Raw genomic sequence first — 144,179 nt, 5'->3', positions numbered from 1 at the left:
TCAAAGGAGAACCCACAGGAGTATTTTCTCTCGAAAAAAATATGTCAGAATACCACGTTTTAAGGAAATCCTGCATCGTTCGTAATTATCTTGTTTTTCCTAAACAACATGTTTTAACTCGAAAAGCTTTGGTGTTGAGTGTATGTCAAAGTGTGTAGCCTCAAAAGAGAATGCACAAGAAAGTTTTCTCTCGCAAGAATATATAAGAATATATAAGAATAAATTAGAAATACTTAAACTTTACGAGAAGAAATAATGCATCGTACAAAATTATCTAGTATTTCCTAAACAACACGTTGTAACTCGAAAAGATTTGGTGTTGTGTGTATGTCGAAACGTGTAGCATCAAAAGTGAACCCACAGGAGAAATTTCTCTCAAAAAATATGTCAGAATACCATGTTTTCAGGAAATCCTGCATCGTGTGAAATTATCTTGTTTTTCCTAAACAATACGTTGTAACTCGAAAAGATTTTGTGTTACGTGTATGTCTAAGCTTGTAGCCTCAAAAGAGAATGCAAAGGAGAGTTTTCTCTTGAAAAACTATGTCAGAATACCACGTTTTAAGGAAATCCCTCATCGTGCGAATATATCTAGTTTTTCATAAAGAACACGTTGTAACTCGAGAAGCTTTGAGGTTGCCTGTATGCCTAAGCGTGTAGCCTCAAAAGAGAATGCACAGGAGAGCTTTCTCTCGAAAGAATATGTAAGAATACCACATTATAAGGAAATACAGTGTTGCAGAGTAAAGACAAATACGTACTTATTAGAAAAACTTAAACTTTACAAGAAGAAATAAAGCATCATCAAAATTATCTTGTTTTTCCTAAACAACACGTTGTAAATCGAAAAGATTTGATGTTGCGTGTATGTCTAAGTGTGTAGCCTCAAAAGAGAACGCACAGGAGAGTTTTCACTGGAAAAAATTATGTCAGAATACCATGTTTTAAGGAAATTCTGCATCGTGAGAAATTATTTTATTTTTCTTAAACAACACTTGGTAACTCGAAAAGGTTTGGTTTGAGTGTATGTCTAAGCATGTAGCCTCAAAAGAGAACTCACAGGAGAGTTTTCTCTTGAAAGAATATGTAAGAATACCACGTTATAAGGAAATACACTGTTGCAGAGTAAAGACAAATACGTACTTATTAGAAATACTTAAACTTTACGAGAAGAAATAACGCATCGTAAAAAATTATCTTATATTTCCTAAACAACACGTTGTAACTCGAAAAGATTTGGTGTTGTGTGTATGTGTAAATGTGTAGCCTCAAAAGAGAACGCACAGGAGAGTTTTCTCTCGAAAAAATATGTCAGAATACCACGTTTTAAGAAAATCCCGTATCATGCGAAATAATCTTGTTTTTCCTAAACAACTTGTTGTAACTCGAAAAGCTTTGGTGTTGCGTTTTTATCTAAGGTGCAGCCTCAAAAGACAACGCACAGGAGAGTTTTCTCTCGAAAGAATATGTAAGAATACCACGTTATAATAAAATACAGTGTTTCAGAGTAACGACAAATACGTACATATTAGAAATACTTAAACTTTACGAGAAGAAATAACACATCGTGCAAAATTATCTTGTTTTTCCTAAACAACACGTTGGAACTCGAAAAACTTTGGTGTTGCGTGTATGTCTAAGCATGTAGCCACAAAAGAGAACGCACAGGAGAGTTTTCTCTCGAAAAAATATGTAAGAATACCACGTTATATGGAAATACAGTGTTTCAGTGTAAAGACAAATACATACGTGTTAGAAATACTTAAAATTTATGAGAAGAAATAATGCATCGTGCAAAATTATCTTGTATTTCCTAAACAACACATTGTAACTCGAAAAGATTTGGTGTTGCTTGTATGAGTAAGCGTGCAGCTTCAAAGAGAACGCACAGGAGAGTTATCGCTCAAAAAAATATGTCAGAATACCACGTTTTAGGGAAATACAGCCTCCTGCGAAATTATCTTGTTTTTCCTAAAAAACACGTTGTAACTCGAAAAGCTTTCGTGTTGCGTGTATGTCTAAGCATGTAGCTTCAAAAGAGAACGCACAGGAGAGTTTTCTCTCGAAAGAATATGTAAGAATTCCACATTATCACGTAATACAGTGTTGCAGAGTGAAGACAAATATGTACATATTAGAAATACTTAAACTTTACAAGAAGAAATAGCGCATCATGCAAAATTATCTTATTTTTCATAAACAACACGTTGTAACTCGAAAAGATTTGGTGTTGAGTGTATGACTAATCGTGTAGCCTCAAAAGAGACTGCACAGGAGAGTTTTCTCCCGAAAAAATATGTCATAATACCACGTTTTAAGGAAATCCAGCATTGTGCGATATTATCTTTTTTTTTTCCTAAACAACATGTTTTAACTCGAAACGCTTTGGTGTTACGTGTATGCCTAAGTGTGTAGCCTCAGAAGAGAATGCACAGGAGAGTTTTCTCTCGAAAGAATATGTCAGAATACCACGTTACAAGGAAATACAGTGTTGCAGAGTAAAGACAAATATGTACGTATTAGAAATACTTAAACTTTATGAGGAGAAATAACGCTCCGTACAAAATTATCTTGTATTTCCTAAACAACAAGTTGATATTCATAAAGATTTGGTGTTGCGTGTATGTCTTAGCATGTATCCGGAAAAGAGAACACACAGGAGAGTTTTCTCTCGAAAAAAATATATCAGAATACCACGTTTTAAGGCAATCCCGCATCCTGCGAAATTATCTTGTTTTTCCTAAACAACACGTTGTAACTCGAAAAGCTTTGGTGTTGCCTGTATGTGTAAGGGTTCAGCCTCAAAATAGAATGCACAGGAGAGTTTTCTCTCGAAAGAATATGTAAGAATACCACGTTATAAGGAAATACAGTGTTGCAGAGTAAAGACAAATACGTACATATTAGAAATACTTAAAATTTACGAGAAGAAATAACACATCGTGCAAAATTATCTTGTATTTCCTAAACAACACGTGGTAACTCGAAAAGATTTTGTGTTTCGTGTATGTCTAAGCATGTAGCCTCAAAAGCGAATGCACAGGAGAATTTTCTCTCGAAAAAAATATGTCAGAATACCACGTTTTAAGGAAATCTAGCATCGTGCGAAATTATCTTGTTTTTCCTATACAACACGTTGTAACTCGAAAAGCTTTGGTGATGCGTGTATATCTAAGCGTGTAGCCTCAAAAGAGAATGCACAGGAGAGTTTTCACTCGAAAGAATATGTAAGAATACCACATTACAAGGAAATACTGTATTGCAGAGTAAAGACGAATACGTACATATTAGAAATACTTAAACTTTATGAGAAGAAATAATGAATCATAAAAAATTATCCTGTATTTCCTAAACAACACGTTGTAACTCGAAAAGATTTGTTGTTGTGTGTATGTCTGAACATGAATCCTCAAAGAGAACCCACAATAGAGTATTCTCTCGAAAAAATATGTCAGAATACCACGTTTTAAGGAAATCCCCCATCGTGTGAAATTATCTTGTTTTTCCTAAACAAAATGTTTAACTTGAAAAGCTTTGGTGTTGCAAGTATGTCTAAGTGTGTAGCCTCAAAAGAGAACGCACAGGAGCGTTTTCTCTCGAAAGAATATTTAAGAATACCACGTTACAAGGAAATACAGTGTTGCAGAGTAAAGACAAATACGTACGTATTAGAAATACTTAAACTTTATGAGAAGAAATAACGCTCCATACAAAATTATCTTGTATTTCCTAAACAACAAGTTGATATTCGTAAAGATTTGGTGTTGCGTGTATGTCTAAGCATGTAGCCGGAAAAGAGAACACACAGGAGAGTTTTCTCTCGAAAAAAATATGTCAGAATACCACGTTTTAAGGCATTCCTGCATCCTGTGAAATTATCTTGTTTTTCCTAAACAACACGTTGTAACTCGAAAAGCGTTGATGTTGCGTGTATGTGTAAGGGTTCAGCCTCAAAATAGAATGCACAGGAGAGTTTTCTCTCGAAAGAATATGTAAGAATACCACGTTATAAGGAAATACAGTGTTGCAGAGTAAAGACAAATACGTACATATTAGAAATACTTAAAATTTACGAGAAGAAATAACGCATCGTGCAAAATTATCTTGTATTTCCTAAACAACACGTTGTAACTCGAAAAGATTTTGTGTTTCGTGTATGTCTAAGCATGTAGCCTCAAAAGCGAATGCACAGGAGAATTTTCTCTCGAAAAAATATGTCAGAATACCACGTTTTAAGGAAATCCAGCATCGTGCGAAATTATCTTGTTTTTCCTATACAACACGTTGTAACTCGAAAAGCTTTGGTGATGCGTGTATGTCTAAGTGTGTAGCCTCAAAAGAGAATGCACAGGAGAGTTTTCACTCGAAAGAATATGTAAGAATACCACATTACAAGGAAATACTGTGTTGCAGAGTAAAGACGAATACGTACATATTAGAAATACTTAAACTTTATGAGAAGAAATAACGAATCATAAAAAATTATCCTGTATTTCCTAAACAACACGTTGTAACTCGAAAAGATTTGTTGTTGTGTGTATGTCTAAACATGAATCCTCAAAGAGAACCCACAATAGAGTATTCTCTCCTAAAAATATGTCAGAATAACACGTTTTAAGGAAATCCCAGATTATGTGAAATTATCTTGTTTTTCCTAAACACAATGCTTTAACTTGAAAAGCTTTGGTGTTGCATGTATGTCTAAGTGTGTAGCCTCAAAAGAGAACGCACAGGAGCGTTTTTTTCTTGAAAGAATATTTAAGAATGCCACGTTATAAGGAAATACAGTGTTGCAGAGTAAGGACAAATACTTATGCATTAGAAATACTTAAATTTTACGAGAAGAAATAACGTATCGTACAAAATTATCTAGTTTTTCCTAAACAACACGTTGTAACTCGAAAAGATTTGGTGTTGCATGTATGTCTAAGCTTGTAGCCACAAAAGGGAACGCACAGGATAGTTTTCTCTCGAAAAAAATACGTCATAATACCACGTTTTAAGGAAATCCCGCCTCGTGCGAAATTATCTTGTTTTTCCTAAACAACACGTTGTAACTCGAAAAGCTTTGGTGTTGTGTGTATGCCTAAGTGTGTAGCCTCAGAAGAGAATGCACAGGAGAGTTTTCTCTCGAAAGAATATGTCAGAATACCACGTTACAAGGAAATACAGTGTTCCAGAGTAAAGACAAATATGTACATATTAGAAATACTTAAACTTTATGAGAAGAAATAATGCTCCATACAAAATTATCTTGTATTTCCTATACAAGAAGTTGATATTCGTAAAGATTTGGTGTTGCGTGTATGACTAAGCATGCAGCCTCAAAAGAGAATGCACAGGAGAGTTTTCTCTCGAAAGAATATGTAAGAATTTCACGTTATAACGTAATACAGTGTTGCAGAGTAAAGACAAATATGTACTTATTAGATATACTTAAACTTTATGAGAAGAAATAATGCATCATGCAAAATTATCTTGTTTTTCCTAAACAACACGTTGTAACTCGAAAGGATTTGGTGTTGAGTGTATGACTAAGCGTGTAGCCTCAAAAGAGAACGCACAGGAGAATTTTCTCTTGAAAAAATATGTCAGAATACCACGTTTTAAGGAAATCCAGCATCGTGCGAAATTATCTTGTTTTTCCTAAACCACACGCTGTAACTCGAAAAGCTTTGGTGATGCGTGTATGTCTAAGCGTGTAGCCTCAAAAGAGAATGCACAGGAGATTTTTCATTAGAAAGAATATGTAAGAATACCACATTACAAGGAAATACTGTGTTGCAGAGTAAAGACAAATACGTACATATTAGAAATACTTAAACTTTATGAGAAGAAATAACGAATCATAAAAAATTATCCTGTATTTCCTAAACAACACGTTGTAACTCGAAAAGATTTGTTGTTGTGTGTATGTCTGAACATGAATCCTCAAAGAGAACCCACAATAGAGTATTCTCTCGAAAAAATATGTCAGAATACCACGTTTTAAGGAAATCCCCCATCGTGTGAAATTATCTTGTTTTTCCTAAGCAAAATGTTTAACGTGAAAAGCTTTGGTGTTGCAAGTATGTCTAAGTGTGTAGCCTCAAAAGAGAACGCACAGGAGCGTTTTCTCTCAAAAGAATATTTAAGAATACCACGTTACAAGGAAATACAGTGTTGCAGAGTAAAGACAAATGCGTACGTATTAGAAACACTTAAACTTTATGAGAAGAAATAACGCTCCGTACAAAATTATCTTGTATTTCCTAAACAACAAGTTGATATTCATAAAGATTTGGTGTTGCGTGTATGTCTAAGCATGTAGCCAGAAAAGAGAACACACAGGAGAGTTTTCTCTCGAAAAAAATATGTCAGAATACCACGTTTTAAGGCAATCCCGCATCCTGCGAAATTATCTTGTTTTTCCTAAACAACATGTTGTAACTCGAAAAGCTTTGGTGTTGCGTGTATGTGTAAGGGTTCAGCTTCAAAATAGAACGCACAGGAGAGTTTTCTCTCGAAAGAATATGTAAGAATACCACGTTATAAGGAAATACAGTGTTGCAGAGTAAAGACAAATACGTACATATTAGAAATACTTAAAATTTACGAGAAGAAATAACGCATCGTGCAAAATTATCTTGTATTTCCTAAACAACACGTTGTAACTTGAAAAGATTTTGTGTTTCGTGTATGTCTAAGCACGTATCCTCAAAAGCGAATGCACAGGAGAATTTTCTCTCTAAAAAATATGTCAGAATACCACGTTTTAAGGAAATCCAGCATCGTGCGAAATTATCTTGTTTTTCCTATACAACACGTTGTAACTCGAAAAGCTTTGGTGATGCGTGTATGTCTAAGCGTGTAGCCTCAAAAGAGAATGCACAGGAGAGTTTTCACTCGAAAGAATATGTAAGAATACCACATTACAAGGAAATACTGTGTTGCAGAGTAAAGACGAATATGTACATATTAGAAATACTTAAACTTTATGTATAGAAATAATGTTCCGTACAAAATTATCTTGTATTTCCTAAACAACAAGTTGATATTCATAAAGATTTGGTGTTGCGTGTATGACTAAGCTTGCAGCCTCAAAAGAGAACGCACAGGAGAGTTTTCTCTCGAAAAACTATATAAGAATTCCACATTATAACGTAATACAGTGTTGCAAATAAAGAAAAATATGTACGTATTAGAAATACTTAAACTTTACGAGAAGAAATAACGCATCATGAAAAATTATCTTGTTTTTCCTAAACAACATGTTGTAACTCGAAAAGATTTGGTGTTGAGTGTATGACTAAGCATGTACCTCAAAAGAGAATGCACAGGAGAGTTTTCTCTCGAAAAAATATGTCAGAATACCACGTTTAAGGAAATCCAGCATCGTGCGATATTATCTTTTTTTTCCCTAAAAAAACTACACGTTTTAACTCGAAAAGCTTTGGTGTTGTATGTATGCTTAAGTGTGTAGCCTCAGAAGAGAATGCATAGGAGAGTTTTCTCTCGAAAGAATATGTCAGAATACCACGTAACAAGGAAATAGAGTGTTGCAGAGTAAAGACAAATACGTACATATTAGAAATACTTAAAATTTACAAGAAGAAATAACGCATCGTGCAAAATTATCTTGTATTTCCTAAACAACACGTTGTAATTCGAAAAGATTTTGTGTTGCGTGTATGTCTAAGCATGTAGCCTCAAAAGCAAATGCACAGGAGAATTTTCTCTCGAAAAAATATGTCAGAATACCACGTTTTAAGGAAATCTAGCATCGTGCGAAATTACCTTGTTTTTCCTACACAACACATTGTAACTCGAAAAGCTTTGGCGTTGCGTGTATGTCTAAGCGTGTAGTCTCAAAACAGAATGCACAGGAAAGTTTTCACTCGAAAGAATATGTAAGAATACCACATTACAAGGAAATACAGTGTTGCGAGTAAAGACAAATACCTACATATTAGAAATACTTAAACTTTATGAGAAGAAATAACGAATCATAAAAAATTATCCTGTATTTCCTAAACAGCACGTTGTAACTCGAAAGGATTTGTGGTTTCGTGTATGTCTAAGCATGTAGCCTTAAAAGAGAACGCAAAGGAGAGTTTTCTCTCGAAAAAATATGTCAGAATACCACGTTTTAAGGAAATCCCGCATCACGTGAAATTATCTTGTTTTTCCTAAACAACACGTTGTAACTCGAAAAGCTTTGGTGTTGTGTTTTTGTCTAAGGTGCAGCCTCAAAACAGAACACACAGGTGAGTTTTCTCTCAAAGAATATGTGAGAATACCACGTTATAAGGAAATATAGTGTTGCAGAGTAAAGACAAATACGTACATATTAGAAATACTTAAACTTTACGAGAAGAAATAATGCATCATGCAAAATTATCTGGTTTTTCCTAAACAACACGTTGTAACTCGAAAAGATTTTGTGTTGAGTGTATGACTAAGTGAAGAAATAACGCGTCATGCAAAATTATCTTGTTTTTCCTAAACAACACGTTGTACCTAGAAAAGATTTGGTGTTGCATGTATGACTAAGCGTGTAGCCTCAAAAGAGAACGCACAGGAGAGTTTTCTATCGAAAAAAAATATGTCAGAATACCACGTTTTAAGAAAATCCCGTATTGTGCGAATTTATCTTGTTTTTCCTAAACAACTTGTAACTCGAAGAGATTTGGTGCTGCGTTTTTGTCTAAGCGTGCAGCCTCAAAAGAGAAAGCACAGGGGAGTTTTCTCTCGAAAGAATATGTAAGTATACCACATTATAAGGAAATAGAGTGTTGCAGAGTAAAGACAAATACGTACATATTGGAAATACTTAAACTTTACAGGAAGAAAGAATGCATCGTGCAAAATTATCTAGTTTTTCCTAAACATCATGTTGTAACTCAAAAGGATTTGGCGTTGCGTGTATGTCTAAACTTTTAGCCTCAAAAGAGAACGCACAGGAGGGTTTGATCTCGAAAAAAATATGTCAGAATACCACATAATAAGGAAATCCCGCATTGTGCAAAATTATCTTGTTTTTCCTAAACAACACGTTGTAACTCGAAAAGCTTTGGTGCTGCGTGTATGTCTAAGCGTGTAGCCTCACAAGAGAATGCACAGGAGAGTTTTCTCTTGAAAGAATATATAAGAATACGAAGTTATAAGGAAATACAGTGTTGCAGAGTAAACACAAATAAGTATGTATAGGAAATACTTAAACTTTACTAGAAGAAATAATGCATCGTGCAAAATTATCTTGTTTTTCCTAAACAACACGTTGTAACTCAAAAAGATTTTGTGTTGTGTGTATGTCTAAGCCTGTAGCCTCAAAAGAGAACGAACAGGAGAGTTTTCTCTCGAAAAAATATGTTAGAGTACCACATTATAAGGAAATCCCGCATCGTGAGAAATTATCTTGTTTTTCTTAAACAACACGTTGTATCTCGAAAAACTTTGGTGTTGCGTGTATGTCTAAGTGTGTAGCCTCAAAAGAGAACACACAGGAGAGTTTTCTCTCGAAAGAATATGTAAAAATACCACGTTATAATCAAATACAGTGTTGCAGAGTTAAGACAAATACGTACATATTGGAAATACTTAAACTTTACGAGAAGAAATAACGCATCGTGCAAAATTATATTGTTTTTCCTAAACAACACGTTGTAACTCGAAATGATTTGGTTTTGCGTGTATGTCTAAGCGTGTAGCCTCAAAAGAGACAGCACAGTAGAGTTTTCTCTCGAAAAAATATGTCAGAATACCACGTTTTAAGGAAATCCTGCATCGTGCGAAATTATCTTGTTTTTCCTAAACAACATGTTTTAACTCGAAAAGCTTTGGTGTTGCGTGTATGTCTAAGTGTATAGCCTCAAAAGAGAATGCACAGGAGAGTTTTCTCTCGCAAGAATATGTGAGAATACCACGTTACAAGGAAATACAATTTTGCAGAGTAAAGACAAATATGTACCTATTAGAAATACTTAAACTTTACGAGAAGAAATAACGCATCTTACAAAATTATCTTGTATTTCCTAAACAACACGTTGTAAATCAAAAATATTTGTTGTGGCATGAATGTCTAAGCGTTTAGCCTCAAATGAGAACGCACAGGAGAGTTTTCTGTCGAAAAATATGTCAGAATACCACGTTTTAAGGAAATCCTGCATCGTGCGAAATTATCTTTTTTTTTCCTAAACAACAGGTTGTAACTCGAAAAGCTTTGGTGATGTGTGTATGTCTAAGCGTGTAGCCTCAAAAGAGAACGCACAGGAGCATTTTCTCCCGAAAGAATATGTAAGAATACCACATTATAAGAAAATACAGTGTTGCAGAATAAAGACAAATACGTATGTATTAGAAATAATTAAACTTTACGAGAAGAAATAACGCATCATAAAAATTATCTTGTATTTCCTAAAAAACACGTTGTAACTCGAAAAGATTTGGTGTTGTGTGTATGTCTAAATGTGTAGCCTCAAAAGAGAACCCACAGGAGAATTTTCTCTCGAAAAGATGTCAGAAAACCACGTTTTAAGGAAATCCTGCATCGTGCGAAATTATCTTGTTTTTCCTAAACAACACATTGTAACTCGAATAGCTTTGGTGTTGCATGTATGTCTAAGTGTGTAGCCTCAAAAGAGAACGCACAGGAGAGTTTTCTCTCGAAAAAATATGTCAGAATACCACGTTTTAAGGAAATCCCGCATCGTGCGAAATTATCTTGGTTTTCCTAAACAACACATTGTAAAGCGTAAAGCTTTAGTGTTGTGTGTATGTCTAAGCGTGTAGCCTCAAAAGAGAATGCACAGGAGAGTTTTCTCTCGAAAGAATATGTAAGAATACCAAGTTATAAGGAAATACAGTGCTGCAGAGTAAAGTTGTGTGTATGTCTAAGCTTGTAGCCTCAAAAGAGAACGCACAGGAGAGTTTTGTCTCGAAAAAAATATGTCAGAATACCACGTTTTAAGGAAATCCCGCATAGTGGGAAATTATCTTGTTTTTCTTAAACAACACGTTGTAACTCGAAAAACTTTGGTGTTGCGTGTATGTCTAAGCGTGTAGCCTCAAAAGAGAATGCACAGGAGAGCTTTCTCTCGAACGAATATGTAAGAATACCACGTTAAAAGAAAATACAGTGTTGCAGGGTTAAGACAAATACGTACGTATTACAAATACTTAAAGTTTACGAGAAGAAATAATGCATCATTAAAAAATATCTTGTATTTCCTAAACAACACATTGTAACTCGAAAGGATTTGGTGTTGTGTGTATGTCTAAGTTTGTAGCGTCAAAAGGGAACGCACAGGAGAATTTTTTCCTGAAAACTATGTCAGAATACCACGTTTTAAAGAAATCCTGCATCGTGTGAAATTATCTTGTTTTTCCTAAACAACACGTTGTAACTCGAAAACCTTTGGTGTTGCGTGTATGTCTAAGCATGAAGCCTCAAAAGAGAATGCATAGGAGAGTTTACTCTCAAAAAAATATGTCAGAATACCACGTTTTATGAAAATCCCGTATAGTGCAATATTATCTTGTTTTTCCTAAACAACACATTGTAACTAAAAAAGCTTTGGTGTTGAGTTTTTGTCTAAGCATACAACCTCAAAAGAGAACGCACAGGAGAGTTTTTTCTCGAAAGAATAGTAAGAATACCACGTTATAAAGAAATAAAATATGTACGTATTGGAAATTCTTAAACTTTATGAGAAGAAATAAAGCATCGTAAAAAATTATCATGTACTAAAAAACATGTTGTAACTCAAAATGATTTTGCGTTACGTGTATGTCTAAGCTTGTAACCTCAAAGGAGAATTCACAGGAGAGTTTACTCTCGAAAAATATGTCAGAATACCATGGTTTAAGAAAATCCTGTATAGTGCAATATTATCTTGTTTTTCCTAAACAACACATTTTAACTTCAAAAGCTTTGGTGTTGTGTTTTTGTCTAAGCATGCAGCCTCAAAAGAGAACGCACAGGAGAGTTTTCTCTCAAAAGAATAAGTAAGAATACCACGTTATAAAGAAATAAAGTGTTGCAGAGTAAAGACAAATACGTACATATTGGAAATTCTTAAACTTTACAAGAAGAAATAATGCATCGTACAAAATTATCTTGTACTTCCTAAACAACATGTTGTAACTCGAAAAGATTTGGTGCTGCGTGTATGTATAAGCGTGTAGCCTCAAAGGAGAACGAACAGGAGACTTTTCACTCGAAAAAAATATGTCAGAATACCACGTTTTAAGGAAATCCCGCATCGTGTAAAATTATCTTGTTTTTCTTAAACAACACGTTGTAACTCGAAAAGTTTTGGTGTTCTGTCTATGTCTAAGCCTGTAGCCTCAAAGGAAAACGCACAGGAGTGTTTTCTCTCGAAAGAATATGTAAGAATACCACGTTATAAGGAAATACAGTGTTGCAGAGTAAAGACAAATAAGTATGTATTAGAAATACTTAAACTTTACGAGAAGAAATAATGCATCGTAAAAATTATCTTGTATTTCCTAAACAATACGTTGTAACTAGAAAAGATTTGGTGTTGTGTGTATGTGTAAATGTGTAGCCTCAAAAGAGAACCCACAGGAGAATTTTCTCTTGAAAAAATATGTCAGAATACCACGTTTTAAAGAAATACTGCATCATGCGAAATTATCTTGTTTTTCCTAAACAACACGTTGTAACTCGAAAAGCTTTGGTGTTGCGTGTATGTCTAAGAGTGTAGCCTCAAAAGAGAACGCACAGGAGAGTTTTCTATCGAAAAAATATGTCAGAATACCATGTTTTAAGAAAATCCCATATCGTGCGAAATTATCTTGTTTTTCCTAAACATCTTGTTGTAACTCGAAAAGCTTTGGTGTTGCGTTTTTGTCTAAGCGTGCAGCCTCAAAAGGGAAAGCACAGGAGAGTTTTCTCTCGAAAGAATATGTAAGAATACCACATTATAAGGAAATACAGTGTTGCAGATTAAAGACAAATATGTACGTATTGGAAATACTTAAACTTTACAAGAAGAAAGAACGATTCATGCAAAATTATCTTGTATTTCCTAAACAACATGTTGTAACTCGAAAAGATTTGGTGTTGCGTGTATATCTAAGTGTGTAGCCTCAAAAGAGAACGCACAGGAGAGTTTTCTCTCAAAAAAATATGTCAGAATACCACGTTATAAGGAAATCCCGCATCGTGAGAAATTATCTTGTTTTTCTTAAACAACACGTTGTAACTCGAAAAACTTTGGTGTTGCGTGTATGTCTAAGTGTTTAGCCTCAAAAGAGAACACACAGGAGGGTTTTCTCTCGAAAGAATATGTAAAAATACCACGTTATAAGGAAATACAGTGTTGCAGAGTAAAGACAAATACGTACTTATTAGAAAAACTTAAACTTTACGAGAAGAAATAACGCATCGTGCAAAATTATCTTGTTTTTCCTAAACAACACGTTGTAACTCGAAATGATTTGGTGTTGCGTGTATGTTTCAGCGTGTAGCCTGAAACGAGACATGACAGTAGAGTTTTCTCTTGAAAAAATATGTCAGAATACCACGTTTTAAGGAAATCCTGCATCGTGCGAAATTATCTTGTTTTTCCTAAACAACATGTTTTAACTCGAAAAGCTTTGGTGTTGCGTGGATGTCTAAGTTTGTAGCCTCAAAAGAGAATGCACAGGAGATTTTTCTCTCGCAAGAATATGTAAGAATACCACGTTACAAGGAAATACAGTTTTGCAGAGTAAAGACAAATATGTACCTATTAGAAATACTTAAACTTTACTAGAAGTAAAAATGCATCGTACAAAATTATCTTGTATTTCTTAACAACACATTGTAACTCGAAAAGATTTGTTGTGGCGTGAATGTCTAAGGGTTTAGCCTCAAAAGAGAACACACAGGAGAGTTTTCTGTCGAAAAAATATGTCAGAATACCACGTTTTAAGGAAATCCTGCATCGTGCGAAATTATATTGTTTTTCTTAAACAACACGTTGTAACTCGCAAACCTTTGGTTTTCCGTGTATGTCTAAGCATGTAGCCTCAAAAGAGAATGCACAGAAGCGTTTTCTCTCAAAAGAATATGTAAGAATGCCACATTATACGAAAATACAGTGTTGCAGAGTAAAGACTTATACGTACATATTAGAAATACTTAAACTTTACGAGAAGAAATAACGCATCATGCAAAATTATCTTGTTTTTTCTAAACAACACGTTGTAACACGACAAGCTTTGGTGTTGCGTGTATGCCTAACCGTGTAGCCTCAAAAGAGAATGCACAGGAGATTTTTCTCTCGAAAGAACATGTAAGAATACCACGTTATAAGGAAATACAGTGTTGCAGAGCAAAGACAAATACTTACGTATTAGAAATACTTAAACTTTACGAGAAGAAATGACACATTATAAAAAATTATCTTTTATTTCCTAAAAGAAACGTTGTAACTCGAAAAGATTTGGTGTTGTGTGTATGTCTAAATGTGTAGCCTCAAAAGAGAACCCACAGGAGAATTTTCTCTCAAAAAATATGTCAGAAAACCACGTTTTAAGGAAAACCTGCATCGTGCGAAATTATCTTGTTTTTCCTAAACAACACGTTGTAACTCGAATAGCTTTGGTGTTGCATGTATGTCTAAGTGTGTAGCCTCAAAAGAGAACGCACAGGAGAGTTTTCTCTCGAAAAAAATATGTCAGAATACCACGTTTTAAGGAAATCCTGCATCGTGCGAAATTATCTTGTTTTTCTTAATCAACACGTTTTAATGCATAAAGCTTTGGTGTTGCATGTATGTCTAAGCGTGTAGCCTCAAAAGAGAATGCACAGGAGAGTTTTTCTCGAAAGAATATGTAAGAATACCATGCTATAAGGAAATACAATGTTGCAGAGTAAGGACAAATAAGTACGTATTAGAAATACTGAAAATTTACGAGAAGAAATAAAGAATCATGCAATATTATCTTGTTTTTCCTAAACAACACGTTGTAACTCGAAAAGATTTGGTGTTGCGTGTATGTCTAAGCTTGTAGCCTCAAAAGAACGCACAGGAGAGTTTTCTCTCGAAAATATATGTCAGAATACCACGTTTTAAGGAAATCCCGCATCCTGCGAAATTATGTTGTTTTTCTTAAACAACACGTTGTAACTCCAAAAACTTTGGTGTTGCGTGTATGTCTAAGCGTGTAGCCTCAAAAGATAACGCACAGGAGAGTTTTCTCTCGAAAGAATATGTAAGAATACCACGTTATAAGAAAATACAGTGTTGCAGGGTAAAGACAAATACGTACGTATTACAAATACTTAAAGTTTACGAGAAGAAATAATGCATCGTAAAAAAAATATCTTGTATTTCCCAATCAACACATTGTAACTCGATAAGATTTGGTGTTGTGTGTATGTCTAAGCTTGTAGCCTCAAAAAGGAACGCACAGGAGAATTTTTTTCCCGACAACTATGTCAGAATACCACGTTTTAAAGAAATCCTGCATCGTGTGAAATTATCTTGTTTTTCCTAAACAACACGTTGTAACTCGAAAAGCGTTGGTGTTGCGTGTATGTCTAAGCGTGTAGCCTCAAAAGAGAATGCATAGGAGAGTTTACTCTCGAAAAAATATGTCAGAATACGACGTTTTAAGAAAATCCGGTATAGTGCAATATTATCTTGTTTTTCCTAAACAACACATTGTAACTCAAAAATTTTGGTGTTGCGTTTTTGTCTAAGCATGCAGCCTCAAAAGAGAACGCACAGGAGAGTTTTCTCTCGAAAGAATATGTAAGAATACCACGTTATAAAGAAATAAAGTGTTGCAGAATAAAGACAAATATGTATGTATTGAAAATTCTTAAACTTTATGAGAAGAAATAACGCATAGTACAAAATTATCTTGTACTTCCTAAACAACACGTTGTAACTCGCAAAGCATTGATGTTGCGTGTATATCTAAGCATTTAGCCTCAAAGGAGAACTCACAGGAGAGTTTTCACTCGAAAAAATATGTCAGAATACAACGTTTTAAGGAAATCCTGCATCGTGCAAAATTATCTAGTTTTTCTTAAACAACGCGTTGTAACTCGAAAAGTTTTGGTGTTCCGTCTATGTCTAAGCGTGTAGCCTCAAAGGAGAACGCACAGGAGAGTTTTCTCTCGAAAGAATATGTAAGAATACCATGTTATAAGGAAATACAGTGTTGCAGAGTAAAGACAAATACGTACTTTTTAGAAATACTTGAACATTACGAGAAGAAATGATGCATCGTAAAAATTATCTTGTATTTCCTAAAAAACACGTTGTATCTAGAAAAGATTTGGTGTTGTGTGTATGTGTAAATGTGTAGCCTCAAAAGAGAACCCACAGGAGAATTTTCTCTCGAAAAAATATGACAGAATAACACGTTTTAAAGAAATCCTGCATCATGCGAAATTATCTTGTTTTTCCTAAACAACACGTTGTAAGTCGAAAAGCTTTGGTGTTGCGTGTATTTCTAAGTATGTAGCCTCAAAAGAGAACGCACGGGAGAGTTTTCTATCGAAAAAATATGTCAGAAACCAGGTTTTAAGAAAATCCCGTATCGTGCGAAATTATCTTGTTTTTCCTAAACAACTTGTTGTAACTCGAAAAGCTTTGGTGTTTCTTGTATGTCTAAGCGTGCAGCCTCAACAGAGAATGCACAGGAGAGTTTTCTCTCGAAAGAATATGTAAGAATACCACATTATAAGGAAATACAGTGTTGCAGAGTAAAGACAAATACGTACTTATTAGAAAAACTTAAACTTTACAAGAAGAAATAACGCATCGTGCAATATTATCTTCTTTTTCATAAACAACACGTTGTAACTTGAAAAGATTTGGTGTTGCGTGTATGTCTAAGCTTGTAGCCTCAAAAGAGAACGGAGAGGAGAGTTTTCTCTCGAAAAAATATGTCAGAATACGACGTTTTAAGGAAATCCTGCATCGTGCGAAATTATCTTGTTTTTCGTAAACGACATGTTGTAACTCGAAAAGCATTGGTGTTGCGTGTATGTCTAAGCGTGTAGCCTCAAAAGAGTACACACAGGAGAGTTTTCTTTCACAAGAATATGTAAGAATACCACATTATATGGAAATACAGTGTTGCAGAGTAAAGACGAATTCTTACATATTAGAAATACTTAAACTTTATGAAAAGAAATAATTCATCGCAAAAAATTATCTTGTATTTCCTAAACAACACGTTGTAACTCGAAAAGATTTGGTGTTGCGTGTATGTCTAAGCGTGTATCCTCAAAAGAGAACGCACAGGAGACTTTTCACTAAAAAAAATATGTCAGAATACCACGTTTTAAGGAAATCCCGCATCGTGCGAAATTATCTTATTTTTCTTAAACAACACGTTGTAACTCGAAAAGCTTTGGTGTTGCGTGTATGTCTAAGCGTGTAGCCTCAAAAGAGAACGCACAGGAGAGTTTTCTCTCTAAAGAATATGTAAGAATACCACATTATAAGGAAATACAGTGTTGCAGAGTAAAGACAAATACGTATTGGAAATACTTAAACTTTACAAGAAGAAAGAACGCATCATGCAATATTATCTAGTTTTTCCTAAACATCATGTTGTAACTCAAAAAGATTTGGTGTTGCGTGTATGTCTAAGCTTTTAGACTCAAAAGAGAATGCACAGGATGGTTTGATCTCAAAAAAAAATATGTCTGATTACCACGTTTTAAGGAAATCCCGCATTGTGCAAAATTATCTTGTTTTTCCTAAACAACACAATGTAACTCGAAAAGCTTTTATGTTGCGTGTATGTCTAAGCGTGTAGCCTCAAAACAGAACGCACAGGAGAGTTTTCTCTCAAAAGAATATGTAAGAATGCCACGTTATATGGAAATACAGTTTTTCAGAGTAAAACCAAATACGTATAAATTAGAAATACTTAAACTTTACGAGAAGAAATAAAGCATCGTAAAAAATTATCTAGTATTTCCTAATTAACACGTTGTAACCCGAAAAGATTTGGTGTTGTGTCTATGTCTAAACATGTAGCCTCAAAAGAGAACCCACAGGAGTATTTTCCCTCGAAAAAATATGTCAGAATTCCACGTTTTAAGGAAATCCTGCATCGTGCATAATTATCTTGTTTTTCCTAAACAACATGTTTTAACTCGAAATGCTTTGGTGTTGCGTGTATGTCTAAGTGTGTAGCCTCAAAAGAGAATGCACAAGAAAGTTTTCTCTCGCAAGAATATATAAGAATACCACGTTACAAGGAAATACAGTTTTACAGAGTAAAGACAAATACGTATAAATTAGAAATACTTAATCTTTACGAGAAGAAATAATGCATCGTACAAAATAATCTAGTATTTCCTAAACAACACATTGTAACTCGAAAAGATTTGGTGCTGTGTGTATGTCTAAACGTGTAGCATCAAAAGAGAACCCACAGGAGAAATTTCTCTTGAAAAAATATGTCAGAATACCACGTTTTAAGGAAATCCTGCATCCTATGAAATTATCTTGTTTTCCCTATACAACACGTTGTAACTCGAAAAGATTTTGTGTTACGTGTATGTCTAAGGTTGTAGCCTCAAAAGAGAATGCAAAGGAGAGTTTTCTCTCAAAAAACTATGTCAGAATACCACGTTTTAAGGAAATCCAGCATCATGCGAAATTATCTTGTTTTTCTTAAAGAACAGGTTGTAACTAGAAAAGCTTTGGTGTTGCGTGTATGCCTAAGCGTGCAGCCTCAAAAGAGAACGCACAGGAGAGTTTTCTCTCGAAAGAATATGTAAGAATACCACATTATAAGGAAATACAGTGTTGCAGAGTAAAGACAAATACGTACCTATTAGAAAAACTTAAACTTTACAAGAAGAAATAACGCATCATCAAAATTATCTTGTTTTTCCTAAACAACACGTAATAACTCGAAAAAATTTGGTGTTGCGCATATGTCTAAGTGTGTAGCCCCAAATGATAACGCACGGGAGAGTTTTCTCTCCAAAAAAAATATGTCAGAATTGCACGTTTTAAGTAAATCCTGCATTGTGCGAAATTATCTTGTTTTTCCTAAACAACATGTTTTAACTCGAAAAGTTTTGGTGTTGCGTGTATGTCTACGTGTGTAGCCTCTAAGGAGAATGCACAGGAGAGTTTTCTCTTGCAAGAATATGTAAGAATACCACGTTACATGGAAATACAGATTTGCAGAGTAAAGACAAATACGTATATATTAGAAATACTTAAACATTACGAGAAGAAATAACGCACCATACAAAATTATCTTGTATTTCCTAAACAACACGTTGTAGATGAAAAGATTTGAAGTGGCGTGTATTTCTAAGCATGTAGCCTCAGAAGAGAACGCACAGGAGGGTTTTCACTCAAAAAAATATGTCAGAATACCACGTTTTAAGGAAATTCTTCTTCGTGCGAAATTATCTTGTTTTTCTTAAACAACACGTAACTCGAAAAGCTTTGGTGTTGCGTGTATGTCTAAGCGTGTAGCCTCAAAAGAGAATGCAAGGAGAGTTTTGTCTTGAAAAAAATATGTAAGAATACCACGTTATAAGGAAATACAGTGTTGGAGAGTAAAGACAAATACATATGTATTAGAAATACTTAAACTTTACAAGAAGAAATAACGCATCGTAAAAAATTATCTTGTATTTCCTAAACAACACGTTGTAACTCGAAAAGATTTGTTGTTGCATGTATGTCTAAGCGTGTATTCTCAAAGGAGAACGCACAGGAGAGTTTCACTCGAAAAAATATGCCAGAATACCACCTTTTAAGGAAATCCTGCATCGTGCGAAATTATCTTGTTTTTCTTAAACAACATGTGGTAACTCGAAAAGTTTTGGTGTTCTGTCTATGTCTAAGCGTTTAGCCTCAAAGGAGAATGCACAGGAGAGTTTTCTCTCGAAAGAATATATAAGAATACCACGTTATAAGGAAATACAATGTTGCAGAGTAAAGACAAATACGTACGTATTAGAAATACTTAAACTTTACGAGAAGAAATAATGCATCATAAAAATTATCTTGTATTTCCTAAACAACACGTTGTAACTAGAAAAGATTTGGTGTTGTGTGTATGTGTAAATGTGTAGCCTCGAAAGAGAACCCAAAGGAGAATTTTCTCTCGAAAAAATATGTCAGAATACCATGTTTTAAAGAAATCCTGCATCATGCGAAATTATCTTGTTTTTCCTAAACAACACGTTGTAACTCGAAAAGCTTTGGTGTTACATGTATGTCTAAGCATGTAGCCTCAAAAGAGAATGCACAGGAGAGTTTTCTATCGAAAAAATATGTCAGAACACCACGTTTTAAGAAAATCCCGTATCGTGCGAAATTATCTTGTTTTTCCTAAACAACTTGTTGTAACTCGAATACCTTTGGTGTTGCGTTTTTGTCTAAGCGTGCAACCTCAAAAGAGAATGCACTGGAGAGTTTTCTCTCGAAAGAATATGTAAGAATACCACATTATAAGGAAATAGAGTGTTGCAGAGTAAAGACAAATACGTACGTATTGGAAATACTTAAACTTTACAAGAAGAAAGAACGCATTGTGCAATATTATCTAGTTTTTCCTAAACATCATGTTGTAACTCGAAAAGATTTGGTGTTGCGTTTATGTCTAAACGTGTAGCCTCAAAAGAGAACCCACAGGAGTATTTTCTCTCGAAAAACTATGTCAGAATACCATGTTTTAAGGAAATCCTGCATCGTGCGTAATTATCTTGTTTTTCCTAAACAACAGGTTTTAACTCGAAAAGCTTTGGTGTTGCGTGTATGTCTAAGTGTGTAGCCTCAAAAGAGAATGCACAAGAAAGTTTTCTCTTGCAAGAATATATAAGAATACCACGTTACAAGGAAATACAGTTTTACAGATTAAAGACAAATACATATAAATTAGACATACTTAAACTTTACGAGAAGAAAGAATGCATCGTACAAAACTATCTAGTATTTCCTAAACAACACGTTGTAACTCGAAATGATTTGGTGTTGTGTGTATGTCTAAATGTGTAGCATCAAAAGAGAACCCACAGGAGAAATTTCTCTCGAAAAAAATATGTCAGAATACCACGTTTTAAGGAAATCCTGCATCGTGTGAAATTATCCTGATTTTCCTAAACAACACGTTGTAACTCGAAAAGATTTGTGTTACGTGTATGTCTAAAGTTGTAGCCTCAAAAGAGAATGCAAAGGAGAGTTTTCTCTCGAAAAACTATGTCAGAATACCACGTTTTAAGGAAATCCCGCATCGTGCAAAATTATCTTGTTTTTCTTAAAGAACAGGTTGTAACTCGAAAAGCTTTGGTGTTGCGTGTATGCCTAAATGTGTAGCCTCAAAGGAGAATGCACAGGAGAGTTTTCTCTCGAAAGAATATGTAAGAATACCACATTATAAGGAAATATAGTGTTGCAGAGTAAAGACAAATACGTACTTATTAGAAAAACTTAAACTTTACAAGAAGAAATAACGCATCTTCAAAATTATCTTGTTTTTCCTAAAAAACACGTTGTAACTCGAAAAGATTTGGTATTGCGCGTATGTCTAAGTGTGTAGCTTCAAATGACAACGCACAGGAGAGTTTTCTCTCCAAAAAAATGTCAGAATACCACGTTTTAAGTAAATCCTGCATTGTGTGAAATTTTCTTGTTTTTCCTAACAACATGTTTTAACTCGAAAAGCTTTGGTGTTGCGTGTATGTATACGTGTGTAGCCTCTAAGGAGAATGCACAGGAGAGTTTTCGCTTGAAAGAATATGTAAGAATACCATGTTACAAGGAAATACATATTTGCAGAGTAAAGACAAATACGTACATATTAGAAATACTTAAACATTACGAGAAGAAATAACGCATCGTACAAAATTATCTTGTATTTCCTAAACAACACGTTGTAACTTGAAAAGATTTGAAGTGGCGTGTACGTCTACGCATGTAGCCTCAAAAGAGAATGCACAGGAGTGTTTTCACTCGAAAAAATATATCAGAATACCACGTTTTAAGAAAATCCCTTATCGTGCGAAATTATCTTGTTTTTCCTAAACAACACGTTGTAACTCGAAAAGCTTTGATGTTACGTGTATGTCTAAGCGTGTAGCCTCAAAAGAGAATGCACAGGAGAGTTTTCTCTCGAAAGAATATGTAAGAATGTCACGTTATAAGGAAATACAGTGTTGCAGAGTAAAGACAAACACGTACGTATTAGAAATACTTAAAGTTTACAAGAAGAAATAACGCATCATATAAAATTATCTTGTATTTCCTAAACAACACGTTGTAACTCGAAAAGATTTGGAGTTACGTGTATGTATAAACGTGTAGCCTCAAAAGAGAACCCACAGGGGTATTTTCTCTCGAAAAAATATGTCAGAATACCGCGTTTTAAGGAAATCCTGCATCGTGCGTAATTATCTTGTTTTTCCTAAACAACATGTTTTAACTCGAAAAGCTTTGGTGTTGCATGTATGTCTAAGTGTGCAGCCTCAAAAGAGAATGCACAAGAAAGTTTTCTCTCGCAAGAATATATAAGAATACCACGTTAAAAGGAAATACAGTTTTACAGGGTAAAGACAAATACGTATAAATTAGAAATACTTAAACTTTACGAGAAGAAATAATGCATCGTACAAAATTATCTAGTATTTCCTCAACAACACGTTGTAACTCGAAATGATTTGGTGTTGTGTGTATGTCTAAACGTGTAGCATCAAAAGAGAACCCACAGGAGAAATTTCTCTCGAAAAAAATATGTCAGAATACCACGTTTTAAGGAAATCCTGCATCGTGTGAAATTATCTTGATTTTCCTAAACAACACGTTGTAACTCGAAAAGATTTTGTGTTACGTGTATATCTAAGGTTCTAGCCTCAAAAGAGAATGCAAAGGAGAGTTTTCTCTCGAAAAACTATGTCAGAATACCACGTTTTAAGGAAATCCCGCATCGTGCGAAATTATCTTGTTTTTCTTAAAGAACAGGTTGTACCTCGAAAAGCTTTGGTGTTGCGTGTATGCCTAAATGTGTAGCCTCAAAAAAGAACGCACAGGAGAGTTTTCTCTCGAAAGAATATGTAAGAATACTACATTATAAAGCAAATACAGTGTTGCAGAGTAAAGACAAATACGTACTTATTAGAAAAACTTAAACTTTACAAGAAGTAATAACGCGTCGTCAAAATTATCTTGTTTTTCCTAAACAACACGTTATAACTCGAAAAGATTTGGTGTTGCGCGTATGTCTAAGTGTGTAGCCCCAAATGAGAACGCACAGGAGACTTTTCTCTCCAAAAAAATATGTCAGAATACCACGTTTTAAGTAAATCCTACATTGTGTGAAATTTTCTTGTTTTTCCTAACAACACGTTGTAACTTGAAAAGCTTTGGTGTTGCGTGTATGTCTAAGCGTGTAGCCTCAAAAGAGAACGCACAGGAGGGTTTTCTCTCAAAAGAATATGTAAGAATACCACATTATAAAAAAATAAAATGTTTCACAGTAAAGACAAATACGTACATATTGGAAATACTTAAACATTACGAGAAGAAATAACGCATCTTACAAAATTATCTTGTATTTCCTAAAGAACACGTTGTAACTTGAAAAGATTTGATGTGACATGTATGTCAAAGCTTGTAGCCTCAAAAGAGAACGCACAGGAGAGTTTTATCTTGGAAAAATATGTCAGAATACCACATTTCAAGGAAATCCCGCATCGTGCGAAATTATCCTTTTTTTCCTATACAACACATTGTAACTCGAAAAGATTTGGTGTTGCGTGTATGTCTAAGCATGTAGCCTCAAAAGAGAATGCACAGGAGAGATTTCCCTCAAAAAATATGTAAGAATACCACGTTATAAGGAAATAAAGTGTTGCAGAATAAAGACAAATACGTACGTATTAAAAATACTTAAACTTTACGAGAATAAATAATGCATCGTACGAAATTATATTGTATTTCGTAAACAACACGTTGTAACTCGAAAATATTTGATGTTGCGTGTATGTCTAATTGTGTAGCCTCAAAAGGGAACGCACAGGAGAGTTTTCACTCGAAAAAAATATGTCAGAATACCACGTTTTAAGGATATCCCGCATCGTGCGAAATTATCTTGTTTTTCTAAAACAACACGTTGTAACTCGAAAAGCTTTGGTGTTGCGTGTGTGTCTAAGCGTCTAGCCTCAAAAGAAAACTCATAGGAGAGTTTTCTCTCAAAAGAATATGTAAGAATACCACGTTATAAGGAAATACACTGTTGCAGAGTAAAAACAAATACATACTTATTAGAAATACTTAAACGTTACGTGAAGAAATAACGCATCATAAAAATTATCATATATTTCCTAAACAACACGTTTTAACTCGAAAAGATTTGGTGTTGTGTGTATGTGTAATTGTGTAGCCTCAAAAGAGAACGCACAGGAGAGTTTTCTCTCGAAAAATTATTTCAGAATACCACGTTTTAAGAAAATTCCCTATCGTGCGAAATTATCTTTTTTTTTCCAAAACAACTTGTTGTAACTCGAAATGCTTTGATGTTGCGTTTTTATCTAAGGTGCAGCCTCAAAATAGAATGAACAGGAGAGTTTTCTCTCGAAAGAATATGTAAGAATACCACGTTATAAGGAAATATAGTGTTGCAGAGTAAAGACAAATACGTACGTATTAGAAATACTTAAACTTTACAAGAAGAAATAACGCATCATGCATAATTATCTTGTTTTTCCTAAACAACACGTTCTAACTCGAAAAGATTTGGTGTTGGGTGTATGTCTAAGCTTGTAGCCTTTTAAGAGAATGCTCAGGAGAGTTTTCTCTCGAAAAAATATGTCAGAATACCACGTCTTAAGGAAATCCCGCATCTTGCGAAATTATCTAGTTTTTCCTAAACAACATGTAAATAGAAAAGCTTTGGTGTTGCATGTATGTCTAAGCGTGTAGCCACAAAAGAGAATGCACAGGAGAATTTTCTCTCGCAAGAATATGCAAGAATACCACGTTACAAGGAAATACAGTTTTGCAGAGTAAAGACAAATAGGTACATATTAGAAACACTTAAACTTTACGAGAAAAACGCATCATGCAAAATTATCTTGTTTTTCCTAAACAACACGTTGTAACTCAAAATGATTTGCTGTTGCATGTATGTCGAAGCTTGTAGCCTCAAAAGAGAACGCACAGGAGAGTTTTCTCTCGAAAAAATATGTCAGAATACCACGTTTGAAGGAAATATTGCATCGTGAGAAATTATCATGTTTTTTCTAAACAACACGTTGTAACTCGAAAAGCTTTGGTGTTGCGTTTATGTCTAAGCATGTAGCCTCAAAAGAGAATGCACAGGAGATTTTATCTCGAAAGAATATGTAAAAATACCACATTATAAGGAAATACAGTGTTGCAGAGTAAAGACAAATACATACTTATTGGAAATACTTAAACTTTACGAGAAGAAATAACGCATCGTAAAAAATTATCTTGTATTTCCTAAACAACACGTTGTAACTCGAAAAGACTTGGTGTTGTGTGTATGTCTAAACATGTAGCCTCAAAAGAGAACCCACAGTAGTATTTTCTCTTGAAAAAATATACCAGAATACCACGTTTTAAAGAAATCCTGCATCATGCGTAATTATCTTGTTGTTCCAAACAAAATGTTTTAACTCGAAAAGCTTTGGTGTTTTGCATATGTCTAAGTGTGTAGCCTCAAAAGAGAATGCACAGGATAGTTTTCTCTCGCAAGAATATATCAGAATACCACGTTACAAGGAAATACAGTTTTACAGAGTAAAGACAAATATGTACATATTAGAAATACTTAAACTTTACGAGAAGAAATAAAGCATCGTACAAAATTATCTAGTATTTCCTAAAGAACACAGTGTAACTCGAAAATATTTGGTGTTGTGTATATGTCTAAACATGTAGCCTCAAAAGAGAAACCACAGGAGAATTTCTCTCGAAAAAATATGTGAGAATACCACGTTTTAAGGAAATCCTGCATCATGCGAAATTATCTTGTTTTTCTTAAACAACACGTTGTAACTCGAAAAGCTTTGGTGTTGCGTGTATGTCTAAGCGTGTAGCCTCAAAATAGAATGCACAGGAGAGTTTTCTCTCGAAAAAATATTTCAGAATACCACGTGTTAAGAAAATCCCGCATCATGCGAAATTATCTTGCTTTTCCTAAACAACTTGTTGTAACTCGAAAAGCTTTGGTGTTGCATTTTTATGTAAGGTGCAGCCTCAAAAGAGAACGCACAGGAGAGTTTTCTCTCGAAAGAATATGTAAGAATACCACGTTATAAGGAAATATAGTGTTGCAGAGTAAAGACAAAGACGTACATATTAGAAATACTTAAACTTTACAAGAAGAAATAACGCATCGTGCAAAATTATCTTGTTTTTCCTAAACAACATATTTTAACTTGAAATGATTTGGTGTTGCGTGTATGTCTAAGCTTGTAGCCTCAAAAGAGAACGCACAGGAGAGTTTTCTCTTGCAAGAATATGTAAGAATACCACGTTAGAAGGAAATACAGTTTTGCAGAGTAAAGACAAATACGTACATATTAGAACCACTTAAACTTTATGAGAAGAAATAACGCATGGTAAAAAATTATCTTGTAATTCCTAAACAACAGGTTGTAACTTGAAAAAAATTGAAGTGGCGTGTATGTCTAAGCGTGTAGCCTCAAAAGAGAACGCACCGAAGAGTTTTCACTCGAAAAAATATGTCAGAATACCATGTTTTAAGGATATCCCGCTTGGTGCGAAATTATCTTGTTTTTCTTAAACAACACGTTGTAACTCTAAAAGCTTTGGTGTTGCGTGTATGTCTAAGCATGTAGCGTCAAAAGAGAACGCAGCAGAGAGTTTTCTCTCGACAGAATACGTAAGAATACCACGTTTTAAGGAAGTACACTGTTGCAGAGTAAAAACAAATATGTACGTATTAAAAATACTTAAACTTTACAAGAAGAAATAAAGCATCATGCAAAATTATCTTGTTTTTCCTAAACAACACGATGTAACTTGAAAAGATTTGGCGTTGTGTGTTTGTGTAAACGGGTAGCCTCGAAAGAGAACCCACAAGAGAATTTTCTCTCGAAAAAAAATATGTCAGAATACCACGTTTGAAGGAAATCCTTCATCGTGTGAAATTATCTTGTTTTGCCTAAACAACATGTTGGACTCGATAAGCTTTGGTGGTCCGTGTATGTCTAAGCGTGTAGCCTCAAAAGAGAACGCACAGGAGAGTATTCCCTCGAAAAAATATGTCAGAATACCATGTTTTAAGAAAATCCCATATCATGTGAAATTATCTTGTTTTTCCTAAACAACTTGTGGTAACACGAAAAGCTTTGGTGTTGTGTTTTTTTCTAAGCGTGCAGCCTCAAAAGAGAATGCACAAGAAAGTTTTCTCTCGAAAGAATATGTTAGAATACCACGTTATAAAGAAATAAAGTGTTGCAGAGTAAAGACAAAAATGTACGTTTTGGAAATACTTAAACTTTACGAGAAGAAATAACGCATCATGCAAAATTATCTTGTTTTTCCTAAACAACACGTTGTAACTCAAAAAACTTTGGTGTTGCGTGTATGTCTAAGCGTGTAGCCTCAAAAGAGAATGCAAAGGAGAGTTTTCACTCGAAAGAATATGTAAGAATAAAACGTTATAAGGAAATACAGAGTTTCATATTAAAGACAAATACGTACATACTGGAAATACTTAAACTTTATGAGAAGAAATAACGCATCGCGCAAAATTATCTATTTTTTCCTAAATAACACGTTGTAACTCGAAAAGATTTGATGTTGCATGTATGTCTAAGATTCTAGCCTCAAAAGAGAACGCACAGGAGAGTTTTCTCTCAAAAAACTTGTCAGAATACCCCGTTAAAAGGAAATAGCACATTCTGCGAAATTATCTAGTTTTTTCCTAAACAACACGTTGTAACTTGAAAAGCTTTCTTGTTGCGTGTATGTCTAAGCGTGTAGCCTCAAAAGAGAATGCACAGGAGAGTGTTCTCTCCAAAGAATATGTAAGAATACCACGTTATAAGGAAATACAGTGTTGCAGAGTAAAGACAAATACGTACGTATTAGAAATACTTAAATTTACGAGAAGAAATAACGCATCATGCAAAATTATCTTGTTTTTCCTAAACAACACGTTGTAACTCGAAAAGAATTGGTGCTGCGTGTATGCCTAAATGTGTAGCCTCAAAAGAGAACCCACAGGAGAATTTACTCTCGAAAAAATATGTCATAATACCAAGTTTTAAGGAAATCCCGCATCGTGCGAAATTATCTTGTTTTTCCTAAACAACACGTTTTAACTCGAAAAGCTTTGGTGTTACGCGTATGTCTAAGCGTGTAGCCGCAAAAGAGAACGCACAGGAGAGTTTACTCTCGAAAAAATATGTAGGAATACCACGTTATAAGGAAATACAGTGTTGCAGAATAAAGACAAATATGTATGTATTAGAAATACTTAAAATTTATGAGAAGAAATAATGCATCGTGCAAAATTATCTTGTATTTCGTAAATAACACGTTGTAACTCGAAAAGATTTTGTGTTGCATGTATGGTAAAGCATGTAGTACCAAAAGAGAATGCACTGAAGAATTTTCTCTTGATAAAATATTTCAGAATACCACATTTTAAGGAAATCCTTCATCGTGCCAAATTATCTTTTTTTCCTAAACAACACATTGTAACACGAAAAGCTTTGGTGTTGCGTGTATGTCTAAGCGTGCAGCCTCAAAAGAGAATGCACAGTAGAGTTTTGTCTCGAAAGAATATGTAAGAATACGAAGTTATAAGGAAATAAAATGTTGCAGAGTAAAGACAAATACGTATGTATTGGAAATACTTAAACTTTACGAGAAGAAATATCACATCATGCAAAATTATCTTGTTTTTCCTAAAAAACACATTGTAACTCAAAAAGATATAGTGTTGCGTGTATGTATATGCTTCTAGCCTCAAAAGAGAAGGCACAGGATTGTTTTATCTCAAAAAAAAATGTCACAATACCATGTTTTAAGGAAATCCTGTATCATGCGAAATTATCTTGATTTTCCTAAACAACATGTTTTAAACGAAAAGCTTTCGTGTTGCGTGTAGGTCTAAGTGTGTAGCCTCAAAAGAGAACGCACAGGAGAGTTTTCTCTCGAAAAAATATTTCAGAATACCATGTTTTAAGGAAATCCTGCATCATGCGAAATAATCTTGTGTTTCCTAATCAACATGTTGTAACTCGAAAAGCTGGGGTGTTGCGTGTATGTCTAACCATGAGCCTCAAAAGAGAATGCACAGGAGAGTTCTTTCTCAATGAAATATAAGGAAATACAGTGTTGCAGAGTAAAGACAAATACATACGTTTTGGAAATACTTAAACTTTACGAGAATAAATAAAGCATCGTGGAAAATTATCTTGTTTTTCCTAAACAACAGGTTTTAACTCGAAAAGATTTGGTGTTGCGTGAATGTCTAAGCATGTAGCTTCAAAAGAGAATGCACAGGAGAATTTTCTCTCGTAAAAATATGTCAGAATACCACGTTTTAAGGAAATCCAGCATCATGCGAAATTATCTTGTTTTTCCTAAACAACACGTTGTAACTCGAAAAGCTTGGGTGTTGTGTGTATGTCTAAGCATGTAGCCTCAAAAGAGAATGCACAGGAGAGTTTTCATTCGAAAGAATATGTAAGAATACTCATTACAAGGAAATACAGTGTTGCAGATTAAAGACAAATATGTACATATTAGAAATAATTAAACTTTACGAGAAGAAATAAAGCATCTTACAAAATTATCATGTATTTCCTAAACAACCCACTGTAACTCAAAAAGATTTGTTGTTGCGTGTATGTCTCTAAACGTGTATCCTCAAAAGAGAACCCACAGGAGAATTTTCTCTCGAAAAAATATGTCAGAATACCACATTTTAAGGAAATCCCGCATCGCGCTAAATTATGTTGTTTTTCCTAAACAACACGTTGTAACTCGAAAAGTTTTGGTGTAACGTGTATGTCTAAGTGTGTAGTCTCAAAAGGGAATGGACAGGAGACTATTCTCTCGAAAAAAATATGTCAGAATACCACGTTTAAAGGAAATCCCGAATCGTGCATAATTATCTTGTTTTTCCTAAACAACGTGTTTTAAATCAAAAAGCTTTGGTGTTACGTGTATGTCTAAGTGTGTAGCCTCAAAAGAGAACGCACAGGAGAGTTTTCTCTCGAAAGATTATGTAAGAATACCACGTTATAAGGAAATACAGTGTTGCAGAGTAAAGACAACGATGTACGTATTAGAAATACTTAAACTTTACGAGAAGAAACAATGCATCCTACAAAATTATCTTGTATTTCCTAAAAAAACACGTTGTAACTCGAAAGGATTTGCTGTTGCGTGTATGTCTAAGCGTGTAGCCTCAAAGGAGAACGCACAGGAGAGTTTTCTGTCGAAAAAATATGTCAGAATACCACGTTTTAAGGAAATCACACATTTTGGGAAATTATCTTGTTTTTCCTTAACAACATATTTTAACTCGAAAATCTTTGGTGTTGCGTGTATGTCTAAGCGTGTAGCCTCAAAAGAGAACGAACAGGAGAGTTTTCTCACGAAAAAATATGTCAGAATACAACGTTTTAAGGAAATCCTGCATCGTGCGAAATTATCTTTTTTTTCCTAAACTACTTGTTGTAACTAAAAAAGCTTTGGTGTTGCGTTTTTCTCTAAGCGTGCAGCCTCAAAAGAGAATGCACAGGAGAGTTTTCTCTCGAAAGAACATATAAGAATACCACGTTATAACGAAATACAGTGTTGCAGAGTAAAGACAAATATGTACGTATTAGAAATACTTAAATTTTACGAGAAGAAATAACGCATCATGCAAAATTATCTTGTTTTTCCTAAACAACACGTTGTAACTCGAAAAGATTTGGTGTTGAGTGTATGACTAAGCGGGTAGCCTCAAAAGAGAACGCACAGGAGAGTTTTCTCTCGAAAACATATGTCAGAATACCACGTTTTGAGGAAATCCCGCATCCTGCGAAATTATCTTGTTTTTTCTAAACAACACATTGTAACTCGAAAAGCTTTGGTGTTGCGTGTATGTGTAAGGGTTCAACCTCAAAAGAGAATACACAGGAGAGTTTTCTCTCGAAAGAATATGTAAGAATACCACGTTATAAGGAAATACAGTGTTGCAGAGTATAGACAAATACGTACATATTAGAAATACATAAACTTTACTAGAAGAAATAACGCATCGTGCAAAATTATCTTGTGTTTCCTAAACAACACGTTGTAACTCGAAAAGATATTGTGTTGCATGTATGACTAAGCGTACAGCCTCAAAAGGGAACGCACAGGAGAGTTTTCTCTCGAAAAAATATGTCACAATACCACGTTTTAAGGAAATCTCGCATCGTGAGAAATTATCTTATTTTTCCTAATCAACATGTCTTAACTGGAAAAGCTTTGGTGTTGTGTGTATGTCTAAGTGTGTAGCCTCAAAAGAGAACGCACAGGAGAGTTTTCTCTCGAAAAAATATGTCAGAATACCACGTTTTAAGGAAATCAAGCATCGTGCGAAATTATCTTGTTTTTCCTAAACAACACGTTGTAACTCGAAAAGCTTTGGTGTTGGGTGTATGCCTAAGAGTGTAGCCTCAGAAGAGAATGCACAGGAGAGTTTTCTCTCCAAAGAATATGTAAGAATTCCATGTTATAACATAATACAGTGTTGCAGAGTAAAGACAAATATGTAAGTATTAGAAATACTTAAACTTTACGAGAAGAAATAACGCATCATGCAAAATTATCTTGTTTTTCCTAAACAACACGTTGTAACTCGAAAAGATTTGGTGTTGAATGTATGACTAAGCGTGTAGCCTCAAAAGAGAACGCACAGGAGAGTTTTCTCTCGAAAACATATGTCAGAATACCATGTTTTAAGGAAATCCAGCATCGTGCGAAATTATCTTGTTTTTCCTACACAACACATTGTAACTCGAAAAGCTTTGGTGTTGCGTGTAAGACTAAGCGTGCAGCCTCAAAAGAGAACGCACAGGAGAGTTTTCTCTCGAAAAAATATGTCAGAATACCACGTTTTAAGGAAATCCCGCATCCTGCGAAATTATCTTGTTTTTCCTAAACAACATGTTGTAACTCGAAAACCTTTGGTGTTGCATGTATGTGTAAGGGTTCGACTTCAAAAGAGAACGCACAGGAGAGTTTTCTCTCGAAAGAATATGTAAGAATACTACGTATACAGTGTTGCAGAGTAAAGACAAGTACATACATCTTAGAAATACTTAAAATTTACGAGAAGAAATAATGCATCATGCAAAATTATCTTGTATTTCCTAAACAACACGTTGTAACTCGAATAGATTTTGTGTTGCATGTATGTCTAAGCATGTAGCCTCAAAAGCGAATCCACAGGAGAATTTTCTCTCGAAAAAATATGTCAGAATACCACGTTTTAAGGAAATCCAGCATCGTGCGAAATTATCTTGTTTTTCCTACACAACACGTTGTAACTCGAAAAGCTTTGGTGTTGCGTGTATGTCTAAGCGTGTAGCCTCAAAAGAGAATGAACAGGAGAGTTTTCACTCGAAAGAATATGTGAGAATACCACATTACAAGGAAATACAGTGTTGCGAGTAAAGACAAATACTTACATATTAGAAATACTTAAACTGTATGAGAAGAAATAACGCATCGTACAAAATTATTTTGTATATCCTAAACAACACGTTGTAACTCGAAAAGATTTGTTGTTGCGTGTATGTTTAAACGTGTATCCTCAAAGAGTATCCACAGGACAGTATTCTCTCGAAAAATTATGTCACAATACCACGTTTTAAGGAAATCCCGCATCGTGTGAAATTATCTTGTTTTTACTAAACAACATGTTTTAACTCGAAAAGCTTTGGTGTTGCGTGTATGTCTAAGTGTCTAGCCTCAAAAGAGAGCGCACAGGAGTTTTCTCTCGAAAGAATATGTAAGAATACCACGTTATGAGGAAATACAGTGTTGCAGAGTAAGGACAAATGCGTACATACTAGAAATACTTAAACTTTACGAGAAGAAATAAGGCATCGTGCAAAATTATCTTGTTTTTCCTAAACAACACATTGTAACTCGAAAAGCTTTGGTGTTGCGTGTATGTCTAAGCGTGTAACTGCCAAAGAGAATGCACATGAGAGTTTTCTTTTGAAAAAATATTTCAGAATACCTCGTTATAAGGAAATCCCGCATCGTGCGAAATTATCGTGTTTGTCCTAAACAACATGTTGTAACTCGAAAAGTTTGGTGTTGCGTGTATGTGTAAGGGTTCAGCTTCAAAAGAGAATGCACAGGAGAGTTTTCTCTCGAAAGAATGTGTAAGAATACCACGTTATAAGGAAATACAGTGTTGCAGAGTAAAGAGAAATACATACGTATTAGAAATACTTAAACTTTACGAGAAGAAAGAACGCGTCATGTAAAATTTTCTTGTTTTTCCTAAACAACACGTTGTAACTCGAAAAGATATGGTGTTGCATGTATGACTAAGCATGCAGCCTCAAATGAGAATGCACAGGAGAGTTATCTCTCAAAAAAATAGGTCAGAATACCACGTTTTAAGGAAATACCGCATCATGCGAAATTATCTTGTTTTTCCTAAACAACACATTGTAACTCGAAAAGCTTTGGTATTGTGTGTATATCTAAGCATGTAGCCTCAAAAGAGAATGCAAAGGAGAGTTTTCTCTTGAAAGAATATGTTAGAATTCCACGTTATAACGGAATACAGTGTTGCAGAGTAAAGACAAATATGTACGCATTAGAAATACTTAAACTTTATGAAAAGAAATAACACGTCATGCAAAATTATCTTGTTTTTCCTAAACAACAAGTTGTAACTCGAAACGATATGGTGTTGCATGTATGACTTAGCGTGCAGCCTCAAAAGAGAATGCACAGGAGAGTTATCTTTCGAAAAAATATGTCAGAATACCAAGTTTAAGGAAATACGGCATCATGCGAAATTATCATGTTTTTCCTAAACAACATGTTGCAAGTCTAAAATTTTTGGTGTTGCGTGTATGTCTAAGAATGTAGCCGCAAAAGAAAATGCACAGGAGAGTTTTCTCTTGAAAGAATATGTTAGAATTCCACGTTATAACGGAATACAGTGTTGCAGAGTAAAGACAAATATGTACGTATTAGAAATACTTAAACTTTAGAAAAGAAATAACGTCTCATGCAAAATTATCTTGTTTTTCCTAAACAACAGGTTGTAACTCGAAAAGATATGGTGTTGAGTGTATGACTAAGTGTGTAGCCTCAAAAGATAACGCCCAGGAGAGTTTTCTCACGAATGAATATGTCAGAACACCACGTTTCAAGGAAATGCCGCATCATGCGTAATTATCTTGTTTTTACCTAAACAACCAGTTTTAACTAGAAAAGCTTTGGTGTTCCGTGTATGTCTAAGTGTGTAGCCTCAGAAGAGAATGCACAGGAGAGTTTTATCTCAAAAGAATATGTAAGAATACCTCGTTACAAGGAAATACAGTGTTGCAGAGTAAAGACAAATACGTACGTATTAGAAATACTTAAACTTTACGAGAAGAAATAAGGCATCATACAAAATTATCTTGTATTTCCTAAACAACATGTTGTAACTCGAAAAGATTTGGTGTTTTGTGTATATCTAAGTGTGTAGCCTCAAAAAAGAACGCACAGGAGAGTTTTCTCTCAAAAAATATGTCACAATACCACGTTTTAAGGAAATCCCGCATCGTGAGAAATTATCTTGTTTTTCCTAAACAACATGTTTTAACTGGAAAAGCTTTGGTGTTGCCTGTATGTCTAAGTGTGTAGCCTCAAAAGAGAATGCACAGGAGAGTTTTCTCTCAAAAGAATATGTAAGAATACCACGTTATAAAAAAATACAGTGTTGCAAATAAGGACAAATATGTACATATTAGAAATACTTAAACTTTACGAGAAGAAATAACGCATCATGCGAAATTATCTTGATTTTCCTAAACAAAATGTTGTAACTCGCAAAGCTTTGGTGTTGCGTGTATGTCTAAGCGTGTAGCCTCAAAAGTGAACGCACAGGAGAGTTTTCTCTTGAAAAAATGTCAGAATACCACGTTTTAAGGAAATCCAGCATTGTGTGAAATTATTTTGCTTTTCCTAAACAACCTGTTTTAACACGAAAAGCTTTGTGTTGCGTGTATGTCTAAGTGTGTAGCCTCAAAAGAGAACGCACAGGAGAGTTTTCTCTCCAAAGAATATGTAAGAATACCACGTTACAAGGAAATACAGTGTTGCAGTGTAAACAAAAATATGTATGTAGTAGAAATACTTAAAATTTACGAGAAGAAATAACACATCGTACAAAATTATCTTGTATATCCTAAACAACACGTTGTAACTCGAAAAGTTTTGGCGTTGCGTGTTTGGCTAAACGTGTAGCCTGGAAAGAGAACCCACAGGAGAATTTTCTCTCGAAAAAATATGTCAGAATACCATGTTTTAAGGAAATCCCGCATCTTGCAAAGTTATCTTGTTTTTCCTAAACACGTTGTAACTCGAAAAGCTTTGGTGTTGCATGTATGTCTAAGTGTGTAGACTCAAAAGAGTACGCACAGGAGAGTTTTCTCTGGAAAAAATATGTCAGAATACCACGTTTTAAGGAAATCCAGCATTATGCGAAATTATTTTGTTTTTCCTAAACAACACGTTTTAACTCGAAAAGCTTTGGTGTTCCGTGTATGTCTAAGTGTGTAGCCTCAGAAGAGAACACAACAGGAGAGTTTTCCCTCAAAAAAATATGTCAGAATACCACGTTTTAAGGAAATCCTGCATGGTGTGAAATTATCTTGTTTTTCCTACACAACACGTTGTAACTCGAAAACATTTGGAGTTGCATGTATGTCTAAGCGTGTAGCCTCAAAAGAGAACGCACAGGAGAGTTTTCTGTCGAAAAAATATATCAGAATACCATGTTTTAAGGAAATCCCGCATCGTGCGAAATTATCTTGTTTTTCTTAAAAAACACGTTGTAACTCGAAAAGCGTTGGTCTTGCTTGTATGTCTCAGCGTGTAGCCTCAAAAGAGAATGCACAGGAGAGTTTTCTCTTGAAAAAATATGTCAGAATACCACGTTTTAAGGAAATCCCGCATAGTGCGAAATTATCTTGTTTTTCCTAAACAACATGTTGTAATTCGAAAATATTTGGTGTTGCGTGCATATCTAAGTGTGTAGCCTCAAAAGAGAATGCACAGGAGAGGTTTCTCTCGAAAGAATATCTAACAATACCACGTTATAAGGAAATACACTGTTGCAGATTAAAGACAAATATGTATGTATTAGAAATACTAAAACTTTACAAGAAGAAATAACGCATCGTACAAAATTATCTTGTATTTCCTAAACAACACGTTGTAACTAGAAAAGATTTGGTATTGTATGTATGTCTAAATGTGTAGCCTCAAAAGAGAACCCACAGAAGAAGTTTCTCTCGAAAAAATATGTCAGAATACCACGTTTTAAGGAAATCCTGCATCTTGCGAAATTATCTTGTTTTTCCTAAACAACACGTTGTAAGTCGAAAAACTTTGGTGTTGCATGTATGTCTAAGCGTGTAGCCTCAAAAGAGAATGCACAGGAGAGTTTTCTCTCGAAAAAATATGTCAGAAAACCACGTTTTAAGGAAATCCTGCATCGTGTGAAATTATCTTATTTTTCCTAAACAACACGTTGTAACTCGAAAAGATTTGGTCTTGCTTGTATGTCTTAGCGTGTAGCCTCAAAAGAGAATGCACAGGAGAGTTTTCTCTCAAAAAAAATATGTCAGAATACCACGTTTTAAGGAAATCCCACATAGTGCGAAATTATCTTGTTTTTCCTAAACAACACGTTGTAATTCGAAAATATTTGGTGTTGCGTGTATGTCTAAGCGTGTAGCCTCAAAAGAGGATTCACCGGAGAGGTTTCTCTCGAAAGAATATGAAAGAATACCACATTATAAGGAAATACACTGTTGCAGATTAAAGACAAATACGTATGTATTAGAAATACTACAACTTTACAAGAAGAAATAATGCGTCGTACAAAATTATCTTGTATTTCCTAAACAACACGTTGTAACTAGAAAAGATTTGGTATTGTGTGTATGTCTGAATGTGTTGCCTCAAAAGAGAACCCACAGAAGAATTTTCTTTCGAAAAAATATGTCAGAATACCACGTTTTAAGGAAATCCTGCATCTTGCGAAATTATCTTGTTTTTCCTAAACAACACGTTGTAACTCGAAAAACTTTGATGTTGCGTGTATGTCTAAGCGTGTAGCCTCAAAAGAGAATGCACAGGAGAGTTTTCTCTCGAAAAAATATGTCAGAATACCACGTTTTAAAGAAATCCCGCATCCTGCGAAATTATCTTGTTTTTCCTAAACAACACGTTGTAACTCGAAAAGATTTGGTGTTGCGTGTATGTCTAAACGTGTAGCTTCAAAAGAGAACCCACAGGTGAGATTTCTCTCGAAAGAATATGTAAGAATACCACGTTACAAGGAAATACAGTGTTGCAGAGTAAAGACAAACACGTAATATTAGAAACAATTAAACTTTACGTGAAGAAATAAAGCATCATACAAAATTATCTTGTATTTCCTAAACAACACATGGTAACTCGAAAAGATTTGGTGTTGCGTGTATGTCTAAGCATGTAGCCTCAAAAGAGAACTCACAGGAGAGTTTTCTCCCGAAAAAATATGTCAGAATACCACGTTTTAAGGAAATCCCGCATCGTGAGAAATTATCTTGTTTTTCTTAAACAACACATTGTAACTCGAAAAGCTTTGGTGTTGCGTGTATGTCTAAACGTGTAGCCTCAAAAGGGAATGCACAGGAGAGTTTTCTCTTGAAAGAATATGTAAGAATAAAACGTTATAAGGAAATTCACTGTTGCATAGTAAAGACAAATACGTACATATTGGAAATACTTAAACTTTATGAGAAGTAATATCGCATAGTGAAAATTATCCTGTTTTTCCTAAACAACACGTTGTAACTCGAAAAGATTATGTGTTACGTGTATGTCTAAGCTTGTAGCCTCAAAAGACAACATACAGGAGAGTTTTCTATCTAAAAGATATGTCAGAATATCACGTTTTAAGGAAATCACGCATCGTGTGAAATTATCTTGTTTTTCTTAAAGAACACGTTGTAACTCGAAAAGCTTTGGTGTTGTGTGTATGCCTAAGCGTGTAGCCTCAAAAGAGAACGCAGAGGAGAGTTCTCTCAAAAGAATATGTAAGAATACCACATTATAAGGAAATACAGTGTTGCAGAGTAAAGACAAATACGTACATTTTAGAAATACTTAAACTTTACGAGAAGAAATAACGCATCTTACAAAATTATCTTGCATTTCCTGAACAACACATTGTAACTCGAAAAGATTTGGTGTTGCGTGTATGTCTAAACGTGTAGCCTCAAAAGAGCACCAACAGGAGAATTTTCTCTGAAAAAATATGTCAGAATACCAAGTTTTAAGGAAATCCTACAACGTGCGAAATTATCTTGTTTTTCCTAAACAACACTTTGTAACTCGAAAACCTTTGGTGTTGCTTGTATGTCTCAGCGTGTACCCTCAAAAGAGAACGCACACGAGAGTTTTCTCTCGATAAAATACGTCACAATACCACGTTTTATAGAAATCCTGCGAAATTATCTAGTTTGTCCTAAACAACACGTTGTAACTCGAAATGATTTGGTGTTGCGTGTATGTCTAAGTGTGTAGCCTCAAAAGAGAAGGCACAAGACAGTTTTCTCTCGAAAGAATATGTAAGAATACCAAGTTACAAGGAAATAGAGTGTTGCAGAGTAAAGGCAAATACGTACGTATTAGAAATACTTAAACTTTATGAGAAGAAATAATGCTCCATACAAAATTATCTTGTATTTCCTAAACAAAAAGTTGAAATTGGAAAGGATTTGATGATGCGTGTATGTCTAAGCTTGTAGCCGTAAAAGAGAACACACAGGAGAGTTTTTCCTCGAAAATATATGTCAGAATACCACGTTTAAGGAAATCCCTCATCGTGCGAAATTATCTTGTTTTTCCTAAACAACACGTTGTAACTCGAAAAGCTTTGGTGTTGCTTGAATGTCTAAGCGTGCAGCCTCAAAAGAGAACGCACAGGAGAGATTTCTCTCAAAAGAATATGTAAGAATACCACGTTATAAGGAAATAGAGTGTTGCAGAGTAAAGACAAATATGTACGTTTTAAAAATACTTAAACTTTATGAGAAGAAATACCGCATCGTACAAAATTTTCTTGTATTTACTAAACAACACGTTGTATCTCGAAAACATTTGGTGTTGCGTGTACGTCTAAACATGTAGCCTCAAAAGAGAACCCACAGGAGAATGTTCTCTCGAAAAAATATATAAGAATACCACGTTTTATGGAAATCCCGCATCGTGCGAAATTATCTTGTTTTTCCTAAACAACACGTTGTAACTCGAAAAGCTATGGTGTTGCTTGTATGTCTAAAAATGTAGCCTCAAAAGAGAATGCACAGGAGAGTTTTCTCTCGAAAGAATATATATGAATATCACGTTATAAGGAAATACAGTGTTGCAGAGTAAAGAAAAATATGTACGTATTAGAAATACTTAAACTTTACGAGAAGAAATAACGCATCTTGCACAATTATCTTGTATTTCCTAAACAACACGTTGTAACTCGAAAAGATTTGTTCTTGCGTGTATGGCTAAACGTGTAGCCTCAAAAGAGAACCCACAGGAGAATTTTCTCTCGAAAAAATATGTCAGAATAAAATGTTTTAAGGAAATCCCGCATCTTGGGAAATTATCTTGTTTTTCTTTAACAACACGTTGTAACTCGAAAAGCTTTGGTGTTGCATGTATGTCTAAGCGTCTAGACTCAAAAGAGAACGCACAGGAGAGTTTTCTCTCGAAAGAATATGTAGGAATACCACGTTATAAGGAAATACAGTGTTGCAGAATAAAGACAAATATGTCCGTATTAGAAATACTTAAACTTTACTTGAAGAAATTATGCATCGTACAAAATTATCTTGTATTTCCTAAACAACACATTGTAACTCGAAAAGATTTGGTGTTGCGTGTATGCCTAAGTGTGTAGCCTCAAAAGAGAAGGCACAGGACAGTTTTCTCTCGAAAGAATATGTAAGAATACCATGTTACAAGGAAATACAGTTTTGCAGAGTAAAGACAAATACTTACATATTAGAAATACTTAAACTTTACGAGAAGAAATAACGCATCGTAAAAATTATCTTCTATTTCCTAAACAACACGTTGTATCTCGAAAAGATTTGGTTTTGTGTGTATGTCTAAACGTGTAGCCTCAAAGGAGCACCCACAGGAGAATTTTCTCCGAAAAAATATGTCAGAATACCAAGTTTTAAGGAAATCCTGCAACATGCGAAATTATCTTGTTTTTCCTAAACAACACGTTGTAACTCGAAAAACTTTGGTGTTACTTGTATGTCTCAGCGTGTAGCCTCAAAAGAGAACTCACAGGAGAGTTTTCTCTCGATAAAATATGTCACATTACCACGTTTTAAGGAAATCCTGCATCGTGCGAAATTATCTTGTTTTTCCTAAAAAAAACATGGTTTAACTCGAAAAGCTTTGGTGTTGCATGTATGTCTAATTGTGTAGCCTCAAAAGATAATGCACAGGAGAGTTTTCTCTAACAAGATATGTAAGAATACCACTTTACAAGGAAATACAGTTTTGCAGAGTAAAGACAAATACGTACATATCAGAAATACTTAAACTTTATGAGAAGAAATAACGCATCGTTCAAAATTATCTTGTATTTCCTAAACAACACGTTGTAACTCGAAAAGATTTGGTGTGGCGTATATGTCTAAGCGTGTAGCCTCCAAAGGGAACGCACAGTAGAGTTGCCTCTCGAAAAAATATGTCAGAATACCACGTTTTAAGGAAATCCCGCATCGTGCGAAATTATCTTGTGTTTCCTAAACAACACGTTGTAACCCGAAAAGCTTTGGTGTTGCGTGTATGTCTAAGCGTGTAGCCTCAAAAGAGAACACACAGGAGAGTTTTCTCTCGAAAGAATATGTAAGAATACCACGTTATAAGGAAATACAGTGTTGCAGAGTAAAGAAAAATACGTACGTATTGGAAATACTTAAACTTTACGAGAAGAAATAACGCATCGTGCAATATTATCTTGTTTTTCCTAAACAACACGTTGTAACTCGAAAGGATTTAGTGTTGCTTGTATGTCTAAGCTTGTAGCCTCAAAAGAGAATGCACAGGAGAATTTTCTCTCGAAAATATATGTCAGAATACCACTTTTTAAAGAAATCCCGCATCATGCGAAATTATCTTGCTTTTCCTAAACAACATATTTTACCTCGAAATGCTTTGGTATTGCATATATGTCTAAGCGTGTAGCCTGAAAAGAGAACACACAGGAGAATTTTCTCTTGAAAGAATATGTAAGAATACCACGTTATAAGGAAATACAGTGTTGCAGATTAAAGAAAAATACGTACGTATTAGAAAAACTTTACTCGATTAAATAACACATCGTAAAATATTATCTTGTATTTCCTAAACAACATGTTGTAACTCGAAAAGATTTGGTGTTGCATGTATGTCTAAGTGTGTAGCCTCAAAAGAGAAGGCAAAGGACAGTTTCCCCTCGAAAGAATATGTAAGAGTACCACGTTACAAGCAAATAGAGTGTTTTAGTGTAAAGACAAATACGTACGTATTAGAAATACTTAAACTTTACGAGAAGAAATAACGCATCGTACAAAATTATCTTGTATTTCCTAAACAACTCGTTGTAACTTGAAATGATTTGTTGTTGCGTGCATGTCTAAGTGTTTAGCCTCAAAAGAGAAGTCACAGGACAGTTTTCTCTCGGAAGAATATGTAAGAATATCACGTTACAAGGAAATAAAATGTTGCAGAGTAAAGACAAATATGTACCTATTAGAAATACTTAAACTTTATGAGAAGAAATAACACTCTGTACAAAATTATCTTGTATGTCCTAAAGAACAAGTTGAAATTGGAAAAGATTTGGTGTTGCGTGTATGTCTAAGCTTGTAGCCGTAAAAGAGAACGCACAGGAGAGTTTTCCCTCAAAAAAATATGTCAGAATACCACGGTTTAAGGAAATCCCTCATCGTGCGAAATTATCTTGTTTTTCCTAAACAACACGTTGTAACTTGAAAAGCTTTGGTGTTGCGTGTATGTCAAAGGGTGCAGCCTCAAAAGAGAATGCACAGGTGAGTTTTCTCTCGAAATAATATGTAAGAATACCACGTTATAAGGAAATACAGTGTTGCAGAGTAAAGACAAATATGTATGTATTAAAAATACTTAAACTTTAAGAGAAGAAATAACGCATTGTAAAAAATTTTCTTGTATTTCCTAAACAACACATTGTAACTCGAAAACATTTGGTGTTGCGTGTATGACTAAACATGTAGCCTCAAAAGAGATCTCACAGGAGAATGTTCTCTCAAAAAATATAACAGAATACCACGTTTTAAGGAAATCCCGCATCGTGCAAAATTATCTTGTTTTTCCTAAACAACACGTTGTAACTCGAAAAGCTTTGGTGTTGCTTGTATGTCTAAGCGTGTAGCCTCAAAAGAGAATGCACAGGAGAGTTTTCTCTCGAAAGACTATATAAGAATACCATGTTATTAGGAAATACAGTGTTGCAGAGTAAAGACAAATATGTAGGTATTAGAAATACTTAAACGTTACGAGAAGAAATAATGCATCGTACTATATTATCTTGTATATCCTAAACAACACGTTGTAACTCGAAAAGATTTGGTGTTGCGTGTATGGCTAAACATGTAGCCTCAAAAGAGAACCCACAGGAGAATTTTCTCTCAAAAAATATGTCAGAATACCATGTTTTAAGGAAATCCCGCATCGTGCGAAATTTTCTTGTTTTTCCTAAACAACACGTTGTAACTCGAAAAGTTTTGGTGTTGCATGTATGTCTAAGCATGTAGACTCAAAAGAGAACGCACAGGAGACTTTTCTCTCGAAAGAATATGTAGGAATACCACGTTATAAGGAAATACAGTGTTGCAGAATAAACACAAATACGTACGTATTAGAAATACTTAAACTTTACTCGAAGAAATAACGCATCGTACAAAATTATCTTGTATTTCCTAAACAACACATTGTAACTCGAAATGATTTGGTGTTGCGTGTATGTCTAAACATGTTGCCTCAAAAGAGTACCCACAGGAGAATTTTCTCTGTAAAAATATGTCAGAATACCAAGTTTTAAGGAAATCCTGCAAAGTGCGAAATTATCTTGTTTTTCTTAAACAACACGTTGTAACTCGAAAAGCTTTGGTGTTGCGTGTATGTCTAAGTGTGTAGCCTCAAAAGAGAACGAACAGGAGAGTTTTCCCTCGATAAAATATGTCACAATACCACGTTTTAAAGAATCCTGCATCGTGCGAAATTATCTTGTTTTTCCTAAACAACAAGATTTTAACTCGAAATGCTTTGGTGTTGCGTGTATGACTAAGCCTGTACCCTCAAAAGAGAACGCCCAGGAGAGTTTTCTCTTGAATGAATATGTCAGAATACCACGTTTTAAGGAAATCCCACATTGTGCGAAATTATCTTGTTTTTACCTAAAGAACCAGTTTTTACTGGAAAAGGTTTGGTGTTGCGTGTATGTCTAAGTGTGTAGCCTCAGAAGAGAACGCACAGGAGAGTTGTCTCTCAAAAGAATATGTAAGAATACCTCGTTACAAGGCAATACAGTGTTGAAGAGTAAAGACAAATACATACGTATTAGAAATACTTAAACTTTACGAGAAGAAATAACGCATCATAAAAAATTATCTAGTATTTCCTAAACAACATGTTGTAACTCGAAAAGATTTGGTGTTGCGTGTATGTCTAAGCATGTAGATTCAAAAGAGTATGCACAGGAGAGTTTTCTCTCAAAAAAATATGTCAGAATACCACATTTTGAGGAAATCCGGCATCGTGGGAAATTATCTTGTTTTTTCCTAAACAACACGTTTTAACTCGAAAAGCTTTGGTGTTGCGTGTATGTCTAAGTGTGTAGCCTCAGAAGAGAACGTACAGGAGAGTTTTCTCTTGAAAGAATATGTCAGAATACCCTGTTAAAAGGAAATGCAGTGTTGCAGAGTAAAGACATATATGTACGTATTAGAAATACTTACACTTTACCAGAAGAAATAACGCTTCACACAAAATTATCTTGTATTTTCTAAACAACACGTTGTAACTCGAAAGGATTTGGTGTTGCGTGTATGTCTAAATGTGTAGCCTCAAAAGAGAACCCACAGGAGAATTTTCTCTCGAAAAAATATGTCAGAATACCACGTTTTAAGGAAATACTGCATCATGCGAAATTATCTTGTTTTTCCTAAACAACACGTTGTAACTCGAAAAGCTTTGATGTTGCGTGTATGTCTACGTGTGTAGCCTCAAAAGAGAATGCACAAGAGAGTTTTCTCTCGAAAGAACATGTAAGAATTCCACGTTATAACGGAATACAATGTTGCAGATTAAAGACATATACGTACGTATTAGAAATACTTAAACTTGACGAGAAGAAATAACGCATCATGCAAAATTATCTTGTTTTTCCTAAACAACACGTTGTAACTCGAAAAGATTTGCTGTTGCGTGTATGACTAAGCATGTATCCTCAAAAGAGAATGCACAGGAGAGTTTTCTCTCGAAAAAATATGTCAGAATACCACGTTTTAAGGAAATCCAGCATTATGCGAAATTATCTTGTTTTTCCTAAACAACACGTTTTAACTCAAAAAGCTTTGGTGTTGCGTGTATGTCTAAGTGTGTAGCCTCAGAAGAGAATACACAGGAGAGTTTTCCCTCGAAAAAATATGTCAGAATACCACGTTTTAAGGAAATCCCGCATCGTGTGAAATTATCTTGTTTTTCCTACACAACATGTTATAACTCGAAATCATTTGGTGTTGTGTGTATGTCTAAACATGTAGCCTCAAAAGAGAACCCACAGCAGAATGTTCTCTCGAAAAAATATATCAGAATACCACGTTTTAAGGAAATCCCGCATCGTGCGAAATTATCTTGTTTTTCCTAAACAACATGTTGTAACTCGAAAAGTTTGGTGTTGCTTGTATGTCTAAGCATGTAGCCTCAAAAGAGAACACACAGGAGAGTTTTCTCTCGAAAGAATATATAAGAATACCACGTTATAAGGAATTACAGTCTTGCAGAGTAAAGACAAATATGTACGTATTAGAAATAGTTAAACTTAACGAGAAGAAATAACGCATCGTGCAAAATTATTTTGTATATCCTAAACAACACGTTGTAACTCGAAAAGATTTGGTGTTGCGTGTATGGCTAAACATGTAGCCTCAAAAGAGAACCCACAGGAGAATTTACTCTCGAAAAAATATGTCAGAATATCATGTTTTAAGGAAATCCCGCATCATGCATAATTATCTTGTTTTTCCTAAACAACACGTTTTAACTCGAAAAGCTTTGGTGTTGCGTGTATGTCTAAGTGTGTAGCCTCAGAAGAGAATGCACAGGAGAGTTTTCTCTCAAAAGAATATGTAAGAATACCTCGTTACAAGGGAATACAGTGTTGAAGTGTAAAGACAAATACGTACGAATTAGAAATACTTAAACTTTACGAGAAGAAATAACGCATCATACAAAATTATCTAGTATTTCCTAAACAACATGTTGTAACTCGAAAAGATTTGGTGTTGCGTGTATGTCCAAGCATGTAGACTCAAAAGAGAATGCACAGGAGAGTTTTCTCTCGAAAAAAAAATATGTCACAATACCACGTTTTAAGGAAAACCTGCATCTTGCGAAATTATCTTGTTTTTCCTTAACAACACATTGTAACTCGAAAAGCTTTGGTGTTGCGTGTATGTCTAAGCTTGCAGCCTCAAAAGAGAATGCACAGGAGAGTTTTCTCTTGAAAGAATATGTAAGAATACCACATTATAAGGAAATACAGTGTTGCAGAGTAAAGACAAATATATACGTATTAGAAATACTTAAACTTTACGTGAAGAAATAACCCATCGTACAAAATTATCTTGTTTTTCCTAAACAACACGTTGTAACTAGAAAAGATTTTGTGTTGCATGTATGTCTAAGTGTGTAGCCTCAAAAGAGAATGCACAGGAGAGTTTTCTCATGAAAGAATATGTAAGAATACTATGTTATAAGGAAATACAGTGTTGCAGACAAAGACAAATACGTGCGTATTAGAAATACTTAAACTTTACGAGAAGAAATATCGCACCATAAAAAATTATCTAGTATTTCCTAAACATGTTGTAACTCGAAAAGATTTGGTGTTGTGTGTATGTCTAAGCATGTAGACTCAAAAGAGTATGCACAGGAGAGATTTCTCTCGAAAAAATATGTCAGAATACCACATTTTAAGAAAATCCAGCATCGTGCGAAATTATCTTGTTTTTTCCTAAACAAGACCTTTTAACTCGAAAAGCTTTGATGTTGCTTGTATGTCTAAGTGTGTAGCCTCCAAAGAGAATACAGAGGAGAGTTTTCTCTCGAAAGAATATGGCAGAATACCCCATTACAAGGAAATACAGTGTTGCAGAGTAAAGACAAATATGTACGTATTAGAAATACTTACACTTTAGGAGAAGAAATAACGCATCACACAAAATTATCTTGTATTTCCTAAACAACACGTTGTAACTCGAAAAGATTTGGTGTTGTGTGTATGTCTAAATATGTATCCTCAAAAGAGAACCCACAGGAGAATTTTCTCTCGAAAACATATGTCAGAATACCACGTTTTAACGAAATACTGCATCATGCGAAATTATCTTGTTTTTCCTAAACAACACGTTGTAACTCGAAAAGCTTTGGTGTTGCATGTATGTCTAAGCGTGTAGCCTCAAAAGAGAACGCACAACAGAGTTTTCTCTCGAAAGAATATGTAAGAATTCCACGTTATAACGGAATAAAATGTTGCAGAGTAAAGACATATATGTACGTATTAGAAATACTTAAACTTACAAGAAGAAATAATGCATCGTAAAAATTATCTTGTTTTTCCTAAACAACACGTTGTAACTTGAAAAGATTTGGTGTTGCGTGTATGTCTAAACGTGTAGCCTCAAAAGAGCACCCACAGGAGAGAAAAATATGTCAGAATACCAAGTTTTAAGGAAATCCTGCAACGTGCGAAATTATCTTGTTTTTCCTAAACAACACGTTGTAACCTGAAAACCTTTGGTGTTGCTTGTATGTCTCAGCGTGTAGCCTCAAAAGCGAATGCACAGGTGAGTTTTCTCTCGGTAAAATATTTCACAATACCACGTTTTAAAGAAATCCTGCATCGTGCGAAATTATCTTGTTTTTCCTAAACAACATGTTTTAACTCGAAAAGCTTTGGTGTTGCGTGTTTGTCTAATTGTGTAGCCTCAAAAGATAATACACAGGAGAGTTTTCTCTCACAAGTTATGTAAGAATACCACTTTACAAGGAAATACAGTTTTGCAGAGTAAAAACAAGTACGGACATATTAGAAATACTTAAACTTTACGAGAAGAAATTACGCATCATACAAAATTATCTTGTATTTCCTAAGCAACACGTTGTAACTCGAAAAGATTTGGTGTGGCGTATATGTCTAAGCATGTAGCCTCATAAGAGAATGCACAGGAGAGTTTTCTCTCGAAAAAATATGTCAGAATACCACGTTTTAAGGAAATCCAGCATAGTGCGAAATTTTCATGTGTTTCCTAAACAACACGTTATAACTCGAAAAGCTTTGGTGTTGCGTGTATGTCTAAGCGTGTAGCCTCAAAAGAGAACACACAGGAGAGTTTTCTTTCGAAAGAATATGTAAGAATACCACGTTATAAGGAAATACAGTGTTGCAGAGTAAAGAAAAATACGTACATATTGGAAATACTTAAACTTTACAAGAAGAAATAACGCATCTTGCAAAATTATCTTGTTTTTCCTAAACAACACGTTGTAACTCGAAATGATTTGGTGTTGTGTGTATGTCTAAGCTTGTAGCCTCAAAAGAGAACGCACAGGAGAGTTTTCTCTCGAAAAAATATGTCAGAATACCACTTTTTATGGAAATTCCGCATCATGCGAAATTATCTTGTTTTTCCTAAACAACACGTTGTAACTTGAAATTCTTTGGTATTGCCTACATGTCTACGCGTCTAGCCTCAAAAAATAACGCACAGGAGAGTTTTCTCTTGAAAGAATATGTAAGAATACCACGTTATAAGGAAATACAGTGTTGCAGAGTAAAGACAAATACGTACGTATTAGAAATACTAAAACTTTATGAGAAGAAATAACGCATCTTACAAAATTTTCTTGTATTTCCTAAACAACACGTTGTAACTCGAAAACATTTGGTGTTGCGTGTATGTCTAAACATGTAGCCTCAAAAAAGAACCCACAGGAGAATGTTCTCTCGAAAAAATATATCAGAATACCACGTTTTAAGGAAATCCCGCATCTTGCAAAATTATCTTGTTTTCCTAAACAACACGTTGTAACTTGAAATTCTTTGGTATTGCGTGTATGTCTACGCGTCTAGCCTCAAAAGAGAATGCACAGGAGAGTTTTCTCTTGAAAGAATATGTAAGAATACCACGTTATAAGGAAATACAGTGTTGCAGATTAAAGACAAATACGTACGTATTAGAAATACTTAAACTTTACTTGAAGAAATACAGCATCGTACAAAATTATCTTGTATTTCCTAAACCACACGTTGTAACTCGAAATAATTTGGTGTTGCGTGTATGTCTAAGTGTGTATCCTCAAAAGAGAAGGCACAGGACAGATTTCTCTCTAAAAAATATGTAAGAATACCACGTTATAAGGATATACAGTGTTGCAGAGTAAAGACAAATATGTACATATTAGAAATACTTAAACTTTATGAGAAGAAATAACTTATCTTGCCAAATTATCTTGTATATTCTAAACAACACGTTGTAACTTGGAAAGATTTTGTGTTGCGTGTATGGCTAAACATGTAGCCTCAAAAGAGAAACCCCAGGAGAATTTTCTCTCGAAAAAATATGTCAGAATACCATGTTTTAGGGAAATCCCGCATCGTGCGAAATTATCTTGTTTTTCCTAAACAACATGTTGTAACTCGAAAAGCTTTGGTGTTGCATGTATGTCTAAGCGTGAAGACTCAAAAGAGAATGCACAGGAGAGTTTTCTCTCTAAATAATATGTAAGAATACCACGTTATAAGGAAATACAGTATTGCAGAGTAAAGACTAATACATACGTATTAGAAATACTTAAAATTTACTCGAAGAAATAAAGCATCGTACAAAATAATCTTGTATTTCCTAAATAACACGTTTTAACTTGAAAAGATTTGGTGTTGCGTGTATGTCTAAGTGTGTAGCCTCAAAAGAGAAGGCACAGGACAGTTTTCTCTCGATAGAATATGTAAGAATACCACGTTAAAGGAAATAGAGTGTTGCAGAGTAAAGACAAATATGTACGTATTAGAAATACTTAAACTTTACTAGAAAAATAACGCATCGTGCAAAATTATCTTGTTTTTCCTAAACAACACGTTGTAACTCGAAAAGCTTTGGTGTTGTGTTTATGTCTAAGTGTGTAGCCTCAAAAGAGAAGGCACGGGACAGTTTTCTCTCGAAAGAATATGTAAGAATACCACGTTAAAAGAAATAGAGTGTTGCAGAGTAAAGACAAATACGTACGTATTAGAAATACTTAAACTTTACGAGAAAAAATAACGCATCATGCAAAATTATCTTGTTTTTCCTAAACAACACGTTGTAACTCGAAAAGATTTGGTGTTGCGTGTATGACTAAGCGTGTATCCTCAAAAGAGAACGCCCAGGAGTGTTTTCTCTCGAAAGAATATGTCAGAATACCACTTTTTAAGGAAATCCCGCATCGTGCGAAATTACCTTGTTTTTACCTAAACAACCAGTTTTAACTCGAAAAGCTTTGGTGTTGCGTGTATGTCTAAGTGTGTAGCCTCAGAAGAGAACGCACAGGAGAGTTTTCTCTCAAAAGAATATGTAAAAATACCTCGTTACAAGGAAATAGAGTGTTGCAGAGTAAAGACAAATACGTACATATTAGAAATACTTAAACTTTACGAGAAGAAATAATGCATCGTAAAAAATTATCTTGCATTTCCTAAACAACACGCTGTAACTCGAAAAGATTTGGTGTTGCGTGTATGTCTAAGTGTGTAGCCTCAAAAGAGAAGGCACAGGACAGTTCTCTCTCGAAATAATATGTAAGAATACCACGTTACAAGGAAATAGAGTGTTGCAGAGTAAAGACAAATACGTACTTATTAGAAATACTTAAACTTTATGAGAAGAAATAACGCTCCTTACAAAATTATCTTGTATTTCCTATACAACAAGTTGAAATTGAAAAAGATTTGCTGTTGCGTGTATGTCTAAGCTTGTAGGCATAAAAGAGAATACACAGGAGAGTTTTCCCTCGAAAAAAATATGTCAGAATACGACGGTTTAAGGAAATCCTGCATCATGCGAAATTATCTTGTTTTTCCTAAACAACACGTTTTAACTCAAAAAGCTTTGGTGTTGCGTGTATGTCTAAGGGTGCAGCCTCAAAAGAGAACGCACAGGAGAGCTTTCTCTCAAAAGAATATGTAAGAATACCACGTTATAAGGAAATAAAATGTTGCAGAGTAAAGGCAAATACATATGTATTAGAAATACTAAAACTTTATGAGAAGAAATAACGCATCGTACAAAATTTTCTTGTATTTCCTAAACAACAGGTTGTAACTCGAAAACATTTGGTGTTGCGTGTATGTCTAAACATGTAGCCTCAAAAGAGAACCCACAGGAGAATGTTCTCTCGAAAAAATATATCAGAATACCACGTTTTAAGGAAATCCCGCATCGTGCAAAATTATCATGTTTTTCCTAAACAACACGTTGTAACTCGAAAAACTTTGGGGATGCGTTTTTGTCTAAGCATGCATCCTCAAAAAAGAATGTACAGGAGAGTTTTCTCTCGAAAAAATATGTAAGAATACCACGTTATAAAGAAATAAATTCTTGCAGAGTAAAGACAAATATGTACGTATTGGAAATACTTAAACTTACGAGAAGAAATAATGCATCATACAAAATTATATTTTATTTCCTAAACATCAGGTTGTAACTTGAAAAGATTTGATGTGGCGTGTATGTCTAAGTGTGTAGCCTCAAAGGGAACGCACAAGAGAGTTTTCTCTCGAAAAAATATGTCAGAATACCACGTTATAAGGAAATCCCGCATCGTGCGAAATTATCTTGTTTTTCCTAAACAACACGTTGTAACTTGGAAAGTTTTGGTGTTGCATATATGTCTAAGCATGTAGCCTCAAAAGAGAACGCACAGGAGAGTTTTCTCTCGAATGAATATGTAAGAATACCACGTTATAAAAAAATTAAGTGTTTCAGAGTAAAGACAAATACGTACATATTGGAAGTACTTAAACTTTACGAGAAGAAATAATGCATCTTACCAAATTATCTTGTATTTCCTAAAGAACAGGTTGTAAATTGAAAAGATTTGATGTGGCGTGTATGTCAAAGCTTGTAGCCTCCAAAGAGAACGCACAGGAGAATTTTCTCTCGAAAAAATATGTCAGAATACCACATTTCAAGGAAATCCCGCATCGTGCGAAATTATCTTGTTTTTCCTATACAACACGTTGTAACTCGAAAAGATTTGGTGTTGCGTGTATGTCTAAGCGTGTATCCTCAAAAGAGAATGCACAGGAGAGTTTTCTCTTGAAAGAATATGTAAGAATACCACGTTATAAGGAAATACAGTGTTGCAGAATAAAGACAAATATGTACATATTAGAAATACTTAAACTTTACGAGAAGAAATAATGCATCGTACAAAATTATCTTGTATTTCCTAAACAACACGTTGTAACTCGAAAGGATTTGATGTTTCGTGTATGTCTAAGTGTGTAGCCTCAAAAGAGAATGCACAGGAGAGTTTACACTCGAAAACAATATGTCAGAATACCACGTTTTAAGGAAATCCCTCATCGTGCAAAATTATCTTGTTTTTCTTAAACAACACGTTGTAACTCGAAAAGCTTTGTTGTTGCGTGTATGTCTAAGCATGTAGCCTCAAAAGAGTACTCACAGGAGAGTTTTCTCTCGAAAGAATATGTAAGAATACCATGTTATAAGGAAATACAGTGTTGCAGAGTAAAAACAAATATGTACTTATTAGAAATACTTAAACTTTACGAGAAGAAATAACGCATCATAAAAAATTATCTTATATTTCCTAAACAACACGTTGTAACTCGAAAGGATTTGTTGTTGTTTGTATGTGTAAATGTGTAGCCTCAAAAGAGAACGCACAGGAGAGTTTTCTCTTGAAAAAATATGTCAGAATACCACGTTTTAAGAAACTTCCGCATCATGCGAAATTATCTTGTTTTTCCTAAACAACTTGTAACTCGAAAAGCTTTGGTGTTGTGTTTTATCTAAGGTGCAGCCTCAAAAGAGAACGCACAGGAGAGTTTTCTCTCGAAAGAATATGTAAGAATACCACGTTATAAGGAAATATAGTGTTGCAGAGTAAAGACAAATACGTATGTATTAGAAATACTTAAACTTTACAAGAAGAAATAACGCATCGTGCAAAATTATCTTGTTTTTCCTAAACAACACATTGTAACTCGAAAAGATTTGGTGTTGCGTGTATGTCTAAGCTTGTAGCCTCAAAAGAGAACGCACAGGAGAGTTTTCTCTCGCAAGAATATGTAAGAATACCACGTTACAAGGAAATACAGTTTTGCAGAGTAAAGACAAATATGTACATATTAGAAACACTTAAACTTTATGAGAAGAAATAACACATGGTACAAAATTATCTTGTATTTCCTAAACAACAGGTTGTAACTTAAAAAGAATTGAAGTGGCGTGTATGTCTAAGCATGTAGCCTCAAAAGACAACGCACAGGAGAGTTTTCACTCGAAAAATATGTCAGAATACCACGTTTTAAGGATATGCCGATTCGTGCGAAATTATCTTGTTTTTCTTAAACAACACGTTGTAACTCGAAAAGCTTTGGTGTTGCGTGTATGTCTAAGCATGTAGCATCAAAAGAGAATGCAGCGGAGAGTTTTCTCTTAAAAGAATACGTAAGAATACCACGTTATAAATACAGTGTTGCAGAGTAAAGACAAATACGTACGTGTTAGAAATACTTAGATTTTAGAAGAAGTACTAACGCATCGTAAAAAATTATCTTGTATTTCCTTAACAACACGTTGTGATTCGAAAAGATTTTGGTGCTGTGGGTATGTGTAAATGGGTAGCCTCAAAAGAGAACCCACAGGAGAATTTTCACTCGAAAAAATATGTCAGAATACCACGTTTGAAGGAAATACTTCATCATGCGAAATTATCTTGTTTTTCCTAACCAACACGTTGGACTCGAAAAGTTTTATGGTGCATGTAAGGCTAAGCATGTAGCCTCAAAAGAGAATGCACAGGAGAGTTTTCTCTAAAAAAAATATGTCAGAATACCACGTTTAAGAAAATCCCATATCATGCGAAATTATCTTGTTTTTCCTAAACAACTTGTTGTAACTCGAAAAGCTTTGGTGTTGGGATTTTTCCTAAGCGTTCAGCCTCAAATGTGAATGCACAGGAAAGTTTTCTCTCAAAAGAATATGTAAGAATACCACGTTATAAAGAAATAAAGTGTTGCAGAGTAAAGACAAATATGTACATATTGGAAATACTTAAACTTTACGAGATAAAATAACGCATCATGAAAAATTATCTTGTTTTTCCTGAACAACCCGTTGTAACTCGAAAAGCTTTGGTGTTGCATGTATGTCTATGCGTGTAGCTTCAAAAGAGAACGCACAGGAGATTTTTCTCTCGAAAGAATATGTAAGAATACCAGTTTATCAGGAAATACAGTGTTGCAGAGTAAAGACAAATACGTACGTATTAGAAATACTAAAATTTACGAGAAGAAATAATGCATCATGCAAAATTATCTTGTTTTTCCTAAACAACACGTTGTAACTCGATAAGATTTGGTGTTGCGTGTATGTCTAAATGTGTAGCCTCAAAAGAGAACCCACAGGAGAATTTTCTCTCGAAAAAATATGTCAGAATACCACGTTTTAAGGAAATACTGCATCATGCGAAATTATCTTGTTTTTCCTAAACAACACGTTGTAACTCGAAAAGCTTTGTTGCTGCGTGTATGTCTAAGCGTGTAGCCTCAAAAGAGAATGCAAAGGAGAGTTTTCTCTTGAAAGAATACGTAAGAATTCCACGTTATAACGGAATACAGTGTTGCAGAGTAAAAGCAACTAAGTACGTATTAGAAATACTTAAACTTTACAAGAAGAAATAACGCATCATGCAAAATTATCTTGTTTTTCCTAAACAACACGATGTAACTCGAAAAGATTTGGTGTTGTGTGTTTGTGTAAATGGGTAGCCTCAAAAGAAAACCCACAGGAGAATTTTCTCTCGAAAAAATATGTCAGAATACAACGTTTGAAGGAAATCCTTCATCGTGCGAAATTATCTTGTTTTGCCTAAACAACACGTTGGACTCGATAAGCTTTGGTGGTGCGTGTATGTCTAAGCATGTAGCCTCAAAAGAGAACGCACAGGAGAGTTTTCTCTCAAAAAAATATGTCAGAATACCATGTTTTACGAAAATCCCGTATCGTGCGAAATTACCTTGTTTTTCCTAAACAACTTGTTGTAACACGAAAAGCTTTGATGTTGCGTTTTTTTCTAAGCGTGCAGCCTCAAAAGAGAACACACAGGAAAGTTTTCTCTCGAAAGAATATGTTAGAATACCACGTTATAAAGAAATAAAGTGTTGCAGAGTAAAGACAGAAATGTACGTATTGGAAATATTTAAACTTTACAAGAAGAAATAACGCATCATGCAAAATTGTCTTGTTTTTCCTAAACAACACATTGTAACTCAAAAAGCTTTGGTGTTGCGTGTATGTCTAACCGTTTAGCCTCAAAAGAGAATGCAAAGGAGAGTTTTCACTCGAAAGAATGTGTAAGAATAAAACGTTATAAGGAAATACAGAGTTGCATATTAAAGACAAATATGTACATATTGGAAATACTTAAACTTTATGAGAAGAAATAACGCATCGCGCAAAATTATCTATTTTTTTCCTAAATAACACGCTGTAACTCGAAGAAAATTGGTGTTGTGTGTATGTCTAAGTTTCTAGCCTCAAAAGGGAATGCACAGGAGAGTTTTCTCTCAAAAAAATATGTCAGAATACCCCGTTATAAGGAAATAGCACATCGTGCGAAATTATCTAGTTTTTCCTAAACAACACATTGTAACTTGAAAAGCTTTCTTGTTGCGTGTATGTCTAAGCGTGTAGCCTCAAAAGAGAACGCACAGGAGAGTTTTCTCTCGAAAGAATATGTAAGAATACCACGTTATAAGGAAATACAGTGTTGCAGAGTAAAGATAAATACGTACGTATTACAAATACTTAAAATTTATGAGAAGAAATAACGCATCATGCAAAATTATCTTGTTTTTCCTAAACAACACCTTGTAACTCGAAAAGAATTGTTGTTGCGTGGATCTCTAAATGAGTAGCCTCAAAAGAGAACCCACAGGAGAATTTACTCTCGAAAAAATATGTGATAACCACGTTTTAAGGAAATCCCGCATCCCGGGAAATTATCTAGTTTTTCCTAAACAACACGTTTTAACTCGAAAAGCTTTGGTGTTGCGTGTATGTCTAAGCATGTAGCCGCAAAAGACAACGCACAGGAGAGTTTTCTCTCAAAAAATATGTAAGAATACCACGTTATAAGGAAATACAGTGTTGCAGAATAAAGACAAATATGTACGTATAAGAAATACTTAAAATTTACGAGAAGAAATAACGCATCGTGAAAAATTATCTTGTATTTCCTAAACAACACGTTGTAACTCGAAAAGATTTTGTGTTGCGTGTATGGTAAAGCATGTAGTCCCAATAGAGAATGCACAGAAGAATTTTGTCTCGAAAAAATATTTCAGAATACCACGTTTTAAGGAAATCCAGCATCGTGCGAAATTATCTTGTTTTTTCTAAACAACACATTGTAACTCGAAATGCTTTGGTGTTGCGTGTATGTCTAAGCGCACAGCCTCAAAAGAGAACACACAGGAGAGTTTTGTCTCAAAAGAATATGTAAGAATACGACTGTATAAGGAAATATAGTGTTGCAGAATAAAGACAAATACCTAAGTATTGGAAATACTTAAACTTTACGAGAAGAAATATAACATCGTGCAAAATTATCTTGTTTTTCCTAAACAACACATTGTAACTCGAAAAGATTTAGTGTTGCGTGTATGTATATGCTTGTAGCCTCAAAAGAGAAGGCACAGGAGTGTTTTCTCTCGAAAAAATATGTCACAATACCATGTTTTAAGGAAATCCTGCATCATGCGAAATTATTTTGTTTTTCCTAAACAACATGTTTTTAACGAAAAGCTTTGGTGTTGCGTGTAGGTCTAAGTGTGTAGCCTCAAAAGAGAAAGCACAGGAGAGTTTTCTCTCGCAAGAATATGTAAGAATACCACGTTACAAGGAAATACAGTTTTGCAGAGTAAAGACAAATACGTACATACTAGAAATGCTTAAACTTTATGAGAAGAAAACGCATCGTACAAAATTATCTTGTATTTCATAAACAACACGTTGTAACTCGAAAAGATTTGGTGTGGCGTATATGTCTATGCGTGTAGCCTCAAAAGAGAATGCACAGGAGAGTTTTACCTCGAAAAAATATGTCAGAATATCACATTTTAAGGAAATCCCGCATCGCGCAATTATCTTGTGTTTCCTAAACAACACGTTGTAACTCGAAAAGCTGGGGTGTTGCGTGTATGTCTAAGCGTGAGCCTCAAAAGAGAATGCACAGGAGATTTTTTTTCTCGATGGAATATGTAAGAATACCACGGTATAAGGAAATACACTGTTGCAGAGTAAAGACAAATACGTACATATTGGAAATACTTAAACTTTACGAGAAGAAATAAAGCATCGTGCAAAATTTTCTTTTTTTTCCTAAACAACAGGTTGTAACTCGAAAAGATTTGGTGTTGCGTGTATGTCTAAGCATGTAGCCTCAAAAGAGAATGCACAGGAGAATTTTCTCTCTTAAAATATGTCAGAATACCATGTTTTAAGGAAATCCAGCATCGTGGGAGATTATCTTGTTTTTCCTAAACAACACGTAGTAACTTGAAAAGCTTTGGTGTTGCGTGTATGTGTAAGCGTGTAGCCCCAAAATAGAACACACAGGAGAGTTTTCATTCGAAAGAATACGTAAGAATACCTCATTACAAGGAAATACAGTGTTTCAGAAAAAAGACAAATACGTACATATTAGAAATACTTAAACTTTACGAGAAGAAATAAAGCATCTTACAAAATTATCTTGTATTTCCTAAACAACACATTGTAACTCAAAAAGATTTGTTGTTGTGCGTAAGACTAATCGTGTATCCTCAAAAGAGAACTCACAGGAGAATTTTCTCTCAAAAAATATGTCAGAATACCATGTTTTAAGGAAATCCTGCATCGCGCGAAATTATGTTGTTTTTCCTAAACAACACGTTGTAAATCGAAAAGCTTTGGTGTTACGTGTATGTCTATGTGTGTAGCCTCAAAAGAGAACGCACATGAGACTTTTCTCTCGAAAAAATATGTCAGAATACCACGTTTAAGAAAATCCCATATCATGCGAAATTACCTTGTTTTTCCTAAACAACTTGTTGTAACTCGAAAAGCTTTGGTGTTGCGTTTTTTCCTAAGCGTGCAGCCTCAAAAGAGAATGCACAAGAAAGTTTTCTCTCGAAAGAATATGTAAGAATACCATGTTATATGGAAATACAGTGTTGCAGAGTAAGGACAAATACATATGTATTAGAAATACTTAAACTTTACGTGAAGAAATAACGCATCGTGAGAAATTATCTTGTTTTTCCTAAACAAAACGTTGTAACTCGAAAAGCTTTGGTGTTGTGTGTATGTGTAAGCATGTAGCCTCAAAAGAGAATGCACAGGAGAGTTTTCTCTCGAAAGAATATGTAAGAATACCACGTTATAAGGAAATACAATGTTGCAGAGTAAGGACAAATATTTTCATATTAGAAATACTTAGACTTTACGAGAAGAAATAACGCATCGTGCAAAATTACCTTGTATTTCTTAAACAACACATTGTAACTCGAAAAGAATTGGTGTTGCGTTTATGTCTAAACGTGTAGCCTCAAAAGAAAACCCACAGGAGAATTTTCTCTCGAAAAAATATGTCAGAATACCACGTTTTAAGGAAATCCCGCATCCTGCGAAATTATCTTGTTTTTCCTAAGCAACATGTTGTAACTCGAAAAACTTTGGTGATGCGTGTATATGTAAGGGTTCAGCCTCAAAATAGAACGCACAGGAGAGTTTTCTCTCGAAAGAATATGTAAGAATACCACGTTATAAAGAAATACAGTGTTGCATAGTAAAGACAAATACGTACATATTAGAAATACTTAAAATTTACTAGAAGAAATAACGCATCGTGCAAAATTATCTTGTATTTCCTAAACAACACGTTGTAACTCGAAAAGATTTTGTGTTGCGTGTATGTCTAATCATGTAGCCTCAAAAGCGAATGCACAGGAGAATTTTCTCTCGAAAAAATATTTCAGAATACCACGTTTTAAGGAAATCCAGCATCGTGCGAAATTATCTTGTTTTTCCTACACAACGCGTTGTAAAGCTTTGGTGTTGCGTGTATGTCTAAGCGTGTAGCCTCAAAAGAGAGTGCACAGGAGAGTTTTCACTCGAAAAAATATATAAGAAGACCACATTACAAGGAAATACAGTGTTGCAGAGTAAAGACAAATACGTACATATTAGAAATACGTAAACTTTATGAGAAGAAATAACGCATCGTACAAAATTACCTTGTATTTCCTAAACAACACTTTGTAACTCGAAAAGATTTGTTGTTGCGTGTATGTCTAAACGTGTATCCTCAAAGAGAACCAACAGGAGAGTATTCTCTCGAAAAAATATGTCAGAATACCACCTTTTAAGGAAATCCCCCATCGTGTGAAATTATCATGTTTTTCCTAACAACATGTTTTAACTCGAAAAGCTTTGGTGTTGCATGTATGTCTAAGTGGGTAGCCTCAAAGGAGAATGCACAGGGGAGTTTTGTCTCGAAAGAATATGTAAGAATACCACGTTATAAGGAAATACAGTGTTGCAGAGTAAGGACCAATATGTATGTATTACAAATACTTAAACTTTACGAGGCGAAATAATGCATCGTACAAAATTATCTTGTATTTCCGAAACAACACGTTGTAACTCGAAAAGACTTGGTGTTGCATGTATGTCTAAGCTTGTAGCCACAAAAGAGATCGGACAGTAAAGTTTTCTCTCGAAAAAAATATGTCATAATACCACGTTTTAAGGAAATCCAGCATCGTGTGAAATTATCTTGTTTTTCCTACACAACACCTTGTAACTTGAAAAGTTTTGGTGTTGCGTGTATGTCTAAGCGTGTAGCCTCAAAAGAGAATGCACAGGAGAGTTTTCACTCAAAAGAATATGTAAGAATACCACATTACAAGAAAATACAGTGTTGCAGAGTAAAGACAAATACATACATATTAGAAATACTTAAACTTTATGAGAAGAAATAACGCATCGTACAAAATTATCTTGTATTTCCTAAACAACACGTTGTAACTCGAAAAGATTAGTTGTTGCGTGTATGTCTAAACATTTCTCCTCAAAGAGAACCCACAGGAGAGTATTCTCTCAAAAAAATATGTCAGAATACCACGTTTTAAGGAAATCCCTCATCATGTGAAATTATCTTCATTTCCTAAACAACTTGTTGTAACTCGAAAAGCTTTTGTGTTGCGTTTTTCTCTAACTGTGCAGCCTCAAAAGAGAACACAGAGGAGAGTTTTCTCTCGAAAGAATATGTAAGAATACCAAGTTATAAAGAAATACACTGTTGCAGAGTAAAGACAATTAGGTACGTATTAGAAATACTTAAAAATTAGGAGAAGAAATAACGCATCGTGCAAAATTATCTTGTATTTCCTAAACAACACGTTGTAACTCGAAAAGAATTGTTGTTGCGTGTATGTCTAAACGTGTAGCCTCAAAAGTGAACCCACAGGAGAATTTTCTCTCGAAATAATACATCATAATACCACGTTTTAAGGAAATCCTGCATCGTGCGAAATTATCTTGTTTTTCCTAAACAACACGTTGGAACTCGAAAAACTTTGGTGTTGCGTGTATGTCTAAGCGTGCAGCCTCAAAAGAGAACGAACAGGAGAGTTTTCTCTCAAAAAATATGTCACAATACCACGTTTTAAGGAAATCCCGCATCGTATGAAATTATCTTGTTTTTCATAAAAAACATGTTTTAACTCGAAAAGCTTTAGTGTTGCGTGTATGTCTTAGTGTGTAGCCTCAAAGAGAACGCAGAGGAGAGTTTTCTCTTGAAAGAATATGTAATGGAAATACAGTGTTGCAGAGTAAGGACAAATACGTATGTATTAGAAATAGTTAAACTTTCCGTGAAGAAATAACGCATCGTGAGAAATTATCTTGTTTTTCCTAAACAAAACGTTGTAACTCGAAAAGCTTTGGTGTTGCGTGTATGTCTAAGCGTGTAGCCTCAAAAGAGAATGCACAGGAGAGTTTTCTCTCGAAAGAATATGTAAGAATACCACGTTATAAGGAAATACAATGTTGCAGAGTAAGGACAAATATTTTCATATTAGAAATACTTAGACTTTACGAGAAGAAATAACACATCGTCCAAAATTATCTTGTATTTCTTAAACAACACATTGTAACTCGAAAAGAATTGGTGTTGCGTTTATGTCTAAACGTGTAGCCTCAAAAGAAAACCCACAGGAGAATTTTCTCTCGAAAAAATATGTCAGAATACCACGTTTTAAGGAAATCCCGCATCCTGCGAAATTATCTTGTTTTTCCTAAGCAACATAATGTAACTCGAAAAACTTTGGTGATGCGTGTATATTTAAGAGTTCAGCCTCAAAATAGAACGCACAGGAGAGTTTTCTCTCGAAAGAATATGTAAGAATACCACGTTATAAAGAAATACAGTGTTGCATAGTAAAGACAAATACGTACATATTAGAAATACTTAAAATTTACTAGAAGAAATAACGCATCGTGAAGAATTATCTTGTATTTCCTAAACAACACGTTGTAACTCGAAAAGATTTTGTGTTGCGTGTATGTCTAATCATGTAGCCTCAAAAGCGAATGCACAGGAGAATTTTCTCTCGAAAAAATGTCAGAATACCACGTTTTAAGGAAATCCAGCATCGTGCGAAATTATCTTGTTTTTCCTACACAACACGTTGTAAAGCTTTGGTGTTGCGTGTATGTCTAAGCGTGTAGCCTCAAAAGAGAGTGCACAGGAGAGTTTTCACTCGAAAGAATATGTAAGAAGACCACATTACAAGGAAATACAGTGTTGCAGAGTAAAGACAAATACGTACATATTAGAAATACTTAAACTTTATGAGAAGAAATAACGCATCGTACAAAATTACCTTGTATTTCCTAAACAACACTTTGTAACTCGAAAAGATTTGTTGTTGCGTGTATGTCTAAACGTGTATCCTCAAAGAGAACCAACAGGAGAGTATTCTCTCGAAAAAATATGTCAGAATACCACCTTTTAAGGAAATCCCCCATCATGTGAAATTATCTTGTTTTTCCGAACAACATGTTTTAACTCAAAAAGCTTTGGTGTTGCGTGTATGTCTAAGTGTGTAGCCTCAAAGGAGAATGCACAGGGGAGTTTTGTATCGAAAGAATATGTAAGAATACCACGTTATAAGGAAATACAGTGTTGCAGAGTAAGGACCAATAAGTATGTATTAGAAATACTTAAACTTTACGAGGAGAAATAATGCATCCTACAAAATTACCTTGTATTTCCTAAACAACACGTTGTAACTCGAAAAGATTTGGTGTTGCATGTATGTCTAAGCTTGTAGCCACAAAAGAGATCGCACAGTAATGTTTTCTCTCGAAAAAATTATGTCATAATTCCACGTTTTAAAGAAATCCAGCATCGTGCAAAATTATCTTGTTTTTCCTACACAACACCTTGTAACTTGAAAAGTTTTGGTGTTGCGTGTACGTCTAAGCGTGTAGCCTCAAAAGAGAATGCACAGGAGAGTTTTCACTCAAAAGAATATGTAAGAATACCACATTACAAGAAAATACAGTGTTGCAGAGTAAAGACAAATACATACATATTAGAAATACTTAAACTTTATGAGAAGAAATAACGCATCGTACAAAATTATCTTGTATTTCCTAAACAACACGTTGTAACTCGAAAAGATTTGTTGTTGCGTGTATGTCTAAACATTTCTCCTCAAAGAGAACCCACAGGAGAGTATTCTCTCAAAAAATATGTCAGAATACCACGTTTTAAGGAAATCCCGCATCATGTGAAATTATCTTCATTTCCTAAACAACTTGTTGTAACTCGAAAAGCTTTGGTGTTGAGTTTTTCTCTAACCGTGTAGCCTCAAAAGAGAACGCAGAGGAGAGTTTTCTCTCGAAAGAATATGTAAGAATACCACGTTATAAAGAAATACACTGTTGCAGAGTAAAGACAAATACGTACATATTAGAAATACTTAAACTTTACGAGAAGAAATAACGCATCGTGCAAAATTATCTTGTATTTCCTAAACAACACGTTGTAACTCGAAAAGAATTGTTGTTGCGTGTATGTCTAAACGTGTAGCCTCAAAAGTGAACCCACAGGAGAATTTTCTCTCGAAATAATACGTCATAATACCACGTTTTAAGGAAATCCTGCATCGTGCGAAATTATCTTGTTTTTCCTAAACAACACGTTGGAACTCGAAAAACTTTGGTGTTGCGTGTATGTCTAAGCGTGCAGCCTCAAAAGAGAACGAACAGGAGAGTTTTCTCTCGAAAAAATATGTCACAATACCACGTTTTAAGGAAATCCCGCATCGTATGAAATTATCTTGTTTTTCATAAAAAACATGCTTTAACTCGAAAAGCTTTGGTGTTGCCTGTATGTCTTAGTGTGTAGCCTCAAAGGAGAACGCACAGGAGAGTTTTCTCTTGAAAGAATATGTAAGAATACCACGTTATATGGAAACACAGTGTTGCAGAGTAAGGACAAATATGTACGTATTAGAAATACTTAAACATTAAGTGAAGAAGTAACGCATCATGAGAAATTATCTTGTTTTTCCTAAACAAAACGTTGTAACTCGAAAAGCTTTGGTGTTGCGTGTATGTCTATGCGTGTAGCCTCAAAAGAGAACGCACAGGAGAGTTTTCTCTCGAAAGAATATGTAAGAATACCACGTTATAAGGAAATACAATGTTGCAGAGTAAGGATAAATACGTACATATTAGAAATACTTAGACTTTACGAGAAGAAATAACGCATCGTGCAAAATTATCTTGTATTTCTTAAACAACACATTGTAACTCGTAAGGAATTGGTGTTGAGTTTATGTCTAAATGTGTAGCCTCAAAAGAGAACCCACAGGAGAATTTTCTCTCGAAAAAATATGTCAGAATACCACATTTTAAGGAAATCCCGCATCCTGCGAAATTATCTTGTTTTTCCTAAACAACACATTGTAACTTGAAAAACTTTGGTGATGCGTGTATATGTAAGGGTTCAGCCTCAAAAGGGAACGCACAGGATAGTTTTTTCTCAAAAAATATGTCATAATACCACATTTTAAGGAAATCCCGCATCGTGCGACATTCTCTTGATTTCCTAAACAACACGTTGTAACTCGAAAAGCTTTGGTGTTGTGTGTATGCCTAAGTGTGTAGCGTCAGAAGAGAATGCACAGGAGAGTTTGCTCTCGAAAGAATATGTCAGAATACCACGTTACAAGGAAATACAGTGTTTCAGAGGAAAGACAAATATGTATGCATTAGAAATACTTAAAGTTTATGAGAAGAAATAACGCTCCATATAAAATTATCTTGTATTTCCTAAACAACAAGTTGATTTTTGAAAGGATTTGGTGTTGCATGTATGACTAAGCCTACAATCTCAAAAGCGAACGCACAGGAGAGTTTTCTCTCGAAAGAATATGTAAGAATTCCACATTATAACATAATACAGTGTTGCAGAGTAAAGACAAATATGTACATATTAGAATTACTTAAACTTTACGAGAAGAAATAATGCATCATGCAAAATTATCTTGTTTTTCCTAAACAACACGTTGTAACTCGAAAAGATTTGGTGTTGATTGTATGACAAAGCGTGTAGCCTCCAAAGAGAGCGCACAGGAGAGTTTTCTCTCAAAAAAATATGCCAGAATACCCCGTTTTAAGGAAATCCAGCATCGTGTGAAATTACCTTGCTTTTCCTAAACAACACGTTGTAACTCAAAAAGCTTTGGTGTTGTGTGTATGCCTAAGTGTGTAGCCTCAGAAGAGAATGCACAGGAGAGTTTTCTCTCGAAATAATATGTCGGAATACCACGTTACAAGGAAATACAGTGTTGCAGAGTAAAGACAAATACGTACGTATTAGAAATACTTAAATGTTATGAGAAGAAATAACGCTCCATACAATATTATCTTGTATTTCCTAAACAACAAGTTGATATTCATAAAAATTTGGTGTTGCGTGTATGACTAAGCGTACAGCCTCAAAAGAGAATGCACAGGAGAATTTCACTCAAAAGAATATGTAAAAATACCACATTACAAGGAAATAGAGTGTTGCAGAGTAAAGACAAATACATACATATTAGAAATACTTAAACTTTATGAGAAGAAATAACGCATCGTACAAAATTATCTTGTATTTCCTAAACAACACGTTGTAACTTGAAAAGATTTGTTCTTGCGTGTTTGTCTAAATGTGTATCCTCAAAGAGAACCCACAGGAGAGTATTCTCTCAAAAAAAATGTCAGAATACCACGTTTTAAGGAAATCCCGCATCATGTGAAATTATCTTCATTTTCTAAAGAACTTGTTGTAACTCGAAAAGCTTTGGTGTTGCATTTTTCTCTAACCGTGCAGCCTCAAAAAAGAATGCACAGGAGAGTTTTCTCTCGAAAGAATATGTAAGAATACCACGTTATAAGGAAATACAGTGCTGCAGAGTAAAGACAAATACGTACATATTAGAAATACTTAAAATTACGAGAAGAAATAACGCATCATGCAAAATTATCTTGTATTTCCTAAACAACACGTTGTAACTTGAAAAGAATTGTTGTTGCGTGTATGTCTAAACATGTAGACTCAAAAGTGAACCCACAGGAGAATTTTCTCTCGAAATAATACGTCATGATACCACGTTTTAAGGAAATCCCGCATCGTATGAAATTATCTTGTTTTTCATAAAAAACATGTTTTAACTCGAAAAGCTTTGGTGTTGCGTGTATGTCTTAGTGTGTAGCCTCAAAAGAGAATGCACAGGAGAGTTTTCTCATGAAAGAATATGTAAGAATACCACGTTATATGGAAACACAGTGTTGCAGAGTAAGGACAAATATGTACGTATTAGAAATACTTAAACTTTACATGAAGAAATAACGCATCGTGAGAAATTATCTTGTTTTTCCTAAACAAAACGTTGTAACTCAAAAAGCTTTGGTGTTGCGTATATGTCTAAGCGTGTAGCCTCAAAAGAGAACGCACAGGAGAGTTTTCTCTCGAAAGAATATGTAAGAATACCACGTTATAAGGAAATAAAACATTGCAGAGTTAGGACAAATACGTACATATTAGAAATACTTAGACTTTACGAGAAGAAATAACGCATCGTGCAAAATTATCTTGTATTTCTTAAACAACACGTTGTAGCTCGAAAAGAATTGGTGTTACGTTTATGTCTAACCGTGTAGCCTCAAAAGAGAACCCACAGGAGAATTTTCTCTCGAAAAAATATGTCAGAATACCACGTTTTAAGGAAATCCCGCATACTGCGAAATTATCTTGTTTTTCCTAAACAACACATTGTAACTCGAAAAACTTTGGTGATGCGTGTGTATGTAAGGGTTCAGCCTCAAAAGAGAACGCACAGGACAGTTTTTTCTCAAAAAAATATGTCATAATAGCACGTTTTAAGGAAATCCCGCATCATGCGAAATAGTCTTGTTTTTCCTAAACAACACATTGTAACTCTAAAAGCTTTGGTGTTGTGTGTATGCCTAAGTGTGCAGCCTCAGAAGAGAATGCACAGGAGAGTTTTCTCTCGAAATAATATGTCAGTATACCACGTTACAAGGAAATACAGTGTTGCAGAGGAAAGACAAATATGTACGCATTAGAAATACTTAAAGTTTATGAGAAGAAATAACGCTCCGTACAAAATTATCTTGTATTTCCTAAACAACAAGTTGATATTCGTAAAGATTTGGTGTTGCGTGTATGACTAAGCGTGCAGCCTCAAAAGAGAACGCACAGGAGAGTTTTCTCTCGAAAGAATTTGTAAGAATTCCTCGTTATAACGAAATACAGTGTTGCAGAGTAACGACAAATATGTACGTATTAGAAATACTTAAACTTTATGAGAAGAAATAACGCATGATGCAAAATTATCTTGTTTTTCCTAAACAACACGTTGTAACTCGAAAACATTTGGTGTTGAGTATATGACTAAGCATGTAGCCTCAAAGGAGAACGTACAGGATAGTTTTCCCTCGAAAAAATATGTCAGAATACCACGTTTTAAGGAAATCCAGCATCGTGCGAAATTATCTTGTTTTTCCTAAACAACACGTTGTAACTCGAAAAACTTTGGTGTTGTGGGTATGCTTAAGTGTGTAGCCTCAGAAGAGAATGCACAGGACCGTTTTCTCTCGAAAGAATATGTCAGAATATCACGTTACAAGGAAATAGAGTGTTGCAGAGTAAAGACAAATATGTACGTATTAGAAATACTTAAACTTTATGAGAAGAAATAACGCTCCATACAAAATTATCTTGAATTTTCTAAACAACAAATTGATATTCGTAAAGATTTGGTGTTGCGTGTATGACTAAGCATGCAGCCTCAAAAGGGAATGCACAGGAGAGTTTTCTCTCGAAAGAATATGTAAGAATTCCACGTTATAACGTAATACAGTGTTGCAGAGTAAAGACAAATATGTACTTATTAGAAATACTTAAACTTTACGAGAAGAAATCACGCATCATGCAAAATTATTTTGTTTTTCCTAAACAACACGTTGTAACTCGAAAAGATTTGGTGTTGTGTGTATGCCTAATTGTGTAGCCTCAGAAGAGAATGCTCAGGAGAGTTTTTTCTCGAAAGAATATGTCAGAATACCACGTTACAAGGAAATACAGTGTTGCAGAGTAAAGACAAATAAGTACGTATTAGAAATACTTAAACTTTATGAGAAGAAATAACGCTCCATACAAAATTATCTTGTATTTCTTAAACAACAAGTTGATATTCGTAAAGATTTGGTGTTGCGTGTATGACTAAGCGTGCAGCCTCAAAAGAGAACGCACAGGAGAGTTTTCTCTCGAAAGAATATGTATGAATTCCACGTTATATCGTAATACAGTGTTGCAGAGTAAAGACAAATATGTACGTATTAGAAATACTTAAACTTTATGAGAAGAAATAACACATCATGCAAAATTATCTTCTTTTTCCAACACAACACGTTGTAACTCGAAAAGCTTTGGTGTTGCGTGTATGACTAAGCATGAAGCCTCAAAAGAGAACGCACAGGAGAGTTTTCTCTCGAAAAAAAATGTCAGAATACCACGTTTTAAGGAAATCCCGCATCCTGCGAAATTATCTTGTTTTTCCTAAACAACACGTTGTAACTCGAAAAGCTTTGGTGTTGCGTGTATGTTTAAGGGTTCAGCCTCAAAAGAGAACGCACAGGAGAGGTTTCTCTCGAAAGAATATGTAAGAATACCACGTTATAAGGAAATACAGTGTTGCAGAGGTAAGACAAATACGTACATATTAGAAATACTTAAAATTTACGAGAAGAAATAACGCATCGTGCAAAATTATCTTGTATTTTCTAAACAACACATTGTTATTCGAAAATATTTTGTGTTGCGTGTATGTCTAAGCATGTAGCCTCAAAAGTGAATGCACAGGAGAGTTTTCTCTCGAAAAAATATGTCAGAATACCACTTTTTAAGGAAATCCAGCATCGTGCGAAATTATCTTGTTTTTCCTACACAACTCGTTGTAACTCGAAAAGCTTTGGTATTGCGTGTATGTGAAAGCGTGTAGCCTCAAAAGAGAATGCACAGGAGAGTTTTCACTCGAAAGACTATGTAAGAATACCACATTACAAGGAAATACAGTGTTGCGAGTAAAGGCAAATACGTACATATTAGAAATACTTAAACTTTATGAGAAGATATAACGCTCCATACAAAATTATCTTGTATTTCCTAAACAACATGTTGATATTCGTAAATATTTGGTGTTGCGTGTATGACTAAGTGTGCAGCCTCAAAAGAGAACGCACAGGAGAGTTTTCTATGGAAAGAATATGTAAGAATTCCACATTATAATGTAATACAGTGTTGCAGAGTAAAGACAAATATGTACGTATTAGAAATACTTAAACTTTACGAGAAAAAATAATGCACCATGCAAAATTATCTTGTTTTTCCTAAACAACACGTTGTAACTCAAAAAGATTTCATTTTGAGTGTATGACAAAGCATGTAGCCTCAAAAGAGAACGCACAGGAGAGTTTTCTCTCGAAAAAATATGTCAGAATACCACGTTTTAAGGAAATGCAACATCGTGCGAAATTATCTTGTTTTTCCTACACAACACATTGTAACTCGAAAACCTTTGGTGTTGCATGTCTGACTAAGCGTGCAGCCTCAAAAGAGAACGCACAGGAGAGTTTTCTCTCGAAAAAATATGTCAGAATACTACGTTTTAAGGAAATCCCGCATCCTGCGAAATTATCTTGTTTTTCCTAAACAACATGTTGTAACTCGAAAAGCTTTGGTGTTGCGGGTATGTGTAAGGGTTCAGCCTCAAAAGAGAACGCACAGGAGAGTTTTCTCTCGAAAGAATATGTAAGAATACCACGTTATAAGGAAATACAGTGTTGCAGAGGTAAGACAAATACGTACATATTAGAAATACTTAAAATTTACGAGAAGAAATAACGCATCGTGCAAAATTATCTTGTATTTTCTAAACAACACATTGTAATTCGAAAATATTTTGTGTTGCGTGTATGTCTAAGCATGTAGCCTCAAAAGCGAATGCACAGGAGAGTTTTCTCTCGAAAAAATATGTCAGAATACCACTTTTTAAGGAAATCCAGCACCGTGCGAAATTATCTTGTTTTTCCTACACAACTCGTTGTAACTTGAAAAGCTTTGGTATTGCGTGTATGTGAAAGCGTGTAGCCTCAAAAGAGAATGCACAGGAGAGGTTTCACTCGAAAGAATATGTAAGAATACCACATTACAAGGAAATACAGTGTTGCGAGTAAAGGCAAATACGTACATATTAGAAATACTTAAACTTTATGAGAAGATATAACGCTCCATACAAAATTATCTTGTATTTCCTAAACAACATGTTGATATTCGTAAATATTTGGTGTTGCGTGTATGACTAAGTGTGCAGCCTCAAAAGAGAACGCACAGGAGAGTTTTCTATGGAAAGAATATGTAAGAATTCCACATTATAATGTAATACAGTGTTGCAGAGTAAAGACAAATATGTACGTATTAGAAATACTTAAACTTTACGAGAAAAAATAATGCACCATGCAAAATTATCTTGTTTTTCCTAAATAACACGTTGTAACTCGAAAAGATTTCGTTTTGAGTGTATGACAAAGCATGTAGCCTCAAAAGAGAACGCACAGGAGAGTTTTCTCTCGAAAAAATATGTCAGAATACCACGTTTTAAGGAAATGCAACATCGTGCGAAATTATCTTGTTTTTCCTACACAACACATTGTAACTCGAAAACCTTTGGTGTTGCATGTCTGACTAAGCGTGCAGCCTCAAAAGAGAACGCACAGGAGAGTTTTCTCTCGAAAAAATATGTCAGAATACTACGTTTTAAGGAAATCCCGCATCCTGCGAAATTATCTTGTTTTTCCTAAACAACACGTTGTAACTCGAAAAGCTTTGGTGTTGCGTGTATGTGTAAGGGTTCAGCCTCAAAAGAGAATGAACAGGAGAGTTTTCTCTCGAAAGATTATGTAAGAATACCACATTATAAGGAAATACAGTGTTGCAGAGTAAAGACAAATACGTACATATTAGAAATACTTAAAATTTACGAGAAGAAATAACGCATCGTGCAAAATTATCTTTATTTCCTAAACAACATGTTGTAACTCGAATAGATTTTGTGTTGCGTGTACGTCTAAGCATGTAGCCTCAAAAGCGAATGCACAGGAGAATTTTCTCTCGAAAAAATATGTTAGAATACCACATTTTAAGGAAATCCAGCATCGTGCGAAATTATCTTGTTTTTCCTACACAACACGTTGTAACTCGAAAAGCTTTGGTGTTGCGTGTATGTCTAAGCGTGTAGCCTCAAAAGAGAATGCACACGAGAGTTTTCACTCGAAAGACTATGTAAGAATACCACATTACAAGGAAATACAGTGTTCTGAGTAAAGACAAATACGTACATAATAGAAATACTTAAACTTTATGAGAAGAAATAACGCATCGTACAATATTATCTTGTATATCCTAAACAACACGTTGTAACTCGAAAAGATTTGTTGTTGTGTGTATGTCTAAACGTGTATCCTCAAAGAGAACCCACAGGAGAGTATTCTCTCGAAAAACTATGTTACAATACCACATTTTAAGGAAATCCCGCACCGTGTGAAATTATCTTGTTTTTCCTAAACAACATGTTTTAACTCGAACAGCTTTGGTGTTGTGTGTATGTCTAAGTGTGTAGCCTCAAAAGAGAACGCACAGGAGAGTTTTCTCTCGAAAGAATATGTAAGATACCACGTTATAAGGAAATACAGTGTTGCAGAGTAAGGACATATACGTACTTATTAGAAATACTTAAACTTTAGGAGAAGAAATAAGGCATCGTACAAAATTATCTTGTAATTCCTAAACAACACGTTGTAACTCGAAAATATTTGGTGTTGCATGTATGTCTAAGCTTGTAGCCTCAAAAGAGAAAGCACAGGGGAGTTTTCTCTCGAAAAATTATATCATATTACCACGTTTTATGGAAATCCCGCATTGTGCGAAATTATCTTGTTTTTCCTAAACAACACGTTGTAACTCGAAAAGCTTTGGTGTTGCGTGTATGTCTAAGCGTGTAACTGCAAAGGAGAATGCACAGGAGAGTTTTCTCTCGAAAAATTATTTCAGAATACCTTGTTATAAGGAAATCCCGCATCGTGCGAAATTATCGTGTTTTTCCTAAATAACACGTTGTAACTCGAAAAGTTTGGTGTTGCGTGTATGTGTAAGGGTTCAGCTTCAAAAGAGAATGCACAGGGGAGTTTTCTCTCAAAAGAATATGTAAGAATACCACGTTATAAGGAAATACAGTGTTGCAGGGTAAAGACAAATACATACATATTAGAAATACTTAAACTTTACGAGAAGAAATAACGCGTCATGCAAAATTATCTTGTTTTTCCTAAACAACACGTTGTAACTCGAAAAGATATGGTGTTCCATGTATGACTAAACGTGCAGCCTCAAAAGTGAACACACAGGAGAGTTATCTCTCGAAAAAATATGTCAGAATACCACGTTTTAAGGAAATAACACATCATGCGAAATTATCTTGTTTTTCCTAAACAACATGTTGTAACTCGAAAAGCTTTGGTGTTGCGTGTATGTCTAAGCATGTATCCTCAAAAGAAAATGCACAGGAGAGTTTTCTCTTGAAAGAATATGTTAGAATTCCACGTTATAACGGAATACAGTGTTGCAGAGTAAAGACAAATATGTACGTATTAGAAATAATTAAACTTTACGAAAAGAAATAATGCTTCATGCAAAATTATCTTGTTTTTCCTAAACAACACGTTGTAACCCGAAACGATATGGTGCTGAGTGTATGACTAAGCATGTAGCCTCAAAAGAGAGCGAACAGGAGAGTTTTCCCTCGAAAAAATATGTCAGGATACCAAGTTTTAATGAAATCCAGCATTGTGCGATTATATCTTGTTTTTCCTAAACAACACGTTTTAACTCGAAAAGCTTTGGTGTTGTGTTTATGCCTAAGTTTGTAGCCTCAGAAGAGAATGCACAGGAGAGTTTTCTCTCAAAAGAATATGTCAGAATACCACGTTACAAGGAAATACATTGTTGCAGAGTAAAGAAATATACGTACGTATTAGAAATACTTAAACTTTACGAGAAGAAATAAGCTCCGTACAAAATTATCTTGTATTTTCTAAACAACAAGTTGAAATTCGTAAAGATTTGGTGTTGCTTGTATGTCTAAGCATGTAGCTGCAAAAGAGAACGCACAGGAGATTTTTCTCTCGAATGAATATCTAAGAATTCCACGTTATAACGGAATACAGTGTTGCAGAGTAAAGACAAATACATATGTATTAGAAATACTTAAACTTTATGAGAAGAAATAATGCATCGAACAAAATTATCTTTTTTTTACTAAACAACACATGGTAACTCGAAAAGATTTGGTGTTGCCTGTATGACTAAGAGTGTAGCCTCAAAAGATAATGCCCAGGAGAGTTTTCTCACGAATGAATATGTCAGAACACCACGTTTTAATGAAATCCCGCATCATGTGTAATTATCTTGTTTTTACCTAAACAACCAGTTTTAACTTGAAAAGCTTTGGTGTTGCATGTATGTCTAAGTGTGTAGCCTCAGAAGAGAATGCACAGGAGAGTTTTCTCTCGAGAGAATATGTAAGAATACCCCGTTACAAGGAAATACAGTGTTGCATAGTAAAGACAAATAAGTACGTATTGGAAATACTTAAACTTTATGAGAAGAAATAAAGCATCGTGCAAAATTATCTTGTTTTTCCTAAACCACACGTTGTAACTCGAAAAGATTTGGTGTTGCGTGTATGTCTAAGCTGGTAGCCTCCAAAGAGAACGCACAGGAGTGTTTTATCTAGAAAAAATATGTCAGAATACCACGTTATAAGGAAATCCAGCATCTTGCAAAATTATCTTGTTTTTCCTACACAACACGTTGTAACTCGAAAAGCTTTGGTGTTGCGTGTATGTCTAATCGCGTAGCCTCAAAAGAGAATGCACAGGAGATTTTCCTCTCCAAAGAATATGTAAGAATACCACATTACAAGGAAATACAGTGTTGCAGTTAAAGACAAATACGTACTTATTAGAAATATTTAAACTTTACCAGAAGAAATAACACATCATACAATATTATCTTGTATTTCCTAAACAACACGTTGTAACTCGAAAAAATTTGGTGTTGTGTGTATGTCTAAGCCTGTAGCCTCAAAAGAGAACGCACAGGAGATTTTTCTCTCGAAAAAATATGTCAGAATACCATGTTTTTAGGAAATATCGCATCGTGCGGAATTATCTTGTTTTTCCTAAACGCTGTAACTCGAAAAGATTTGGTGTTGCGTGTTTGTCTAAGCTTCTAGCCTCAAAAGAGAATGCACAGGAGAGTTTTCTCTTGAAAAAACATGTCAGAATATCCCGTTTTAAGGAAAGTGCTCATCATGCGAAATTATCTTGTTTTTCCTAAACAACACAGTGTAACTTGAAAAGCTTTGGTGTTGCGTGTATGTGTAAGTGTGTAGCCTCAGACGAGAATGCACAAGAAAGTTTTCTCTCGAAAGAATATGTAAGAATATCCCGTTACAAGGAAATACAGTGTTGCATATTAAAGACATATACGTACATATTGGAAATCCTTAAACTTTATGAGAAGAAATAATGCATCGTGCAAAATTATCTTGTTTTTTCTAAATAATAGGTTGTAACTCGAAAAGATTTTGTGTTGCGTGTATGTCTAAACTTCTAGCCTCAAAAGAGAACGCACAGGAGAGTTTTCTCTCAAAAAAAACATGTCGGAATACCCCGTTTTAAGGAAATCGCTCATCGTGCGAAATTATCTTGTTTTTCCTAAACAACACGTTGTAACTTGAAAAGCTTTGGTGTTGCGTGTATGTCTAAGCGTGTAGCCTCAAAAGAGAATGCACAGGAGCATTTTCTCTCGAAAGAATATGTAAGAGTACCACGTTATAAGCAAATACAGTGTTGCAGAGTAAAGACAAATACATACCTATTAGAAATACTTAAACTTTACAAGATGAAATGTCGCATCGTACAAAATTATCTTGTATATCCTAAACAACACATTGTAACCTGAAAAGAATTGGTGTTGCTTGTAAGACTAAATGTGTAGCCTCAAAAGAGAACCCACAGGAGAATTTTCGCTCGAAAAAATATGTCAGAATACCACGTTTTAATGAAATCCCGCATCGTGCAAAATTATCTTGTTTTTCCTAAACAACACATTGTAACTCGAAAAGCTTTGGTGTTGCGTGTATGTCTAAGCGTGTAGCTTCAAAAGAGAACGAAGAGGAGAGTTTTCTCTTGAAAGAATATGTAAGAATACCACGTTATAAGGAAATACAGTGTTGCAGAGTAAAGACAAATAAGTACGTATTAGAAATACTTAAAATTTACGAGAAGAAATAATGCATCGTACAAAATTATCTTGTTTTTCCTAAACAACACATTGTAACTCGAAAAGATTTGTTGTTGCAAGTATGTCTAAGCGTGTAGCCTCAAAAGAGAACGCACATGAGAGCTTTCTCTCAAAAAAATATGTCAGAATACCATGTTTTAAGAAAATCCTGCATTGTGCGAAATTATCTTGTTTTTACTAAACAACACGTTGTAACTAGAAAATCTTTGGTGTTGCGTGTATGTATAAGGGTGGAGCCTCAAAAGAGAACGCACAGGAAAGATTTCTCTCGAAAGAATATGTAAGAATATCATGTTTTAAGGAAATCCTGCATCTTGCGATATTATCTTGTTTTTCCTTAACAACACATTGTAACTCAAAAAGCTTTGGTGTTGCATGTATGTCTAAGCGTGCAGCCTCAAAAGAGAATGCACAGTACAATTTTCTCTTGAAAGAATATGTAAGAATAACACGTTATAAGGAAATACAGTGTTGCAGAGTAAAGACAAATACGTATGTATTAGAAATACTTAAACTTTACGAGAAGAAATAACGCATCGTACAAAATTATCTTGTATTTCCTAAACAACACGTTGTAACTCGAAAACGTTTGGTGTTGCTTGTATGTCTTCGCGTGTAGCCTCAAAAGAGAACGCACAGGAGAGTTTTCTCTCGAAAAAATATGTCACAATACCATGTTTTAAGGAAATCCTGCATCATGAGAAATTATCTTGTTTTTCCTAAACAACATATTTTAATTCGAAAAACTTTGGTGTTGCGTGTATGTCTAAGTGTGTAGCCTCAATAGAGATCGCAGAGGAGAGTTTTCACCCGAAAGAATATGTAAGAATACCACGTTATGAGGAAATACAGAGTTGCATATTAAAGAGAAATACGTACATATTGAAAATACTTAAACTTTATGAGAAGAAATAACGCATCGTGCAATATTATCTTGTTTATCCTAAATAACACATTGTAACTCGAAAAGATTTGATGTTGCGTGTATGTCTAATCTTCTAGCCTCAAAGAGAACGCACATGAGAGTTTTCTCTCGAAGGAATATATCAGAATACCACGTTTTAAGAAAATCCCGGATCATGCGAAATTATCTTGTTTTTCCTAAACAACTTGTTGTAACTCAAAAAGCTTTTCTGTTGCGTTTTTGTCTAAGGTGCAGCCTCAAAAGAGAACGCACCGGAGAGTTTTCTCTCGAAAGAATATGTAAGAATACCACGTTATAAAGAAATACAGTGTTGCAGAGTAAAGACAAATAAGTACGTATTAGAAATACTTAAACTTTATGAGAAGAAATAACGCATCGTGCAAAATTATCTTGTTTTTCCTAAATAACACGTTGTAACTCGAAAAGATTTGGTGTTGCGTGTATGTTTAAGCTTCTAGCCTCAAAAGAGAACGCACAGGAGAGTTTTCTCTCAAAAAAACATGTCAGAATACCCCGTTATAAGGAAATTGCACATCGTGCGAAATTATCTTGTTTTTCCTAAACAACACTTGAAAAGCTTTGGTGTTGCGTGTATGTCTAAGCGTGTAGCCTCAAAAGAGAACGCACAGGAGAGTTTTCTCTCGAAAGAATATGTAAGAATACCACGTTATAAGAAAATACAGTGTTGCAGAGTAAAGACAAATACGTACGTATTAGAAATACTTAAACTTTACGAGAAGAAATAACACATTGTGCAAAATTATCTTGTTTTTCCTAAACAACACAATGTAACTTGAAAAGATTTGGCATTGCGTGTATGTATAAGCTTGTAGTCTCAAAAGAGAAGGCACAGGAGTGTATTCTCTCCAAAAAATATGTCAGAATACCACGTTTTAAGGAAATCCTGCATCGTGCGATATTATCTTGTTTTTCCTATACAACACATTGTAACTCGAAATCTTTGGTGTTGCGTGTATGTCTAAGAGTGTATCTTCAAAAGAGAATGCACAGGAGAGTTTTCCCTCGAAAGAACATGTAAGAAAACCACGTTATAAGGAAATACAGTGTTGTAGAGTAAAGATAAATTCGTACGTATTAGAAATACTTAAACTTTACGAGAAGAAATAATGCATCGTACAAAATTATCTTGTATTTCCTATACAACACGTTGTAACTCAAAAAGATATGGTGTTGTGTGTATGTCTACACGTGTAGCCCCAAAGAGCACCCACAGCAGAATTTTCTCTCGAAAAAATATGTCAGAATACCAACTTTTAAGGAAATGCTGCAACGAGCGAAATTATCTTGTTTTTCCTAAACAACACGTTGTAACTCGAAAACGTTTGGTGTTACTTGTATGTCTAATCGTGCAGCCTCAAAAGAGAACGCACAGGAGAGTTTTCTCTCGAAAAAACATGTCAGAATACCCCATTTTAAGGAAATATCTCATCGTATGAAATTATCTTGTTTTTCCTAAACAACACGTTGTAACTCAAAAAGCTTTGGTGTTGAGTGTATGTCTAAGTGTGTACCCTCAGAAGAGAATGCACAGGAGAGTTTTCTCTCGAAAGAATATGTAAGAATACCCCGTTACAAGGAAATACAGTGTTGCATATTAAAGACATATACGTACATATTGGAAATACTTAAACTTTATGAGAAGAAATAACGCATCGAGCATAATTATATGGTTTTTCCTAAATAACACGTTGTAACTCGAAAAGATTTGGTGTTGCGTATATGTCTAAGCTTCTAGCCTCAAAAGAGTACATATAGGATAGTTTTCTCTCAAAAAAAATGTCAGAATACCCCGTTATAAGGAAATCTCAGATGGTGTGAAATTATCTTCTTTTTCCTAAACAACACCTTGTAACTTGAAAAGTTTTGGTGTTGCGTGTATGTCTAAGCGTGTAGCCGCAAAAGAGAATGCACAGGAGAGTTTTCTCTCGAAAGAACATGAAAGAATACCACGTTATAAGCAAATACAGTGTTGCAGAGTAAAGGCAAATACGTACATATTAGAAATACTTAAACTTTGTGAGACGAAATAACGCATCGTACTATATTATCTTGTATATCCTAAACAACACGTTGTAACCTGAAAAGATTTGGTGTTGCTTGTAAGTCTAAATGTGTAGCCTCAAAAGAGAACCCACAGGAGAATTTTCTCTCGAAAAAATATGTCAGAATACAACGTTTAAAGAAATACTGCATAATGCGAAATTATCTTGTTTTTCCTAAACAACACGTTGTAACTCGAAAAGCTTTGGTGTTGCGTGTAGGTCTAAACGTGTAGCCTCAAAAGAGAATACAGGAGAGTTTTCTCTCGAAAGAATATATAAGAATTCCATGTTATAACGGAATACAGTGTTGCAGAGTAAAATCAAATACGTAAGTATTAGAAATACTTAAACTTTACGAGAAGAAATAACGCTCCGTACAAAATTATCTTGTATTTCCTAAACAACAAGTTGAAATTCGAAAAAATTTGGTGTTGTGTGTATGTCTAAGCTTGTAGCCGCAAAAGAAAATGCAAAGGATAGTTTTCCTTTGAAAAATATGCCAGAATACCACATTTTAAAGAAATCCCGCATCGTGCGAAATTATCTTGTTTTTCCTAAACAACACGTTATAACTCGAAAAGATTTGGTGCTGTGTCTATGTATAAGGGTGCAGTCTCAAAAGAGAACACACAGGAGAGATTTCTCTCTAAAGAATATGTAAGAATACCACGTTTTAAGGAAATCCCGCATCTTGCGAAATTATCTTGTTTTTCCTTAACAACATGTTGTAACTCGAAAAGTTTTGGTGTTGCGTGTATGTCTCAGTGTGCAGCCTCAAAAGAGAATGCATAGGAGAATTTTCTCTCGAAAGAATATGTAAGAATACCACGTCATAAGGAAATACAGTGTTGCAGAGTAAAGACAAATACTTACGTATTGGAAATACTTAAATTTTAAGAGAAGAAATAAGTCATCGTGCAAAATTATCTTGTTTTTCCTAAACAACACTTTGTAACTCGAAAGGATTTGGTGTTACATGTATGTCTAAGCTGGTGGCCTCAAAAGATAACGCACAGGACTGTTTTCTCTCGAAAAAATATGTCAATATACCACGTTTTAAGGAAATCCCGCATGGTGCAAAATTATCTTGTTTTTCCTAAACAACACCTTGTAACTTGAAAAGCTTTGGTGTTGCGTGTATGTCTAAGCATGTAGCCTCAAAAGAGAATGAAGAGGAGAGTTTTCTCTCGAAAGAATGTGTAAGAATACCACGTTATGAAGAAATACAGTGTTGCAGAGTAAAGACAAATAAGTATTAGAAATACTTAAAATTTACGAGAAGAAATAATGCATCGTACAAAATTGTCTTGTTTTTCCTAAACAACACGTTGTAACTCGAAAAGCTTTGGTGTTGCGTGTATGTATAAGGGTGCAACCTCAAAAGCAAACACACAGGAGAGTTTTCTCTCGAAAGAATATGTAAGAATACCACGTTTTAAGGAAATACCGCATAATGCGCAATTATCTTGTTTTTCCTTAACAACACGTTGTAACTCGAAAAGCGTTGGTATTGCATGTATGTCTAAGCGTGTAGCCTCAAAGAGAACGCACAGGAGAGTTTTCTCTCAAAAGAATATGAAAGAATTCCACGTTATAATGGAATACAGTGTTGCAGAGTAAAAACAAATACGTACTTATTAGAAATACTTAAACTTTACGAGAAGAAATAACGCTCCGTACAAAATTATCTTGAATTTCCTAAACAACAAGTTGAAATTCGAAAAAATTTGGTGTTGCGTGTATGTCTAAGCTTGTAGCCGCAAAAGAGAACGCAAAGGATAGTTTTCTATCGAAAAAATATGTCAGAATACCACGTTTTAAGGAAATCCCGCATCGTGCGAAATTATCTTGTTTTTCCTAAACAACACATTGTAACTCGAAAAGAATTGGTGTTGCGTGTATGTATAAGGGTGCAGCCTCAAAGGAGAATGCATAGGAGAGGTTTCTCTCGAAAGAATATGTAAGAATACCACGTTTTAAGGAAATCCCGCATCTTTCGAAATTATCTTGTTTTTCCTTAACAACACGTTGTAACTCGAAAAGCTTTGGTGTTGCGTGTATGTCTAAGCATGCAGCCTCAAAAGAGAATGCATAGGAGAATTTTCTCTCGAAAGAATATGTAAGAATACCACGTTATAAGGAAATACAGTGTTGCAGAGTAAAGACAAATAAGTACGTATTGGAAATACTTAAACTTTAAGAGAAGAAATAAGTCATCATGCAAAATTATCTAGTTTTTCCTAAAGAACACGTTGTAACTTGAAAAGCTTTGGTGTTGCGTGTATGTCTAAGCATGTAGCCTCAAAAGAGAATGCACAGGCGAGTTTACTCTCGAAAGACTATGTAAGAATACCACGTGATATGCAAATACAGTGTTGCAGAGTAAAGACAAATATGTACGTATTAGAAATACTTAAAATGTACGAGAAGAAATAACGCATCATAAAAATTATCTTGTATATCCTAAACAACACGTTGTAACTCGAAAAGATTTGATGTTGATTGTAAGTCTAAATGTGTAGCCTCAAAAGAGAAATGTAGCCGCCCGCAGCCACATGTAAACCGGGTTACCTGTTGAGAGAATCTTGGGGTTATAGGGAAGAGGGGCGAAAAGAAAGCGCGGCTAAGTCAATGTTCACTGATCAAAGCCGTAAACTTTAATGGCGCCAGACCTTTTAACAGTTTGGGCAAACCCTTCCCCCCAGACTCCAGGCTGAGTTCCGGTGGAAGTTGTCTAGCTTCTCTTGGAGGTCTTCGTCTTGACTGCTCCGGCAGCTGGGTGGGTCACCTGTTTAATTCAGGAATTCTTATACCTGGAGGAACAATGAACTTAACCTTTACTTCGAGCGCTCCACCCTAGGTGGAGCAGGATCCTGGCTAACTGGGAGAAGTTAACCTTGACCAAAGTCAAACTCTGACCAAGTGCAAGACTGCCCCAATATGGCTCTGTACATGTCCTCCCTTTTTTTATTAATTTGAACACGAGGAGGTAGAAAACAAGTGGATAAATATCCTTCATAAGAAGGCGGGCCTTAACCAGGAGGGGAAGCATTGACCGTAATTCCTCTTAAATATTGTATAACGTCTTTTTCAGAGGAGGGGTAATAGGCTCCCTTATTATTTTAAGGACAGCCTCTCGACGTTAACCCCTATGCAATTAGGTGTACTTCCTGGGGACTCAGAAGCAGAAATTCACCTCCCCATGCAGTGCTTTGCCTCACACGTCTCGCTGGTACCCATTTTTGTTCATAAACAAACACACATAGATCTGAGTTCTATGTGGCTCCCTCTTTGGAGATCCACTTGTGTAAATTTTGAAGCCAGGGGGGTCTGCAAGTGTCTTTAACAGACATGTAATCTCTCCATCCAGGTGAGAATGGGTGGAGACAGCCAGTCTGCTTAACAGACAAGGTCAAGAGTTAAAGGTGGAATAGGATTAACTTGTCCCAGAAGTATCCAATTCAGTTGTAAATTAACAACTTTAAGGACCCAAAGCTTGGCCTCTGAGGTGGGAGAGGTAGCCTTGTGTATCAAGAAATAAGCTGTTACTTCTCAGGAAAAGTGGAGACTTTATGTTAAATTAACACAGCTGGCTGAAGATTGTTAGCCATCTTCAAAATTGGAATCTTCAATATTGGAATTATTTCTAGACCAGTCTATGGTTAAGTCAGCTGAACACAATAAGGAGAAGAGTCATTTTAACTCTTCTTTAGATTAATTTTTCCTAAGCTATCATAAGAGTCTCCATATTCTGTCCCACAAAGTCTAAAAGCTTGAAGCTAGGCAATTTATCTAACCTGGGACATTTAACAATTGAGGTAAGTCAAGAACATATACCCAATATAGCTCTTATGTTACCATGGTCTGGGCATTCAGCAAGCACAGTCAGCATATCTTCTGCAGCATTCTGTGGAAAAAACAGAGGACATGCCTTCTCCCCCAATATTAAATCAGGATCATGGCATATGTTAGTAAGTGAATTCCTTCATTTCACCTAGACATCAATATGTCTAATTACAAGATGTCATATACATTTAGCAAGGAGTTTCTTGGCATCCAAATTTTAAAATTTTCTTAAAAACATGCAAGCATAATTTAAATTATATGCACAGGGACACAATTTCCCCTCTCTTCTTTCTTCCAAGAAGATATTGTTTTATTAATTTAAGTTGGAGCACAAAGTATAAACCATAACATAGGCAATAACTATGTAATTATATAAAATAAACATAGCATTTTTAGTTGTTTTTTCTGTTAGAGCAGTTGTAACTAGACAGCCTAAAAATGAATCATTAGTCACATGCACATATTTTTTAATCTTCTAAATTAGAAATATGAGTATCATTTATTTGTAATAACTAAGTCCTCTAGGATTAACACCATTACGTGGTAGAGGTAGAAATTGAGGACGTCAAGAACAAATCTTTACAATTTGATGTGCACAAAATATAAAATTATTTCAAATACCTAAAGGACAGTCATTTAGAGAACATATCCTTTGTTCTTAGAAATTTGAATCACATTTGTATAAACTGTAGAAATTAAGAATTAGCAGTATTAAAAATGGACCAATTTTAAGCAATTATAAACCATGAGCTATATATATCTACTATTATTAAAAGCTTGACCTTTAACATCTTAAAAATAGCTGCTATAGCACCCAATTCAGGTATCTGTGTTGAAGCAGGGAGAAACTTAAAGGAATAAACATGTGATCTGATAGTACAAATTATCTTTTGGATAACAATTATTAATTTTGTCTAAAAATGCTTGCCATGTAATAGATCAACCATTAATAATAAATTTGATTGTTGCTTGAAGCAAGGAACAAACGTTTCCTACCTTGAAAACAGAGGTTTAAGACCTCCTGTGGCAAGCTTAAAATGAGGTAAATATAAGATAAAGCCAATTAATATATCCTAACAACCTTTGAAAGCCATTTTTACCTAAAAATTCTAAAAGTCCATAGGAGCAAGGGCCTGTAACAAACATTCTATGAGCATTATACACTGAAAATTTTAAGATCTTAACTTCTAGTATTGAAACAGAGACAAAACACATTTTTTTTATCTGCCCTAGGATCCACCTTTAGTCCTTGGCAAGGACTAGATCTGAGCCTTTTAACTAAGACCAGACCCAAACCTGCTAGGACGTTTTCAGGATTAAACAAAAGAAACCTGTAATTCCATGGTCAAAGGAACCTACTTGATATCAAATACATTTCCACAGAGATATCCTTTTTAATCTTGGAGGGTTAAATTTTGCTCTTACCATTGTAGCCTATAAACTTGTGGAAAAGTGGCAATGGGCCTCTAAAACCCATAGCTGTATCACTCTCAAAATTATCTTAATTACAAAATGTTAAGAATTATGAGCCTGTAAACTGAAAACTGTAGCCAATGACACACTGATTTTTATTGTAACTCAATGTTTTCTTGCAATATTAGAGCACAATTGTAATTTTGGAAGCAAATCTCAATTTTAAACAATCTATGTTCTTTAAAATCAATGGCAAACACATATTTACAGCACAAGGTTTGTCTGTCAGTTCTTATGTTCAAGTGTATAACAGTGTAACTTATTAAAGAGACAATATTTTAAATCTTAATCTTCATTAAGTCCAATCTCCAGGCCAAGATTCACATGAAACACCATGCCAATTTAGGAGCGTCCCAAAGGCCTGTATTTCCTGGATTGCGTCATGCCACGTGTTGTCCAAAATGGCGACTACCCTAAACTACCAGCTTTAACCATCATGCCACGTGTTGTTTAAAAATGGCGACTACCCTAAACTACCAGCTTTAACTTAACTTTTGTTAATAACATTATACCTTTTAAATCATGTCTAGTGACTTAAGCCAATACTCTATAGTCAAGACATGCAAAATATACCTTTAAATCCAATTATAAACAAGAACAAAGCATGAGTGGCGTTAGGCCACGTGTAGTTAGTTAAGATAGCTCTAACACTGAATCACCAGTTTTAAACTAACCTTTTCTTAATAATACTATACCTTTTACATAATAACCAATTAATTTATAACTCTTTAGTCAAGAAATGTAAAGCCTTATACCATTAAAACCAATTAGAAACAAGTATAAAGCGACTACATGAATTTCACAAGCCAAACCAAAGTCTTCCCAAATCTCGAGGTTTCTGGGCTTTTAAGAGAGGCTTTTTCCCCAGCCATGCTTGTCTCTTGGGTGAGTGAGCTACGCTGCTGCAGCGTGGCTTTGAATCAATCCCCACACAAACTGTGGCTGGCTCAAGAGGTTGCCAGCAGATGAAATCTTTACCAATTTTTCTTTTTAACATGAAACAGTCATTCACACAAAGACACAGAGAGGACATAAACATACACATAGACAGTTGGTGCACCGGGACAAACACGGAAAGATACACAGAAAGTTAAGCGTGCTTGTTAAGCAATTGCATCCATTTTCCTCTTTAAACAGCTCTTAGAAGCTGTGGACATATGCCTATTTTTAAAAACCCCTTTCTTTTCGCCGAAATCAGCTCTTACGAGCTTTGGGCAAATGCCTATCAAATTCCTTCCCCATATTTCCCTATCTTATCAACCCAAGCAGTCCCTGTGCCGGGTCCGCACAGTTTGCTTGAAAAACTGTATCCCTTCCTGCACTCACAACAATAGACAAGAATTCACTAGCGCTAGTTTTGACCTCTATGTTGCTTACCGTGCGGATACTACTTTTTACAACCTTTTTTGCGAAGCTTCGCTGGATAGGGCTACCTCAGGAAATTCTCTCGTACCAGGTCGCCCCACGTTCAGGCGCCAATTATGTAGCCGCCCGCAGCCACATGTAAACCGGGTTACCTGTTGAGAGAATCTTGGGGTTATAGGGAAGAGGGGCGAAAAGAAAGCGCGGCTAATTCAATGTTCACTGATCAAAGCCATAAACTTTAATGGCGCCAGACCTTTTAACAGTTTGGGCAAACCCTTCCCCCCAGACTCCAGGCTGAGTTCCGGTGGAAGTTGTCTAGCTTCTCTTGGAGGTCTTCGTCTTGACTGCTCCGGCAGCTGGGTGGGTCACCTGTTTAATTCAGGAATTCTTATACCTGGAGGAACAATGAACTTAACCTTTACTTCGAGCGCTCCACCCTAGGTGGAGCAGGATCCTGGCTAACTGGGAGAAGTTAACCTTGACCAAAGTCAAACTCTGACCAAGTGCAAGACTGCCCCAATATGGCTCTGTACAGAGAAACAACAAGAGAATTTTCCCTCAAAAAAATATGTCAGAATACCACGTTTTAAGGAAATCCCGAATCTCTCAAAAGAATAGATATGAATATCACGTTATAAAGAAATACAGTGTTGCAGAGTAAAGAAAAATATGTATGTATTAGAAATACTTAAACTTTATGAGAAGAAATAACGCATCGTGCAAAATTATCCTGTATATCCTCAGCAATACGTTGTAACTCGAAAAGGTTTGGTGTTGCGTGTATGGCTAAACATGTAACCTCAAAAGAGAACCCACAGGAGAATTTTCTCTCGAAAAAATATGTCAGAATCCCACCTTTTAAGGAAATACTGCATCATGCGAAATTATCTTGTTTTTCCTAAACAACACGTTGTAACTCGAAAAGCTTTGGTGTTGCGTGTATGTCTAAGTGTGTAGCCTAAAAAGAGAATGCACAACAGAGTTTTCTCTCGAAAGAATATGTAAGAATTCCACGTTATAACGGAATACAATGTTGCAGAGTAAAGACATATACGTACATACGTATTAGAAATACTTAAACTTTACGAGAAGAAATAACGCATCATGCAAATTTATCTTGTTTTTCCTAAACAACACATTGTAACTCGAAAAGATTTGCTGTTGTGTGTATGACAAAACGTGTATCCTCAAAAGAGAACACACAGGAGAGTTTTCTCTCGAAAAAATATGTCAGAATACCACGTTTTAAGGAAATCCAGCATTATGCGAAATTATCTTGTTTTTCCTAAACAACACGTTTTAACTTGAAAAGCTTTGGTGTTACGTATATGTCTAAGTGTGTAGCCTCAGAAGAGAACACACAGGAGAGTTTTCCCTCGAAAAAAATATATCAGAATACCACATTTTTATGGAAATCGCGCATCGTGTGAAATTATCTTGTTTTTCCTACACAACACGTTGTAACTCGAAAACATTTGGTGTTGCATGTATGTCTAAACATGTAGCCTTAAAAGAGAACCCACAGCAGAATGTTCTCTCGAAAAAATATATCAGAATACCACGTTTTAAGGAAATCCTGCATCGTGCGAAATTATCTTGTTTTTCCTAAACAACATGTTGTAACTCGAAAAGCTTTGGTGTTGCTTGTATGTCTAAGCATGTAGCCTCAAAAGAGAACGCACAGGAGAGTTTTCTCTCGAAAGAATATATAAGAATACCACGTTATAAGGAATTACAGTGTTGCAGAGTAAAGACAAATATGTACGTATTAGAAATACTTAAACTTTATGAGAAGAACTAACGCATCATGCAAAATTATCTTGTATAACCTAAACAACACGTTGTAACTCGAAAAGATTTGGTGTTGCATGTATGGCTAAACGTGTAGCCTCAAAACAGAACCCACAGGAGAATTTACTCTAGGAAAAATATGTCAGAATACCACGTTTTAAGGAAATCCCGCATCTTGCGAAATTATCTTGTTTTTCCTTAACAACACATTATACCTCGAAAAGCTTTGATGTTGCATGTATTTCTAAGCGTGCAGCCTCAAAAGAGAATGCACAGGAGAGTTTTCTCACGAAAGAATATATACGAATACCACGTTATAAGGAAATACAGTGTTGCAGAGTAAAGATAAATACGTACGTATTAGAAACACTTAAACTTTACTGGAAGAAATATCGAATCATAAAAAATTATCTAGTATTTCCTAAACAACATGTTGTAACTCGAAAAGATTTGGTGTTGCGTGTATGTCTAAGCATGTAGACTCAAAAGACTATGCACAGGAGAGTTTTCTCTCGAAAAAATATGTCAGAATACCACATTTTAAGAAAATCCAGCATCGTGCGAAATTATCATGTTTTTTTCCTAAACAACACGTTTTATCTCGAAAACTTTTGGTGTTGCGTGTATGTCTAAGCGTGTAGCCTGAAAGGAGAGCACACAGGAGAGTTTTCTCTCAAAAGAATATGTAAGAATACCACGTTATAAGGAAATACAGTGTTGCAGAATAAAGAAAAATACGTACATATTGGAAATACTTAAACTTTACAAGAAGAAATAACACATCGTGCAAAATTATCTTGTTTTTCCTAAACAACACGTTGTAACTCGAAAATCTTTGGTGTTGCATGTATGTCTAAGCGTGTAGCCTCAAAAGAGAACGCACAGGAGAGTTTTCTCTCGAAAGAATATGTGAGAATACCACGTTATAAGGAAATACAGTATTGCAGATTAAGGACAAATACGTATGTATTTGAAATACTTAAACTTTAATCGAAGAAATAAAGCATAGTACAAAATTATCTTGTATTTCCTAAATAACACGTTGTAACTCGAAAGGATTTGGTGTTGCGTGTATGTCTAAGTATGTAGCCTCAAAAGAGAAGGCACAGGACAGTTTTCTCTCGAAAGAATATGTAAGAATACCACGTTAAAGGAAATAGAGTGTTGGAGAGTAAAGACAAATATGTACTTATTAGAAATACTTAAACTTTATGAGAAAAAATAATGCATCGTGCAAAATTATCTTGTTTTTCCTAAACAACACATTGTAACTCGAAAAGATTTCGTGTTGCGTGTATGACTAAGCATGTATCCTCAAAAGAGAACCCCCAGGAGTGTTTTCTCTTGATTGAATATGTCAGAATACCACGTTTTAAGGAAATCCCGCATCATGTGAAATTATCTTGTTTTTAACTAAACAACCAGTTTTAACTCGAAAAGCTTTGGTCTTGCGTGTATGTCTAAGTGTGTAGCCTCAGAAGAGAACGCACAGGAGAGTTTTCTCTCAAAAGAAGATGTAAGAATACCTTATTACAAGGAAATACAGTGTTGCAGAGTAAAGACATATACGTACATATTAGAAATACTTAAACTTTAAGAGAAGAAATAACGCATCGTAAAAAATTATCTATCATTTCCTAAACAACACGTTGTAACTCGAAAAGATTTGGTGTTGCGTGTATGTCTAAGTGTGTAGCCTCAAAAGAGAAGGCACAGGACAGCTTTCTCTCGAAAGAATATGTAAGAATACCACGTTACAAGTAAATAGAGTGTTGCAGAGTTAAGACGAATACGTACGTATTAGAAATACTTAAACTTTATGAGAAGTAATAACGCTCCGTAAAAAATTATCTTGTATTTCCTAAACAACAAGTTGAAATTGGAAAAGATTTGCTGTTGCGTGTATGTCTAAGCTTGTAGCCGTAAAAGAGAACGCACAGGAGAGTTTTTCCTCGAAAAAAAAATGTCAGAATACCATGTTTTAAGGAAATCCTGCATCGTGCGAAATTATCTTGTTTTTCCTAAACAACACGTTGTAACTCGAAAAGCTTTCATGTTGCGTGTATGTCTAAGGGTGCAGCCTCAAAAGAGAACACACAGAAGAGTTTTATCTCAAAAGAATACATAAGAGTACCACGTTATAAAGAAATAAAGTGTTGCAGAGTAAAGACAAATTCGTAAGTATTGGAAATTCCTAAACTTTACGAGAAGAAATAACGCATCATACAAAATTATCTTGTACTTCCTAAACAACACGTTGTAACTCGAAAATATTTGGTGTTGCATGTATGTCTAAGCGTGTAGCCTCAAAAGAGAACGCACAGGAGAGGTTTCCCTCGAAAAAGATATGTCAGAATACCCCGTTTTAAGGAAATCCTGCATCGTGCGAAATTATCTTGTTTTTCTTAAACAACATGTTGTAACTCGAAAAGATTTGGTGTTCCGCGTATGTCTAAGCTAGTAGCCTCAAAGGAGAATGCACAGGAGAGTTTTCTCTCGAAAGAATATGTAAGAATACCACGTTATAAGGAAATACAGTGTTGCAGAGTAAAGACAAATATGTACGTATTAGAAATACTTAAACTTTACGAGAAGAAATAATGCATCGTAAAAATTTTCTTGTATTTCCTAAACAACACATTGTAACTAGAAAAGATGTGGTGTTGTGTGTATGTGTAAATGTGTAGCCTGAAAAGAGAACCCACAGGAGAATTTTCTCTCGAAAAAATATGTCAGAATTCCACATTTAAAGAAATCCTGCATCATGCGAAATTATCTTGTTTTTCCTAAAAAACACATTGTAACTAGAAAGGCTTTGGTGTTGCGTGTATGTCTAAGCGTGTAGCCTCAAAAGAGAACGCACAGGGGAGTTTTCTATTGAAAAAATATGTCAGAATACCACGTTTTAAGAAAATCCCGTATCGTGCGAAATTATCTTGTTTTTCCTAAACAACTTGTTGTAACTAGAAAAGCTTTGGTGTTGCGTTTTTGTCTAAGCGTGCAGCCTCAAAAGAGAACGCACAGGAGCGTTTTCTCTCGAAAAAATATGTCAGAATACCACGTTTTAAGGAAATCCCGCATCTTGCTAAATTCTCTTGTTTTTCCTAAACATCACTTTGTAACTCTCATAACTTTGGTGTTGCGTGTATGTCTATGCATGTAGCCTCAGAAGAGAACGCAATGGAGAGTATTCTCTCCAAAGAAAATGTAAGAATACCATGTTATAAGGAAATACAGTGTTGCAGAGTAAAGACAAATATGTACTTATTAGAAATACTTAAACTTTATGAGAAGAAATAACGCATCATAAAAAATTATCTGGTATTACCTAAACAACATGTTGTAACACAAAAAGATTTGGTGTTGCGTGTATGTCCAAACATGTAGCCTCAAAGAGTACCCACAGGAGAAGTTTCTCTCCAAAAAATGTCTGAATACCACGTTTTAAGGAAATCCTGCATCGTGCGAAATTATCTTGTTATTCCTAAACAACACGTTGTAACTCGAAAAGCTTTGGTGTTGCTTGTATGTCTAAGCGTGTAGACTCATAAGAGAACGCACAGGAGAGTTTTCTCTCGAAAGAATATGTAGGAATATGGCATTATAAGAAATACAATGTTGCAGAGTAAAGACAAATAAGTACGTGTAGGAAATACTTAAACTTTACTAGAAGAAATAATGCATCGTGCAAAATTATCTTGTTTTTCCTAAACAACACGTAGTAACTCAAAAAGATTTTGTGTTGTGTGTATGTCTAAGCTTGTAGCCTCAAAAGAGAATCCAAGGAGAGTTTTCTTTCAAAAAAAATATGTCAGAATACCACGTTTTAAGGAAATCCCGCATCGTGAGAAATTGTCTTGATTTTCTTAAACAACACGTTTTAACTCGAAAAACTTTGGTGTTGCGTGTATGTCTAAGTGTGTAGCCTCAAAAGAGAACACACGGGAGAGTTTTTTCTCAAAAGAATATGTAAAAATACCATGTTATAAGGAAATACAGTGTTGCAGAGTAAAGACAAATACGTACTTATTGGAAATACTTAAACTTTATGAGAAGAAATAACGCATCGTGAAAAATTATCTTATTTTTCCTAAACAACAAGTTGTAACACAAAAAGATTTGGTGTTGCATGTATGTCTAAGCTTGTAGCCTCAAAAGAGACAGCAAAGTAGAGTTTTCTCTCGAAAAACTATGTCAGAATACCACGTTTTAAGGAAATCCTGCATCGTGTGAAATTAACTTGTTTTTCCTAAACAACATGTTTTAACTCGAAAAGCTTTGGTGTTGCGTGTATGTCTAAGTGTGTAGCCTCAAAAGAGAATGCACAAGAGAGTTTTCTCTCGCAAGAATATGTAAGAATACCACGTTACAAGGAAATACAGTTTTGCAGAGTAAAGACAAATACGTACCTATTAGAAATACTTAAACTTACGAGAAGAAATAACGCATCGTACAAAATTATCTTGTATTTCCTAAACAACACGCTATAACTCGAAAAGATTTGTTGTGGCCTGAATGTCTAAGCATTTAGCCTCAAAAGAGAATGCACAGGAGAGTTTTCTGTCGAAAAAATATGTCAGAGTACCACGTTTTAAGGAAAGCCTGCATCATGCAAAATTATCTTGTTTTTCTTAAACAACACGTTTTAACTCGAAAAGCTTTGGATTTCCGTGTATGTCTAAGCGTGTAGCATCAAAAGAGAACGCACAGGAGCGTTTTCTCTCAAAAGAATATGTCAGAATACCACATTATAAGGAAATACAGTGTTGCACAGTAAAGACAAATACGTACGTATTAGAAATACTTGAACTTTACGAGAAGAAATAACGCATCATGCAAAATTATCTTGTTTTCCCAAAACAACACGTTGTAACTCGACAAGTTTTGGTGTTGCGTGTATGTCTAAGCGTGTAGCTTCAAAAGAGAACGCACAGGAGAGCTTTCTCTCAAAAGAATATGTAAGAATACCACGTTATATGGAAATACAGTGTTGCAGAGCAAAGACAAATACGTACGTATTAGAAATACTTAAACTTTACGAGAAGAAATAACGCATCATAAAAAATTATCTTGTATTTCCTAAAAAACACGTTGTAACTCGAAAAGATTTGGTGTTGTGTGTATGTCTAAATGTGTAGCCTCAAAAGAGAACTCACAGGAGAATTTTCTCTCGAAAAAATATTTCAGAAAACAACGTTTTAAGGAAATCCTGCATCGTGCGAAATTATCTTGTTTTTCCTAAACAACACGTTGTAACTCGAATAGCTTTGGTGTTGCATAAATGTCTAAGCGTGTAGCCTCAAAAGAGAAAGCACAGGATAGTTTTCTCTCGAAAAAAATATGTCAGAATACCACGTTTTAAGGAAATCCTGCATCGTGCGAAATTATCTTGTTTTTCCTAAACAACACATTGTTACACGTAAAGCTTTGGTGTTGCGTGTATGTCTAAGCGTGTAGCCTCAAAAGAGAACGCACAGGACAGTTTTCTCACAAAAGAATATGTAAGAATACCACGTTATAAGGAAATACAGTGTTGCAGAGTAAAGACAAATACGTACATATTAGAAATACTTAAACTTTACGAGAAGAACTAATGCATCGTGCAATATTATCTTGTTTTTTCCAAACAACACGTTGTAACTCGAAAAGATTTGGTGTTGCATGTTTGGCTAAGCTTGGAGCCTCAAAAGAGAACGCACAGGAGAGTTTTCTCTCGAAAAAATATGTCAGAATACCACGTGTTATGGAAATACCGCATCGTGCATAATTATCTTGTTTTTCCTAAACAACATGTTGTAACTCGAAAAGCATTGGTGTTGTGTGTATGTCTAAGCGTGTAGCCTCAAAAGAGTATGCACAGGAGAGTGTTCTCTCGCAAGAATATGTAAGAATACCACGTTATAAGGAAATACAGTGTTGCAGAGTAAAGACAAATACTTACATATTAGAAATACTTAAACTTTACGAGAAGAAATAACTCATCGTAAAAAATTATCTTGTATTTCCTAAACAACACGCTGTAACTCGAAAAGATTTTGTGTTGCGTGTATGTCTAAGCGTGTATCCTCAAAAGAGAAAGCACAGGATAGTTTTCTCTCAAAAAAATATGTCAGAATACCACGTTTTAAGGAAATCCCGCATCGTGTGAAATTATCTTGTTTTTCCTAAACAACACGTTGTTACACGTAAAGCTTTGGTGTTGCGTGTATGTCTAAGCGTGTAGCCTCAAAAGAGAATGCACAGGAGAGTTTTCTCTCGAAAGAATATGTAAGAATACCACGTTATAAGGAAATACAGTGTTGCAGAGTAAAGACAAATACGTACATATTAGAAATACTTAATCTTTACGAGAAGAAATAATGCATCGTGCAATATTATTTGTTTTTCCCAAACAACACGTTGTAACTCGAAAAGATTTGGTGTTGCGTGTATGTCTAAGCTTGGAACCTCAAAAGAGAACGCACAGGAGAGTTTTCTCTAGAAAAAAATATGTCAGAATACCACGTGTTATGGAAATACCGCATCGTGCATAATTATCTTGTTTTTCCTAAACAACATGTTGTAACTCGAAAAGCATTGGTGTTGCGTGTATGTCTAAGTGTGTAGCCTCAAAAGAGTATGCACAGGAGAGTGTTCTCTCGCAAGAATATGTAAGAATACCACGTTATAAGGAAATAGAGTTTTGCAGAGTAAAGACAAATACTTATATATTAGAAATACTTAAACTTTACGAGAAGAAATAACTCATCGTAAAAAATTATCTTGTATTTCCTAAACAACACGTTGCAACTCGAAAAGCTTTGGTGTTGTGTGTATGTCTAAGCGTGAGCCTCAAAAGAGAACGCACAGGAGAGTTTTCTCTCAAAAGAATATGTAAGAATACCACGTTATAAAAAAATACAGTGTTGCAGAGTAAAGACAAATACTTACATATTACAAATACTTAAACTTTACGAGAAGAAATAATGCATCGTAAAAAAATATCTTGTATTTCCTAAACAACACATTGTAACTCGAAAAGATTTGGTGTTGTGTGTATGTTTAAGCTTGTAGCCTCAAAAGGGAATGCACAGGAGAATTTTTTCCCGAAAAATATGTCAGAATACCACGTTTTAAAGAAATCCTGCATCGTGAGAAATTATCTTGTTTTTCCTAAACAACACGTTGTAACTCGAAAAGCTTTGGTGTTGCGTGTATGTCTAAGTGTATAGCCTCAACAGAGAATGCATAGGAGAGTTTACTCTCTAAAAAATATGTCAGAATACCACGTTTAAGAAAATCCCGTATCGTGCAATATTATCTTGTTTTTCCTAAACAACACATTGTAACTCGAAAAGCTTTGGTGTTGCGTGTATGTCTAAGCCTGTAGCCTCAAAAGAGAATGCACAGGAGAGTTTTCTATTGAAAAAATATATCAGAATACCACGTTTTAAAAAAATCCCGTATCGTGCGAAATTATCTTCTTTTTCCTGAACAACTTGTTGTAACTCGAAAGCTTTGGTGTTGCGTTTTTGTCTAAGCGTGCAGCCTCAAAAGAGAACGCACAGAAGAGTTTTCTCTCGAAAGAATATGTAAGAATACCACATTATAAGGAAATACAGTGTTGCAGAGTAAAGACAAATACGTACGTATTGGAAATACTTAAACTTTACAAGAAGAAAGAACGCATCGTGCAATATTATCTAGTTTTTCCTAAACATCATGTTGCAACTCAAAAAGATTTGGTGGTGCGTGTATGTCTAAGGTTTTAGCCTCAAAAGAGAACGCACAGGAGGGTTGGATCTCAAAAAAAATATGTCAGAATACCACGTTTTATGGAAATCCTGCATTGTGCGAAATTATCTTGTTTTTCCTAAACAACACGTTGTAACTCGAAAAGCTTTGGTGTTGCGTGTATGTCTAAGCGTGTAGCCTCAAAAGAGAACTCAGAGGAGAGTTTTCTCTCGAAAGAATATGTAAGAATGCCACGTTATAAGGAAATACAGTGTTGCAGAGTAAAGACAAATACGTAAGTATTAGAAATACTTAAACTTTACAAGAAGAAATAACGCATAGTACAAAATTATCTTATATTTCCTAAACAACACGTTGTAACTCGAAAAGTTTTGGTGTTGCGTGCATGTCTAAGGGTGCAGACTCAAAAGAGAACGCACAGGAGTGTTTTCTATCAAAAGAATATATAAGAATACCACGTTAAAAGGAAATAGAGTGTTGCAGAGTAAAGATAAATACGAACGTATTAGAAATACTTAAACTTTATGAGAAGAATTAACTCATCGTACAAAATTATTTTGTATTTCCTAAACAACTCGTTGTACCTCGAAAAGATTTGGAGTTGCGTGTATGTCTAAGCGTGTAGCCTAAAAAGAGAACGCACAAGAGAGGTTTCACTTGAAAGAATATGTAAGAATACCAAGTTATAAGGAAATACAGTGTTGCAGATTATAGACAAATACATATGTATTAGAAATACTTAAAATTTACGAGAAGAAATAACGCTTCGTAAAACATTATCTTGTATTTCCTAAACAACACGTTGTAATATGAAAAGATTTGGTGTTGCTTGTAAGTCTATATGTGTAGCCTGAAAAGAGAACCCACAGGAGAATTTTCTCTCTAAAAAATATGTCAGAATACCAAGTTTTAAGGAAATCCCGCATCGTGCGAAATTATCTTTTTTTCCTAAAAACACGTTGTAACTCGAAAAGCTTTGGTGTTGTGTGTATGTCTAAGCTTGTATCCTCAAAAGAGAATGCAGAGGAGAGTTTTCTCTCGAAAGAATATGTAAAAATATCCTTTTATAAGGAAATACAGTATTGCAGATTACAGACAAATACGTACATATTGGAAATACTTAAACTTTACGAGAAGAAATAACGCATCATGCAATATTATCTTGTTTTTCCTAAACAACACGTTGTAACTCTAAAAGATTTTGTGTTACGTGTATGTCTAAGCTGGTAGTCTCAAAAGAGAATGCACAGGAGAGTTTTCTCTCAAAAAAAATATGTCAGAATACCATGTTTTAAGGAAATCCTGCATCGTGCGAAATTATCTTTTTTTTCCTAAACAACACGTTATAACTCAAAAAGATTTGGAGTTGCGTGGTTGTCTAAACGTGTAGCCTCAAAAGAGAACCCACCGAGGAATTTTCTCTTCACAAAATATGTCAGAATACCACGTTTTAAGGAAATCCCGCATCTTGTGAAATTATCTTTTTTTTCCTAAACAACACGTTGTAACTCGAAAAGCTTTGGTGATGCATGAATGTCTAAGCGTGTAGCTTCAAAAGAGAACGCTCAGGAGAATTTTCTCTCGAAAGAATATGTAAGAATACCACGATACAAGGAAATACAGTGTTGCAGAGTAACTACAAATACGTATGTATTAGAAATACTTAAACATTACGAGAAGAAATAAAGCATCTTAAAAAATTATCTTGTATTTCCTAAACAACACGTTGTAACTCGAAAAGATTTGGTGTTGCGTGTATGTCTAAGCATGTAGCCTTAAAAGAGAACGCAAAGGAGAGTTTTCTCTTGAAAAAAATGTCAGAATACCATGCTTTGAGGAAAACCTGCATTGTCCGAAATTATCTTGTTTTTCCTAAACAACACGTTGTAACTCGAAAAGCTTTGGTGTTGCGTATATGTCTAAACGTGTAGCCTCCAAAGAGAACCCACAGGAGAATTTTCTCTCAACAACATATATCAGAATACCACGTTTTAAGGAAATCCCGCATCATGCGAAATTATCTTGTTTTTCATAAAGAACACGTTGTAACTCGATAAGATTTTGTGTTGCGTGTATGTCTAAGCTTGTAGCCTCAAAACAGAACGCACAGGAGATTTTTCTCTCCAAAAAACATGTCAGAATACCACGTTTTTAGGAAATACCGCATCGTGCGAAATTATCTTGTTTTTCTTAAACAACACGTTGTAACTCGAAAATCTTTGGTGTTGCGTGAATGTCTAAGTGTGTAGCCTCAAAAGAGAACGCACAGGAGAGTTTTCTCTCGAAAGAATATGTAAGAATACCACATTATAAGGAAATACAGTGTTGCAGATTAAAGACAAATACATACATATTGGAAATACTTAAACTTTACGAGAAGAAATAACGCATCGTACAAAATTATCTTGTTTTTCCTAAACGACACGTTGTAACTCGAAAAGATTTTGTGTTACGAGTATGTCTAAGCTTGTAGCCTCAAAAGAGAGCGCACAAGAGAGTTTTCTCTCCAAAAATATGTCAGAATACCACGTTTTAAGAATCTTGCGTCGTGCGAAATTATCTTGTTTTTCCTAAACAACATGTTTTAAATCGAAAAGCTTTGGTAGTGCGTGTATGTCTAAGTGTGTAGCCTCAAAAGAGAATGCACATGAGAGGTTTCTCTCGCAAGAATATGTAAGAATACCACGTTATAAGGAAATACAATTTTGCAGAGTAAAGACAAATACGTACATATTAGAACTACTTAATCTCTATGAGAAGAAATAACGCATCATACAAAATTATCTAGTATTTCCTAAACAACACGTTGTAACTCGAAAAGATTTGGTGTGGCGTGTATGTCTAAGCGTGTAGCCTCAAAAGAGAACCCAAAGGAGAATTTTCCCTCGAAAAAATATGTCAGAATACCACGTTTTAAGGAAATCCTGCATCGTGCGAAATTATCTTGTTTTTCCTAAACAACACGTTGTAATTCGAAAAGCTTTGGTGTTGCATGTATGTCTAAGTGTGTAGCCTCAAAAGAGAATGCACAGGAGAGTTTTCTCTCGATAAAATATGTCAGAATACCACGTTTTAAGAAAATCCAGTATCTTGCGAAATTATCTTGTTTTTCCTACAGAACTTGTTGTAAATCGAAAACCTTTGGTGTTGCGTTTTGTCTAAGCATGCAGCCTCAAAAGAGAACGCACAGGAGAGTTTTCTCTCATAACAATATGTAAGAATACCATGTTACAAGGAAATACAGTGTTGTAGAGTAAAGACAAATAAGTACATATTAGAAACACTTTAACATTAAGAGTAAGAAATAAAGCATCGTACAAAATTATCTTGTATTTTCTAAACAACACGTTGTAACTCGAAAAGATTTGGTGTTGCGTGTATGTCTAAGCATGTAGCCTCAGAAGAGAATGCACAGGAGAGTTTTCTCTCGAAAAAAATATGTCAGAATACCACGATTTATGGAAATCCCGCATTGTGGGAAATTATCTTATTTTCCTTTAACAAGATGTTGTAACACGAAAAGCTTTGGTGTTGCGTATATGTCTAAGCGTGTAGCCTCAAAAGAGAACGCACAGGAGAGTTTTCTCTCAAAAGAATATATAAGAATACCATGGTATAAGGAAATACATTGTTGCAGAGTAAAGACAAATACTTACGTAAAGAAATACTTAAACGTGGTATTCTGACATCTTTTTTTGAGAGAAAATTCTCCTGTGGGTTCTCTTTTGAGGCTACCCATTTAGACATACACGCAACATAAAATATTTTCGAGTTACAACGTGTTGTTTAGGAAAAACAAGATAATTTTGGAAGATGCGTTATTTCTTCTCGTAAATTTTAAGTATTTCTAATACGTATGAATTTGTCTTTACTCTGCAACACTGTATTTGCTTATAACATGTTTATTCTTACATAATCTTGCGAGAGAAAACTCTGCTGTGCATTCTCTTTTGAGTCTACACGCTTAGACATACACACAACACCAAAGCTTTTCAAGTTAGAACGTGTTGTTTAGGAAAAACAAGATAATTTCGCACGATGCTGGATTTCCTTAAAACGTGGTGTATTGACATATTTTCTCGAGAGAAAACACTCCTGTGCGTTCTCTTTTGAGGCTACCAGCTTAGACATACACGTAACACCAAATCTTTTCGAGTTACAACGTGTTGTTTAGAAAAAACAAGATAATTTTGCATGATGCCTTATTTCTTCTCTTAAATTTAAGTATTTCCAATACGTACATATTTGTCTTTACTCTGCAACACTGCATTTCCTTATAACGTGGTATTCTTACATATTCTTTCAAGAGAAACCTCTCCTGTGCATTCTCCTATGTGTTCTCTTTTGAGGCTGCACGCTTAGACATACACGCAACACCAAAGCTTTTCGAGTTACAATGTGTTGTTAAGGAAAATCAAGATAATTCTGCAAGATGCGGGATTTCCTTAAAACGTGGTATTCTTACATATTATTTCAAGAGAAACCTCTACTGTGCATTCTCTTTTGAGGCTGCACCCTTATAAATTCACGCAACACTAAATCTTTTCGAGTTACAACGTGTTGTTTAGGAAAAACAAGATAATTTCGCATGATGCTGTATTTCCTCAAACGTGGTATTCTGACATATTCATTCGTGAGAAAACTCTCCCGGGCATTCTCTTTTGAGGCTACATGCTCAGTCATACACGCAACACCAAATCTTTTGGGAGTTACCACGTGTTGTTTAGTAAAAACAAGATAATTTTGCTCGATGCATTATTTCTTCTCGTAAAGTTAACGTATATCTAACACGTACCTATTTGTCTTTACTCTGCAACACTGTATTCCGTTATAACGTGGAATTCTTACATTTTCTTTTGAGAGAAAACTCTTCTGTCCACTCTCTTTTGCGGCTACATGTGTAGACATACACGCAACACCAAATCTTCACGAATTTCAACTTGTTGTTTAGGAAATACAAGAAAATTTTGTACGGAGCGTTATTTCTTCTCGTAAAGTTTAAGTATTTCTAATATGTATGTATTTTTCTTTACTCTGCAACACTGTATTTCCTTGTAACATGGTATTCTGACATATTTTTTTGAGAGAAATCTCTCCTGTGCATTCTCTTCTGAGGCTACACACTAAGGAATACACACAACACCAAAGCTTTTCGAGTTAAAACATGTTGTTTAGGAAAAACAAGATAATATTGCACAATGCTGGATTTCCTTAAAACTTAGTATTCTGACATAATTTTTCTAGGGAAAACTCTCCTGTGCGTTCTCTTTTGAGGCTACACGCTTAGTCATACACTCAACACCATATCTTTTTGATTTACAACGTGTTGTTTAGGAAAAACAAGATAATTTTGCATGATGCCTTATTTCTTCTCGTAAAGTTTAAGTATTTCTAATAGGTACGTATTTGTCTTTACTCTGCAACACTGTATTCCGTTATAACGTGGAATTCTTACATATTCCTTCGAGAGAAAACTCTCCTGTGTGTTCTCTTTTGAGGCTACATGGTTAGACATACACGCCACAGCAAAGCCTTTCGAGTTACAACGTATTATTAGGAAAAACAAGATAATTTTGCATGATGCCTTATTTCTTCTTGTGAAGTTTAAGTATTTCTAATACGTACGTATTTGTCCTTAATCTGCAAACCTGTATTTCCTTATAACGTGGTATTCCTACATATTCTTGCGAGAGAAAACTCTCCTGTGCATTCTCTTTTGAGGCTACACACTTAGACATATATGCAACACCAAAGCTTTTCGAGTTAAAACATGTTGTTTAGGAAAAATAAGATAATTTCACACGATGCGGGATTTCATTAAAACGTGGTATTCTGACATATTTTTTCGAGAGAAAACTCTCCTGTGCGTTCTCTTTTGAGGCTGCACGCTTAGTCATACATGCAACACCATATCTTTTCGAGTTACAACGTGTTGTTTAGGAAAAACAAGATAATTTTGCACGACGCGTTATTTCTTCTAGTAAATTTTACTTATTTCTAATACGTACGTATTTGTCTTTTCTCTGCAACACTGTATTTCCTTATAACGTGGTATTCTTACATAATCTTTCGAGAGAAATCTTTCCTGTGCGTTCTCTTTTGAGGCTACAAGATTAGACATACACGAAACACCAAAGCTTTTCGAGTTACAACGTGTTGTTTAGGAAAAACAACATAATTTCGAACGATGCGGGATTTCCTTAAAATGTGGTATTCTGACATATTTTTTCTAGAGAGAATTCTCCTGTGGGTTCTCTTTTGAGGATCCACGTTTAGACATACATGCAACCACAAATCTTTTCGAGTTACAATGAGTTGTTTAGGAAATACAAGATAATTTTGTATGATGCAATATTTCTTCTCTTAAAGTTTAAGTGTTTCTAATATGTACGTATTTCTCTTTATTCTGCAACACTGTATTTACTTGTAATGTGGTATTCTTACATATTCTTTCGAGAGAAAACTCTCCAGTGCATTCTCTCTTGAGGCTACATGCTTAGACATACACGCAACACCAAAGCTTTTGGAGTTACAACGGGCTGTTTAGGAAAAACAAGATAATTTCGCACGATGCTGGATTTTCTTAAAACGTGGTATTCTGAAATATTTTTGAGAGAGAAAATTCTCCTCTGTGTTTTCTTTTGAGAATACATGCTTTACCATACACGCAACACAAAATTTTTTCGTGTTACAACGTGTTGTTTAGGAAATACATGATAATTTTGCACGATGCGTTATTTCTTCTAGTAAATTTTAAGTATTTCTAATACGTACATATTTGTCTTTACTCTGCAACACTGTATTTGCTTATAACGTGGTATTCTTACATATTTTTTCGAGAGAAAACTCTCCTGTGCATTGCATTCTCTTTTGCGGCTACACGCTTAGACATACACGCAACTCCAAAGTTTTTCGAGTTCCAACGTGTTGTTTAGGAAAAACAAGATAATTTCGCCCGATGCAGGATTTCCTTAAAACGTGGTATTATGACATATTTTTTCAAGAGAAAATTCTCCTGTGGGTTCTCTTTTGAGGATACATGTTTAGACATACACGCAACAACAAATCTTTTCGAGTTACAACGTGTTGTTTAGGAAATACAACATAATTTTGCAAGATGCGTTATTTCTTCTCATAAAGTTTAAGCATTTCTAATATGTACGTATTTGTCTTTAATCTGCAACACTGTATTTCCTTGTAATGTGGTATTCTTACATATTCTTTCGAGTGAAAACTCTCCTGTGCATTCTCTTTTGAGGCGACATGCTTAGACATACACGCAACACCAAAGCTTTTCGAGTTCCAACGTGTTGTTTAGGAAAAACCAGATAATTTAGCATGATGCAGGATTTCCTTAAAACGTGGTATTATGACGTATTTATTCGAGAGAAAATTCTCCTGTGGGTTCTCTTTTGAGGCTACACGTTTAGACATACATGCAACACCAATTCTTTTCGAGTTACAACGTGTTTTTTAGGAAATACAAGATAATTTTGCACGATGCTTTATTTCTTCTTGTAAAGTTTAAGTATTTCAAATAAGTACGTATTTGTCCTTACTCTGCAATACTGTATTCCTTATAACGTGGTATTCTTACATATTCTTTCGAGAGAAAACTCTCCTGTGCATTCTCTTTTGAGGCTACACACTTAGACATACACGCAACACCAAAGCTTTTCGAGTTAAAACATGTTGTTTACGAAAAACAAGATAATTTCGCACGATGCGGGAGTTCCTAAAAACGTGGTATTGTGACATATTATTTGTAGAGGAATCTCTCCTGTGCGTTCTCTTTTGAGGCTGCACGCTTAGTCATACATGCAACACCATATCATTTCGAGTTACAACGTGTTGTTTAGGAAAAACAAGATAAGTTTGCACATCGCATTATTTCTTCTAGTAAAGTTTAAGTATTTCTAATACGTACGTATTTGTCTTTACTCTGCAACACTGTATTTCCTTATAACTTGGTATTCTTACATATTCTTTTGAGAGAAATCTCTCCTGTGCGTTCTCCTTTGAGGCTACAAGCTTAGACATACACGCAACACCAAAGCTATTTGAGTTATAACGTGTTGTTTAGGAAAAACTACATAATTTCGCACGATGCGGGATTTCCTTAAAACGTGGTATTCTGACACATTTTTTCTAGAGAGAATTCTCCTGTGGGTTCTCTTTTGAGGATCCACGTTTAGACATACACGGAACAACAAATCTTTTCGAGTTACAACGTGTTGGTTAGGAAATACAAGATAATTTTGTATGAGGCAATATTTCTTCTCGTAAAGTTTAAGTATTTCTAATATGCACGTATTTGTCTTTACTCTGCAACACTGTATTTACTTATAATGTGGTATTCTTACATATTCTTTCGAGTACAAACTCTCTTATGCGTTCTCTTTTGAGGCTACACGCTTAGACATACATGCAACACCAAAGCTTTTCGAGGTAAAACGTGTTGTTAGGATAAACATGATAATTTTTCACGATGCATTATTTCCTCTCGTAAAGTTTAAGTATTTCTAATATGTTCGTATTTGTCTTTACTCTGTAACACTGTATTTCCATATAACGCGGTATTCTTACATATTCTTTAGAGAGAAAACTCTCCTGTGCGTTCTCTTTTGAGGCTACACGCTTAGACATACACGCATCATGAAAACTTTTCGAGTTACAACATGTTGTTTAGGAAAAACAAGTTAATGTAGCATGATGCGGGATTTCCTTAAAATGTTGTATTCTGGCATATTTTTTTGAGAGAAAATTCTCCTGTGGGTTCTCTTTTGAGGACACATGTTTAGATATAAACGCAACACCAAATCTTTTCGAGTTACAACATGTTGTATAGGAAATATAATTTTTTACGATACGGTATTTCTTCTCGTAAAGTTTAAGTATTTCTAATACGTACATGTTTGTGTTTACCCTGCAACACTGTACTTCCTTATAACGTGGTATTTTTACATATTCTTTTGAGAGAAAACTCTCCTGTGCATTCTCTTTTGAGGCTGCATGCTTAGAAATAAACGCAACAGCAAAGCTTTTCGAATGACAATGTGTTGTTTAGGAAAAACAAGATAATTTCGCACCATGCGGTATTTCCTTAAAACGAGGTATTCTGACATATTTTTTCGAGAGAAAACCCTCCTGTGCCTTCTCTTTTGTGGCTACAAGCTTAGCCATACATGCAACACCAAATCTTTTTGAATTTCAACTTGTTGTTTTTGAAATACAAGATAATTTTCTATGGAGCCTTATTTCTTCTCGTAAATTTTAAGTATTTCTAATACATACGTATTTGTCTTTACTCTGCAACACTGTATTTCCTTGTAACATGGTATTCTGACATATTCTTTCGAGAGAAACTCTCCAGTGTGTTCTCTTCTGAGGCTACACCCGTAGACATACACGCAACACCAAAGCTTTTCGAGTTAAAACGTGTTGTTTAGGAAAAACAAGATAATTTCGCACAATGCTGGATTTCCTTAAAACATGGTATTCTGACATATTTTTTTCGAGAGAAAACTCTCCTGTGCGTTCTCTTTTGAGGCTACACTCTTAGTCATACACGCAGCATGAAAACCTTTCGAGTTACAACGTGTTGTTTAGGAAAAAAAAGATAATTTTGCATGATGCGTTATTTCTTCTCGTAAAGTTTAAGTATTTCTAATAACTACGTATTTGTTATTACTCTGCAACACTGTATTCCGTTATAACGTGGAATTCTTACATATTCTTTCGAGAGAAAACTCTCCTGTGCGTTCTCTTTTGAGGCTACACGCTTAGACATACACGCAATACCAAAGCTTTTCGAGTTACAACGTGTTGTTTAGGAAAAACATGATAATTTTGCATGATGTGGTATTTCCTTAAAACGTGGTATTCTGACATATTTTTTTTGAGAGAAAATTCTCCTGTGGGTTCTCTTTTGAGGCTACACATTTAGACATACACGTAACGCCAAAGCTTTTCGAGTTACAACGTGTAGTTTAGGAAAAACAAGATAATTTCGCACGAACCGGGATTTCCTTAAAACGTTGTATTCTGACATATTTTTTCTAGAAAAAATTCTCCTGTGGGTTCTCTTTTGAGGCTACACTTTTAGACTTACAAGTAACATCAAATCTTTTCATGTTACAACGTGTTGTTTAGGATATACAAGATAATTTTGTACGATGCGTTATTTCTTCTCGTAAAGTTTAAGTATTTCTAATACATTCGTGTTTGTCTTTATTCTGCAACACTGTATTTGCTTATAACGTCGTATTCTTACATATCCTTTCGAGAGAAAACTCTCCTGTGCGTTCTCTTTTGAGGCTACACTCATAGACATACACGCAACACCAAAGCTTTTCAAGTTACAACGTGTTGATTAGGAAAAACAAGATAATTTCTCACGATGTGCGATTTCTTTAAACCGGGGTATTCTGACATGTTTTTTCGAGAGAAAACTCTCCTGTGCGTTCTCTTTTGAGGCTAGAAGCTTAGACATACACGCAACACCATTTTTTTTTTGAGTTACAACGTGTTATTTAGGAAAAACAATATAATTTTTGCACGATGCATTATTTCTTCTCATAAAGCTTAATTATTTTCAATATATACGTATTTGTCTTTAATATGCAACACTGGATTTCCCTATAACGTGGAATTCTTACATACTCTTTCAAGAGAAAACTCTCCAGTGCGTTCTCTTTTGAGGCTACACGCTTAGACATACACGCAACACCAAAGCTTTTCGAGTTACAATGTGTTGTTTAAGAAAAATAAGATAATTTCGCACGATGCGATGCGGGATTTCCTTAAAACATGGTATTCTGACATATTTTTTCGAGTGAAAATTCTCCTGTGCATTCTCTTTTGAGGATACACGCTTAGACATACACGCAACACCAAATCTTTTCGAGTTATAATGTGTTGGTTAGGAAATACAAGATAATCTTATAGGCTGCATTATTTCTCCCCATAAAGTTTAAGTATTTCTAATATGTAAGTATTTGTCTTTACTCTGCAACACTGTATTTCCTTATAATGTGGTATTCTTACATATTCTTGCGAGAGAAAACTCACCTGTGCATTCTCTTTTGAGGCTACACGCTTAGACATACACGCAACACCAATGCTTTTCGTGATACAACATGTTGTTTTGGGAAAAAAAGATAATTACGCACGATGCGGCATTTCCATAACATGTGGTATTCTGACATATTTTTTCGAGAGAAAACTCTCCTGTGCGTTCTCTTTTGAGGCTACAAGCTTAGACATACACGCAACACCAAATCTTTTCGAGTTACAACGTGTTGTTTAGGAAAACCAAGATAATATTGCACGATGTGTTATTACTTCTCGTAAATTTTAAGTATTTCTAATACGTACATATTTGCCTTTACTCTGCAACACTGTATTTCCTTATAACGTGGTATTCTTACATATTCTTTCGATAAAAAACTCTCTTCTGCGTTCTATTTTGAGGCTACATGCTTAGACATACACGCAACACCAAAGCTTTTCGAGTTACAACGTGTTGTTTAGGAAAAACAAGATAATTTTGCACGATGCGTTATTTCTTCTTGTAAAGTTTAAGTATTTCCAATACGTACGTATTTGTCTTTACTCTGCAACACTGTATTTCCTTATAACGTGGTATTTTTACATATTCTTTCGAGACAAAACTCTCCCGTGTGTTCTCTTTTGAGGCTTCACGCTTAGACATACACGCAACAACAAAGCTTTTCATAGTTACAACGTGTTTTTTAGGATAACAAGATAATTACGCACGATGCAGGATTCCCTTCAAACGTGGTATTCTGACATATTTTTTCGAGAGAAAATTCTCCTGTGGGTTCTCTTTTGAGGCTACCCATTTACACATACACACAACACCAAATCTTTTCGAGTTAAAACGTGTTGTTTAGGAAATACAAGATAATTTTTTACGATGCGTTATTTCTTCTTGTAAAGTTTAAGTATTTCTAATATGTACGTATTTGTCTTTATTCTGCAACACTGTGTTTCCTTATAACGTGGTATTCTTATGTATTCTTTCGAGAGAAAACTCTCCTCTGCGTTCTCTTTTGAGGCTACACGCTTAGACAGGCACGCAACACCCAAGCATTTCGAGTTACAACGTTTTGTTTAAGAAACACAAGATAATTTTGCACGAAGCAGGATTTCCTTAAAACATGGTCTTCTGACATATTTTTCGAGTGAAAACCCTCCTGTGCATTCTCTTTTGAGGCTACACGCTTAGACATACACACCACTTCAAATCTTTTCAAGTTACAACGTGTTGTTTAGGAAATACAAGATAATTTTTTACGATGCGTTATTTCTTCTCGTAATATTTAAGTATTTCTAATATGTACGTATTTGTATTTACTCTGCAAATCTGTATTTCCTTGTAATGTGGTATTCTTACATATTCTTGCGAGAGAAAACTCTCCTGTGAATTCTCCTTAGAGGCTACACCCTTAGACATACACGCAACACCAAAGCTTTTCGAGTTAAAACATGTTGTTTAGGAAAAAAAAAGATAATTTCGCACAATGCGGGATTTCCTTAAAACGTGCTATTCTGACATATTTTTTCGAGAGAAAACTCTCCTGTGCGTCCTCTTTTGAGGCTACACGCTTAGACATACACGCAACACCAAAGCTATTTGAGTTACAGCGTGTTGTTTAGGAATCACAAGATAATTTGGCACGATGCGTTATTTCTTCTCCTAAAGTTTAAGTATTTCCAATATGTACATATTTGTCTTTACTCTGCAACACTGTATTTCCTTATACCTTGGTATTTTTACATATTCTTTCCAGACAAAACTCTCCTTTGAGGCTACACGCTTAGACATACACGCAACACCAAAGCTTTTCAAAGTTACTACGTGTTGTTTGGGAATAACAAGGTAATTTCACACGACGCAGGATTTCTTTCAAACGTGGTATTCTGACATATTTTTTCGAGAGAAAACTCTCCTGTGCATTCTCTTTTGAGGCTACATGCTTAAATATACACACAACACCAAAGCTTTTCAAGTTACTACGTGTTGTTTAGGAAATACAAGATAATTTCGCACGATGCTTGATTTCCTTAAAACGTGGTATTCTGACATATTTTGTCGAGAGAAATTTCTCCTGTGCATTCTCTTTTGAGGCTACCCATTAACACATATACAAAACACCAAATATTTTCGAGTTACAACGTGTTGTTTAGGAAATACAAGATAATTTTTTACGATGCGTTATTTCTTCTTGTAAAGTTTAAGTATTTCTAATAGATACGTATTTGTCTTTACTCTGTAAATCTGTATTTCCTTGTAACGTGGTATTCTTACATATTCTTGCAAGAGAAAACTTGCCTGTGCATTCTCCTTAGAGGCTACACACTTAGACATACACGCAACACTAAAGCTTTTCGAGTTAAAACATGTTGTTTAGGAAAAACAAGATAATTTCGCCCAATGCAGAATTTTCTTAAAACGTGGTATTCTGACATATATTTTCGAGAGAAAACACTCCTGTGCGTTCTCTTTTGAGGCTACAAGGTTAGACATACACGCAATACCGAATCTTTTCGAGTTACAACGTGTTGTTTAGGAAAAACAAGATAATTTTGCACGATGCATTATTTCTTCTCGTAAAGTTTAAGTATTTCCAATATGTACGTATTTGTCTTTACTCTGCAACACTGTATTTCCTTATAACGTGGTTTTCTTACATATTCTTTCGAGAGAAAACTCTCCTGTGCATTCTCTTTTGAGGCTGCACGCTTAGAAAAAAACGCGACACCAAAGCTTTTCGAGTTGCAACAAGTTGTTTAGGAAAAAAAATATAATTTCACACGATGCAGGATTTCCTTAAAACGTGGTATTCTGACATATATTTTCGAGAGAAAACTCTACTGTGCGTTTTCTTTTGAGGTTACACGCTGAGACATACAAGCAATAACAAAGCTTTTCGAGTTACAACGTGTTGTTTAGGAAAAACAAGATAATTTCGCACGATGCAGGATTTCCTTAGAACATGGTATTCTGACATATTTTTTCGAGAGAAAATTCACCTGTGGCTTCTCTTTTGAGGCTACATGTTTAGACATACACGCAATACCAAGTCATTTCGAGTTACAACGTGCTGTTTAGGAAATACAAGATAATTTTGTACAATGTGTTATTTCTTCTCATAAAGTTTAAGTATTTCTAATACGTTCGTATTTGTCTTTACTCTGCAACACTGTATTTCCTTATAACGTGGTATTCTTACATATTCTTTCGGGAGAAACCTCTCCTGTGTGTTCTCTTTTGAGGCTACATGCTTAGACATACACGCAACACCAAAGCTATTCAAGTTACAGCGTGTTGTTTAGGAATAACAAGATAATTTGGCACGATGCGCTATTTCTTCTCGTAAAGTTTAAGTATTTCCAATACGTACGTATTTGTCTTTATTCTGCAACACTGTATTTACTTATACCTTGGTATTTTTACATATTCTTTCGAGACAAAACTCTCCTGTGCATTCTCTTTTGAGGCTACACGCTTAGACATACACGCAACACCAAAGCTTTTCATAGTTAATACCTGTTGTTTAGGAATAACAAGGTAATTTCACACGATGCAGGATTTCCTTCAAGCATGGTATTCTGACATATTTTTTCGAGAGAAAAACTCTCCTGTGCATTCTCTTTTGAGGCTACATGCTTAGACATACACGCAATACCAAAGCTTTTCGAGTTACAACGTGTTGTTTAGGAAATACAAGATAATTTCCCACGATGCGGGATTTCCTTAAAACGTGGTATTCTGACATATTTTGTCGAGAGAAAATTCTCCTGTGGGTTCTCTTTTGAGGCTACCCATTTACACATACAGACAACACCAAATCTTTTCGAGTTACAACGTGTTGTTTAGGAAATACAAGATAATTTTTTACGATGTGTAATTTCTTCTTCTAAAGTTTAAGTATTTCTAATACGTACGTATTTGTCTTTACTCTGCAAATCTGTATTTCCTTGTAACGTGGTATTCTTACATATTCTTGCGAGAGAAAACTCGCCTGTGCATTCTCCTTAGAGGCTACACACTTAGACATACACGGAACACTAAAGCTTTTCGAGTTAAAACATGTTGTTTAGGAAAAACAAGATAATTTCGCACAATGCAGGATTTTCTTAAAACGTGGTATTCTGACATATATTTTTGAGAGAAAACACTCCTGTGCGTTCTCTTTTGAGGCTACAAGGTTAGACATACACGCAACACCTAATCTTTTCGAGTTACAACGTGTTGTTTAGGAAAAACAAGATAATATTGCACGATGTGTTATTCCTTCTCGTAAATTTTAAGTATTTCTAATACGTACATATTTGTCTTTACTCTGCAACACTGTATTTCCTTATAACATGGTATTCTTACATATTCTTTCGAGAGAAAACTCTCTTGTGCGTTCTCTTTTGAGGCTACATGCTTAGACATACACGCAACACCAAAGCTTTTCGAGTTACAACGTGTTGTTTAGGAAAAACAAGATAATATTGCACGATGTGTTATTCCTTCACGCAAAACCAAAGCTTTTCGAGTTACAACGTGTTGTTTATGAAAAACAAGATAATTTTGCATGATGCGTTATTTCTTCTTGTAAAGTTTAAGTATTTCCAATACGTACGTATTTGTCTTTACTCTGCAACACTGTATTTCCTTATAACGTGGTATTTTTACATATTCTTTCGAGACAAAACTCTCCTGTGTTTTCTCTTTTGAGGCTACATGCTTAGACATACAAGCAACAACAAAGCTTTTCATTGTTAAAACTTGTTTTTTAGGAATAACAAGATAATTACGCACGATGCAGGATTTCCTTCAAACGTGGTATTCTTACATATTTTTTCGAGAGGAAATTCTCCTGTGGGTTCTCTTTTCAGGCTACACAATTACACATACACACAACACCAAATCTTTTCAAGTTAATACTTGTTGTTTAGGAAATACAAGATAATTTTTTACGATGCGTTATTTCTTCTTGTAAAGTTTAAGTATTTCTAATACGTACGTATTTGTCTTTATTCTGCAACACTGTCTTTCCTTATAACGTGGTATTCTTATGTATTCTTTCGAGAGAAAAGTCTCCTCTGCATTATCTTTTGAGGCTACATGCTTAGACATGCAAGCAACACCAAAGCTTTTCGAGTTACAATGTGCTGTTTAAGAAACACAAGATAATTTTGCACGAAGCAGGATTTCCTTAAAACATGGTATTCTGACATATTTTTTTTCGAGTGAAAACCCTCCTGTGCGTTCTCTTTTGAGGCTACACGCTTAGACATACACACCACTTCAAATCTATTCAAGTTACAAACGTGTTGTTTAGGAAATACAAGATAATTTTGTATGTTGCGTTATTTATTCTCGTATTATTTAAGTATTTCTAATATGTACGTATTTGTCTTTACTCTGCAAATCTCTATTTCCTTGTAACGTGTTATTCTTACATATTCTTGCGAGAGAAAACTCTCCTGTGAATTCTCCTTAGAGGCTACACACTTAGACATACACGCAGCACCAAAGCTTTTCGAGTTAAAACATGTTGTTTAGGAAAAAAAAGGTAATTTTGCACAATGCAGGATTTACTTAAAACGTGGTATTCTGACATATTTTTTCGAGAGAAAAATCTCCTATGCGTTCTCATTTGGGGCTACACACTTGACATATGCGCAACACCAAATCTTTTCGAGTTACAACGTGTTGTTTAGGAAAAACAAGATAATTTTGCACGATGCGTTATTTCTTCTCGTAAAGTTTAAGTATTTCCAATAAGTTCGTTTTTGTCTTTATTCTGCAACATTGTATTTCCTTGTAACGTGGTATTCTTACATATTCTTTCGAGAGAAAACTCTCCTGTGCGTTCTCTTTTGAGGCTCCACGCTTAGAGAAAAATGCAACACCAAAGCTTTTCGAGTTGCAACAAGTTGTTTAGGAGAAAAAAAAAGTTAATTTCACATGATGCGTGATTTCCTTAAAACGTGGTATTCTGACATATTTTTTCGAGAGAAAACTTTCCTGTGCATTCTCTTTTGAGGTTACACGCTGAGACATACAAGCAACAACAAAGCTTTTCGAGTTACAACGTGTTGTTTAGGAAAAATAAGATAATTTCGCACGATGCAGGATTTCCTTAAAACGTGGTATTCTGACATATTTTTTCGAGAGAAAATTCTCCCGTGGCTTCTCTTTTGAGGCTACACATTTAGACATACACGCAACACCAAGACGTTCGAGTTACAAGGTGTTGTTTAGGAAATACAAGATAATTTTGTACAATGTGTTATTTCTTCTTATAAAGTTTATTTCTAATACGTACGTATTTGTCTTTACTCTGCAACACTGTATTTCCTTATAACGTGGTATTCTTACATATTCTTTCGAGAGAAAACTCTCCTGTGAGTTCTCTTTTGAGGCTATAATCTTAGACATACACGCAACACCAAAGCTTTTCGAGTTACAAAGTGTTGTTTATGAAAAACAAGATAGTTTCGCACGATGCGGGATTTCGTTAAAACGTGGTATTCTGACATATTTTTTCGAGAGAAAACTCTCCTGGGCGTCCTCTTTTGAGGCTACACGCTTAGACATACACGCAACACCAAATCCTTTCGAGTTACAACGTGTTGTTTAGGAAAAACAAGATAATTTTGACGATGCGTTATTTCTTCATGTAAAGTTTAAGTATTTCTAATAAGTATGTATTTGTCTTTACTCTGCAACACTGTATTTCCTTATAATGTGGTATTCTTACATATTCTTTCGAGAGAAAACTCTCCTGTGCGTTCTCTTTTGAGGCTACACGCTTAGGCATACACGCAACACCTAAGCTTTTCGTGATACAAGGTGTTCTTTAAGAAAAACAAGATAATTTCACACGATGCGGCATTTCCTTAAAACATGGTATTCTGACATAATTTTTAGAGAGAAAACTCTCCTGTGCATTCTCTTTTGAGGCTACAAGCTTAGCCATACACGTAACTCAAAATCATTTCGAGTTACAACGTGTTGTTTAGGAAAAACAAGATAATTTTTCAAGAAGCGTTATTTCTTCTCGTAAAATTTAAATATTTCCAATATGTACATATTTGTCTTTACTCTGCAACACTGTATTTCCTTATAACCTGGTATTCCTACATATTCTTTCGAGAGAAAACTCTCCTGAGTGTTCTCTTTTGAGGGTGCATGATTAGAGAAAAACGCAACACCAAAGCTTTTCGAGTTGCAACAATTTGTTTAGGAAAAAAAAGATAATTTCTCACGATGAAGGATTTCCTTAAAACGTGGTATTCTGACATATTTTTTCGAGAGAAAACTCTCCTGTGCGTTCTCTTTTGAGGCTACATGCTGAGACATACAAGCAACACCAAAGCTTTCGAGTTACAAACTGTTGTTTAGTAATAACAAGATAATTTTTCACGATGTGTTAGTTCTTCTCGTAAAGTTTAAGTATTTCCAATAAGTACGTATTTGTCTTTACTCTGCAACACTGTATTTCCTTATAACGTGGTATTCTTTCATTTTCTTTCGAGAGAAAACTCTCCTGTGCGTTCTCTTTTGGGGCTACATGCTTAGACATACACGCAACACCAAAGCTTTTCGAGTTACAACGTGTTGTTTAGGAAAAACAAGATAATTTTTCATGATTCGGGATTTCTTTAAAACGTGGTATTCTGACATATTTTTTCGAGAAAAAATTCTCCTGTGGGTTCTCTTTTGAGGCTACAAATTTACACATGCACACAACACTAAATCTTTTCTAGTTACAATGTGTTGTTTAGGAAATACAAGATAATTTTGCATGATGCGGGATTTATATAAAACGTGGTATTCTGACATATTTTTCGAGAAAAAATTCTCCTGTGGGTTCTCTTTTGAGCCTACAAATTTACACATGCACACAACACCAAATCTTTTCTAGTTACAACGTGATGTTTAGGAAATACAAGATAATTTTTTGCGATGCATTATTTCTTCTCGTAAAGTTTAAGTGTTTCTAATATGTACGTATTTCTCTTTACTCTGCAACACTGTATTTCCTTATAACGTGGTATTTTTAGATATTCTTTCGAGAGAAAACTCTCCTGTGTGTTCTCTTTTGAGGCTACACGCTTAGACATACACACAAAACCAAAGCTTTTCGAGTTAGAAAGTGTTGTTTAAGAAAAACAAGATAATTTCGCACGATGAGGGATTTCCTTAAAACGTGGTATTCTGACATATTTTTTCAAGCGAAAACTCTCCTGTGCCTTCTCTTTTGAGGCTACACACTTAGACATACACGCAACACCAAATCTTTTCGAGTTACAACGTGTTGTTTAGGAAGGACAAGATAATTTTTTACGATGCATTATTTCTTCTCGTAATGTTTAAGAATTTCCAATATGTATGTATTAGTCTTTACTCTTCAACACTTTATTTCTTTATAACGTGGTATTCTTTCATATTCTTTTGAGAGAAAACAATCCTGTGCGTTCTCTTTTGAGGCTGCATGCTTAGAAAAAAACGCAACACCAAAGCTTTTCGAGTTACCATGTGTTGTTTAGGAAAAACAAGATAATATTGCATGATACGGGATTTTCTTAAAACGTGGTATTCTGACAAAATTTTTCGAGAGCAAACTCTCCTGTGCGTTCTCTTTTGAGGCTACACGCTTAGACATACACGCCACCCCAAATCTTTTCGAGTCCCAACGTGTTGTTTAGGAATTACAAGATTATTTTGTACGATGAATTATTTTTTCTCGTAAAGTTTAAGTATTTCTAATATGTACATATTTGTCTTTACTCTGCAACACTGTATTTCCTTGTAACATGGTATTCTTACATGTTCTTTGGAGAGAAAACTCTCATGTGTGTTCTCTTTTGAGGCTACACACTTAGACATACATGCAACACCAAAGCTTTTCGAGTTACAACGTGTTGTTTAAGAAAAACAAGATAATTTCGCACGATGCGGGATTTTCTTAAAACCTGGTATTCTGACATATTTTTTTGAGAGAAAACTCTCCTGTGCATTCTCTTTTGAGGCTACAAGCTTAGACATACACACAACACAAAATCTTTTCGAGTTACAACGTGTTGTTTAGGAAAAACAAGATAATTTTGCACGATGCATTATTTCTTTTCGTAAAGTTTAAGTATTTCCAATATGTACGTATGTGTCTTTACAACACTGTATTTCCTTGTAACGTCGTATACTTACATATTCTTTTGAGAGAAATCTCTCCTGTGCGTTTTGTTTTGAGGCTGCACGCTTAGACAAAAATGCAACACCAAAGCTTTTCGAGTTACAGCAAGTTGGTTAGGAAAAAAAAAAGATAATTTCACACGATGCAGGATTTCCTTAAAACGTTGTATTCTGACATATTTTTTGGAGCGAAAACTCTCCTGTGTGTTCTCTTTTGAGGCTACACGCTGAGACATACAAGGAACACCAAAGCTTTTCGAGTTACAACGTGTTGCTTAGGAAAAACAAGATATTTCGCACGATGCAGTATTTCCTTAAAACGTGGTATTCTGACATATTTTTCCAGAGAAAATTCTCCTGTCGGTTCTCTTTTGAGGCTACACATTTAGACATACACACAACACCAAATCTTTTCTAGTTACAACGTGTTGTTTAGGAAATACAAGATAATTTTTTACGATGCATTATTTCTTCTCGTAATGTTTAAGTATTTCTAATATGTACATTTTTGTCTTTACTCGGCAAAAGTGTAGTTCCTTGTAACGTGGTATTCTTACATATTCTTGCGGGAGAAAACTCTCCTGTGCATTTGCTTTTGAGGCTACACACTTAGACATACACGCAACACCAAGCTTTTCGAGTTAAAACATGTTGTTTAGGAAAAACAAGATAATTTCGCATGATGCAGGATTTCCTTAAAACGTGGTATTCTGACATATTTTTTCGACACGAAACTCTCCTGTATGTTCTCCTTTGAGGCTACATGCTTAGACATACACGAAACAACAAATCCTTTTGAGTTACAACGTGTTTTTAGCAAAAACAAGATAATTTTGCACGATGCGCTATTTCTTCTCGTAAAGTTTAAATATTTCCAATATGTACGTATTTGTCTTTACTCTGCAACACTGTATTTCCTTATAACGTGGAATTCTTACATATTCTTTCAAGAGAAAATTCTCCTGTGCGTTCTCTTTTGAGGCTGCACGCTTAGAGAAAAACACAACACCAAAGCTTTTCGAGTTACAACAAGTTGTTCAGGAAAAAATAGATAATTTTGCATGATGCATGATTTCCTTAAACGTTGTATTCTGACATATTTTTTGGTGAGAAAACTCTCCTCTGTGTTCTCTTTTGAGGCTACACGCTGAGACATACAAGCAACACCAAAGCTTTTCGAGTTACAACGTGTTGTTTAGGAAATACAAGATAATTTTGTATGATGCGTTATTTCTTCACATAAAGTTTAAGTATTTCCAATACGTACGTATTTGTCTTTACTCTGCAACACTGTATTTCCTTGTAACGTGGTATTCTTACATATTCTTTAGAGAGAAAACTGTCCTGTGTGTTCTCTTTTGAGGCTACACTCTTAGACATACACGCATCACCACAGCTTTACGAGTTATAACATATTGTTTAGGATAAAAAAGACGATTTCACACGATGCGGGATTTCCTTAAAACGTGGTATTCTGACATATTTTTTTCAAGAGAAAACTCTCCTGTGCGTTCCCTTTTGTGGCTACACGCTTAGCCATACATACCACACCAAATCTTTTCGAGTTAAAATGTGTTGTTTAGGAAATACAAGATAATTTTGTAAGATGCATTATTTCTTCTTGTAAAGTTTAAGTATTTCTAATATGTACGTATTTGTCTTTACTCTGCGAAACTGTATTTCCTTGTAACGTGGTATTCTTACATAATCTTGCGAGAGAAAATTCTGCTGTGCGTTCTCTTTTGAGTCTACATGCTTAGACATACACGCAACCCCAAAGCTTTTCGAGTTACAACGTGTTGTTGAGGAAAAACAAGATAATTTCGCACGACGCAGGATTTCCTTAAAACATGGTATTGTGACATATTTTTTGAGAGAAAATTCTATTGTGAGTTCTCTTTTGAGGAAACACTTTTAGACATACACACAACACCAAATCTTTTCGAGTTACAATGTGTTGTTTAGGAAAAACAAGATAATTTTGCACGATGCTTTATTTCTTCTCCTAAAGTTTAAGTATTTCCAATACGTACGTATTTGTCTTTCCTCTGCAACACTGTATTTCCTTATAACGTGGTATTCTTTCATATTCTTTCGAGAGAAAACTCTCCTGTGAATTCTCTTTTGAGGCTACATGCTTAGACCTACACGCAAGACCAAAGCTTTTCTAGTTACAATGTGTTGTTTAAGAAAAACAAGATAATTTCGCATGATGCAGGATTTCCTTAAAACGTGGTATTCTGACATATTTTTTTCGACAGAAACCTCTCCTGTGCGTTCTCTTTTGAAGCTAAACGCTTAGACATACACGCAACACCAAATCTTTTCGAGTTAAAACGTGTTGTTTATGAAATACAATATAATTTTGTATGATGTGTTATTTCTTCTCGTAAAGTTTAAGTATTTCTAATATGTACGTATTTGTGTTTACTCTGCAAAACTGTATTTCCTTTTAATGTGGTATTCTTACATATTCTTGAGAGAAAACTCTCCTGTGCATTCTCTTTTGAGGCTACACGCTTAGACATACACGCAACACCAAAGCTTTTCGAGTTAAAACATGTTGTTTAGGAAAAACAAGATACTTTCACACGATGCGGGATTTCCTTAAAACGTAGTATTCTGACATATTATTTTGAGAGAAAACTCTCCTGTGCGATCTCTTTTGAGGCTACAAGCTTAGACATACACGCAACACCAAATCTTTTCGAGTTACAACGTGTTGTTTAGGAAAAACAAGATAATTTTGCATGATGCGTTATTTCATCTCGTAAAGTTTAAGTATTTCCAATACGTACGTATTTGTCTTTACTCTGCAACACTGTATTTCCTTATAACGTGGCATTTTTACATAATCTTTCGAGAGAAAACTCTCCTGTGCATTCTCTTTTGAGGCTACACACATAGACATACACGCAACACCAAAGCTTTTACAAAGTGTTGTTTAAGAAAAAAAAAGATAATTTTGCACGATGCGGGATTTCCTTAAGACGTGGTATTCTGACATATTTTTTTGAGAGAAAACTCTCCTGTGTGTTCCCTGTTGAGGCTACAAGCTTGGGCGTACACACAACTCAAAATCTTTTTGAGTTACAACGTGTTGTTTAGGTAAAACAAGATAATTTTGCATGATGCGTTATTTCTTCTCGTAATTTTTAAGAATTTCCAATATGTACGTACTTGTCTTTACTCTGCAACACTGTATTTCCTTATAACGTAGTATTCTTACATTTTTTTTCAAGAGAAAACTCTCCTGTGTGTTCTCTTTTGAGGCTATACGCTTAGACATACACGCATCACCAAAGCTTTTCGTGTTACAACGTGTTGTTTATGAAAAAAAAAAGATATTTCGCACGGTGCGGCATTTATTTAAAATGTGGTATTCTGACATATTTTGTCGAGAGAAAATTTCCTGTGGGTCCTCTTTTGAGGCTACACGTTTAGACATACATGCAAACCAAATCTTTTGCAGTTACAACATGTTGTTTAGGGAAAAAAAAGATAATTTCCAACGATGCGTGATTTCCTTAAAACGTGGTATTCTGACATATTTTTTCGAGAGAAATCTCTCCTGTGCGTTCTCTTTTGAGGCTACACGATTAGACATACACTCCACACCAAATCATTTCGAGTTACAACGTGTTGTTTAGGAAATACAAGATAATTTTGTACGATGCGTTATTTCTTCTCGTAAAGTTTAAGTGTTTCTAATATGTAGGTATTTGTCTTTACTCTGCAAAACTGTATTTTCTTGTAACGTGGTATTCTTACATAATCTTGTGAGAGAAAACTCTCCGGTACGTTCTCTTTTGAGGCAACAGGCTTAGACATACACGCAACACCAAACCTCTTTGAGCTACAACGTGTAGTTTAGGAAATACAAGATAATTTCGCACGACGCAGGATTTCCTTAAAACGTGGCATTCTGACGTATTTTTTCGAGAGGAAATTTCCTGTTGGTCCTCTTTTGAGGCTACACGTTTAGACATACACGCAACACCAAATCTTTTGGAGTTATAACATGTTGTTTAGGAAAAACAAGATAATTTCCAATGATGCTGGATTTCCTCAAAACGTGGCATTCTGACATATTTTTTCGAGAGAAAACTATCCTGTGCGTTCTCTTGTGAGGCTACACGCTTAGACATACACTCCTGAAAAGAGAACCCACAGAGGTATTTTCCCTCGACAAAATATGTCAGAATACCACGTTTTAAGGAAATCCCACATCTTGCGAAATTATCTTCTTTTTCCTAAACAACACCTTGTAACTCAAAAATCTTTGGAGATGCGTGTATGTTTAAGCGTGTAGCCTCCAAAGAGAACCCCCAGGAGAATTTTCTCTCGACAAAATATGTCAGAATACCACGTTTTGAGGAAATCCCGCATAGTGCGAAATTATCTTGTTTTTTTAAAAGAACAAGTTGTAACTCGAAAAGCTTTGGTGTTGCCTGTATGTCTAAGCGTGTAGCGTCAAAAGAGAACGCACAGGAGTGTTTTCTCTCGAAAGAATATGTAAGAATACCATGTTATAATGAAATACAGTGTTGCCGAGTAAAGACAAATACGGACATATTGGAAATACTTAAACTTTACGAGAAGAAATAAAGCATCGTGCAAAATTATCTTGTTTTTCCTAAACAACACGTTGTAACTCGAAAAGATTTTGTGTTGCGTGTATGTCTAAGCTTGTAGCCTCAAAAGAGAATTCACTGGAGAGTTTTCTCTCGAAAAAATATTTGAGAATACCACGTTTTAAGGAAATCCTGCATCGTGCGAAATTATCTTGTATTTCCTAAACAACAAATAACTCGAAAAGCTTTAATGTAGCTTGTATGTCTCAGCATGTAGCCTCAAAAGAGAACACACAGGACAGTTTTATCTCAAAAGAATATGTAAGAATACCATGTTATAAGGAAATACAGTGTTGCAGATTAAAGACAAATACGTACATATTGGAAATACTGAAACTTTACGAGAAGAAATAATGCATCGTGCAATATTATCTTGTTTTTCCTAAACAACACGTTGTAATTCGAAAGGATTTTGTGTTACGTGTATGTCTAAGCTGGTAGTCTCAAAAGAGAATAAACAGGAGAGTTTTCTCTCAAAAAAATTGTCAGAATACCAAGTTTTAAGGAAATCCCGCATCATGCGAAATTATCTTGTTTTTCCTAAACAACAGGAGGTAACTCGAAAAGCTTTGGTGTTGCGTGTATGTCTAAGCGTTTAGCCTCAAAAGAGAACACACAGGAGAGGTTTCTCTCAAAGGAATATGTAAGAATACCATGTTATAAGTAAATACAGTGTTGCAGAGTAAAGACAAATACATATGTAGTAGAAATACTTAAACTTTAAGAGAAGAAATAACGCATCGTACAAATTTAACTTGTATTTCCTAAACAACACCTTGTAACTCGAAAAGATTTGGTGTTGGGTGTATGTCTAAAGGTGTAGCCTCAAAAGAGAACCCACAGGAGAATTTTCTCTCAAAGAAATATGTCAGAATACCACGTTTTAAGGAAATCCTGCATCGTGCAAAATTATCTTGTTTTTCCTAAACAACATGTTTTAACTCGAAAAACATTGGTGTTGCGTGTATGTTTAAGTGTGTAGCCTCAAAATAGAATGCACAGGAGAGTTTTCTCTTGCAAGAATATGTAAGAATAACATGTTACAAGAAAATACAGTTTTGCAGAGTGAAGACAAATACATACATATTATAAATACTTAAACTTTACGAGAAGAAATAACACATCGGAAAAAATTATCTAGTATTTCCTAAACAACACGTTGAAACTGGAAAAGATTTGGTGTGGTGTGTATGTTTAAGCATGGAGCCTCAAAAGAGAACGCACAGGAGAGTTTTTTCTCAAAAGAATATGTTAAAATACCACGTTACAAGGAAATACAGTGTTGCAGAGTAAAGACAAATACTTACGTATTAGAAATACTTAAACATTAAGAGATGAAATAAAGCATCGTACAAAATTATCTTGTAATTCCTAAACAACACGTTGTAACTCGAAAAGATTTGGTGTGGGGTGTATGTCTAAGCGAGTAGCCTCAAAAGAGAATACACAGAAGAGTTTTCTCTCGAAAAAATATGTCAGAATACCACGTTTTAAGGAACTCCCGCATCGTGCGAAATTATCTTGTTTATCCTAAAAAACACGTTATAACTCGAAAGGATTTGGTGTTGCATGGTTGTCTAAACGTGTAGCCTCAAAAGAGAACCCACAGTGGAATTTTCTCTCGACAAAATATGTCAGAATACCACATTTTAAGGAAATCCTGTGTCGTGTGAAATTATCATTTTTTCTAAACAACTTGTTTTAACACGAAAAGCTTTGGTGTTGCGTTTTTGTCTAAGCGTGCAGCCTCAAAAGAGAACGCACAGGACAGTTTTCTCTCAAAAGAATATGGAAGAATACCATGTTATAAGGAAATACAGTGTTGCAGATTAAAGACAAATACGTACATATTGGAAATACTTAAACTTTTCGAGAAAAAATAATGCATCGTGCAAAATTATCTTGTTTTTCCTAATCAACACGTTGTAACTCGAAAAGATTTTGCTTTACGTGTAAGTGTAAGCTTGTAGCCTCAAAAGAGAACACACAGGAGAGTTTTCTCTTGAAAAAATGTGTCAGAATACCACGTTTTAAGGAAATCCCGCATCGTGCGAAATTATCTTGTTTTTCCTAAACAACACGTTGTAACTCGAAAAGCTTTAGTGTAGTTTGTATGTCTCAGCGTGTAGCCTCAAAAGAGAATGCACAGGAGAGTTTTCTCTCAAAAGAATATGTAAGAATACCACGTTATAAGGAAATACAGTGTAGCAGAGTAAAGAAAAATACGTACGTATTAGAAATACTTAAACTTTACTAGAAGAAATAATGCATCGTAAAAAATTATCGTGTATTTCCTAAACAACACGTTGTAACTTGAAAGGATTTGGTGTTTTGTGTATGTCTAAATGTGCATCCTCAAAAGAGAACCCACAGGAGAATTTTCTCTCGAAAAAATATGTCAGAATACCACGTTTTAAGGAAATCCTGCATCGTGCGAAATTATCTTGTTTTTCCTAAACAACACGGTGTAACTCGAAAAGCTTTGGTGATGCATCTATGTCTAAGCGTGTATCCTCAAAAGAGAATGCACAGGAGAGTTTTCTCTCGAAAAAATATGTCAGAATACCACGTTTTAAGAAAATCCCGAATCATGCGAAATGATCCTGTTTTTCTAAACAACTTTTTATAACTCGAAAAGCTTTGGTGTTGCGTTTTTGTCTAAGCGTGCAGCCTCAAAAGAGAACGCACAGGAGAGTTTTCTCTCGAAAGATTATGTAAGAATACCACGTTATAAGGAAATACAGTGTTGCAGAGTAAAGACAAATTCGTATGTATTGGAAATACTTAAACTTTACGAGAAGAAATAACGCATCATGCAAAATTATCTTGTTTTTCCTAAACAACAGGCTGTAACTCGAAAAGCTTTAGTGTAGCTTGTATGTCTCAGCATGTAGCCTCAAAAGAAAATGCACAGGAGAGTTTTCTCTCGAAAGAATATGTAAGAATACCACGTTATAAGGAAATACAGTGTAGCAGAATAAATAAAAATACGTACGTATTAGAAATACTTAAACTTTACTAGAAGAAATAATGCATCGTAAAAAAATTATCGTGTATTTCCTAAAAAACATGTTGTAACTTGAAAGGATTTGGTGTTTTGTGTATGTCTAAATGTGCAGCCTCAAAAGAGAACCCACAGGTGAATTTTCTCTCGAAAAAATATGTCAGAATACCACGTTTTAAGGAAATCCTGCATCGTGCGAAATTATCTTGTTTTTTCTAAACAACACGGTGTAACTCGAAAAGCTTTGGTGTTGCATGTATGTCTAAGCGTGTATCCTCAAAAGAGAATGCACAGGAGAGTTTTCTCTCGAAAAAATATGTCAGAATACCACATTTTAAGAAAATCCCGAATCATGCGAAATGATCTTGTTTTTCTAAACATCTTGTTGTAACTCGAAAAGCTTTGGTGTTGTGTTTTTGTCTAAGCATGCAGCCTCAAAAGAGAACGCACAGGAGAGTTTTCTCCCAAAAGATTATGTAAGAATACCACGTTATAAGGAAATACAGTGTTGCAGAGTAAAGACTAATACGTATGTATTGGAAATACTTAAACTTTACGAGAAGAAATAACGCATCATGCAAAATTATCTTGTTTTTCCTAAACAACACGTTGTAACTCGAAACGATTTTGTTTTACGTGTACGTCTAAGCTTGTAGACTCAAAAGAGAACTCACAGGAGATTTTTCTCTCGAAAAAATATTTCAGAATACCACGTTTTAAGGAAATCCCGCATCGTGCGAAATTATCTTGTTTTTCTTTAACAACACGTTGTTACTTGAAAAGCTTTGGTGTTGCGTGTATGCCTAAGCATGTAGCCTCAAAAGAGAACACATAGGACAGTTTTCTGTCGAGAGAATATGTAAGAATACCACATTATAAGGAAATACAGTGTTGCAGAGGAAAGACAAATACGTACGTATTGGAAATACTTAAACTTTAGGAGAAGAAATAACGCATCGTGCAAAATTATTTTATTTTTCCTAAACAACACGTTGTAACTCGAAAAGATTTGGTGTTGTGTGTATGTCTAAAAGTGTTGCCTCAAAAGAGAACCCACAGGAGAATTTTCTCTCCAAAAAATATGTCAGAATACCACGTTTTAAGGAAATCCTGCATCGTGCGAAATTATCTTTTTTTTTCTTAAAGAACACGTTGTAACTCGAAAAGCTTTGGTGTTGCGTGTATGCCTAAGCGTGTAGCCTCAAAAGAGAATGCAGAGGAGAGTTTTCTTTCGCATGATTATGTAAGAATACCACGTTACAAGGAAATACAGTTTCACAGAGTAAAGACAAATATGTAAATATTAGAAATACTTAAACTTTATGAGAAGAAAAAATGCATCGTGCAAAATTATCTTGGTTTTCCTAAACAACACGTTGTAACTCGAAAAGATTTGGTGTTGCGTGTATGTCTAAGCGTGTAGACTCAAAAGAGAATGCACAGCAGAGTTTTCTCTCGCAAGATTATGTAAGAATACCACGTTACAATGAAATACAGTTTTGCAGAGTAAAGACAAGTATGTACATATTAGAAATATTTAAACTTTACGAGAAGAAATAAAGCATCGTACAAAATTATCTTGTATTTCCTAAACAACATGTTGTAACTCGAAAAAATTTGGTGTGAAGCGTGAAGCCTCAAAAGAGACCGCACAGTAGAGTTTTCTCTTGAAAAAATATGTCAGAATACCACGTTTTAAGGAAATCCTGCATCATGCTAAATTGTCTTTTTTTTCCTAAACAACATGTTGTAACTCGAAAGGCTTTGGTGATGCGTGTATGTCTAAGCATGTAGCCTCAAAATAGAACACACAGGAGAGTTTTCTCTCGAAAGAATATGTAGGAATACCACGTTACAAGGAAATACAGTGTTGCAGATTAAAGACAAATACATAGGTATTACAAATACTTAAACTTTATGGGAAGAAATAACGCATCATACAAAATTATCTTGTATTTCCTAAACAACACGTTGTAACTCGAAAAGATTTGGTGTTGCGTTTTTGTCTAAGTGTGCAGCCTCAAAAGAGAATGCACAGGAGAGTTTTCTCTCGAAAAAATATGTCAGAATACCACGTTTTAAGGAAATCCCGCATCGTGCGGAATTATCTTGTTTTTCCTAAACAACACGTTGTAACTCGAAAAACTTTGGTGTTGCATGTATGTCTAAGCGTGTAGCCTCAAAGGAGAATGCACCGCAGAGTATTCTCTCAAAAGAAAATGTAAGAATACCACGTTATAAGGAAATACAGTGTTGCAGAGTAAAGACAAATATGTACTTATTAGAAATACTTAAACTTTATGAGAAGAAATAATGCATAGTACAAAATTATCTTGTATTTCCTAAACAACACGTTGTAACTCAAAAAGATTTGGTGTTGCGTGTATGTCTAAATGTGTAGCCTCAAGAGAGAACACACAGGAGAATTTTACCTCGAAAAAATATGTCTGAATACCACGTTTTAAGGAAATCCTGCATCGTGCAAAATTATCTTGTTTTTCCTAAACAACATGTTTTAACTCGAAAAGCTTTGGTGTTGCGTGTATGTCTAAGAGTGTAGCTTCAAAAGAGAATGCACAGGAGAGTTTTGTGTTGAAAAAATATGTCAGAATACCACGTTTTAAGGAAATCCTGCATCATGCGAAATTATCTTGTTTTTCCTAAACAACATGTTTTAACTCGAAAAGCTTTGGTGTTGCGTGTATGTCGAAGTGTGTAGCCTCAAAACAGAATGCACAGGAGAGTTTTCTCCCACAAAAATATGTAAGAATACCACGTTACAAGGAAATACAGTTTTACAGAATAAAGACAAATATGTACATATTAGAAATACTTAAACATTTCGAGAAGAAATAACGCATCGTAAAAAATTATCGTGTATTTCCTAAACAACACGTTGTAACTCGAAAAGATTAGGTGTTGTGTGTATGTCTAAATGTGTAGCCTCAAAAGAGAACCCACAGGAGAATGTTCTCTGGAAAAAATATATCAGAATACTGCGTTTTAAGGAAATCCTGCATCGTGCGAAATTATCTTGTTTTTCCTAAACAACAAGTTGTAACTCGAAAAGTCTTGGTGTTGCGTGTATGTCTAAGCGTGTAGCTTCAAAAGAGAACGCACAGGAGAGTTTTCTCTCGAAAAAATATGTCAGAATAGCACGTTTTAAGGAAATCCCGCATCATGCGGAATTATCTTGTTTTTCTTAATCAACACGTTGTAACTTGAATACATATGGTGTTGTGTGTATGTCTAAGTGTGGAGCCTCAAAAGGGAACGCACAGGAGAGTTTTCTCTCGAAAGAATATGTAAAAATACGACGTTATAAGGAAATACAGTGTTGCAGAGTAAAGACAAATATGTACTTATTGGAAATACTTAAACTTTACGAGAAGAATAACGCATTGTGCAAAATTATCTTGTTTTTCCTAAATAACACATTGTAACCTGAAAAGATTTTTTGTTGTGTGTATTTCTAAGCTTGTTGCCTCAAAAGAGAACGCAAGTAGAGTTTTCTCTCAAAAAAATATGTCAGAATACCACGTTTTAATGAAATCCCGCATCTTGCGAAATTATCATGTTTTTCTTAAACAACACGTTATAACTCGAAAAGCTGTGTGTGGTGTTGCATGTATGTCTAAGTGTGTAGCCTCAAAAGAGAACAGACAGGAGAGTTTTCTCTCGAACGAATATGTAAAAAATACCACGTTATAAGGAAATACAGTGTTGCAGAGTAAAGACAATTATGTACGTATTGGAAATGCTTAAACTTTATGAGAAGAAATAACGCATCGTGCAAAATTATCTTGTATTTCCTAAACAACACATTTTAACTCAAAAAGATTTGTTGTGGCGTGAATGTCTAAGCGATTAGCCTCAAAAGAGAACGCACAGGAGAGATTTCTGTCGAAAAAATATGTCAGAATACCACGTTTTATGGAAATCCTGCATCGTGCGAAATTAACTTGTTTTTCCTAAACAACACGATGTAACACGAAAAGCTTTGGTGTTGCGTGTATTTCTAACCGTGTAGCCTCAATAGACAATGCACAGGAGAGTTTTCTCTCGAAAAAATATGTCAGAATACCACATTTTAAGGAAATCAGGCATCGTGCGAAATTATCTTGTTTTTCCTAAACAACACGTTGTAACTTGAAAAACTTTGGTGTTGCGTGTATGTCTAAGCATGTAGCCTCAAAACAGAATGCACAGGAGAGTATTCTCTCGAAAGAAAATGTAAGAATACCATGTTATAAGGAAATACAGTGTTGCAGAGTAAAGACAAATACATACGTATTAGAAATACTTAAACTTAATGAGAAGAAGTAACACATCGTACAATATTATCTTGTATTTCCTAAACAACTCGTTGTAACCCGAAAAGATTTGCTGTTGCGTGTATGTCTAAACGTGTATCCTCAAAATCGAACCCACAGGAGAATTTTCTCTCGAAAAAATATGTCAGATTACCACGTTTTTAGGAAATCCTGCATCGTGCGAAATTATCTTGTTATTCCTAAACAACACGTTGTAACTCGTAAAGATTTGGTGTTGCATGTATGTCTCAGCGTGTAGCCTCAAGGGAGAATGCACAGGAGAGTTTTCTCATGAAAAAATGTGTCAGAATACAACGTTTTAAGGAAATCCCGTATCGTGCGAAATTATCTTGTTTTTCCTAAACAATTTGTTGTAACTCAAAAAGCTTTGGTGTTGCGTGTATGTCTAAGAGTGTAGCCTCAAAAGAGAATGCACAGGAGAGTTTTCTCTCGAAAAATATGTCAGAATACCTCGTTTTTAGGAAATCCCGCATCGTGCAAAATTATGTTGTTTTTCCTAAACAACGCGTTGTAACTCGAAAAGCTTTGGTGTTGCGTGTATGTATAAGCGTATAGCCTTAACAGAGAACGCACAGGAGAGTTTTCTCTCGAAAGAATATGTAAGAATACCACATTATAAGAAAATACAGTGTTGCAGAGTAAATACAAATACGTATGTATTACAAATAATTAAAGTTTACGAGAAGAAATAATGCATCGTAAAAAAATATCTTGTGTTTCCTAAACAACACATTGTAACTTGAAAAGATTTGGTGTTGTATGTATGCCTAAGCTTGGAGCCTCAAAAGGGAACGCACAGGAGAATTTTTTTTTTCTCAAAAAATATGTCAGAATACCACGGATTTAAAGAAATCAAGCATCTTGTAAAATTATCTTGTTTTTCCTAAACAACACGTTGTAACTCGAAAAGCTTTGGTGTTGCGTGTATGTCTAAGCGTGTAGCCTCAAAGGAGAACGCACATGAGAGTTTACTCTCGAAAAATATGTCAGAATACCACGTTTCAAGAAAATCCCGTATCGTGCAATATTATCTTGATTTCCTAAACAATACAGTGTAACTCGAAAAGCTTTGGTGTTGCGTTTTTGTCTAAGCATGCAGCCTCATAAGATAAAGCACATGAGAGTTTTCTCTCGAAAGAATATGTAAGAATACCACATTATAAAGAAATAAAGTGTTGCAGAGTAAAGACAAATTCGTACTTATTGGAAATTCTTAAAATTTACCAGAAGAAATAACGCATCATACAAAATTATCTTGTACTTCCTAAACAACACGTTGTAACTCGAAAAGATTTGGTGTTGCATGTATGTCTAAGCGTGTAGCCTAAAAAGAGAATGCACAGGAGAGTTTTCACTCGAAAAAAATATGTCAGAATACCACGTTTTAAGGAAATCCTGCAACGTTCAAAATTATCTTGTTTTTCTTAATAGGTTGTAACTCGAAAAGTTTTGGTGTTGCGTGTATGTCTAAGCCTGTAGCCTCAAAGGAGAACGCACAGGAGAGTTTTCTCTCGAAAGAATATGTAAGAATACCACGTTATAAGGAAATACAGTGTTGCAGAGTAAAGACAAATACATACATATTAGAAATACTTAAATTTTACGAAAAGAAATAATGCATCGTAAAAATTTTCTTGTATTTCCTAAACAACACGTTGCAACTAGAAAAGATTTGGTGTTGTGTGTATGTGTAAATATGTAGCCTCAAAAGGGAACCCACAGGAGAATTTTCTCGCGAAAAAAATATGTCAGAATACCACGTTTTAAAGAAATCCTGCATCAAGCGATATTATCTTGTTTTTCCTAAACAACACGTTGTAACTCCAAAAACTTTGGTGTTGCGTGTATGTCTAAGCATGTAGCCTCAAAACAGAATGCACAGGAGAGTATTCTCTCGAAAGAAAATGTAAGAATACCATGTTATAAGGAAATGCAGTGTTGCAGAGTAAAGACAAATACGTACATATTAGAAATACTTAAACTTAATGAGAAGAAATAACACATCGTACAATATTATCTTGTATTTCCTAAACAACTCATTGTAACTCGAAAAGATTTGCTGTTGCGTGTATGTCTAAACGTGTATCCTCAAAAGAGAACCCACAGGAGAATTTTCTCTCGAAAAATATGTCAGATTACCACGTTTTTAGGAAATCCTGCATCGTGCGTAATTATCTTGTTATTCCTAAACAACACGTTGTAACTCGTAAAGATTTGGAGTTGCATGTATGTCTCAGCGTGTAGCCTCAAAGGAGAATGCACAGGAGAGTTTTCTCACTAAAAAATATGTCAGAATACAACGTTTTAAGGAAATCCCATATCGTGCGAAATTATCTTGTTTTTCCTAAACAACTTGTTGTTACTCAAAATTTTTGGTGTTGCGTGTATGTCTAAGCGTGTAGCCTCAAAAGAGAATGCACAGGAGAGTTTTCTCTCGAAAAATATGTCAGAATACCTCGTTTTTAGGAAATCCGGCATTGTGCGAAATTATGTTGTTTTTCCTAAACAACACGTTGTAACTCGAAAAGCTTTGGTGTTGCGCGTATGTCTAAGCGTGTAGCCTCAAAAGAGAATGCACAGGAGAGTTTTCATTCGAAAGAATATATAAGAAACCACGTTATAAGGAAATACAGTGTTGCAGACTAAAGACAAATATGTACATATTAGAAATACTTAAACTTTACGAGAAGAAATAACGCATCATGCAAAATTATCTTGTTTTTCCTAAAGAACACGTTGTAACTCGAAAGGTTTGGTGTTGAGTGTATGGCTAAGCATGTAGCCTCAGAAGAGGATGCATAGGAGAGTTTTCTCTCGAAAAAATATGGCAGAATACCACGTTTTAAGGAAATCCAGCATTGTGCGAAATTATCTTTTTTTTTCTAAACAACACATTGTAGCTCGAAAAGCCTTGTGTTGCGTGTATGTCTAAGCGTGTAGCCTCAAAAGAGAAAGCACAGGACAGTTTTCTCTCGAAAGAATATGTAAGAATACCATGTTATAAGGAAATACAGTGTTGCAGGGTAAAGACAATGCATACGTATTAGAAATACTTAAACTTTACGAGAAGAAATAACTCATCATGCAAAATTATCTTGTTTTTCCTAAACAACACGTTGTAACTCGAAAAGATATGGTGTTGAGTGTATGACTAAGCGTGTAGCCTCAAAAGAGAACGCACAGGGGAGTTTTCTCTAAAAAAAATATGTCAGAATACCACGTTTTAAGGAAATCCAGCATCCTGCGAAATTATCTTGTTTTTCCTACACAACACGTTGTAACTCGAAAAGCTATGGTGTTGCGTGTATGTCTAAGCGTGTAGCCTCAAAAGAGAATGCACAGGAGAGTTTTCACTCGAAAGAATATGTAAGAATACCACATTACAAGGAAATACAGTGTTGCAGAGTAAAGACAAATACGAACATATTAAAAATACTTAAACTTTATGAGAAGAAATAAGGCATCGTACAAAATTATCTTGTATTTCCTAAACAACACGTTGTAACTCGAAAAGATTTGTTGTTGCGTGTATGTCTAAACGTGTATCCTCAAAGAGAACCCACAGGAGAGTATTCTCTCGAAAAATATGTCAGAATACCACGTTTTAAGGAAATCGGTCATCATGTGAAATTATCTTGTTTTTCCTAAACAACTTGTTGTAACTCGAAAAGCTTTGGTGTTGCGTTTTTCTCTAACTGTGCAGCCTCAAAAGAGAACGCACAGGGGAGTTTTCTCTCGAAATAATATGTAAGAATACCACGTTATAAGGAAATACAGTGTTGCAGAGTAAAGACAAACATGTACATATTAGAAATACATAAAATTTACGAGAAGAAATAACGCATCGTGCAAAATTATCTTGTTTTTCCGAAAAAACACGTTGTAACTTGAAAAGAATTGGTGTTGCGTGTATATCTAAATGTGTAGCCTCAAAAGAGAATGCACAGGAGACTTTTCTCTCCAAATAATACGTCATAATACCACGTTTTAAGGAAATCCTGCATTGTGCGAAATTATCTTGTTTTTCCTAAACAACACGTTGGAACTTGAAAATCTTTGGTGTTGCGTGTTTGTCTAAGTGTGTAGCCGCAAAAGAGAACGCACAGGAGAGTTTTCTCTCAAAAAAAATATGTAAGAATACCACGTTATAAGGAAATACAGTGTTGCAGAGTAAAGACAAATACGTACATATTAGAAATACTTAAAATTATGAGAAGAAATAATGCATTGTGCAAAATTATCTTGTATTTCCTAAACAACACATTGTAACTCGAAAAGATTTTGTGTTGCGTGTATGGTAAAGCATGTAGTCTCAAAAGAGAACGCACAGGAGAATTTTCTATCGAAAAAATACGTCATAATACCACGTTTTAAGGAAATCCTGCATCGTGGGAAATTATCTTGTTTTTCCTAAATAACACGTTGGAACTCGAAAATCTTTGGTGTTGCGTGTATGTCTAAGCGTGTAGCCGCAAAAGAGAACGCACAGAAGAGATTTCTCTCAAAAGAATATGTGAGAATACCACATTATAAGGAAATACAGTGTTGCAGAGTAAAGACAAATACGTACCTATTAGAAATACTTAAACTTTACTAGAAGAAATAACGCGTCCTGTAAAATTATCTTGTTTTCCTAAACAGCACGTTATAACTCGAAAAGATATACTGTTGCATGTATGACTAAGCGGGCAACCTCAAAAGAGAACGCACAGGAGAGTTTTCTCTCGAAAAAATATGTCACAATACCACGTTTTATGGAAATCCCGCATCATATGAAATTATTTTGTTTTTAGTAAACAACATGTTTTAACTCGAAAAGCTTTGGTGTAGTGTGTATGTCTAAGTGTGTAGCTTCAAAAGAGAACGTACAGGAGAGTTTTCTCTCGAAAGAATATGTAAGAATACCACGTATTAAGGAAATACAGTGTTGCAGAATAAAGACAACTATGTACGTATTAGAAATACTTAAACTTTACGAGAAGAAATAAAGCATCGTATAAACTTATCTTGTATTTCCTGAACAACACGTTGTAACTCGAAAGGATTTGGTGTTGCGTGTATGCCTAAGTGTGTAGCCTCAAAGGAGAACACACAGGAGAGTTTTCTCTCGAAAAAATATGTCAGAATACCACGTTTTAATGAAATCACGCATTGTGGGAAATTATCTTGTTTTTCTTTAACAACATATTTTAACTTGAAAAGCTTTGGTGTTGCGTGTATGTCTAAGCGTGTAGCCTCAATAGAGAACGCACAGGAGATTTTACACTCGAAAGAATATGTAAGAATAAAATGTTATAAGGAAATACAGAGTAGCATATTAAAGACAAATACGTACATATTGGAAATACTTAAACTTTATGAGAAGAAATAACGCATGGTGCAAAATTATCTTTTTTTTCCTAAATAAGACGTTGTAACTCAAAAAGATTTGTTGTTGCGTGTATATCTAAGCTTCTAGCCTCAAAAGAGAATGCACAGGAGAGTTTTCTCTAGAAAAAACATGTCAGAATACTCCGTTATAAGGACATCGCACATCGTGCGAAATTATCTTGTTTTTCCTAAAGAAAATGTTGTAATTTGAAAAGCTTTGGTGTTGCGTGTATGTCTAAGCGTGTAGCCTCAAAAGAGAATGCACAGAAGAGTTTTCTCATGAAAAAATATGTCAGAATACAACGTTTTAAGGAAATCCTGCATCTTGAGAAATTATCTTTTTTTTTTCCTAAACAACTTGTTTTAACTCGAAAAGCTTTGGTGTTGCGTTTTTCTCTAAGCGTGCAGCCTCAAAAGAGAATGCACAGGAGAGTTTTCTCTCGAAAGAATATGTAAGAACACCACATTATAAAGAAATACAGCTTTGCAGAGTAAAGACATGTACGTACATATTAGAAATACTTAAACTTTACACGAAGAAATAACACATCGTACAAAATTATCTTGTATTTTCTAAACAACACGTTGTAACTCGAAATGATTTGGTGTTGTGTGTATGAGTAAGCGTGCAGCCTCAAAAGAGAAAGCATAGGAGAGTTTTCTCTCGAAAAAATGTGTCAGAATACCACGTTTTAGGGAAATACCACATCATGCGATATTACCTTGTTTTTCCTAAACAACACGTTGTAACTCGAAAAGCTTTGGTGTTGTGTTTATGTCTAAGAGTGTAGCCTCAAAAGAGAACGAACAGGAGAGTTTTTTCTCGAAAAAATATGTAAGACTTCCACGTTATAACGTAATACAGTGTTGCAGAGTAAAGACAAATATGTACATATTAGAAATACTTAAACTTTACGAGAAGAAATAATGCATCATGCAAAATTATCTTGTTTTTCCTAAACAACAGGTTGTAACTCGAAAAGATTTGGTGTTGAGTGTATGGCTAAGCATGTAGCTTCAAAGGAGAATGAAGAGGAGTGTTTTCTCTTGAAAGAATATGTAAGAAGACCATGTTATAAAGAAATACAGTGTTGCAGAGTAAAGACAAATATGTACGTATTAGAAATACTTAAAATTTACAAGAAGAAATAATGCTTCATGCAAAATTATCTTGTATTTCCTAAACAACACGTTGTAACTTGAAAAGAATTGGTGTTGCGTGTATGTCTAAATGTGTAGTCTCAAAAGAGAACCCACAGGAGAATTTTCTCTCGAAATAATACCTCATAATACCACGTTTTAAGGAAATCCTGCATCGTGCGAAATTATCTTGTTTTTCCTAAACAACACGTTGTAACTCGAAACATTATGGTGTTGCGTGTATGTCTAAGCATGTAGCCGCAATAGAAAACGCACAGGAGAGTTTTCTCTCGAAAAAATATGTAAGAATAACAAGTTATAAGGAAATACAGTGTTGCAGAGTAAAGACAAATATGTACGTATTAAAAATACTTAAAATTTACGAGAAGAAATAACACATCGTGCAAAATTATCTTGTATTTCCTAAACAACATGTTGTAACTCGAAAAGATTTTGTGTTGCGTGTATGGTAAAGCATGTAGTCTCAAAAGAGAATGCACAGGAGAATTTTCTCTTGAAAAAATATATCCTAATACCACGTTTTAAGGAAATCCTTCATCGTGCGAAATTATCTTGTTTTTCCTAAAGAACAGGTTGGAATTCGAAAAACTTTGGTGTTGTGTGTATGTCTAAGCGTTTAGCCGCTAAAGAGAACGCACAGGAGAGATTTCTCTCGAAAGAATATGTAAGAATACCACGTTATAAGGAAATACAGTGTTGCAGAGTAAAGACAAATACGTACGTATTAGAAATACTTAAACTTTACTAGAAGAAATAACGCGTTGTGCAAAATTATCTTGTTTTTCCTAAACAACATGTTGTAACTTGAAAAGATATAGTCTTGCATGTATGACTAAGCGTGCCGCCTCAAAAAAGAATGCACAGGAGAGTTTTCTCTCAAAAAAATATGTCACAATACCACATTTTATGGAAATCCCGCATCTTATGAAATTATCTTGTTTTCGTAAACAACATGTTTTAACTCGAAAAGCTTTGGTGTAGCGTGTATGTCTAAGTGTGTAGTCACAAAAGAGAACGCACAGGACAGTTTTCTCTTGAAATATTATTTAAGAATACCACGTTATAAGGAAATACAGTTTTGCAGAGTAAAGACAACTATGTACGTATTAGAAATACTTAAACTTTACGAGAAGAAATAACACATCATACAAAATTATCTTGTATTTTCTAAACAACATGTTGTAACTCGAAAGGATTTGGTGTTGTGTGTATGTCTAAGCGTGTAGCCTCAAAGGAGAATGCACAGGAGAGTTTTCTCACGAATAAATATGTCAGAATACAACGTTTTAAGGAAAAACTGCATCTTGCAAATTAACTTTTTTTTTTCCTAAACAACTTGTTGTAACTCGAAAAGCTTTGGTTTTGCGTTTTTCTCTAGGCGTGCAGCCTTAAAAAGAGACGCACAGGAGAGTTTCCTCTCGAAAGAATGTGTAAGAATAACATGTTATAAAGAAATAGAGCTTTGCAGATTAAAGACAAATACATACATATTAGAAACACTTAAACATTACGAGAAGAAATAACACAGCGTGCAAAATTATCTTGTATTTCCTAAACAACACGTTGTCACTTTAAATGATTTGGTGTTGCGTGTATGAGTAAGCATGCAGCCTCAAAAGAGAAAGCACAGGAGAGTTTTCTCTCAAAAAAAGTGTCAGCATACCACGTTTTATGTAAATACCGCATCATGCGATATTATCTTGTTTTTCCTAAACAACACGTTGTAACTCGAAATGCTTTGGTGTTGCATTTATGTCTAAGCATGTAGCCTCAAAAGAGAATGCACAGGAGAGTTTTCTCTCGAAAGAATATGTAAGAATTCCACGTTATAATGTAATACAGTGTTGCAGAGAAAAGACGAATATGTACGTATTAGAAATACTTAAACTTTACGAGAAGAAATAACGCATCATGCAAACTTATCTAGTTTTTCCTAAACAACACGTTGTAACTCGAAAAGATTTGGTGTTGTGTGTATGAATAAGCATGTAGCCTCAACAGAGAATGCACAGGAGAATTTTCTCTCAAAAAAATATGTCAGAATACCACGTTTTAAGGAAATCCAGCATCGTGCGAAATTATCTTGTTTTTCCTACACAACACGTTGTAACTCGAAATGCTTTGTTGTTGCGTGTATGTCTAAGCGTGTAGCCTCAAAAGAGAATGCACAGGAGAGTTTTCACTCGAAAGAATATGTAAGAATACCACATTACAAGGAAATACAGTGTTGCAAAATAAAGACAAATACGTACATATTAAAAATACTTAAACTTTATGAGAAGAAATAAGGCATCGTAAAAAATTATCTTGTATTTCCTAAGCAATACATTGTAACTCGAAAAGATTTGTTGTTGCGTGTATGTCTAAACGTGTATCCTCAAAGAGAACCCACAGGAGAGTATTCTCTCGAAAAAATATGTCAGAATACCAAGTTTTAAGGAAATCCCGCATCATGTGATATTATCTTGTTTTTCCTAAACAACTTGTTGTAACTCGAAAAGCTTTGGTGTTGTGTTTTTCTCTAACTGTGTAGCCTCAAAAGAGAACGCACAGGAGAGTTTTCTCTCTAAAGAATATGTAAGAATACCACGTTATAAGGAAATACAGTGTTGCAGAGTAAAGACAAATACGTACGTATTAGAAATACTTAAAATTTACAAGAATAATAAAGCATCGTGCAAAATTATTTTGTATTTCCTAAACAACACGTTGTAACTCGAAAACAATTGGTGTTGCGTGTATGTCTAAACGTGTAGCCTCAAAAGAGAACCCACAGGAGAATTTTCTCTCGAAATAATATGTCATAATACCACGTTTTAAGGAAATCCTGCATCGTGCGAAATTATCTTGCTTTTCCTAAACAACATGTTGTAACTCGAAAAACTTTGGTGTTCTGTGTATGGCTAAGCGTGTAGCCGCAAAAGAGAACGCACAGGAGAGATTTCTCTCGAAAAAATATGTAAGAATAACACGTTATAAGGAAATACAGTGTTGCAGAGTAAAGACAAATATGTATGTATTAGAAATACTTAAAATTTACGAGAAGAAATAACGCATCGTGCAAAATTATCTTGTATTTCCTAAACAACACGTTGTAATTCGAAAAGATTTTGTGTTGCGTGTATGGTAAAGCATGTAGTCTCAAAAGAGAACGCACAGGAGAATTTTCTCTCGAAAAAATACGTCATAATACCACATTTTATGGAAATCCTGCATCGTGGGAAATTATCTTGTTTTTCCTAAATAACACGTTGGAACTCGAAAAACTTTGGTGTTGCGTGTATGTCTAAGCATGTAGCCGCAAAAGAGAAAGCACAGGAGAGATTTCTCTTGAAAGAATATGTGAGAATACCACATTATAAGGAAATACAGTGTTGCAGAGTAAAGACAAATACGTACCTATTAGAAATACTTAAACTTTACTAGAAGAAATAACGCGTCCTGCAAAATTATGTTGTTTTCCTAAACAACACGTTGTAACTCGAAAAGATATGGTGTTGCATGCATGACTAAGCGTGCAGCCTCAAAAGAGTACGCACAGGAGAGTTTTCTCTCCAAAAATTATGTCACAATACCACGTTTTATGGAAATCCCGCATCGTATGAAATTATCTTGTTTTTCGTAAACAACATGTTTTAACTCGAAAAGCTTTGTTGTAGCGTGTATGTCTAAGTGTGTTGCCTCAAAAGAGAACGCAGAGGAGAGTTTTCTCTCGAAAGAATATGTAAGAATACCACGTTATAAGGAAATACAGTGTTGCTGAGTAAAGCCAACTATGTACGAATTAGAAATACTTAAACTTTACGAGAAGAAATAACGCATCGTATAAAATTATCTTGTATTTCCTAAACAACATGTTGTAACTCGAAAGGATTTGGTGATGCATGTATGCCTAAGCGTGTAGCCTCAAAGGAGAACACACAGGAGAGTTTTCTCTCGGAAAAATATGTCAGAATACCACGTTTGAAGGAAATTAGGCATAGTAGGAAATTATCTTGTTTTTCCTTAACAACATATTTTAACTCGAAAAGCGTTGGTGCTGCGTGTATGTCTAAGCGTGTAGCCTCGATAGAGAACGCACCGGAGAGCTTTCACTCGAAAGAATATGTAAGAATAAAACGTTATAAGGAAATACAGAGTAACATATTAAAGACAAATATGTACATATTGGAAATACTTAAACTTTATGAGAAGAAATAAAGCATCGTGCAAAATTATCTTTTTTTTTCCTAAATAACACGTTGTTACTCTAAAAGATTTGGTGTTGCGTGTATGTTTAAGTGTGTAGCCTCAAAAGAGAATGCACAGGAGAGTTTTTTCTCGAAAGAATATGTAAGAATTCCACGTTATAACGGAATACAGAATTGCAGAGTAAAAACAAATATGCACGAATTAGAAATATTTAAACTTTACAAGAAGAAATTATGCTCCATGCAAAATTATCTTGTATTTCCTAAACAACGTGTTGAAATTCGAAAAAATTTGGTGTTGCGTGTATGTCTAAGCTTGTAGCCGCAAAAGAGTACGCAAAGGATAGTTTTCTATCGAAAAAATATGTCAGAATACCACGTTTTAAGGAAATCCTGCATCGTGCGAAATTATCTTGTTTTTCCTAAACAACACGTTGTAACACGAAAAGCTTTGGTGTTGCCTGTATGTCTAAGCGTGCAGCCTCAAAACAGAACGAAGAGGACAGTTTTCTCTTGAAAGAATATGAAAGAATACCACGTTATAAGGAAATACAGTTTTGCAGAGTAAAGACAAATACGTACGTATTAGAAATACTTAAATTTAAGAGAAGAAATAATGCATCGTGCAAAATTATCTTGTTTTTCCTAAAAAAACACATTGTAACTAGAAAATATTTGGTGTTGCATGTATGTCTAAATGTGTAGCCTCCAAAGAGAACCAACAGGAGAATTTTCTTTCGAAAAAAATATGTCAGAATTCCACGTTTTAAGGAAATACAGCATCATGCGAAATTATCTTGTTTTTCGTAAACAACACATTGTAAATCGAAAAGCTTTGGTGTTGCGTGTATGTCTAAGCATGTAGCCTCAAAAGAGAACGCACAGGAGAATTTTCTCTCGAAAAAATATGTCACAATACCACGTTTTAAGAAAATCCCGCATCGTGTGAAATTATCTTGTTTTTCCTAAACAACATGTTTTAACTCGAAAAGCTTTGGTGTTGCGTGTATGTCTAATTGTGTAGCCCCAAAAGAGAACGCACAGAAGAGTTTTCTCTCCAAAGAATATGTAAGAATACCACGTTACAAGGAAATACAGTGTTGCAGAGTAAAAACAAATACGTACGTATTAGAAATACATAACTTTACTAGAAGAAATAATGCGTCATGCAAAATTATCTTGTTTTTCCTAAACAACACGTTGTAACTCGAAAAGATATGGTGTTGCATGTATGACTAAGCATACAGCCTCAAATAGAACGCACAGGAGAGTTTTCTCTTGAAAAAATATGTCACAATACCACGTTTTAAGGAAATCACTCATCGTGTGAAATTATCTTGTGTTTCCTAAACAGCATGTTTTAACTCGAAAAGCTTTGGTGTTGCGTGTATGTCTAAGTGTGTAGCCACAAAAGAGAACGCACAGGAGAGTTTTCTCTCGAAAGAATATGTAGGAATACCACGTTATAAGGAAATACAGTGTTGCAGAGTAAGGACAAATACGTACCTATTAGAAATACTTAAACTTTACGAGAAGAAATAATGCATCATGTGAAACTATCTTGTTTTTCCTAAACAAAACGTTGTTACTCGAAAAGCTTTGGTGTTGCGTGTATGTCTAAGCCTGTAGCCTCAAAAGAGAACCCACAGGAGAATTTTCTCTCCAAAAAATATGTCAGAATACCACGTTTTAAGGAAATCCCGCATCATGCAGAATTATCTTGTATTTCATAAACAACATGTTGTAACACGAAAAGCTTTGGTGTTGCGTGAATGTCTTAGCATGTAGCCTCAAAAGAGAACAAAGAGGAGAGCTTTCTCTTGAAAGAATATGAAAGAATACTACGTTATCAGGAAATACAGTGTTGCAGAGTAAAGAAAAATACGTACGTAATAGAAATACTTAAAATTTACAAGACGAAATAATGCATCTTGAAAAATATCTTGTTTTTCCTAAACAACACGTTGTAACTAGAAAAGATTAGTGTTGCGTGTATGTCTAAATGTGTAGCATCCAAAGACAACCTACAGGAGAATTTTGTCTCTAAAAAATATGTCAGAAATCCACGTTTTAAGGAAATACCGCATCATGCGTAATTATCTTATTTTTCCTAAACAACACATTGTAACTCGAAAAGCTTTGGTGTTGCGTGTATGTCTCAGCATGTAGCCTTAAAAGAGAACGCACAGGAGAGTTTTCTCTCAAAAGAATAGGTAAGAATTCCACGTTATAACAGAATACAGTGTTGCAGAGTAAAAACAAATAAGTACGTATTAGAAATACGTAAACTTTACGAGAAGCAATAACGCATCATGCAAAATTATCTTGTTTTTCCGAAGCAACACGTTGTAACTCGAAAAGATTTGGTGTTGCGTGTGTGGTAAAGCATGTAGTCTCAAAAGAGAACGCACAGGAGAATTTTTTCTCGAAAAAATATTTCAGAATACCACGTTTTAAGGAAATACCTCATCATGCAAAACTATCTTGTTTTTCCTAGACAACACGTTGTAACTCGAAAATCTTTGGTGTTGCGTTTATGTCTAAGCATGTAGCCTCAAAAGAGAATGCACAGGAGAGTTTTCTCTCGAAAGAATATGTAAGAATTCCACGTTATAACGGAATACAGTGTTGCAGAGTAAAAACAAATAAGTACGTATTAGAAATACTTAAACTTTAAGAGAAGTAATAACGCATCATGCAAAATTATCATGTTTTTCCTAAACAACACATTTTAACTCGAAAAGCTTTGTGTTGCGTGTATGTCTAAGTGTGGAGCCTCAGAAGAGAATGCACAGGAGAGATTTCTCTTGAAACAATATGTCAGAATACCATGTTACAAGGAAATACAGTGTTGCAGAGTAAAGACAAATACATACGTATTAGAAATAGTTAAAGTTTATGAGAAGAAATAATGCTCCTTACAAAATTATCTTGTATTTCCTAAACAACAAGTTGAAATTCGAAAAGATTTGGAGTTGCGTGTATGTCTAAGCTTGTAGCCGCAAAAGAGAAAGCACAGGAGAGTTTTCACTCGTAAAAATATGTCAGAATACCATTTTATAAGGAAATACAGTGGTGCAGAGTAAAGACAAATACCTACGTATTGGAAATACTTAAAATTTACGAGAAGAAATAACGCATCGTGCAAAATTATCTTGTTTTTCCTAAACAACACGTTGTAACTCGAAAGGATTTGGTGTTACGTGTATGTCTAAGCTGGTAGCTTCAAAAGAGAACGCACAGGAGTGTTTTCTCTCGAAAAAATATGTCAGAATACCACGTTATAAGGAAAACCCGCATCGTGCGAAATTATCTTGTTTTTCCTAAACAACATGTTGTAACTCGAAAAGATTTGGTGTTGCGTGTATGTCTAAGTGTGTAGCCTCAAAAGAGAACACACAGGAGAGTTTTCTCTCCAAAGAATATGTAAGAATACCACGTTACAAGGAAATACAGTGTTGCAGGTAAAGACAAATACGTACTTATTAAAAATACTTAAACTTTACCAGAAGAAATAAAGCATCATAAAATATTATCTTGTTTTTCCTAAACAACACGTTGTAACTCGAAAAGATTTGGTGTTGCGTGTATGTCTAAGCCTGTAGCCTCAAAAGAGAATGCACAGTAGAGTATTCTCTCGAAAAAATATGTCAGAATACCCGTTTTTAGGAAATCCCGCATCGTGCAGAATTATCTTGTTTTTCCTAAACGTTGTAACTCGAAAAGATTTGGTGTTGCGTGTATGTCTAAGCTTTTAGCCTCAAAAGAGAATGCACAGGAGAGTTTTCTCTCCAAAGAATATGTAAGAATACCATGTTACAAGGAAATACAGTGATGCAAGTAAAGACAAATACGTACGTATTAGAAATACTTAAACTTTACCGGAGGAAATAACGCATCATACAATATTATCTTGTATTTCCTAAACAACACGATGTAACTCGAAGAGATTTGATGTTGTGTGTATGTCTAAGCCTGTAGCCTCAAAAGAGAACGCACAGGAGAGATTTCTCTCGAAACAAATATGTCAGAATACCACGTTTTTAGGAAATCCCACATTGTGCAGAATTATATTGTTTTTCCTAAACGTTGTAACTCGAAAAGATTTGGTGTTGCGTGTGTGTCTAAGTTTCTAGCCTCAAAAGAGAACGCACAGGAGAGTTTTCTCTCGAAAAATCATGTCAGAATACCCCGGTTTAAGGAAATCGCTCATCGTGCAAAATTATCTTGTTTTTCCTAAACAACACGGTGTAACTTGAAAAGCTTTGGTGTTGCGTGTATGTCCAACTGTGTAGCCTCAGACGAGAATGCACAGGAGAGTTTTCTCTCGAAAGAATATGTAAGAATACCCCATTACAAGGAAATACAGTGTTGCATATTAAAGACATATAAGTACATATTGGAAATACTTAAACTTTATGAGAAGAAATAACGCATCGTGCAAAATTATCTTGTTTTTCCTAAATAACACGTTGTAACTCAAAAAGATTTTGTGTTGCGTGTATGTCTAAGCTTCTAGCCTCAAAAGAGAATGCACAGGAGAGTTTTCTCTCGAAAAAACATGTCAGAATACCCCGTTTTAAGGAAATCACTCATCGTGCGAAATTATCTTGTTTATCCTAAGCAACAAGTTTTAACTCAAAAAGCTTTGGTGTTGCATGTATGTCTAAGCTTGTAGCCTCAAAAGAGAATGCACAGGAGAGTTTTCTCTCGAAAGAATATGTAAGAATCCCTCGTTATAACGGAATACAGTGTTGCAGAGTAAAAACAAATAAGTACGGAGAAATACTTAAACTTACGAGAAGACCTAACGCATCAGGAGAAATTATCGTGGTTTTCCTAAACAATACGTTGTAACTCGAAAAGCTTTGGTGTTGCATGTATGTCTAAGTATGTAGCCTCAAAAGAGAATGCCCAGGAGAGTTTTCTCTCGAAAAAATATGTCAGAATACCACGTTTTAAGGAAATCCAGCATTGTGCGAAATTATCTTGTTTTTCCTAAACAACACGTTTTAACTCGAAAAGCTTTGTGTTGCGTGTATGTCTAAGTGTGTAGCCTCAGAAGAGAACGCACAGGAGAGTTTTCTCTCGAAACAATATGTCAGAATACCATGTTACAAGGAAATACAGTGTTGCAGAGTAAAGACAAATACGTACGTATTAGAAATAGTTAAACTTTACGAGAAGAAATAACGATCCGTACAAAATTATCTTGTATTTCCTAAACAACAAGTTGAAATTCGAAAATATTTGGAGTTCCGTGTATGTCTAAGCTTGTAGCCGCAACAGAGAACGTATTAGAAATACTTAAACTTTACCAGAAGAAATAACTCATCGTACAAAATTATCTTGTATTTCCTAAACAACACGTTGTAACTCGAAAAGATGTGGAGTTGCGTGTATGTCTAAGAGTGTAGCCTCAAAAGAGAACGCACAGGAGAGTTTTCACTTGAAAGAATATGTAAGAATACCACGTTATAAGAAATAGAGTATTGCAGATTAAAGACAAATACGTATATATTGGAAATACTTAAACTTTATGAGAAGAAATAACGCATCATGCAAAATTATCTTGTTTTTCCTAAATAACACGATGTAACTCGAAAAGATTTGTTGTTGCGTGTATGTCTAAGCTTCTAGCCTCAAAAGAGTACTCATAGGAGAGTTTTCTCTCGAAAAAACATGTCAGAATACCCCGTTTTAAGGAAATTGCAGATCGTGTGAAATTATCTCCTTTTTCCTAAACAACACCTTGTAACTTGAAAAGTTTTGGTGTTGCGTGTATGTCTAAGCATGTAGCCTCAAAAAAGAACACACAGGAGAGTTTTCTCTCGAAAGAATATGAAAGAATACCACGTTATAAGCAAATACTGTGTGGCAGAGTAAAGACAAATACGTATGTATTAGAAATACTTGAACTTTACGAGAAGAAATAACGCATCGTACAAAATTATCTTGTATTTCCTTAACAACAAGTTGTAACTTGAAAAGATTTGGTGTTGCGTGTATGACTAAGCATGTAGCCTCAAAAGAGAACACACAGGAGAGTTTTCGCTCGAAAAAATATTTCAGAATACCACGTTTTAAGGAAATACCGCATTGCGCGAAATTATCTTGTTTTTCCTAAACAACACGTTTTAACTCGAAAAGCTTTGGTGTTGCATTTTTGTCTATGCATGTAGCCTCAAAAGCGAACACACAGGAGAGTTTTCTCTCTAAAGAATATGTAAGAATACAACGTTATTAGGAAATACAGTGTTGCAGAGTAAAGACAAATACGTAGGTATTAGAAATACGTAAACTTTACAAGAAGAAATAACTCATCCTACAAAATTATCGTGTATTTCCTAAACAACACATTGTAACTCGAAAAGATTTGGTGTTGCGTGTATGTCTAAATATGTAGCCTCAAAAGAGAACCCAAAGGAGAATTTTCTCTCTAAAAAATATGTCAGAATACCACGTTTTAAGGAAATCCCGCAACGTGCGAAATTATCATGTTTTTCCTAAACAACACGTTGTAAATCGAAAAGCTTTGGTGTTACGAATATGTCTAAGCGTGTAGCCTCAAAAGAGAACGCAGAGGAGAGTTCTCTCGAAAGAATATGTAAGAAAACCACGTTATAAGGAAATACAGAGTTGCAGAGTAAAGACAACTTTGGAGATAGAAAGCCTTGGGAAGATATCAGGGGACAGAGATGCAAATATCAACAACAGAATTCAAGAGATAGAAGAAAGAATCTCAGATGCTGAAGATTCCATAGAAACCATGGACTCAACAGTTAAAGAAAATGCAAAATGCAAAAAGCTTGTAACCCAAAATATCCAGGAAATCCAGGACACAATGAGCAGACCAAACCTAAGGATTATAGGCATAGATGAGAGTGAAGATTTACAACTTAAAGGGCCAGCAAATATCTTCAATAAAATTATGGAAGAAAACTTCCCTAACCTAAAGAGAGAGATGCCCATGAATATACAAGAAGCCTACAGAACTCCAAAGAGACTGGACCAGAACAGAAATACTTCCCATCACATAATAATCAAAACACCAAATGTTCTAAACAAAGAAAGAATACTAAACGCAGTAAGAGAAAAAGGCCAAGTAACATATAAAGGAAGACCTATCAGAATCACAGCAGACTTTTCACCTGAGACTATGAAGGCTAGAAGGTCCTGGGCAGATCTCATGCAGACTCTAAGA

This window comes from Apodemus sylvaticus, chromosome 17 (assembly GCF_947179515.1).
Source record: "Apodemus sylvaticus chromosome 17, mApoSyl1.1, whole genome shotgun sequence".
Classification (NCBI taxonomy): Eukaryota; Metazoa; Chordata; class Mammalia; order Rodentia; family Muridae; genus Apodemus; species Apodemus sylvaticus.
Note: the sequence above shows the minus strand (reverse complement) of the source record.